The 144,179-nt window shown below is 41.5% G+C and overlaps 3 protein-coding genes across 4 annotated transcripts in view; 2 read left to right on the plus strand and 1 right to left on the minus strand.

Moving 5' to 3' along the window:
• The first annotated feature begins 29,463 nt into the window (after positions 1–29,463).
• On the plus strand, positions 29,464–92,667 carry pde5ab (phosphodiesterase 5A, cGMP-specific, b). Of its 2 annotated transcripts, XM_076087191.1 has the most exons (23): positions 29,497–29,561; positions 31,681–31,770; positions 31,867–32,185; positions 33,530–33,703; positions 43,664–43,753; positions 46,643–46,714; positions 46,961–47,050; positions 47,253–47,390; positions 55,284–55,351; positions 61,541–61,649; positions 61,732–61,816; positions 63,047–63,222; positions 66,215–66,274; positions 69,887–70,033; positions 72,964–73,089; positions 73,968–74,062; positions 74,167–74,254; positions 81,116–81,216; positions 82,563–82,640; positions 83,294–83,357; positions 91,312–91,386; positions 92,303–92,386; positions 92,548–92,667. In XM_076087191.1, the coding sequence occupies exons 1-23, from the start codon at positions 29,497–29,499 to the stop codon at positions 92,665–92,667; spliced, it is 2,514 nt and encodes an 837-aa protein (XP_075943306.1). The 2 variants fall into 2 exon arrangements, with proteins under 2 accessions (XP_075943305.1, XP_075943306.1); XM_076087190.1 differs by having other exon boundaries at positions 29,464–29,561; positions 31,681–32,185.
• Positions 92,668–96,670: 4,003 nt separating this feature from the next.
• Positions 96,671–100,652, minus strand: mad2l1 (MAD2 mitotic arrest deficient-like 1 (yeast)). The gene is made up of 5 exons (XM_076086868.1): positions 100,512–100,652; positions 99,588–99,734; positions 98,343–98,463; positions 97,282–97,385; positions 96,671–97,165 (listed from the first exon to the last, which is right to left on the minus strand). Exons 1-5 carry the CDS (start codon positions 100,573–100,575, stop codon positions 96,993–96,995), a joined length of 609 nt encoding a protein of 202 aa, XP_075942983.1. The 5' UTR covers positions 100,576–100,652; the 3' UTR covers positions 96,671–96,992.
• Positions 100,653–136,798: 36,146 nt separating this feature from the next.
• arsj (arylsulfatase family, member J) overlaps positions 136,799–144,179 on the plus strand; it is a 16,296-nt gene continuing 8,915 nt past the window's right edge. The window contains exon 1 of the mRNA XM_076086869.1: positions 136,799–137,109. Within this exon, the coding sequence (XP_075942984.1) occupies positions 136,799–137,109 (311 nt within the window). The remainder of the gene's footprint in view (positions 137,110–144,179) is intronic.

A 144,179-nucleotide genomic window follows, 5' to 3' on the forward strand; every position in this document is an offset into this window, starting at 1 on the left:
TGTAATGAAGCTAAGAACCCATGTGTGTGTGTGTTTTATTTGAGCAGACCTGTTACTATAATTGTCTAATGGAACAATCTGAATGTAATTCCTTCTGAGTGATACTTTTACACTGCACTGACAGAAAAGTGGTGTTGGCATGTGAGAAAAACACAACTTAAGAGGACTGCTGTCTCAATGCCTCAAGGGGAAGTTGAACTCCGAGCAAAAAGTTAAGTCAAGCTGGTTCTCTGTTTGTGTCCAAACTATTTATCCTCCAGTGGCATGGCTTCATTAAGTAAATTCATACTGAGCATGTCAACTCTCATACAACCTGGGATGATTTTTCATGTGTCATTGTTGCCGCCCACAGAGACATTAATAAACACGTGCCGTCACTTTAAAAAGTCGGCACAGATCCCACCGCCTGCAGTGCGCGGCACCAGTCCAATGGAGGTCATGGGATTTGTGGGCTGAATCTGAACTGGTTCCAGGGATTGGGGGACAGAGCTTAAAAAGCTAAGGCCAGGAAACCTTTGACCCCCCCTCTTTGAGCGTGTATTATTGTGATTGGACGGATCAGCTAAGGGAAGCGGATAACTTGGCTTGTCGACTGGTCAGTTTTTCTTTTGGATAAAGTGTGTTTTTGTATTATCTGTCTCCTGTCCCCTGTGCTTTCAGTTTCCTTTTCAACTTTTCAAGATCAAATTATCTCTCTCTTACACAACTATGCTCACATAAACACCAGGGTTTTTCATTTCTTCCCTATGCTTTTCCCCACTGAGCTCAGGACCGACACTTTTCCTCTTATTCTCTAGAACAGTTCATCAGTTCTGGGGGCTCATCAATGAGAGGTCAGCATCAGTTGTTGGCTACCTGAACGGGAGGATGACTTTGTTCTGACTATATAAGGTCTCTGCCTTCTCTCCTCTGGTCCCGCTCCTCGTACTGCAATCTGGCCTCCTTAACGCTGGAAATATCTCAAGGGCTCTTTTTGCTTTGTTTCCTTTAATACGAACTGTTTATTATTATAGTGTGTTTATCTGCTGCAGACTTTTAAATGAAGTGGATGGGATGAAGCACGTAGGGGTGGTTTAGCTCTGAGCCTTGATGTGTGCATGGTGGAGGAATTATAGGATTGGTAGGAAATGAAGCAAAGTGGAAACTGTCTCAGCTGCTAAACCATTGGAACGTATTATTAGGATACTCTCATTAGGACATCAAAAGGTCCACAGCCTATTGGAATTTTGCTTCATTTTAGGTTGACTGAAAGCTCTGCCATTAATATCTTTTTTTTGTTGATTTCTTTCTGATTTTCATTATATATCTATATATATACGTATATATATAGATATATATCTATATCTATATATATATTGATAAGAGCAGCTTTAACAGTTCTATAGTCTTTTATGTTCTCACTGCTGGAATACAGTTCTGGTAAAGAAATAATGAATCCTGTTTTAACATATTGTTATTGGCCTAAAAGTAGAAAACTTCAAATATATAAAATCTAAAAATACAGCAATTTGCCCATTAAACACCCACCATAATATGTTTTGATTGTACAATGTGAACTCCCTTAGGTCGCTAGAACTTCCATATTCCTGTAAGAAATACTGAGGAACTGGCTTCACTGTTATCAATGGTCACGAAGTCTTGTTTCGTGTTTGCTGGATGTGTAAATAACTGTTTGCTTCAACATCAGCAATAACAACTTTATAAGGTGATAATATAACACAGCTTGTTACTGCAGCTAACGATCAATGAATGCAGCTTTAAACTGGTTTTATAACAATTTTTTTAGTTACTGATTAAAAGTTGCCTTTGGCATTTCAAACATTCATCCATCCGTTACTGCGTTGACTGAGGATGTTTCTAACCCCTGATTAGATATAAACACAGTGGACAGTCGTGTCTGTTTATAGAGAGATATATTTGCTCTAGCGGGAGAAAACCCTTTTGGGTGTAACGGTTTGATTAATGGTCCTGCTCTTTGGCTGGATTTGGATTAGGTGTGCGAGCCCCGCTTGGAAGTTATTACTTTATAATGGGAACATGTAAGCAAAGACCATATGCTTTTCATCACGTCAGGAACGACAATTGCATAATGTGAAAATAAAAAAAGTGCGATCAAAGATGTACTTACACTCTGTGATGTTTGGAGATGGAAAAGTGTTGGCATGAATCTGGGTTTTGTTGTTTAGGCCCCCCCCCCCCCCCGCGTTCTCTTCTTCTTTTGGTGTGGCTGCAGTCATTTCTGTTGAGGTTACATGAGTCACGTATTCCCTAAGGGGGTGACAGTGATGGAGCCAAGTTCCCATTGTGTTCATCCAAAATTTCCATTTCAGGATGTGAGCTATTCCAAGCAATACTTGGTTAAAAATAACTTCAAAAAATGAGATGAGACATAGGAGAAAAGTGGTGATCCAGGGGGAGAGGGCAGAATAAAGTAGACAAACTGCTTCACGCTTTGTTTAGCTCTTAGAGATATCTGCTCAGAAAGTACTGATTCCTGACATCAATACTCTTCTGGTAAGTTTTGACATCAGCTCCAGCAGAAGCTTGTCTCAAACGAGCCTCTTGCCCTCTCCCACCCGGATCAATCTCTAAAAAAGCTTCCTGTGTATCCATCTCCAATATTGTAGGGTTTCTTTGAGTTAGGTAGTACAGCCACTAGGGGGTGCCTCTTCTTTATTTACACTACAACAAACATGGGATGTCTGGCATATTGTTGTAATTGATCAATCTTTTAATCTGCTTGTGCCTCAACAACAACTCGCAGTTTACAGTAAAGTTGTAAGTAAAGTAAAGTAAAGTTGTTTCTGTACTTACCCTAACCCTTTATTTTGTGTAGAGAGAAACCTGCTTAGTAGTTGACTGACCACACAAACAACACAGTAGCAACGGTGCAGACTAGCCCGTCATTAAGGTCCAGTTACACATTAGGTTCAGTTTACTTTGTTAACATTAGCATTGGAAGTCAAACAAACGATGTTGGCATTGAACGTAATCCAATGTGTTGTAGAATGATCCAATATCAATGTTCTTGTCTGGAGATAGGGTTGTGGTATGTACACAATGCACACAAAGAATGGAGGTACTGGTGGGTCAATAGGGCGCCCAAATTGGTGTATTTGGCCATGACAGCATCCAGAGCAGACCTCCCCGGTGGGAGATGATTATGATGGATGCCCAGGACCAGCTATCCCCCAACACGTTACCAAACACCTACTGCTGGCTATTCATCAGCAGGCTGCTGCGTTGGGGCTAATCCAGTTAGCAGAGCAGACATGGAGCACAGGAGCCCGCTGAGGGAATAGAGAGCATGGGTGTATATTTAATAATGGGTGTATATTTTCATCTAACAGAATGCTAGAAGAGTGGCTCCGGTGATTTATTCTCTTTGTGAACAGTGCTGAGGTTTCTTATCAAAGCGACATCAAATGTATTATTTTAGATACGGTTCTCACGGGAGTGTGCCACTGAAATAATTACAGACTTTAACAAAGTTTGAATATACTCTACTAATAAATGTATCAGCCAAAAAGGCCTTCATGAATTGATTGATTACAGAACAAGCAGTCACAACAATGAGACACTGTCACCATTTGAAGTCATAACGAATATGTTTCCTATTCATTGCTATTTGCTACCTGAGGTAGAACTCCACAGCAAGCTAAAGGTAACAGACTTTTGACTGAATGTGTTATTATCGTTAAAAGGTAGAATAAGGAAATATAACAATGGATTGCAATAGCGTATTTAAATTGATACATTTATCAACTGATTATAATTATACACTGCAAAAGCTTATAATTATAGCTTAGTCACCTTCAGACTCCATAAAAACAACTAGAATATCAGCTGAATGCTACTGACAGCATGTTAGTGCTGTCCTGATTAGTAATCAGTGGCCCTGTCAGAGGTGTGTTTGTGCTCTCTGCTTCACAGACTGAAGTTCAGTTCCTCTCACAGTGAATGGACACATTATCTGCTTGTTCAGCATTTATTAGTAGATACAATTCATAATCGCCATAGGCAAGATAGACGGTTTATTTTAGACATTCATTAGGAACTGGATGTACAAGCAATGATTGTGTCGCAGCTCACACACACTGCGATCTACAATATTAGTTCATGTTTAATGTACTGTAAGACATGGAGATTCCAGGTATGTGTGGAGATGAGTGGCTTTTCACAGCAGCCTTGGTGACATGTCATAGCAGGAAAAACATAGAGGTCTAACTGATCAAATAAATGATGGTCCCATTCTACAGCCATTCCAGCAAACCAACATGTACAATACCAGGGTCGAAATGGAACAGGGCCACAATACATGTTATCAATTACACCTGTATTTCACAGCAGCCATGTTGACGTCCAAATAGCTGCTGTGAAAAGGATCTATTGAAACTCCAGACTACAGAGAAACGTAACACAAATTCCACTTTCTTGAGTAAATTATAGAAGACATACAAGCATTTTTTTTCTTCTATTGACTGATTCTCAACTAATGCTTCGTTAACATTAATTAGCAACGTCTTTGATTATTTTTGATATGAAACAGTATTCTAAAGTAGTTTACATTCAGTTAGTTAATATTACACCATTTTCCATGGATTTAAAAAAGAAATCTTGATTCTTTTGGAAGCTTGGAAATGTGTTGTGTTTTTGGTTATGGTGTCCGAGGTTAAGTACCTGTGCTGCTGTGCTGGTGAATTTTCATGGGAGCTGTGGTTTTTGTAAGCTAACAAATTGCACCTTGTTAAAATCAGGATGAATTTGATTTTGAATAGCAAATGCTGTATTGGTGGATGCCAATTTAGATATTGAGTCGTTTCAATGAAGAAATGTGTTATATAGTTCATCTTAAAGTTATTGTAGATCATGACAATAGGACATACCAGTGGCAGGCTGTGAATTTTATACCTGGGCCTTCTGAGCTGTCCTACTACACTTGAGCCACCTCCTAAAGCTCATTATGACGCCACAGCTACAGTTATTTGTTTCTATGGGTGTAACATCACGTATTCGTATTAAACCGTTCGGTACGAGGCTTACGAACCGAACAATACGTTTAAATAATACTAGTGCATTTGGAAAATGCAGAAGCTTAAATTGTGGGAAATATAATGTTTTCGGTGGACTGCGCTGCAGGCTGGAAGCAGAGCAACTGAGGAAGACAGGAGCTGTGCAATGAGAAAATAAGATTATGGGAAAAATAATTATAATACATGTTGTGTATTTGTGAAAAATGATTAAATTATAAAATAGCTATAACTTTGTGATTCTGTTTAGGCCAGCAGAGAAGGCTTTGCTGGCCCTGACGGCCCACCACTGGGACATACATGTAATAGAATAACATGATTAAAGTTATGAGGAGACTATTATGGAGACTCTGTAGAGCCGCAGCCTGGCCTGCTTCGTATCGAGGGGTAGCAAGCTTTTTGGCAGTAGCAGAGCGTAGTGGATGGGCTGGAGTGTGTGGTTTAACCATGACCTGGATGAGACCTGGATTGGAGCAGCCACCAGGAGCCGGTGCAGGGTGTGGAGAAGCAGAGCACTTAGGTATATAGATGGAGTGCTGTATTGTACCTCCTGTATATTAGCAGTCCTCAGAGATCATTCCATCAGAGTCTGCTTGAAACACTGATGAAGAGGGGTATTGCCCTCCAGTCATTCCAGTCAACACTTCTTGCCCTGTTTCCAAGCAACTAATGATTCCCCAATGGTTTTTAATCCACCTTGTGCTTAGGGGGGATTCAGTAAGTGCTTTTCCACAGAGAGTGTTGATCATTCAAAGTGAGGACTGACACACTTTTCTGTTGAGTGTAAATATGTCGAAGTACAGCTGAAGGAAATGCAGCAAGTCAAGATCATTTTGATTAATGAGTAGATGGGTAATGATGATGTGTGTAGTAGTTGTTCTTCTCTTTGGCCCACCCTACTTGCAATAGTGCACACACAGTTTTCCTTCACTATGAGGGATTGTTATTACAGATAAAACTTTATAAAATTCAGAGTCGCTTTTTTCAGTTTTGCCTCCAAATAAAGTGTATTATACAACATAGCAAAAGCATTGGCTGGTGTACAACCCGTCTCAACAATTACTTTGGTGGACCATTATCATAACGGACAGAAACGATGGCCTAAACTAATGAATTAAGATGTTTTTACCCAGGATGTAAAAACCCAAATGATTCTTTAAAGGATGAGTATTGACAAAACAGTGGGGGACCAGCAACCTGTTGGCCAGTGGCGGCCCGTGCATTTTATACCTGGGCCTTCACTGCTGTCCTGCAGTTGGACCACCTAACCTCATTATGACACCACAGCTACGGTTATTATTTGTTTCTTGTAAAAATGAAGCTCAACACCTATAAATACACTAACTGCAGAGTGCAGATAATGTTACATGAATATGCGCACGGGATGCTGTGTCATTAACGGACAATGCATTAAAAAAACTGCGGAGCTAAAACACGCATTCCATCGCACACTGAAGAGCACGGGCCATTCAAATATTATTCACATCAGAGGGAACAATATACACCATAGACACATGAACACAGTAGTAACGCTACGATCACTCCCTCCAGGAAATACATGAAACCGTAGTTCTTGTTAGTGACGGATTTATTCGTCTGTCAACACCGAGAGGGAAAATGAGTCCACTTGAAAACCCATGAATCTTCAAAGATGATCACTTAAACACTTAAACTTAAAAACTTAAACTTAAAAACTTTAACTTAAACACTTTAACTTAAACTTAACTTAAACACTTTAACACTTTAACTTAAACACTTTAACTTAAACTTAAGTTAAACACTTTAACTTTAACACTTTAACTTTAACACTTTGCGCGGAGTATATAGACTTCTGCCGCTTCACGTGTCTTCTTGTTGCTGTGCACTGACTAAATGTGTCCCCAGAGCAACATTGGACGTAACAATAGTTCCTATCACATATAAAACCAAACAAAAATCCATCTTCATAAAAACAAGTTGTACAAATAATAATATCATCTTAATGATAATAAGCATCTTAAAGCTACTGCAGATGTAAAAACAAAAGCAGTTGACTTACCAGAGCTGCTGTTCACTATTTAAAGACAAAGTCCATCCTCCTTTCTTTGTTAACAAAGAGTTTAATCTCACGGTTGTTCAGTACATCCGTGTGTTTTAGTTCCAGTAAGAAGTCCTTCTCCATTCATGGACGCCAGTGAAGACAGTCGAGCCTCCCCAGTTGTATTTCTTGAATATGTTTTAATGCGTTTGAGGCTGAAAATGTCCACTCGACAGAGGCAGCAGATATTGGGATTGTCACCGCCCAACATGTCACGCTAGCCCACTGACCAATCACGTATGGCTAGGCCAGCTAGCAGGCTCTGACACGTCAAAGAATACGCCCAACATGTCAAACTAAAGATCTGATTGGTTGAACACTATGACAATCAACAATATCGTCCCCATTCCTTTAAACTGCACATGGATGCACTTGTGAGTCTGCAGGCCTCTGCCTCTGTTCTTACCTAGAGACACAGAGGTGAGATCTGATTGGATAAAAGCTCTACTTAAAACAAGCTGCACTGGAAGCAGAGCAACTGAGGAAGACAGTAGCTGTGCAATGAGAACATAAGATAATGGGAAAAAAAATTACAATACATGTAGTGTATTTCTGAAAAATTATTAAATTATAAAATAGCTATAACTTTGTGATTCTGTCTAGGCCAGCAGAGAAGGCCTTGCTGGCCCTGACGGCCCACCACTGATGTTGGCACATTGTTTACTCTCTTACAGATTGCACCAAATCATTGTAATGAGTAATAAGTCTTTCATTTTTGCAACACCTTTGAGAAGTCAGTGAGTTTTCTTAACTGAAGTTGTATACTTTCTACTTGAGCCTTCTAAATTGGTTAAAGTTCTAACGTCTGGTGATGACATCAGGGTTATTTTCCTGGATTATCTTGGATTGTCTTTGAAATACAGAAAGCCTTTGTTTAAATTTGGGGCATTTTGAGTTGAAAGATATAGTCATCGATTAGGCAGGGAATATCTAACAAAAGACACTCTTGACTTGCAACAAACCGATCCTGGATGCGACGATGGAGCCGGGTGGTCAGAATATTCCGTGGGCTGTGATCGTCTCAAGGTCCTCTGCACTTAATGCAGTCTGTGGGCTTCCTTCTCCGATGTTGATTATGCGTATCTCTGTCATATGTCGTAGGTGCTCCAGTAACAAAGGCGAAAAGACAAGAAATGAAAAACAAATGTAATGAAGTTCATGGGAGATACTGGCCGCCTCATCTGAATGTGTTCATCACTTTGAGTGACACCTTTCACATCACACATTTGATCCCTTGTTAGTCACCTCACTGCAAGAAGATTCTTACAGGTCAGGTGAACCAGGTCTTTAAACTGCGTATTGACATTAACGAGCCTTTGTCCACATAGTGTTTTGTTCTGGGCACCAGTGTCTTTCCTCAAAAAAAAAAAAGCGCTGTATATTTTTTTTAAACGCCGCCTTTTTTTGTGCGACCACTCCGTGCTCTTCATTGAAAATCTCCGAACTTTTCAGAAAACTGCTGGTGACATCACTTTGGAGAATGGAAGACAACCTTGTTTTGGAAGTGTCTGTCTGTCCTGAGCTTTATATGTCAGACACTATCATAACAAAGCGCAAAAACCCATTTGTTGGTGCAGATCAGCCGGGCGGACAATGAATGTTGGTGTTGAGTGTTGTGCTTTCATATGTTTTGTCTCCGACGGATCGTCCTCCTTACTCTAACGTTACAGCTGTCAGAGTGAGCGGTGAGTAGCTATGAGCCCAAGACAGAAAAATAAACTATGTGGACACAGGCCCAACGACAATAATGATAAAATGTCTCTCAGCCTCTTTTTGGATACGGCCACTGACAGGGCACCAAAGGCAGGATTTTTTTTATTCTAGGCATAGTTGCTTTAAATGTACCTTTCATCATTAATTGAGTTCACCAGCAGGTCTTCTATCCAAACTACAATTCTGTAATCACAGTGTTTCTATTCTGATGAACCAGGTAACTCCTACCTGCACTGTGCACTATAAGTATTGACCAGGGAGCATGTGGGTGAGCAGTTTGCACTGATCAGGCCTGTGTGGGCACAAGTGCATCATGGGACTGACACAGTGTGTGTGTGCAGTAGTGTGTATAAGTTTATAGGTACAGAGGAAACCAAACACCATCTGAGCACAACCCTGGGGCATCACACTCTCTCTCTCTCTCACACACACACTAACAGCTTTAATGAGTGTTTTTCCACTCGACATTGATTTTTTCCTTCCAGTGTTTCCACGGGGGGCTTTTTCCATGCACATGCACATGCACACACACACACACACACACACACACACACACACACGCGCGAACAAACACCTGAAATCGCCAGGTAGAAGGAACCGAGAAGGTACAAAACAAATCTTCTGTTTTTACACTAATTATCTGGAGCTTTTTCAATGTGATGGGTTGTTTGTTTTGCTTCTGTTGTTTAAACCCTCGGTATCTTTTTCAGAAACACACACACAGGTGTTTTTAGTGCCTTTTCCTACAGATGATTCATTGTGATTTAGCCAAGTAGGACCAGCTCCTGGATCAACATCCCAACATTGCCATTAACCAATCACAGCCCTCTGACATCAACAGTGTGCTGCTCCTGTGTTTCTTTCAAAATTCCTTGCTGCCTAATCTCATAGAAATATATGAAATTACCACATCCTCGTAACAGCGCACTACCTGGTGCTGGCACGTTTGTGTTCTTATTTTGTATGCAATGGAAAGTTGATTAAAAGTCTTAGTAGTAGTGGACAAACAAATTGAATATGCAATGCTCAGACAATGTAGTATACACAGTGAGATAGACTACTTCATTTAGGAGGATGGGTCAAACAAACAGAGGACTTGTGATGTTTGTGACATATTTTGTATTTTACTTAGTTAATGTATTTTAAGCACAACCATTATGTTTTTCTTAAAACTACCGTTAATTTGTTTCTGTGGTAGTGGCATGTTATACCATTCCATAATCCAATAGATCAACAAACAAATTGTCCAGGATCAACATGCTGATCATGGTCCTGGATCAACGTAAACTAATTCACCAGGATCAACATGGCAGTGATGTTCCTGGATCAACACTAGTGCTTCCATCTTGAAAAAAAAATGCTTTGAATAGCCTACAAAATTTAGGAAAATGTGCTTATCACAGGTCTTTTAAACTGATTATATATGCAAAATAATATTATCCTTACTCTTTAATGTTAGTGAACAATATTCCTGCCTATTTGTGATCTTAGCTAGTTAGAAAGCAAACTGGCTCATTTTCTAGCCTATTGACAAGCTTACTTGTTGGCATAGCTGCAAGCTAACTCGCTAACCCTACAATAGCTCATGAGGATTTTGTTTGCAAAACAATTTTGGATAACATAGCTTTCCTCTGAAGAACCACAAATTAATTTTGAAAGAAGCAAATGAGCAGCACAGCAATGATGTCAGAGGGCTGTGATTGGTTGATCGAAATGTTGGTTCAGGAACTAGGAAGGTTTGCGAACCATTTGTTAACCAATCTTTTGGATGAATGAAAGGAATTGAACAGAATCTTTTTCTGAAACGATTCGTTCATTCGTTCCAGTTGTGCTCTCAGTCACTTGCGAGCGGACGTGCAGCCAGAAGACAGGGACTCGCTGGGTACATCCCAAGTCTCTTAATTGTCATTTCCTCGCTCCTCGCTTGAACCGGAAGTTGTTCTGCGCCGCCATATTGACGGCCGTTCCAAAGCTCTTATTTAGCTCGGAGGATCGATGATCGAGGAGGGATCTCAGAGGAGCCATGAGCGAGGATGCACGAGAACAGCCTTCCAGGAAGTGTTTTAACGGCCGACACGCCCCCTCATTGTTCGTCAGTTATGTGATTGGACGCTGCAGCTGATCGGACTGACTGACTGGAGTTTCATACCAGAGTGAAGACAGATCACAGATTAAACTCAAGCTTTATATTTGATTAGTTTTCTGATTCACCGTCTGGTTTAAATATATGTTCATTGTAGTCTGAACAACAAAAGGACCACAAACGACTTTCTTCATTTATTAGAAAGATTTGTCTTTTCATGATCTCATATTTCCCTCAATAACTTTTATTATGGATACAATTAAAGTCAGAGAGAGCTTTTTACATCAAGGCTGATCATTCCTGAGTGTCTTGCTTGATGAGTTATATCATTTAAGAGAAACAATAATCATATTCTGGGTTATTTAATAATGACATCACAGTCACAATTAATAAATATATAAACACATTCTGCAGGTAGAAATCGATCCTGCGCTTATAAACAGGACACAGAAGACAGAGGTAACAGGCTACAGAGAGACAACACCGCTACTCTGACAGTGACGATTACTGTGTATTTATTAGTTGTGAGGTGGGGATCTTTCCATTGTTTACTTCGAAGGTTTCTACTTCTGATTGCTGTGCAACATTTTGAGCCAACATGGGCAAAAAGTGCTTGAAATTGCAGTTCTGTAACTGAGCGAACACCATTTGCTGATGGACTTAATGTGAAGAAGTCAAAAGCTGCGGAGTAAACGGACAATGAGTTGACATTGTTTTGTCAAAAACTAGTTAGCCATGCTTACAGCAAGGCTCTAGGGAAGGCAATGTTAGTTGGTCAGTCGGTCTAGCACTTTGGTCCGGACTGAAAAATCTAACTAACAACTATTAGATGAATTACTGTAAGAAATTCATGGTCCCCAGAGGATGAATCCTAATGACTTTGATGATCCCCTGGTTTTTCATTTAGTGACACAAGCACTAGGTTGACATTTATGGGTTTTAATTAAATGTCTTGAAAGGTATTGGATGGACAGACACGGGGCTCCGTATTCTGCGCCCAGATGGCATCAACTTTATTCCTTCTCACACTCTTCACCCGCACCACTTTCCTCTCTCTCTCCTTCCGTCTAATCCTCCACAATAAAAGCACAAAACACATACACAGGAACACTGCTTCTTAACATATACTCAGCATAATAGCTTACACTACTTACTGACAGTTAAATATGTAAAATATTTCAGATTATGACCAAATTCCTGGAAAAGAAGACATTCCCAGCAGCCACAGCTGTACTTTGTGTGTAGTGCCAATTAGCAAATAGTAGCATGCTAAGCATGCTATACTGAATTAAGATTGTAAACATGGTGAACAGTATTCTTGTTTAGCCAACTGTGATTATGTTAGCATTATCTGAAAGTACCTCCATGCCTAATAGTCTTACAGAGCCACTAGCATGTCTGTCGACTGTCTTTTTTCAAATTTGTCAAGAAATATTATTGAGCATGCATCTTGCAGCTCTCCTTATACCTATCCTTATGACACCCCGAGGTGCCACAGAAACCGCTTTGGGAAGTATTGCAGTAGAGATTTATTGGTTTACTAACTGATGAAATCAAGAGCCAAAAGATTCATTTTAGCTGTAACATTACTTAGATACAGCTGATATATTGTGCTGTCATTTTAACTACTGATAGTGGTTAGACCACTACCTAAATGTTTTTTACACTTCACTTTTCCAGTAAAAAGCGCACAGGGAGAAACTGCTGCCACTTACCCTCAAAGGTTTTTAATGTTATCACTTTCACTTTGCTTGCCAATTTAAACTAACACTTGTAAATGTTTTAGCATTATTTTAGGCAGCTGTCATAGTGTGTGTATGTATGTTTCTAAGGAGTACATCCATTGCATACGTCACCCACTATGAGCTACACCTCCAATACATGCTTACTCTAACAACCATAGCTGCCAAGATGAATCATGGATCTTGGATCCTTTTGAGGACGTTACACCACTGATTTGCTACATTATCCACAGAAAACAAACTATCAGGCCAGTATCCTCAAGCCAAATTAGGACAGGAGTTGGTGTAACAAAATACAAAGTTCAGAATGAAGTCACTGACAAACAATCTAGTAAATATCATGGAAATCTATACATATTACTTTGCAAACTGATAGATGTGTTCCAGATGGGAACATATACTGTCGGTCTATCTTTGCTGAGTTATGGGGGCCAATATGATTATGGAAACTGCCATAAATATTGAAGATAATCGAGATCAGCTCAATCTTTCAACTGAACTGAAACATTCCCAGGCATGAAGCAAAAAGCCAAAGTCCTCTGGGAGACAAACAATACGGTAGGAGGGCATTGTTGCTCCACATATTGTTGATACAAACTCAAACAAAACGTACAATTTGTGGTTCAAACTGTATAATATGCTCAAAGTCCAGTAATCCAAAAGGAAAATATCAGCTATTCAGCAAGCAGTGTCTTTCATCAACTAAAAATTGAATGGTTCAAGCCCAAATGTATCTCAAAAGAAACACACAACGTGCACACAAATGTTTATCTGACAAAAAGCATTACGGTTTAAGGCTGAGAGATTGTAAAATTGGAGCAAGAAAAAATGCTGGTCTAGTCAAATCCAACTGCCTGAGCCATGCTAACCTCACCCAGCCTCCACCGAGATGACCAAATGTTTGTTCTCTCCTTCACTACAGGAACACTCTGACCCTTTTACCTGATTTCAAAGTAATGAAAAGTGCTGTATGTTCCCCATGCTGGCATCTCACACCATTACCATTTAACGTTTTCAAGGCGACGCAAACTTTCTTTCCAGCTGGAGCATAGCATTTGTTCTTTCTTTCATTGGCTTGTCTGATTTCCAGAGAGAACGTTGGCAATATACCGGTTCTTTAACAATAGGATTTAAACCAGGCTGTGGGCTCGTATGTGCTTTCAGTTTCTCTTTAGTGACTGAAAGTTTGAAATGCATCTGAATGCGATACGATGCTTACATGAAAGGTATCATTCTGGATCAGTCTGATGATAAATCAGCAGTGTCAGCTCTATTAGCAATTACTGTTCACTCCTCAGTTGACTTCTGGTATCTTCATCTACAAAAGACTTGTACTAGATTCATCTTTGGTAACACATTCTACTGCTGAGACAAATATCAGTCTTACAATATGAACAGGGGCCATGCCAATCACTCCACTTAAAAAACATTTCAACTCTCATCACATGAAGAAGCTGAGAGGCCATGAAAATAGACGATAACGTGTCAGCTGGGTGCCATCATGCACCAATTCTCTTCTGCGGGGGTGGAGAGGCAATCAATTATGGCATCACTCAAAAACTCTGTTGAGAAAATGATGAAAAGCTCACAGCTAAAGACTTTGCACACACATGTATAATAGTGAATCTGTAAGTTAATATTTCAACACAGCATTCAACACCATAATCCCACAAAAACTCATCTGCAAACTTGACCAGCTGGGGCTCAACACCTCGCTGTGTAACTGGCTGCTGGACTTCCTCAGTGAGAGGCCACAAGCAGTACGTCTCGGCAACAACACCTCGAGCAGCATCACACTGAGCACAGGGGCCCCTCAAGGCTGTGTGCTCAGTCCACTGCTCTTCACCTTGCTGACACACGACTGCACCACAACCTACAGCACCAATCACATGGTCAAATTCGCAGATGACACAACTCTGGTAGGTGATGAGACCCACTATAGGCAGGAGGTCAGCCTTCTGACCACATGGTGCAGAAACAACAACCTCCTTCTAAATAACAGCAAGACCAAGGAGATTATTGTTGACTTCCGGAGAGGCCACACTAAACACCCACCACTGACCATCAATGGTGCTGATATAGAGAGTGAGCAGCACCAAATTCCTGGGGGTGGACATCAGTGAGGACCTCTCGTGGACAGCCAACACAACATCACTGGCAAAGAAAGCCCAGAGGCGCCTCTACTTTCTCCGCAAACTAAAAAAGGCAAGAACACCACCCATCATGTGCACTTTTTACCGAGGCACCATTGAGAGCATCCTGACAAACTGTATCACTGTGTGGGGCGGAAGCTGCACTGACTACAACAGGAAAGCCCTGCAGCGCATAGTGAACACAGCTGGAAGGATCATTGGTGCCTCACTCCCCTCACTCCCCTCCCTGCAGGACATATACGACACTCGCCTCACCCGCAAAGTGACCATGATTGTGCGCGACTCCAGCCACCCCTCACACAGTCTCTTCAGCCTCCTGCCCTCTGGGAGAAGATACCGGAGCCTCCGTGCTCGCACCACCAGACTCTCAAACAGCTTCGTCCACCAGGCTGTTAGGAAGCTGAACTCTCTCCCTCCTCTCTTTTAAGACTCTATGTCCGACTGCTGCTAAATTATATGTTGTTTAAATGTTTTTTTTTATCTATTTGCACTGTATTCACTTTATATGTTTATATGTTGATACGTTTATATGTGGGACTGGGAGAAACGTTTTTTCAACTCCTCGGTATGTTCGGTACATAGCCTACTGTGGAACTGACAATAAAGCTAACTTTGAACTTTGAACTTTTGAACTTTGAATATAAACTATTTAGATCGTGGCAAGGGACATTTTCTACGCCCAAATATTAAAAACAGGTGCCACCGGGGAGAGTCTGGAGGGAACACTACAACGTTACAGACGAGGCTCATTGGCAGGTGTTTGGGAACTACAGTAGCAGCCCTAGCTAGCTAGGCTAACACAGTTTATTTATACATGTACAAGCTGCTATTGAATACTTCAGAAATGTTCAAAATAGTAACATTTTGTCAATCATTTATTAAAAAGGGCATTTGTCATTTTACTGCATTGTGGTAAATTCCTTAACATATAGTGGTATCTTTTTACCATTAACCTCAATTTTACCAACTGGGGTCCCTGCAGACCTCAGATGTATACTTGTTGTCATATCATATATGTTGCCTTTTCCAATTTGTCATTATTTTGTCAATCAATTTGTTCTGAAAGACCTCATATAATTGTTGTTATTCATGCCTTTTTAGTAGTGCTGGGCAAGTTAATGCGTTGTTATCGCGTTAACACATTAATTAATTAACAGTGACAATTATATTGTCGCGCGTTAACACAGTTTTCTTTTTTTATCATTAAGCAGACATTTTTAACACAAGAACCGGGCAGCGAGCGGTGAACAGCTGTGTTTGTGTGGCGTCTCTCCCTTCTCCCCCCCCCCCCCCCCCGGGTGACGCCCGATCCGGAACCCCCCTTCACTCCGTCACCGTTGGTCCCTCCTGTCTCAAAAACACACACATGCGCGCGATCGTCTCGTTACAGGATCAAACGTGACAATATTAAAATACATATTGTCGTGTTTTTAAATAAACATATAAGCACATGAGAACAAACTGCTCTTAAATGTTCTCTTAGCAAGACTTCCCAGGTTCCCATCCTTCACCTACATTCCCCTGGGTCCTAAGTCCCTCCATCTACAGCTTCTTATCGCCCTCTATGTACCAACGTACATTTATAACAAATACCACACATATTACGGTAATCAGCCTTGCATATGTGTCTGACCAACATTATTTTGAGTTTTTAAAGTGTTTTTGTTTGTAATATGTATAATAAGCATATCATTTAGTTATCGCTATTGAGAATTTAACAAACATAAAAAAATAGGTAGATAGGTTTGCAGTTTTCAAGGTGTATATTTTAAATTGCATCTCTTACACACATGAAGATAAAGTTGTGCTGAATATCTATTATCAGAATCAGGTCAATCTGGTTTATCAGTCATATTCAACATCCATCCATCCATCCATTTTCCTCCGCTTATCCGGGGTCGGGTCGCGGTGGCAACAGGCCAAGCAGGCTGACCCAGACTTCCCTCTCACCGGCAACATGTTCCAGCTCATTCTGGGGGATCCCGAGGCGTTCCCAGGCCAGCTGGGAGATGTAATCCCTCCAGCGTGTTCTGGGTCTTCCCCGGGGTCTCTTCCCAGTTGGACGTGCCTGGAAAACCTCCAGTGGGAGGCGTCCAGGAGGCATCCTAATTAGATGCCCGAACCACCTCAGCTGACTCCTTTCGACGCGAAGGAGTAGCGGCTCGACTCCAAGCTCCCTCCTGATGACCGAGCTCCTTACCCTATCTCTAAGGCTGAGCCCGGCCACCCTACGGAGGAAGCTCATTTCGGCCGCTTGTAGCCGCGACCTTGTCCTTTCGGTCACGACCCAGAGTTCGTGACCATAGGTGAGGGTAGGAATGCTGGAGTGAATGCCCCAGTGAATGCTGGAGGTCACGATCCGAGGAGGCTAACAGGACCACATCATCTGCAAACAGCAGAGAGGCGATCCCGAGACCCCCGAACCTGACGTTCTCCACCCCCCCGGCTGCGCCTAGATATCCTGTCCATGAAAGTCACGAACAAGACCGGAGACAAAGGGCAGCCCTGGCGGAGGCCAACACCCACCGGGAACGTGTCTGACTTATTGCCGAGAATGCGGACACAGCTCCTACTGCAGTCGTACAGAGACCGGATCGCCCGTTGTAATGGGTCCGGCACCCCATACTCCCGCAGCACCCCCCACAAGAACCCCCGAGGGACCCGGTCGAAAGCCTTCTCCAAGTCCACAAAGCACATGTAGACTGGTTGGGCAAACTCCCAGAACCCCTCCAGTAGTCTTGCGAGGGTAAAGAGCTGGTCCACTGTTCCACGGCCGGGACGGAATCCGCATTGCTCCTCTTGAATCTGAGGTTCGACAAACGGTCGGAGCCTCCTTTCCAGCACCCTGGCATAAGCCTTCCCCGGGAGGCTGAGTAGTGTGATACCCCGGTAATTCGAGCACACTCTCCGGTCCCCCTTTTTGAAAATGGGAACCACCACCCCGGTCTGCCAGTCCATGGGCACTGATCCCGACCCCCATGCGACATTGAAGAGGCGTGTCAGCCAGGACAGCCCAGCTATGTCCAGCGCTTTCAGCATCTCAGGGCGGATCTCATCCACCCCCGGCGCCTTGCCACCGAGGAGCTTTTTGACTACCTCAGCGGCCTCTGCCCCCCCCCCCCCCCCCCCTGCTGAGAACAGCCTGGGGTAAGCCCTGCTTTCCCTTCCGTTCCGTCATCGTCGGATGGTTTGCCAGAACCTCCTTGAGGCCAACCGAAAGTCCTTCTCCATGGCCTCCCCGAACTCCTCCCATGCCCGAGTTTTAGCATTCGCGACCACCGCAGCTGCAGCCCTTCTGGCCTGCCGGTACCTGTCAGCTGCTTCGGGAGACCCCTGGGCCAACCAGGCCTTGAAGGTCTCCTTCTTCAGCTTGACGGCTTCCCTCACCTCCGGTGTCCACCACCGGGTTCTCGGGTTGCCGCCACGACAGGCACCGATGACCTTCCGGCCACAGCTCCTAGCGGCCGCGTCCACAATAGAGGCTTTGAACATGGTCCATTCGGATTCCATGTCCCCAACCTCCCTCGGGATGTGTGAGAAGTTCTTCCGGAGGTGGGAGTTAAAGACCTCCCGGACAGGGTCCTCCGCCAGACGTTCCCAGTTCACCCTCACTACACGTTTGGGCTTGCCGGGTCTTTCCAACCGGTTCCCCTGCCATCTGATCCAACTCACCACCAGGTGGTGATCAGTTGACAGCTCTGCTCCTCTCTTCACCCGAGTGTCCAAGACATACGGCCGCAAATCAAATGATACGATTACAAAGTCGATCATTGATCTCCGGCCTAAGGTGTTCTGGTACCAGGTACACTTATGAGCCACCTTATGTTCGAACATGGTGTTCGTTATGGCCAAACCATGGCACGCACAGAAGTCCAATAACAAAACACCATTCGGGTTCAGATCGGGCAAGCCGTTCCTCCCAATCACCCCCCGCCAGGTTTCTCCGTCATTGCCCACGTGAGCGTTGAAGTCCCCCAGGAGAACTATGGAGTCGGTAGGCGGCGCCCTTTCCAGGACCCCTCCCACCGACTCCAAGAAGGCCGGATACTCTGAACTGCTGTTTGGTGCATAAGCACAAACCACAGTCAGAGCCTTGCTCCCCGCAACCCGTAGGCGCATGGAGGCGACCCTCTCGTTCTCCGGGGAGAACTCCAACACAGCGGCGCTCAGCCGAGGGCTCGTGAGTATCCCCACTCCCGCCCGGCGCCTCTCACCCTGGGCAACTCCGGAAAAGGACAAAGTCCAACCCCTCTCCAGGAGCTTGGTTCCAGAGCCAGCGCTGTGTGTGGAGGTGAGTCCAACTATATCTAGCTGGTACCGCTCCACCTCCTGCACCAGCTCTGGCTCTTTCCCCGCTAGCGAGGTGACGTTCCACGTCCCTAGAGCTAGTCTATGCTGCCGGCGATCGGCTTGCCCAGGCCTCCCGCCTGACCCACCGCCCGGTCTGCATTGCACCCGACCCCGATGCTTATCCCTGCGGGTGGTGGGTCCACAGGGTGGCTGCTCCATGCTGTTTATTCGGGCTGAGCCCAACTGGGCCCCATGGGCGAAGGCCCGGCCACCAGACGCTCGCCGACGAGCTCCCCTCCTGGGTCTGGCTCTGGGAGGGTGCCCCGGTTTCCCTGGTCCGGGCGAGGTGACTGAAGTCCGTGGGCTGCTTTTCATTGGGGTCGTTTTGAACATATTGGAGGGAAACATTTGATCCAGCACTAGTCCCAACATGTTTTCAAACCATTTTCTTCAACTCATTGTAATAGAAACACCTTCTGAAAGTCATTTGTGAATGTATTTGCACACAAAAAGTATCTGGAACATCATATTTTCAATCCACACTATCAAACTTTGAGCTGCCAAAGCTGAGTCACAGCAGGAAAATTATTTATATTTCTGCACAAACAGATCCATTTTCTCTTGGCTTCTTTCAGGCTTACGGGGAATTGTATTTGTGTTAAGGACTGGAAGTGTCGGTGCTGACCCCTACATTCATCTTTTGTGTTTAAACTCTCCCAGGCTGCTGCGTTTCTTTGGGATATTTTTAAGAAAGTGTTAGTTGGTACAGTAATTCATTGTAGTTCAAGTCAGTGGGTAGGTGCAAATCATGCTTCCACCGCAGAGTAAAGGCTTAAGGACGGATTATGTTGATTTTATCAGGCACTGTCACTTTGCGTAAATGCTATCGAAGGCATTCCAGCAATTCCTCAGGAAACTTCCATTTGAGCTGGAAGGGAGCAGCTCTGTGTCGCTCTTGCTCTCCTCTTGTGAGATGTATTCCTGTTGTCCCCGCTCTGTGCTGACACTGTGCATACCCATGTCTGTGTTTTCTCAAACATTTGCTGGATAGAGGGAAGCCATTTAACATAGCTCTGCTCACAAACAGCCCTCGTTTCAGGATCCGAGGTGGTGCTGAAAAGAAGGCCTTTATGTCCTCAACTGAATATTTTTAAGGCATACTGTCTCTGGCAGGGCCAACTTGTACTGTATTGTGTTGCAGAATGGACAGACTTTTAAGTCTTGGCTGCAGCTTGAATATAAAAAGTGCAAGAATGATGTGTGTTGACTTGAACTGTTGGTTTTGTAAATGTTTCGTCAGCAAGGAGGGTTGTAGATTTTTATCAACCCGGAAAGTGTGGAATCCTTCAGTCATGAGTTTAAATATAAGTAAGGCTTTTCTTTGACAGAATCCACTGTGAGCTGATGCGTGATGCCATGTCCACACTACTCCATTTTCAAACGTAAACAGAGTTTTCAAACAAAAACGATCTCCGTCCACACGGCGTTTCAGCATCGTTTTCTAAATGATCTCCGTCCAGACTAACGCGCCTGAAAACGAATATCACGTGACTCTTCACGTACACTGGGCATGCGCGTGGGTGTCGATGTAAACAGGAAGTAGATTGGTTGCCTAGTTAAAAAAAAATACGACAAGAGTAATAAAGTAGTCTTTAATAATGAAAGGTTGTGTTTGATACTTAAGATCTTCTCTAAAATCTTCCTCTATGAACTCAAACAGACAGTTCGTGGAAGGTTTTATTTTTCAGACTTAGTTACAGCGCTGCAGGTCTTGTTCTATCTCTCGCTCTCTCTCTCACATATCAAATTTACTGTAAAATCAACACTTATAACTCCATAAATGTGGTCAACACACGTCTCTCACTCGTTTCCTCTGTGTTGTTTGTTCTCACTCGTAGCTCTGCTGGTGGCTTAACTATCTGTCCTACTGAATAGCATTTACTGCTAACCGCTCCGTAGGGCTGATAACGCCGCTGGTCACGCTGGTCACTGATCGCTCCAATAACAGCTGCTTCCTTCGTAATAATGCAGACTTTAACTGAACAACAGCTGCTAGTAAAGACAACAAGTTCAGAATCGCCTGTAATCAGTTCCGGGGAAGGAGCGGGGATTCGCTGCGGCCCAGCGGGAGAGGGAGTCTGGCCCTTCCTCTGCCTCTGTCTCCTTTGAGGGTTGAAAGGGATGTCCATTATGTCTGCCTTCTGGACACTCCAAGGTCCTCCAAAGGCCAGACGGGTTCCCATAAACTGTTCGTACCAGTCGGGGAGACGGCACTCCACACCGTGGTCTGCTGAGTCCATTCTGGGCCAGATCATTCTGTCACGGGGCATGATGAGGACTCAAACGCAGACAGTCAGGTGTAGTGAAAAAAGGGTTTTAATGAATAACCAAAAACAAATGGGGAATCCAAGGACACGACAAAAGACGAGGGGGGAAATCCAGCAGGACAAGGCAGGGCAGGCAGACTGGGAAACCGGGAACAGGACGAGCAAAACGGGCGGGTGGGTAGGAAGGAACACAAAACAATGATCTGGCAGTGGGTGTGTGTGAGGCAGGGGTTTAAATAGTGAAGGAGGCAGAGTGAGCAGGTGAGCGTAATGAACTGATGAGGTGAGTGTGACTGGCAGGTGCACTGAATGAACTGATTAGGTGAGTGAGGAGCTACAGAAAGAAACACACAAAGACACAGAACACACAGGGCAAAGCCTGATCGTGACAAAATGTGTGTGATGTGTATGTATGTGAATAAGATACAGTATTTTGTGATTGAATAACGCACAAGCAGTTACTACTGTATGCACCTGTGTGTGTGCGAATTTAGAAAATATGTTCATGAATTATGAACTCAAATCTCACATTTGTCAGGGCAGGATTATATAAAGTTGGATGGGACAACACATCTACACTGTGTGCACAATTATAAGACAAATCGTATTTTTGAGGATTCATCTTATTATTGAACAACTCTCGGTCAATCCAAAATGTTAATAAACCTCAAACCTGAATATTTAAGAAAGTAAAAGTGAGGTTTTGGCTTTCTCAGGAGAATATCTGTGTACACAATTGTGTAGAGAACACTAGTCAGCCTATGTGAGTCTAAACCTAACCAAAGCTTAACAATAGCAGTGAAGTTACTTTGCATAGAGCAGTTCTAGACCTTACTCTATAATTTACAGAGACCAAACAATCTGCCATGAGCAAGCACTGGGGCGACAGTACCAAGAAACCTTGGGCAGAACCGGGATCTGGGTCGGCAGCCATCTGCCTTGACTGGTTGGGTTGAAAGACTGGATACGATTGCCATAGAACATACGTAACTTTGTCAGCTTCATTATCAACACCACATAAAACTTTAAGCAAGCTGTGAATGACCTGAGAGAAGGCAAGAAGAGCTCTTCACGCCATCCAAAGGAACATCAAGTTGGACATACAAATTAAAATTTGGCTTCAAATATTGACTCAGATTTTACAAAATGGGACAAACACTAAATTGAGATTGCATGCAGAATTGTACGAATTCATTCTCCCATCCAATTGAAATCACAGAATAATGCACACAGGGCAGAATTAGGACGATACCCACTAATCATTCAAATTCAAAAGAGAGTGTTTACATTTTATAACCACCTAAAAGAAGAAGAAAGCCCTCACCCACAGAGAGACTCTGATAGATGTCCCTTCAGCCAGCTAGTTCTGGGAAAACACAAAAACAAGTGGAGCTTCCACACAGAAACCCCATTAGACTAGACCAAATTATAAGAAAACAAAAAGAAAACTACTTGACAACCAAAAAACCAGAGCAAATTGGAATGCTATTTTGCCATTAACAGAGAATACACAGTGGCTGAATATCAGACCACTGTGACTGACCCAAAACTAAGGAAATCTTTGAGAATGTACAGACTCACTCAATGTACAGACCCACCAGAAGCGCTGCCGCAGGACGACCTGCGCAGGTAAGTGGAGAGGAGTGTGCCCACTGGAGGACGTCGGACCGAAGGGCCTGAGGGACGAATAGGCGGTTAGGAGGGCATGCGCTGGGACCGGCTTGACCCCTAGTCACGGCCTTCACCGATTCCTCAATCTCCCAGGTGAGAACGGCTACTTGACAGGAGGCAGGGAGGATGGACGAGGAGCCAGAGGTGGGTTCCTCCTCCTCCTGGAACTGACGGGAAAGGGCATCAGGCTTGACATTGCGGGACCCGGGGCGATAGGAGAGCGTGAAGTGGAACCGGGTGAAGAATAACGACCACCTGGCCTGTCGGGAATTGAGTATCTTGGCTGTGCGGATGTACTCCAGGTTTTTATGGTCGGGCCAAACCAGAAATGGGAGCTTGGTCCCCTCCAACCAATGCCGCCACTCCTCCAGAGCCAGCTTCACTGCTAGTAGTTCTCGGTTACCAATGTCATAGTTTCTCTCGGCGGGGGAAAGCCGTCTCGAGAAAAAGGCGCAGGGATGGAGCTTTTGGTCAGTGGCTGAGCGCTGGGACAGGACACCCCCAACTCCTATGTTGGAGACATCCACCTACACCACAAATTGTCTGTCTGGATCCGGGACTCGGAGGATGGGTGCGGAAGTGAACCTGGACTTCAGGTTCTGGAAGACCTCTTCAGCTGCAGAAGTCCACAGGAAAGGAGTCTTGGAGGAGGTGAGGGCGGTGAGTGGGGAAGCGACCGTGCTGTAATTCCTGATGAACCTCCGATAGAAATTGGCGAACCCCAGGAAACTTTGAAGTTGCTTGCGGGAGCTTGGGACAGGCCAGGTAGTGACAGCAGTAACCTTACCGGGGTGCATCTGGATGCTGCCCCGGGAGACAATATAACCCAGGAATGAGACCGTGGGAACATGAAACTCGCACTTCTCCGCCTTCACAAACAGGGAGTTCTCCAGTAGGCGTTGAAGCACGGACTGGACGTGATGCACATGTTCCTCTTGGTTCTTGAAGAAGATCAGGATGTCATCGAGGTAGACGAATACGTGCCGGTCCAACATGTCTCGGAGCACGTTGTTAACCAGGGCCTGGAAAATGGCGGGGGCGTTGGTTAAGCCGAAGGGCATCACAAGGTACTCGTAATGTCCTTTAGGTGTATTAAATGCCGTCTTCCACTCATCCCCTTCTCTGATCCGGACCAGGTGATAGGCGTTGCGGAGGTCGAGCTTGGAGAAGATGGTGGCTCCTTGAAGTAGCTCGAAGGCCGTTGCGATGAGTGGCAAAGGGTACCGGTTCTTAATCGTGATTTCATTTAAGCCCCGGTAGTCGATGCAGGGTCTGAGAGTCTTATCCTTCTTCTCCACAAAGAAAAATCCAGCCCCTGCGGGAGAGGACGAGGGACGTTTGATACCGCAAGTCAGGGAGTTGTTAATATAACTGTCCATCGCTTCTCTTTCAGGAGCAGACAGGGAATAAAGGCGCCCCTTAGGTGGGAACGTACCAGGAAAGAGGTCGATGGCACAATCATACGGACGGTGGGGAGGCAGAGACATGGCCTTGGATTTATTGAAAACCTCCCTAAAGTCCAAGTATTCCGCAGGAACTCTTGTAAGTTCAGGCGTGGATTGGGTGAGCGCAGCACCTTGTGGAACGGCGGCTTGCTTCAGGCAGACTAGGTGACAGGACTGGCTCCAACCCCGAAAAGCTCCCATAGTCCAGTCGACGTGCGGATTATGTCGACGTAGCCAGGGGTATCCCAGAATGAGGGGAATGCGAGGGGTTTGCAGGATGTGGAAGCTGATGGCTTCATGGTGGTTGCCGGACAACAGCATGTGTACCGGGACGGTTTGGTTCTGTTCCCAGAGGATGACCGTCCAGGGCACTAGCTGAAACAGCCTGGGGAAGAGGTATCCGGTCGATCCCCAACTGTGTAACAAGGTCCTCGTCCATAATGGATGCGTCTGCTCCAGAATCCAGGAAAGTGGAAATCGTATGGGAGCCCCCGGTTAATAGTAGTTGGGCGTGGAAAAGTGGTCGTTGACAGACGGAGGATCGGGAATCTGCTCGGCTCACCAGTACTTCCTTCCTTACTGGTGAGCCCCGGCCCTTTAACGGGCAATTGTGAGCATAATGACCCACCTGACCACAGTACATGCAGAGATTTCCCCGTCTGCGCCGCTCACGTTCCTCCGTGGATAGCCCAGTACGTTCCACTTGCATGGGTTCACTCTCCTGAGGAAGCGGCTTTGTTGGCGTGTACTCCGGAGCTGTAGCACGAGGAAAGTGAGAAGGTTGCCCCTGTCCCGACTGTTCCCGGCGCCTTGCCAGCCGCCTGACCTGGATACGGCGATCCACTCTAGAGGTTGCCTCAATAAATCCGTCCAGGGATGTGGGTAGCTCGATCGAGAAGAGTTCATCTTTAACGTAATCCGCTAACCCGAGCAGATACGCGTCACACTGGGCGTCCATGTTCCATGAGCTTAATCGAGCCTGGGTCCGGAAATCAATGGTGTAGTCCGTGACAGATCGGTGGCCCTGCTGGAGCCTCATTAGCCCTCCGGTGATATCCGGTCCTCCGGACACCGCTCCGAAAACCTTGCGTAGTTCGGCGGAGAAGGACTGGAAGGAAGCACAGGCAGGAGTACGACGATCCCATTCCGCTGTTCCCCACAGGCGAGCTCTCCCCGTCAGGTGGTTGATGGTAAACGCCACCCTGGCATCCTCTGACGCGAAGGTGCGGGGCTCACATGTAATACATGTAGTGTATTTCTGAAAAATTATTAAATTATAAAATAGCTATAACTTTGTGATTCTGTCTAGGCCAGCAGAGAAGGCCTTGCTGGCCTGACGGCCCACCACTGTTATGAAGCAATTACACAAAAATGCGTTGTATTTATCATCAAAGTTAGTGGTGTCAGTAGTAGATTTAGTACAAAGAAAATATACAAAAAAAAGACAGGAAATGAATATACAACAACAAAGGATAGAATTCAATCACTGCTATTGTTCATGGTAAATGTACCATAATATATATATCCTATTATTTCATAATAATATATCTTGGCCATTTAGACATGAAAATGCTAAATGGACTGTACTTGTATAGTGCTTTTCTCGTCTTCCGACCACTCAAAGCTCTTTAACACTACATGTCATCATTCACCATTCACACACATTCCGGGGATCAAACGGCCGATCCTCTGATTGAAGGACGACCCTGCTCTCCACTGATTTACAGTCGCACCAAAGTAATCTTTGGCCCAGAAGATGAATTCTAATAACTTTTGTGACCTCCCTGACTTTTCAGGCAGCACCAGTATGTTCTGGAAAGCCTCAGCTCTACATTGTTTTTAGTGCTACTAAGCAAATGATAGCATAATATCGAAAACAATTTCATTATAAGCATCTTCACATGCTAATTTTAGCATTTAGCTGTAAAGCAATGTATGCCTAAGTACAGACTGAAATGTATTGTATTGTATGATCATTTAAAAAAGTGAAGGTTTAGTGAGTTAGTGCATATCTTATTGGCTGTGCTGGACATGCTGTCTATCCTTTTGTGCATACTTTGCATCTGTTTTCCATGAACATTTTTAAGAGATATAGGAGGGTATTCAGGGGTGGACAGACAAGCAGAAGACAAATATTCACGAGCGATGAATAATCTAAGAAGTGACACAATGGTTGGAGTGTCATCCCTCATCAGTGTCAAAGTGGAGTTTTGTCAGAAAGGCTGCAATAGCAAGGTTATAAGCAACACACAGGAGAAATAATGTCAATACAGGTTGAACAATGTAACGATGAAACACTCTGTGAAGAGACAATGAAGCGTGAAGAACCCACAGGTAGACAGTACACAGCCTATAACACAAGGAGATGTGTCTTTTTGTGTGTGTCCCTACTTCTCCATCTCACCATCAGACTGACTAGAGGCTCTGTTGTCTCTGATTGGCTCTCTGTGTTGTGGAAGACTTGGAGGGGGTTGGGATGCTGGTGGTGGGTTCTCCCCCGGGACGACCGGCCACCATCTGCTGGTAAGGTAACACCACCGGCGGGGGCCAAGTGTCCAGCTGGGGGGACACTGTAGACCAGCGCAGCAAGGACACAGAGGCTGAAAGCCATTACACTTCATCAATAAAAGCCTGCGTGATTCACAGGATAATTGAAAAGTTAATTACTTCAAGGGTTCACTATATTATATTTTAAATTTTTTAGAGATGAGTTTTGGATTCATTTTCACAAAGAAAGTCTTTCAATTTACTATTATTTAGTCCACCGCCAACATTTTAAATAGTGTCAGCTGTTGAAGGCTGACACAGCTGGTCATTGGTGCTGATATTGAAGTAAAGTAAGAGAATTCAATGTTTCTCAAAAAACAGTTAATATTCACAGTTAATATTTGCTTTGTTTATGTGAGCGTGAGAAAATAGAATCAGCATTGAGTAAACCAAGTATATGGACAGGAATGAATGAAAAAACTCTGCGGCTTATTCCCTGGAGATGATAAATGTCATCATGGTTAAATCAGAATATACAAACTCAATCGCTGGTGCTCAGCAGTTGGTTTATCATAGGTTGGTATGTTTATGCCCTAACATATTGCTATGACAATGAGTTTTTCTGCATAGTAAATTTGCATTACTTCCTTTAATATTTGCAGAGAGACTTCCGTGTATGTGTGGTACTCTGTTGTGACTTTAGTTTCCTGTAATACCACACCAGGGTTCAGGTGTCTGTGGTTGCTCGGTAGAAAGATTACGATGATTTTTATTCCATCTCTGGCTCATTCTGAACCGCTTGACATCCAGTTTCCTATTTTTTGAAAAAAAAAAATACTTATTTGCTTTCAATCAGGTCCGGGTTGCTAACAGTAGTTCTTCTCTACAGTAACCCTCTGGTGTATTTTAGTAGTGGCCTTCACTATGCAATCCTCCCCAAAATGGTCATGTTCAGTAGGGTCATGTATACACTGGGCTGAAGTCTCAGTTTTAGGCCAGAAAGAAACTTTCAAAGCTTCCGATTTGGAAATTGGCTTGACCTAGAACCTTCAAAGATGGTTCCAGACATGTTTTACTTTGTTTCATTAATTCCCATAACATTCCCAGAAGGACTGTACGTAACCTTCATTCATGGATATGTAAACATTTCCAGGGAACTAATAAGGTTTCTTAATGCATTACTTTATTAAAAGAACAGAAATAAATGTTCTTGGTACTACTGTATATCTTTGACCACATTAGAGCTTTCATTGGGGAATTTAGGAATGCCACTTTATGATCCTGAGATTGTTAATGGTTATTTTATGGAGACCTTATTTTGGCTGTTTTTTTAAAGGGGTGGAAAGAGAGAGATATATAAGACAGACAGATGATGATAGAAGCTACATCTAACCCTGTGGAATGCCACATCTGATATAAATGTATATGTACAATCACACCGAATTATCACCTCACAAGATGTTTTCTTTCAAGGAGAACTCCATCAATTTTACACATGCTGAGCAGTACTCAGCTTGTGAAAACAGCTGTATAATGTGCTCTGTAGATCTGGAGGAGTTTTGTCAAGTCTGAATAAATAGCCCTTCATCTGTCCAAGTGATGCCATCAGGGGTTATCTGGGATGAGGCTTGAAGACGACAACTCTTTTTTTAAAACACAAAGCCTGTATTACAAACTCAGGAAGTGGAGCTTGAAAGATGCTTGTATTTACCAAGACAAGGCTGAATATACACTGTAAGATGTTGCACTATGGGAGATGTAGGATCCAGGGTGTTTAAAGCTTGACTCAGACTAAAAGCCAGGATATCTCAGCCACTGCTCAGTTGATTTTAACCGTTCTTTTTTTTAAATCCATCTCTCGTGAGTCCACCAAAATTATGTTGCTCAATATACTAAATTACTTGAGTGACCCTTAATATCTAAGTTTGTATTGGGCTATAATCATTGCTTTTTCTGTAATATGCTTTGCCAATGCAAACGTTGTTAAACATTACAATATTACAAATGAGATTTTTTTTTCAAAAATCAAATGCCACAGTGGGATGTTTTTTGTATTGAATGTCTATGTCCAATCATTTCCCTTGTATAATAGGAACATAGGTGTGTATATTGTTTATTTGTATCTCTCGCTCTCCCTCTCTTTCTCTTTCTCTATCTCTCTCTCCCTTTCTCTCCCCTCTCTCTTTCTCTCCCCCTCTCTCTTTCTCTTTCTCTCCCTCTCCCTCTCTCTCCAGTCTCCAGTCGCTTCACCAACTAGGAAGCGCACAGTCGCCGCTTTATGATCCGCGCGCACCAACTTCCCGGACCGCGAGCAACTCTCTCTTTGAGCCGCTGTCCCTCTCTCTTTCTCCGTATACATGAGTCGGTAGCCTGCTGTCTTTCGCGTATAGATGTAGGCGGTAACTGGAGCTCACAGTGGGAGACTCTGTTGTCGTCCTTTGCGTCATGGAGGACTGCTGTTCCGCGGAGAGCGAGAGGATGGAAGCGTGGCTGGACGACCACTTGGAGTTCACCCACTCCTACTTTATCAGGAAGGCGTCAAGGTAAAAGGGTCCGAGCTCAGGGGACACTCAGCCTGATTGACTTTGTTTCTGTGCAGCCTGGTGAATGTGAGTGTAGTTTCTGGTGGAAATCTCTGCAAAACAAAACTCCGTTTGCTTTTGTGTGCAGCAGTCAATCAGGAACAGCTTCTGTTAGTTGAACTCGTTTTCATTAGGAATCACTTTACCTCTCCATTGAGGACAGGATGGCTGTATAAGCCTGCCCTGATCATTCCTAACAGTAAACATGCTCTCCAGCACGAGTGATTGTGGGTCTTGCAGGTCCAGTCTGACCCTGCTCAGGTAGTCTGTGTACCTGCAGAGCTGATTCACATCGTCTCTCTCCGCTGTGCCTCCTCTCTCAGCTCCTTTTCATTTCACCATCCACTTCACAATCAGTAACAGCTCCGAGAGTTACACAGGGCCCTCTAATCATTAACTTTTACTGCTGCCAAACATTCGGTTTAATTCTCAGCAAGCACTGTTGAATAGGTCAGGTCCTTGGTGATAACTAAAAGCCTTCCACATTTATTGCCCATGCCTGAAATGATTTTTTCTGTTGCAGCCTTCTCAGTTTAGACCTCAGAGGCTGAGAGCAAATTAGCCATTTCATTTATTATGCAAACACAGATTCCAAATCAGTCTTTGGAGCTATATAAGGTTATTTTTTTGCAGCATGCATATCTTGGAATTTCAAAGTGCTCATCAGTACACTCTTAGGGCTGTGTTTGTATTAGTGACAACCCCCTTCAGACCCATTTATCTACTTAAACCACCATGGCAACTTCATCCAGTGACTGAAACACACATTATCTCAATCCTCTCTCCATCTCAAAATAGTTTCCATAAAAAGCATATTTTTGCTTCTCCTGCTAAAAGAAGTGTGTCGGTGCACACACCAGCTGTTCTGGTCAGGAGGCATTTCTCAGAGAAGTATTGATTGAGCCACACCTCTCTTGGAAACATTAGGGTCGGCTCTGTGGGGAGGACTCAACCTGACCGGCTCCACCACACTGCAGTCAGATAACAGCCCATCCTCTGTGGCTCCTGGCGTTTTATTTGCCTGGCTCGGGCCCAAGATACCGTGGTTAATTTCATGGCCAGCGGCTGTTAGTGTCCTCCCTTACGCTCAGGTGAACTGAGCCATGTGTCACATGACCCACGTGGCTTGAAAACATGTGTGTGTTTGTGTTGTAGAAGCTGATCAGAAGATGTGTTGGCTGATTAGAGATAATTGCACCTGATTTACTGGTCACACAATCATACACACACCTCAGTGTAAACACAGTTCATCACACGGTATCGACTGTGCCTTCATTCACTTTTCTTATCCATGCTCACTTATTAGTTATTCACCAAAATGGGTTATCATCAGTGCCCACATTCACTGTATTCTTGCTGTAATCATTGCTTAAAACCGTTGTTATCTGCTGTTCAGTTTCACAGGAAAAATGTTTTTTTTTACGTACAGCAGACTGGTAGTTTAGTCAAATGTTCTCAGATGCATATAATGTGCTGAACAAGTGAGACAAAAGCCAAATCTGTTTCTGCAACAGATAAGGATTAGGAGGATAAGACATGCATGGTGGTGGATGGATGAGCACATATATTAACTTTTAACTCCAGCAACCAGGGCAATAAATATACAGCAATATTTTTCTATGCTGGATTTTGAAGAAATCCCAAAACAATCTAAATTTAGAATTTTCTTTGGTGTCTTCGTTTTTTGGGGTTGAAATTGCGGCATAAATAGCTACGCAAACTGTTTTGGACGGATGTCTGTTTGGTTTTGGTGCATGAACACATGAGAATCTCTGTTGTTGTGGGTTTTGAGGAGTTGATTAGCGACACCACTCTAATCATAGTCTACCTGTGTGGTTTTGTGTATTTAATCATATGATCAATATTCTTCTGAATGTCAGGAATAAAATGTCTGTGTATGTCAGAGGTGTCTACTGTTAAATAATATGCTCTGTTAGTCATGAACTACATGTAATGTATGTTTCAGGTGGTATTTCATTCCTAACAGTTACTCAAACAGCTGTACAGATACAGTACTGTACCTTCTGTTACAATATGGTTCAATTACGTGTCTGATACTGTTTCTTCTGTCTTTCGACAGGGAGATGGTGAATGCCTGGTTCGCTGAGCGCGTCCACTCCATACAGCCATCTGCCTCCAAAGAAAATCCTCTACAGCAGCGGGCCCACCAGTCCACCGACTACAGCTGCCCCTCTGCCTCCACCATCCTCCCACCCACTCTCAGCTTCCTGGACAACTGCTGCCCTTCCCCGGCCACGGTCCCGAGCCCGGCCCCCGGCACCCCAACTCGCAAGATCTCAGCATCTGAGTTCGACCGCCCACTCAGACCCATTGTGGTTAAAGACTCTGAGGGCTCTTTGACGTTTCTGAGCGACGCCGACCGTGAAACTGTCCCTCTCCGGGGCTCAGTGATGGGTGAAGGTGGTGTCAGCGGGGCAGGTAGTGGCAGCAAGGTTGACTGCTGCGCCAGGCTGCTGGAGCTGGTGAAGGACGTGTCGAGTCATCTGGATGTGACAGCACTCTGCCACAAGATCTTTCTCCACATCAATGAGCTGATCGCCGCAGACCGCTACTCGCTGTTCCTGGTAGGAACGCAAAGGGTTGTGGGTCAAACTGTCATTCTAACTGCTTTACCTGGAGCACGTATGTAACACTGTTACCTGCAGACTTCAGTTAATTTCTCATTGGAAAAACATAGAGGCATTTAGAAAAATTTGAGTAGTTTGCACCTGTCTGTGTAAATAATAAAATTACTGGTAATGATTAATACTAGTATTATTAATGGTAATATGAAATAATTTGAAAGATTTGATCAAATGCGAAACAATTAGTTTAATTACATGTTTGATTAGCCGCTTCCCATTGTAATGCTAACCCCAAATGGAGTTTAAGCCTGGCTTATACATTTAAACGTGTTACATTTAAAGTTCAAAGCCTATCTATTAGTGCTGAACTACGGAGCATGGAAGGGAACACGGAACGGAACACGGATCGGAACACGGAACGGTGAACTAGCTCCTTAGCGGCGAACAATCTATTTAGCTGCCTGTTGAAGAGCGACAGCAGTTGTTTCGCCTATGTCAATTCATATCATACGGGAAATTAAAACCGGTATACCATACCGCCCAGCACTACTATCTATGATTGAGGGATTGCCTCCACACGGCTCTCAACATGGCGACGACTGAGCCAGCAGCTAGGAGCTAACGGTGCTAACAGTGCAAACAACAGCAACAGTACTGCCAACAGTACTGACAGAGCTAACAGTGTCCGATAATTCTCTGTGGGTTCATTGTATTGTATATTTTACAAAATACAAAACAGCTGACTGCTGCTGCTGGAAACAACGGTCCTTTTAAATTACACACAGTAATTATTTGATCCATTGTTAATATAAAAATATTGAGTAGTGCAGCTTTAATGATCTCCACCAGGAGATAATGAGATTGGTCGAGTGTGTACATGAGTGTGCGTGCGCATGCATCTCTGAGTCTGTCCACGGGATAATCTTGCATACTGCTGCACCAAACTGCATAGTATTTTGGTTGTACATTGATTGTAAAAAAGAAGCTGAGACACCAGCCTTTACCGAGGCGGTGCAGACAGCTGCATAGATTGAAATGAGAGCGTATCTGTTGCGTGGGACATGCGAGTGAAAAAACACGACGGGGGGTTCGAAATTTTTGGTTTGTATTCATTCAATCAAACATGACAGGAGTGGTCGTTGCAGACACACCTGGCAGAGATCTAGTTATACTTTCATTAGATTTTGCTTGAATATTACTATTCTGTATTCCCAACTTGTTCTCTTTCATGAGATGAGATAAGTTTTTTGCTTTGCTTTCTTTGCATGTGTTGGTAGTCCAAGCCAACAGTTGTATGACCACATTCTGCTTTGTCTATGTGTGTGTGTGTGTGTTATGTCCCAGGTAGGCGAGGACAGCTCCAACAGGAAGTTCTTGGTCAGCCGTCTATTTGACGTAGCCGAGGGATCCACACTGGAGGAGTCCTCCAGTAGCTGCATCAGGCTGGAGTGGAACAAGGGCATTGTGGGACATGTAGCCGCCACGGGACAGCCACTCAATATCAAGAACGCGTACGAGGTGAGGATCCTATGTGGTTTTGTACTACTTATAACATGCTGGGGTCAGAGTTGATGCTGGAGAAGCCGGTAATGAGGTGCTTGGCTTTCTATGTTTTCTTTGGTACATTTGATGTTGGAGCTGACGGAGCACAGACTTGAGGGGGGAGGGGGGGGGGCAAGTAGGTCCTCTGGAGACTTCGTCTTCACCACACAACCACGTAGCACATTTTACCCCTGACAGTTTCAGTATACTGACCTTTGTGATCAGGTTTCAACGCAGTATCATTTTCTAACTTCAATCAATGATCAAACCAACCTCACTTCGAAATCTGTCACTAATGTTTTGGTTGACATTCCTCCTTTATGCGGACAGAACGATTTCTAGCTAACTGTTGTTTGTCAAGAATTAGTTCCAGCACACAAGTTCCCCTAAAACCCCAAATTGGCCTTTTTACATGTTTGGTTGTTGGAAGGTGTATTCCTTAACCCAGTGGTTCCCAAACTTTTTCTGTCAAGCCCCCCTTTGATGATATAGGAACATTGTAAGCCCCCCCTCTTTCTCTTTCTTTTTCTGTGTCGCTGTGTGTCTTTCTCGCTCTCTTTGTGTCGCTGTCTCTCTCTCTCTGGTTTTGCCGCTAGTCGGTCTGTAACATGAGCCGCTCTGGGGTGCGTGGTTGGAACACAGTGCATGTCACGTCGGTTCCGCTTGATTTATTTTTATTAGGGCCCGAGCAACCGACAACGTCGGGCCTGCGAAGGCCCTATTGAAACTGTAAGGGGTATTATTCTTCTGATTTTTATTTTTCTGGGGATGGCGCTTGTAGAGGTACTTGCCATCCATGAAAACTCACCAATTTTGCACCCCTGTCAGGTCTGGTGTAGAAACTCTGCTGCCCTAATTTGCATATTTGTGTGTAAAAAAAATGGCTCTCTAGCGCCCCCTACAAATCGGACCGGCGACGCCCCTCGGCCAGTATGTCCGATTTATTTGAAATTCTACACACATGTCCAAATCTAAATCTAAATCTAGATCTAAAAAAAAAGCCTCTCAGACCCCTAAGCTCCGCCTACTTAGATTTTCCGCCATATTGAATTTAGTGAAAAACCCATTTGTGCAAGCTGCTCCTACATGCTGGTTCCGATTGCTACCAAATTTGATGTGGATACTTATTGGATCTAGATCATCATAATTTATCAAAAGCTTTTTGATAGCTCTTAGCGTTTACAAGATATGGACCAATAAACTTCTTAGGGGCTTGGCTTAATATCAATACACATAACTTCTCAACCGTTTGTCCTAAAATTAGAATATTTGCAGCATATGTGCACATCGCATCCTGTAACATACCCTGAGAATTGTTTTGCATTCAACCACTAGGGGGCGCTACAGTAAACCCACGAAGTTGTGCTTTTTGTCACTTTTTGCCGATTTCAGCCTTCATATTTTAACGAACTCCTCCTAGAGAATTTAGGCGATCAATGTCTCCTTTGGTCAGGATGCTCTTAAGACCTTTGTGATTAAAAGTTATCAAAATCGAGAGTTTTCGTTGTAGAACCTTGACGTGGCGTGGCGGCCATTTTGCCTCATTGTTTATGAAAATATAAGTTGTTATAACTCAAAGGTACATTATCCAATCTGCACCAAACTTCTTATGCATGATGCTACTTCAAGTTTGAACATACTTCAATTGAAAAAACCTCAATAACTCATAGCGCCGCCTACTGGCTAAAGGAAATGTCAAATTTTATACTTTTATTTATTCCTCCTAGCCAGGTGACCTGACGAGTCTCAAATTTGGTAAGGATAGCCTTAAGACATTGATGATAAATCGCCATGAATATTGTGCGTTTTCGTTGAACGCTGTTGCCGTGGGGACGCATCGTTCGCCATGAAAAAGGAAGCTGATGGTTTAGTGGGTTGGGATGCTCAAAAACTCATGGAACTTTGTACATGTGTCATAGGTCATAGGAAGACATAGTGTATATGGGTTTTTGGCTTGGCCGTTTTAAATTGCCTCTATAGCGCCCCCTACAATAATTCAAAAGGGCAGCCCCAGCGCTATGTTTCAGCTACATGTATGAAATGTAGTAGGCACATGTATCCTATGGCGACTTAAAAATAGGTCTCTTGGGACCATGCTCTAAACCCTACCGGAAGTCAGCAAATTTCATTTTTGTGTAATTTTTCCATAGAATTTGGCCTATTTCTAGTCGCTATACTTTAACGAACTCCTCCTAGGGAATTTGTCTGATCCTCTTCAAATTTGGTCAGTACAATCTCAAGACCATTGTGATTAAAAGTTATGAAAAGCTTTACGTTTGACGGAATGGCTTAGCCGTAGCGGGCGGCTACTTTATGTGATTCCCCATGAAAAAAGCTGATGTAACTCAGCTGGACTTGTTCCAAACGGTCCCAAACTTCTCATGCTTGATAACACTCATGGCCTGAGGATGTCTACAAGATAATTTCCACTAATACTCACAGCGCCACCTGCTGGCCAAAGGAAAACTGCGTTTTGTGACACTCCGCGAGCAAAATGTCGTCTCGCGCGAGCAGAATTCACTCTCACGTGAGCAAAAGTCGCTCGCGGACCTTAAACCCGCTCGCTCGAGAGTCTTTTACCTGCTCGCGAGCGAGCAGCTTTTCCTTTTGACAGTAAGTAGGCGGACCCAGTCGCCATTGTATCTCTACATCTAATTGGTTACAATCCTCGTCTTGGGATAGACCAGATATCACTCTATATAATAATAATAATAAATATAATAAATATAATAAATATAATAAAAATAAGTATAAAGAGAAACAGGATAACAATAGTTATCCTGTTTCTTAACAGCATTCCAACAAATACGTGCGCGGCTGTTTGATTTTCGCGCGCGCATGGATCTCATTTGCGCTCTCGGATTTTGACAGTGATTTGCCTTCATAATTGTGACCTCTGCAGATTGAGCCACTGACCTTTAACCCCTCTAGCTGCTCCAAACTATTATTTGTATGAATGCAGGTCTTATTTTTCTGTAAATCTGATAGTGAAAGTTGTGTATTTGTAAGGATGTCCGTCGTGGATGCGCATCTGTGCATCTTGGGCTGCACACAGAGTGCGATCTTCCTCTGGAAGAGTTTCTTGAGTGTCTTCAAAAAGAAGCAGATGTGTGCGTGATGTTTGTGTGTGTGTGTGTGAAAGAGAGAGAGGGAGGTAGAGAGAAGTACGGGGCTGTGATTAAATGCATGTGTTTGGTCATGGGTCTGACTTCAGTGTGTGTGTGTTTGTCTGAGGGACTTCTTCTAAACTGTCAAATGTGTCTTTTTCTCCAATGACTGTCAATGTGAATGTTACATACTCAGCGAAGAACACTGCTAAAGATTTGCACTTATAATCGATAGCCCTAGATTAGGGTTTAAAATCATAAGGCCTTTAGTATTTCAAACTAAATATCTTTGGACAGTGGAATACTGTGAGCACCTTAAATGAAATCCCATTCACCTCCATCGTACTGGAGTGGAGGCACAAATCTGAGAGACCAATTTTGAGATTCTTTTCACATTATAACACGATATTTTTGTGTTCTTTGTTATTACTAAATACAAGTGAATCCAATTTTAACAAGAAACGTTTCTTGTTGTGACAACATAGCAATTCTATCTCTAAGTAAGTCATATTACACAATGCAACAAAAAACCTTTCTTGTTATAATATGATAACTTGGTAAAACGTCCATATGTTATAATAAGTAGATCAAATATTCTGTCATAATAACCTTTAACCCAGCTTCACATCGACTATAAAAATTGCCCATTTTCTTGTTATCTATTATATCATATCATCCAATTATATCAAAAACTAATTTTTATCATTTAAAAAATATATATAATTTTTTTGTAATGATACCTTTTCCCATTGGACTTTGATATGGATTTGTCTCCCTGTCGATGAGTGCCTTTAAACACGTATTAGAATCCTGGTTTGGATCTAGGATATGGCCTTTACATCAGGGGTTATCAAAGTTTGACATTGTGGGCAAACCTACAGTTTACATGGAACATGAGAAACCTGTCATTCATATCTCTATGATCATAACAGTATCCAGATTCTAAACGGGTCACAAAAAATAGACCCTTCATTTCAACCAGAACTCATCACTTTGCCTCACTGCCATTGTTGCAACCCGGCTCAAAAGCTGCAACATGGATGGGAGACCAGACGAGTTTCCATCCTGAAAGACAGAAAGAGACAGCAAACAGGACACAGACCCCAAGTGGAAGGGAGGAGTTGTCACTATCTAGATAAGACTGTTTAAGAAACTTCACTGTCTTTATACTTCAGGTACCACAAAACACCATCATCAGCATCTCATATCAGTTGTTGTGTGTGTGTGTGTGTGTGTGTGTGTGTGTGTGTGTGTGTGTGTGTGTGTGTGTGTGTGTGTGTGTGTGTGTGTGTGTGTGTGTGTGTGTGTGTGTGTGTGTGTGTGTGTGTGTCTTGCTGTGTATCTTCTTCCTGTGATAGCTCTGTCATCTGGTTGCATGCCAACCACAAGTCGTCTATGATGATGATGATGATGATGACGATGATGACGATGACGATGAGTGGGGGAAGATAGAGATAGATGTGTGAGAGGAGATGAGGCGAGAAAAGAACAAATACAAAACAACAGTGGCTGATGGGATGGTCCACCCGCATCCAATTAGCTTGCGAATGTGTGTGTGTGTGTGTGCATGTGCAATGAATGCCTGTAAGGCCGTGGAGGGCCGTGTATTTTATAGCTGGGCCTTCACTGCTATCCTACTACAGTTGAACCACCTCCTAATAACCTCATTATGACACCACAGCTACGGTTATTTGTTTTGTGTAAAAACCGCATATTCACATAACACTGCAACATTTGACAAGTGAAATAAAAAGTTGAATGAAGCTTAACACCTTTGAGGGTTACAAATACACTAACTGCAGAGTGCAGATACATGAATACGCGCATGACGGGGTGCTGCGTCATTAACAGACAATGCATATAGTCAAAATCAATGTAATTAACACAATGACAAGAACAAACTCACAAGAACCAGTCACATATATTTATATGACAACAAAGCAGGTCGAATAACATAAAACCCAAACGATTCAACAGGCCTCTGCACATTTCATAGGGGCGAAATCTGATTGGATAAAACAAGCTGTGCTGGAAGCAGCGCTGCAGACTGGAAGCAGAGCAACTGAGGAAGACAGGAGTTGTGCAATGAGAAAATAAGATAATGGGAAAAAATATTAGAATACATGTAGTGTATTTATGAAAAATTATTAAAATATAAAATAGCTATAACTTTGTGATTCTGTCTAGGGCAGCAGAGAAGGCCTTGCTGGCCACTGCTGTAAGCACATTTGAATATGCGTAGTGAAATCAAAAAGTGTGTGTGTGTGTGTGTTTGCTTCCAGGTGAGTGCATGTTTTGGTTTGGGTCTGTGTATTCTTGCCTCGTTAGTGTGTGTGTCTAATTCTGTGCATATGTGTGTGTAATTAAATACACACACATATGAGTGTTTGTGCATCATACTGTGCACTCAGTTCATGCACAAAGTTACTCTAGATAATCTGAGTGTATCTGCTGCAGGCTGTGTTTGTGAAAAAGTGTATTTGTGTGTGTGTGTATTTATGTGCTACAGCAGAACCTGATACTGCTTCCAGGAAGTATATCGGCGTCAACTGAGGGACTCCCCAGCTCTCTGATTGGATCTTTAACTTCTCATTAGTCTGCTCAGGATTACATTGATTTCAGCAGCGCAATGAGAAAACCCCCTCTCATCCACAGGGGGCTTCCTCCACTGTGCTGGATCCAAAATGCAATCTTTGGGGGGAAAAACCTGCAGACACTGAGTTTTGCTTAGATTTCAGTTGATCCTGCAACATATTTATTGGATTTTAAAATATAGTTGTGTATGTCAACTTTGTGGGCAGTTTTCTTGTTCTGGAGTGAGGTTTGCTGTAGTGACAGGCTGTCCTGGCTTGTGCCAGAGTGAGTCATGTTGAAAAAGGTTGAAACAATGGTTTGGTCTCTAAGTGTAGGTTGGAGTTTTGATGGGGCATTTTGAGAACTACACCCATAATCAGACGATTTAAAGTGACTTTTTATACTGTAAATTGATCAATAAAAGGTGATTTTAAAATAATGATACAATTTCAAATAGCCCATTTTCTGTTTTATTTTTTCTATGCCAATTAAACCATAATTTCCTGCAGATGGCTTGCATTACAAGCCTACCAGAAAGTTATGCCCTTCAAGCCACTAGACAGTTTCAATTTGAAACATCTATGAAGGAAGGGCTGTGTTTTATTGATAGCAGCTTTACAGTAATCGAAAACGCACGACAAACAGAAACAAATCATATTAGTGAATGAAAACATTGCCTCTGTTAAAAAGAGAAAGTGACAGCAGCAGAGTGGTGAATGACATGACTGCTGTCGTTGTCACACTACTCAGCCTCCCGCGGAAGGCTTATGCCAGGGTGCTGGAAAGGAGGCTCCGACCGTTTGTCGAACCTCAGATTCAAGAGGAGCAATGCGGATTCCGTCCCGGCCGTGGAACAGTGGACCAGCTCTTTACCCTCTTAGCAAGACTACTGGAGGGGTTCTGGGAGTTTGCCCAACCAGTCTACATGTGCTTTGTGGACTTGGAGAAGGCTTTCGACCGGGTCCCTCGGGGGTTCTTGTGGGGGGTGCTGCGGGAGTATGGTGTGCCGGACCCATTACAACGGGCGATCCGGTCTCTGCACGACTGCAGTAGGAGCTGTGTCCGCATTCTCGGCAATAAGTCAGACACGTTCCCGGTGGGTGTTGGCCTCCGCCAGGGCTGCCCTTTGTCTCCGGTCCTGTTCGTGACTTTCATGGACAGGATATCTAGGCGCAGCTGGGGGGTGGAGAACGTCAGGTTCGGGGGTCTCAGGATCGCCTCTCTGCTGTTTGCAGATGATGTGGTCCTGTTAGCCTCCTCGGATCGTGACCTCCAGCATTCACTGGGGCGGTTTTCAGCCGAGTGTGAAGCGGCGGGGATGAGAGTTAGCACCTCCAAATCTGAGGCCATGGTGCTCTGCCGGAAACCGGTGGATTGCTCCCTCCAGGTGGGGACGGAGTGCCTACCTCAAGCGAAGGAGTTCAAGTATCTCGGGGTCTTGTTCACGAGTGAGGGTAAGATGGAGCGGGAGATCGACAGGCGGATCGGTGCGGCTGCAGCAGTAAAGCAGGCGCTGCACCGGACCGTCTTGGTGAAGAGGGAGCTGAGCCGGAAGGCAAAGCTCTCAATTTACCACTCGGTCTACGTTCCTACCCTCACCTATGGTCACGAACTCTGGGTCGTGACCGAAAGGACAAGGTCGCGGCTACAAGCGGCCGAAATGAGTTTCCTCCGTAGGGTGGCCGGGCTCAGCCTTAGAGATAGGGTAAGGAGCTCGGTCATCAGGAGGGAGCTTGGAGTCGAGCCGCTACTCCTTCGCGTCGAAAGGAGTCAGCTGAGGTGGTTCGGGCATCTAATTAGGATGCCTCCTGGACGCCTCCCACTGGAGGTTTTCCAGGCACGTCCAACTGGGAAGAGACCCCGGGGAAGACCCAGAACACGCTGGAGGGATTACATCTCCCAGCTGGCCTGGGAACGCCTCGGGATCCCCCAGAATGAGCTGGAACATGTTGCCGGTGAGAGGGAGGTCTGGGTCAGCCTGCTTGGCCTGTTGCCACCGCGACCCGACCCCGGATAAGCGGAGGAAAATGGATGGATGGATGGATGGATGGATGCTGTCGTTGTGTTGGTGGAAATATGTGGAAATGGACATTATGTAGAATTGAATAAAAAGACAAAAGGTAAACATGTAGGAAGTGTTGAGTTTGATTTTCAAACATCATTAGTGAACTATGCAGAATAAGGGAATGCCGGAGAAACATAAAGTAGAGGAGGGACAGTTTATAAAATAGATCTAATGAATTAGAATGAATAAATAGACCAACGTTCTGTCTTCCAGGACAGTGGCATTTTTAGTGCTTTTCTGTTACAGAGCATGTTTAAGGATGCAGAATTTTCCTCATCAGTTGAAGGAAGTCTAAAATTGGGACTACTGTTTGCTTTTGATGTATGAATAGGATAATTCCGTAACAGAAAAGTAAAAAACAAAACTTCAGTTTCATAATTAATTTGACAGGGCAACTAAAAAGGAACAAAAAAATATTGTGGGAATGTGGGAAATATTGATTTTATTTTAGATTTATAAAATGATCATGGAAAAAAACTTAAATAAGTCTTACAGAATTAAGTTAAATTTACTTTATTGGCCATCAAGGCATTTTTTTAATGTATTTTTGTCCAATAAAGGTAATTATATAGCCTTGGGGCGATAGCTACTGTACATTGCGATGGTCTGTCTTAGATGCAAATTAATCGTTTGCTAAACCCCTCCCCCGAACAGCAATCCTCCAATCGTACCTTAGCTTAGCTGGCCTATCTGTGCATGTTGAAGCGGTGTGCGTGGGGCTGTAGTAAGATGACAGTTGTCATTTCAACCAAAATGACTGTCGCTGGCTGGAAAATGAATCTCTGAAATCAATGAGCCATTGTTTCAAAGGTTTTGAGTTAATCTGCCACTGTTATCGTTTAAACTGCATATATGCTATGCAAGAACGAACAGGCACATTAACAGTAACTGAGGGGGGTGGGGCTTAGAGCACAGTCAATTGTGACACCTTTTGTCACATATGTAATCATTCTATACAGAGCAGGGTTTAGTCCACTCAGTGTAGTGTAAGAGCAAACAGCATCAACAGCGAAAGCACATCAGAAAACAGGGAGATTTCTTACTGAAATATACTTATAAAACAGGACATTTGGAGTAGAGGCCTGTCTCTAATATAAGCCTCTCTGTCAGCAATTTAGGTAATTAAAGGTCTCTGCACCATACAATACAGTTAAGAAACCTGTAATATGCACAAAAGTCCTGTTGTGATACAAATATAAGGAGCCATTTTTTTGAGTTAAAAAAAACAATCGGTGATCATCCTCCATGCATGGTTTATACCCACACACACAGTTCCTTTGAGTTTAGAGGTTAATGGTTTGTGTTTAAAGGTCAGCCGGTGGGTGGGAGGGTTGCCAACAGGAGCACAGTCCTCTAATCTAAAAAAAATGTATTTTGAAGGGCATTTTTTATGCAGCGGAGTTATTCCAGCATTTACGGCACTTGTTCAGCGGTGCAAGAAAAACACCGACCAATGCGTTGTGAATCACATCACGTGATAAAGCTCAGCCAATCAAATATGGGTATTCTCACAAGTTTCCTGACTTGAGTGAGATGTACACACACCGTGACACACGGGGGAGAGACAAGGATATAGACAGCAGAGCAGGACTAGTGTGTGTTGTGAAAATCAAATCATAGGATGATTTCCAAAAGAGAAAAATGGCCAGAGAGACCAGAGTCATTAGACTCTGACTGGACAGACTCGTATAAGTGAATTCTTCCAACACTAATTTCTCTTTTTAGAAGATGTGAAAAATATAATATTGTGGCTTTTTCACTTCACCCTGAATGAACTGAATTTGAAGCTGCAGGGCAATTCAGTGAAAATAACTTTTCTAATATGAATTGTGTTACGTAATTTATTTTAGACTTCTTGAATATATATATATATATATATATATATATAATTTGGGTCGTGGCTTGTCATTAAGGGGTGATAGTGGGTCCTGCAGCCAGTTGAGAACCACTGGTTTAGACTGTGCCCGCTTATTTGATTGCTTCATGTGGAAAAATCCAAAGCTTGACAAGTCAATAGACAGCAGACGGTTAATAAGAATTATTAAGTGTAGGTAAGTAGGTATGCATCAACAATATCAGTGGCCAAAAGCATGGACCAGACCATATATGATTATTAAAACCTAAGTGTAGGTCCGACCCTCTGGAATGCTTTAAACATGATATTGAATTCCGTGTGCTTTGCCTCCCCAGGACCCCAGGTTTAATGCTGAGGTGGACCTGATCACAGGTTACAAAACCCAGAGTATCCTTTGCCTTCCCATCAAGAACCACAGAGATGAGGTAAGTCACTATACACTGGAGCTGTACAGCTTGTGTTTACCAACTTACAGGAGGTGTGATGTTATAGTAAACCAGTAGTATAGTGGTTTATCTAAAGGGACACCAGTATTTTTGTTTGTCAAGCCCAGTGTGATATGAACAGGCAAAGAAGGCTGATGTGTATAAAACCAGCTTTAGAGAAATGATGGGAATCTATATGACAATGTCCACTTACTAGCTTCTTCCAGATCTTTCAACATCATTTCATGGTCATCTTCAGCAAATGGACTTTTGCTTGGTTGTGATGGAGATGGCTCAATTGTCATTATGTATGTGCAGTATGCATATACATAAAGTATTGAACTCCATCTAGTGGCAACTGCGTAATCTCCATGACAACTGAGAAAACTCCATCCACTGAGGAAGACCATAGGATGCAGGTGAACGTTCTGAAAAAAGCTCATAAGTAGACCTTGAGTTGGTCTAACTAAATACATGTTTTGATTTTCAGAATTTGGTTCTTGCTGTTTGTGGGAGGGGGCAGCTAGCTATTATGGCTGTATGGCATTTGCAATCAAGATTTGGTATATTGTTCTTGCTTTTACAAGTTGCTATTAGCTGTACCTAGGCTGCTTCAGTGTTAGTGCTTTTGCAGTTTGTGTTTGTGTAAGGTAGTGTGATTAAGCCCTGTCCACATTACTCCGTTTCTCCTTGGATGCAGATTTGTCAAATAGAAACGATCTCCGTCCACACGGGAGTTTCAGCATCATTCTCGAGTTGATCTGCGTCCACACTGCAGCCTTCAAAGGCGGACAGCACGTGACCATTAACGTACACTGGGCATGCGTGTGACGGTGTAAACAGGAAGTGGATTGCTTGCTTAGTTAAAAAAAAAATAATACGACAGAGTAATAAAGTAGTCTTTAATAATGAAAGGTTGTATTTGATGCTTAAGATCTTCCTCTAAAATCTCCCTCTATAAACTCAAACAGACACAGTTTGTGGAAAGTTTTAGAAGTTTTATTTTTCAGACGTAGTTATAGAGCTGCGGGTCTCTCGCTCTCTCTCCAAATTTACTTTAACATCAACACTTACACATAAACGTTTATGGGTCCATCAATGTGGTCAACACACGTCTCTCATTCGTTTCCTCCGTGTTGTTGATGTCTGTTCTCACTAGTAGCTCTGAACATCATGTCCGCCTAGCTAGCTTCTAAGCTAATTTTAACATTACCGCCAATAGAGAAATGCTAACCGTGATTAGCATTACAGCGCTGCGGGTCTATCTCTCTCTCACATCAAATTTACTTTAAAATCAACACTTACACGTAAACGTTTACTAGAATATGGGTCCATCAATGTGGTCAACACACGTCTCTCACTCTATTCTGCTCTTGCTTCGTGCAGGAAAGCTTAGCAGATCGCTAACAGTAGATCCGTGAAATAAAGACCATGGAATCCATAGAAGAGTTTCAAGACTTCAGTGTGAATCTTTATTTGTAAAACTGTGGAAACACAATATGAAATATGGCTTTACAAACTGTCCCTATACACATTACATGAATACAAAACAACAATCCATGATATAGCCAGCATGTAACATGTCCGCCTAGCTAGCTTCTAAGCTAATTGTAACATTACCGCCAATGTAGAAATGCTAACCGCGATTAGCATTTAATACAACACAAATGTTATACTAAACACGCGAATAGAATATATCTACGTACATCTTTTCATGCTTCATAAAGACATACTTACAGACTAAGGTCTCTCAAGGCTACCAAACGGAAGAAGTAAAACGTTAGTGCAGCGTGTCTTCTCATTAGAATCTAAAAACAACGAGCTGCTCCATAGGGCTGATGACGGTCACGCCGCTCGCTAATCACTCCAATAACAGCTGCTTCCTCCACAGAAATGCAGACTTTTACAGCACAACAGCTGCTAGCTGCTGCTAGCTGTTGTGCTAGCAGCAACATCATGTAGCTGTTGTGCTAGCAGCAACGCTTGCAATTAGTTATCCATGTTGAAATGAATCGCTGGTAGCCCAGTTTGTTTTCTTCCGGGTACGGGTCACGTGATAGTGAGTGTGACGAATCAGGGGCGGAGACGTCATGGTTGCCAAGAACCAATCCAGTAGCGAACACGGGTGTGGGCGTAATTTTTTCTAAGCACATCCGTATCCGACCGTCCACACGCAAACGCAACCCCGGAGTTCTCAAATACCTCCAACCTCGGCGGAGTTTTCAGATTCCTCCGTTTAGGGTGCTCCAAAACTCCGGCGTAGTGTGGCCGCTCAGTGTAAACGTAGCAAATACGGGGTAAAAACGGAGTAGTGTGGCCAATTGCCCTGTGTGGCCAAGTGTGGCCAATTGCCCTGTTAAGTGCCAGGGGAGTGGCTTGCACTCCTGGCAGACAATGAGCAATCAGTAGGTAGCTGTCCTTAACCACTGCTGGTGGTTGGAAACGAAAGCTTCCAAGCTTCCAAGTCTGTCCTGGCCCCACAGTGGTGGAATGAACTCACCACTGACTTTAATTCAGTTTTAACTAATCAATTGCGTCCTTTTCCAATACAAAGCTTTAGCTATGGGAGCCCTGTTGACAGGATTTCTGGTTGCCTTGAGATTGTTCATTAGAAATCTTATCAACAATCTTGTGCATCAGTTAAAAAACAATGTGTTGTTTTTAATATTTACATTCACATTGTGTATATAATACAAATCAAGACATTATATTTACAAATCATTGATAACCACTTCTGTGTTTGTCCCTGCTGTACAACTTCATTTTCCAATGTAATTCAAAATACAAGTCAATACAAGTTATGCTCCAAGTCCTTTTTTCACTAGATCTATGTGCAAGAAGTCATTCTTCATTTTCATCATCTTTTCCTGTTGTGTTTTCTCTGTCCAGGTAGTTGGAGTGGCTCAGGCTATCAATAAAAAATGTGGGGAGGACAGTGCCTTCAGTGAACAGGATGAAAAGGTCAGTAAAGTCCACCGGTTCACCTGCAAGAACCATGTCTAGTTAATGTGTCTAAATTCAGAACGTTAGAAAGATGTTGGTAAGAGATTTTGCTTTGTGCTGAGGGGTTGGACAGACTGATAACAGAAGCATAACCGTAGCTGTCCTGACCCGTGACAAAATGTGTCTCCTAGATACATTGAATATAGAACTGTCCCACCTGCGTGGGTCCTTCCTCGTATCATCTGGCATTTCCTTTCTCCTCAGGACTTCTCAGCCTATTTAGCCTTCTCAGGCATCGTCCTGCACAACGCTCAGCTCTACGAGACATCGCAACTCGAAAACAGACGCAATCAGGTGGGTCAGTGTGAATGTGTCTGAAGGTGTGTGTACGCCGCAGAGACACACTTTGTAACATGATGCATTCTTGTGTGTGTGTGTGTGTGTGTGTGTGTGTGTGTGTGTGTGTGTGTGTGTGTGTGTGTGTGTGTGTGTGTGTGTGTGTGTGTGTGTGTGTGTGTGTGTGTGTGTGTGTGTGTGTGTGTGTGTGTGTGTGTAGGTGCTATTGGACCTGGCCAGTCTGATCTTTGAGGAGCAGCAGTGTCTGGAGGTCTTACTGAGGAAAATCGCAGGAACCATCCTGTCCTTCATGCAGGCCCAGGCTTGTACCGTCTTCATCGCTGATGACGACTCCATGGTCAGCACACACACAATAAAAAGAGGAGTGCTTAACAGCATTCCAACAATTAACTGTCATACACAGGGAGATTGATAGATGAGCTTGGTTGCAGTATTCCAAATCTTGGTTAAGGCTTCCAAAAATCAACTGCCGTTCAGCAACTCCAGTCTACTTATATTGAACCTGTACTTGGATTCAAACATTCCAAACATTAAGAAGTCTCTAAAAAAAAAAGTACCAGTAATATGCACACACATCTAGACAGGACACATTGAAATACCGCAGCAAATGTACTTGCTTTTGTCAATAGGCGTTTCTAAATTAGCAGTGTCTCTCAGGGAGCACTCTAGCTGCTTCTGACCTATGTTGGTTCTGGTCAACATTCTCCTTCTGCTTTTCAAAGCTCTCTGTTTTTCAAACCCAGACAGGCCACATGAGCAAAACATCAGATGACGCTTTTGGTGGGGCAGCAGATTTTCACTTTCTCCACTTTCTGGAAGGGTATAGGCAGTGCATTTACAATCTTATAAGTCTTAAAATACTTGAGTAAGTGTAGCACATTGCAGTAATTTAAAGTTGAGCTAATTTTTAGGCAATATGTAAATACTGGATGTCACCCATTGGTTTGTGGATTACGGTTTTGAAGTCTCAAGTTCAGCATCTTTACCGTCACCATCTCGTTTTTTTGGAATCGGAAGTGACTTGAAAGGGTGGAGCTAAGTACAACCGAATGCTGAAGAAGACATTAGCTCACCAAAATGTTAAAATGTACTTTTATGAAGTGAAAACTCACTGGGAAAGAGTTGCACGACAAAAACAAGGACAAAACCCAGGCCGCAATGAGAAAGTAGCGGCTGTCAATCACAAGGTAGCCCCGCCCCTAAAGCATCCCCTGCTTTATGGTCTGTTTGACTCTAAATGGACCATAATTTACTAAATGAACATCATGCTGTATTGAAGAAGACTTGAAACTAGAGATTGAGACCATAAACTCATGTTTACAATGTTTACTGAGGGAATAAATCAAGAGAGAAGTAGAGTCATTTTCTCATAGACTTCTATACAACCAGACTTCTATTTTGCAACCAGAGGAGTCGCTCCTCGTTGAAAAATTGCAAGTTTCAGACACTTTTACGTTGGCTTGTCAGACCCAGAAGTTGCGGCCTGCTACATACACATACATATAGATCCTTGCTTTATTGCTATTAAATTAATTAATTGTATTATTGAAATGCTGGATCTGAAAACAATAACAGTATGAATCTCAAAAATATCAAAATAAGGTGTACTTAGGTCCACCTACAAGCTTTTTCTGGTGCTTTGAACGCATTTGGCCTTCATCTGCAAATGATGAATACTGAACTAATTCTAAATTGGTTCAGTTTTGATTGGGGTTGGTTTAGATTCCTCATCACTGATGAAGACTTTGAGATGGCATTGAAAGCTCTGGAAAAAAGCAAGTGAGTGGGCCTTGAGTAATTTTTTCTGTCACTTTTAGTTGTTTGGAGGAACACACATGTACTCTTTGAACATATAGCATATAACTCTAGTTCAAGGGGAACTTTTAACCACATCACAAATAATTCATCAATGAACCTCTCATTGTTTGAATTCAGTTTGCTGACATTTGTCAAATGCTTTCGGGAGGGATTTCCTATTCTTGGAAAAATCAGGTCCGTACCATTATGAAGTCATATTGGAACCTTTGTTTCTCTGACAGTACTGCTTATTTTAGGCCTGACGTGTATGTCTACATCTGCCTAAGAAATGTGTCCTGCACACACACACACACACACACACACACAAACACACGCACATCCTTCAATACAACTTCCAGTCATTCTTAACAATTGTTTTAACACATTTATTACCATCAATCATGGTCTGATGTCCTCATGGTCAAGTTACTGCAAATACCTTTATTGAATATCATGTTATTGTACGTACTGATGCTACAAAATGTCAACTTCAATGCACATTATTGCCCATTTAGCAGTGAATGGGTTTTTATTTTAATTTCATTGGTAATGAAATATTTTTGTTTAAGTTTTTCCTTTATCAATCTTTTAATCAGTAAATATCCAGCCATGCAGGATGTCTTATTTCTCTGGCATTATTAATATTTTCCAATAAACATTTAAGTCATTTTCAACCCCACCACCAATTCCAACAACAAGATATCAGTTTTATAATGCATTCCACTGGGCTGATGGCTAACTGTACTGAATGTCAAGTTATTCTAAATATTGGTTTCGCAAATTATCAACTACATTGCCAATTTACCATTCAATATTTGTGTTGAGGTCCGGGTGAACTGGATGGGGAATGCAATGCCATTGAAGTGGTTTATATTAGGTTACAAATAATTGTTGTTTAACTTTCTCTGGGTTTTACAGTATTACGTATAACCAGGTTAGACGTGCTGTGGAAGGCTCTTGTTTGAACATTGCATAACAAACTGGCACACAGCAAAAAACTGAAATTCTGAGAAATGCAACGTAGAAAACCTGGTTGCTTTCAGGCACTTTGGACGAAACAACATAGCAACATAGCTCGTCTCTTTGATCCATGTCTTCATAACAGACAGAATTGACTACTGCAACAGCATTCCTTATGGCACATAATCTAAAGTGCTAAATAAACTACACAAAGTACATCCAGAACTCTGTTGCTCTGCTCACCCATTCCCACTCCCGTGATCACATCACCTCTGTCCTCCAGAACCTCCACTGGCTCCCTGTCCCACAACAGATCCAATTCTAAGCCTTCTTCTGTAAAAAAGCCTTCCATAACCAGGAGCTTACTCCCCAAATACATCTGAAATGTACCTACCGGTCCATGTTAAAATCTTAGTTCAAAACTCATCTTTAAGAACTGCATTTAATGTGTGATTAATTATTGTGTTGAATATTTTTAGTGTGTTTTTTTATTTGATAGTTTTAACAGGTGTAAAGTGGCTTTGAGTGCTATGAAATGCTCTCTATGAATACATATCTTATTATAATTATGCTCCGTAGCAGGCTAATCTGGCCCTACGGTGTTGATGATCCAGAGAAACAGAATGTTGCTGATGATGTGAGCACCACAAACTAAATTCTGTTTACTTCCATTGAGTTGAGGTTTAGGCAGAAGTCTCATTGATAGATACTTCTAAACCTCGACAAATATAACAAAGTTACCTGGGTTAAGAATCAAGATGCTTTATTTCATGTATGTACTGAGCTCCATAGGCTTTATTATACAGTGTGCATGTGTGTGTGTCCCTCTCATGACCTCAGCATTGCCAGACCAGCTGTCTCCCTTTCTTTTATATCCCTCCCCGCTTCTCTCTCTTGTCTCTTTCCTTACTAAACATTTACTCTGAGATTAAGGACTTTTACAAGCCTTATCTGCCAGACGGCTTTCTATATACAGGTGTCAGCGTTAAATGTCTGCAGTTTCTCAAGTGGACCCACAGGTCTTTGGATTTTAACGTAACCTTTACCCTAGGAAAGGAGCTTTCCTGTAGGAAGTCTAATAAATGACAGTGCTGGTCTTTAACACTCAAACGTACCAACAATAACACAGGAGTTTTCAAGATGTTGGCCTGCGTTGGCTCACTGTATTTTACTGCAGTGTGTGGCATCTGTTTAGAAACAGTGATGTGCTGTGTGTTTTGTTAGTATATGTTTGCATCTGTCCATAATGCATGTCTGAGCGTGCCAGAATGTGTGTTTTGGTGTGTGGATGATGTGTGATTGGGATTGACATCTGGCTCTCTACTGGGAGCGTTATGTTCTTCCTCCTTGACTACAGGTGTCCTGAACATATAAGGTGTACACGTTGAATCAATCTACAGTTGTTGAACAGCAAACCTACTGTTTTCTTCCACTCATGATTCATATTTGGTTTTCTGATCTGAAACCTCTAGCACTTTGTGAGGCTGAAGTTAGACATGGAGGTGCTTTTAGCGAAATGCTAAAATCGACATGCTAACCGTGAAAATGTTAGCATGGTAATTCAGATTTGTTTTTAAGAAGGTAAAATTCCAAACTTGAAGTATAAAGAACAACTTTTACTTCAACTATATTGTGAGACCAACATGTTTCGGCCTGTGGCCTTTTATCAGGCACATTGGACCACACACCTTGAAAGTAGGTGAAGTTGTGGAAGAAATACTCTGCTTCTACTATGCAATTCTGCGAGACACTCACCAGAGAAGAACAACCCCCCATCAACAGCCCAGATGACGGCCAAAAGTGAAAACATGTTGGTCTCTTTAGTTAGAAAGCTAACATTTGCTTCTACCCACAACTAGTGTTGAGGCTAATGGAAATGGCTTTAGTTTGCAAGTATTTGGTCATAAACCAAAGTATTAAACAAAAATGAAGTTTTTACTTTTTGGTGATGGTAGAGTTATTATGACGCATCCTTTGGGCAACATGAATGGCTGTACCAAATTGCATGGCAATCCATCCAGTAGTTCTTCAGATATTTCAGATAGTAGTAGACCAACATTGGTATCCCTTGAGCCACACTTTTACCATGGCTGACACTACTTGGTTCAGGCTCGTCTCATCCAGCATTCGTAGCAATATCTACGAAAAAGAATGCACCCCAAGTTGTAGGTATCTCAAAATGTTTTGTATCCACGTAATCTTGAACGAGGACTTATAAAGACCTCTAAATCAGACACCGCGCGGGCTTGAGGGGAGGTGGATGGGTCCAACAAACAGTTTGTTCTCCAAGTTAAAGTTAATAGTTTTGTCTGGCACCTCCTTAGTTATTTTAACACAAACAAATGATCTGTTCCTAAACCTAACCAAGTAGTTTTGTTGCCTGTGAAGATGAAAGCAAATTTTTACAAGAACCTATGCATGTAGCGAGCAGAAATTTACACGTGTTGTACGTTTTTGTAGGAAAACATGAAAAATGAGGAGCACATTTTTGTAGAATATAATACGAACCGTTGTATGAGGATCAGTGGTGGGCCGTCAGGGCCAGCTAAGCCTTCTCTGCTGGCCTAAACAGAATCACAAAGTTATAGCTATTTTGTAATTTAATAATTTTTCACAAATACACTACATGTATTATTATTATTTTTCCCCATTAGCTTATTTTCTCATTGCACAGCTCCTGTCTTCCTCTGTTGCTCTGCTTCCATCACAGCTTGTTTTAAGGAGAGCTTTTATCCAATCAGATTCAGCCCCTATGTCTCTATGTAAGGAGAGAGGCCCGATGCCCGCTAGAGAGCCTTTGCAGATTAAAGTAAATGGGGACGATATTGTTGATTGTCATAGTCTTCAACCAATCAGATCTTTAGTTTGGCATGTTGGGCGTATTCTTTGACGTGCCAGTGGTACCCAGGTAGCCTCCTAAGTACGTCTGCATTAACGTGCGCCGTGATTGGTCAGTGGGCCAGCGTGACTTTTGTCAAACAGAAAGCTAGCTAGCAGATCTTAGTGTTTAGTAAGAGTTCAGTTTGAAATGTATGTAAGAGAAGTTATGACATTTTTAGCGTTTTGCTTGGTGTAGATTCTTTTTTTTTTTACCTAGCTTTGTTTTTTTAACACAATGTCTGAAGGAGGAGAAACGGATTTGGGAGTTACTGACTTTGTTAACAAAGAAAGGAGGATGGACTTTGTCTTTAAGTGAAGGCAGCTTTGGTAACTGAACTGCTTTTGTTTTTTTACATCTGCAGTAGCGTTACTACTGTGTTCATTTGTCTATCGTGTCGTTTTTATGAATAATATGAATGGCTCGTGCGCTAGCGCTGCAGTGTTGCTGGATTGATTTTGTCATGCTTGACATTTTATGTTGTCGTATAAATATATGACAATATTTACATTACATTGTTTCTGACTTCTCCGTTAATGACGAAGCATCCCGTCATCGCAGGGTTATTTCGGATATTTGATTCTCTTTGAATCAGTAGGGAACAGCTAACTGCTATTGTTTCCCCGCTAGCCTCCCTGAACACACGTGCGGACCTCAGCTGTTTTTTGTTATTATTCCGGGTTCAAAAGGTCACACAGCCCGTTGTCTGTTACGTGAGCGCAGTCCACAATTTAAGCTTCTGCATTTTCCAAAAGCACTAGTATTATTCAAACGTCTTGTTCGGTTCGTAAGCCTCGTACCGAACGGTTTAATACGAATATGTGTATTATTACACCCCTAGAAACAAATAACCGTGGCGTCATAATGACACCACAGTAGGACAGCACAGAAGGCCCAGGCATCAAAAATGCACGGCCCGCCACTGATGAGGATACTGTAAGGATTACAAGTACGTGAACCAAAAAGCACGACACAGAGACAGGGTACAAGTATAGTTTACTTGAGTACAGGCAGGGTCAAAATCAGGAGGTCCGTCAAAAAGGCAAACAAATCCAACAAGGGGAAGGCAGAGAATCCAAGGTCGAAAAAACAGGCAGGCAGGGTCGGCACAGGCAGATCAGGAATAGTAACAAGGATAACGCTGGAGAGCTTGGCAGTAACACACAAGACAATCTGGCAGGGATCAAGTGCACGTGAGCGGACCTAAATAGTGAGGGACTAATGAGGGAATGGGCTGCAGGTGAGATGGGCGTGGAAGACCAGGTGAGGGGAATGAGTGATGATAGGGTGTCGGTGGCAGGACCTGAAACGACAGGAGAGTTAGAGAAACAATCTAAGATGATGTGGAATTTGTGACAGATATGTTGCTTGGTTATGGTTAGAGAAAGATTGCAGTCATGGTTACAAGAAACCAATGACTGTTAGTTAGACACAGGTTGCAAAATGGTTTCTTGTGTCAAAGTTATAAGCTTTGATGACCTGAACTTCTCCATGAAATGATTTTGCAAAAGAATTGTCTACTTCCGCCTTTGCTTATTAAGAACCATACTTGCAAGTACAACTGCAACAGGTTATTTGCTATGAAAGCATCTGGTTAGGACGGTGTCAGACTTCTTTCCTCATGTTTTCTTTCTTCAATGCTTGGCTCCACTACACATAAATCATTGTGTTATGGATTGAGAAAATGACTGGAGCTCCATGATATAACGTGAACAGACTGCATGAGATTGATGTATCTGCCACAGATGCTGATAACTGCATGTGAAAACCCTCACGTACATGACCAGAAAAAACATTCTTTGACCTTCCTTGACATGTAAAACCTTGACTGATGCTTCCAAAGAAGACCAGCGAGATTTATTTCAATATTCCTACATGCAGGAAAGAAAATTCCATTATCCTGTGTTATCCTGTTATAAACTTTATTGCTTGACAGAGACACCAATGAATGTCATAACATTGCCAGGTCTCTTTTCTGTTTAAAACAGCTTTATTACCCTCACCTAGATAGATCAGGATGAACTAATGCGATAGAGTGAAAGTGTGTGTAAGTGCATGCAAGGGTAGAGGGGAGATTTTTCCAAAACCAAGAAGCCTTGTCCATCTTTAACATCCTGTCCCCACATCTTAAAAACGAAAAAAAGGATCCATTGCGAGGGTTTGGGAGTGCAGGTTGAGAGAAAACAAGTCCTTATAAGGTTGGGAAATGCGAAACGAGCACTGGAATGTCGAAATAGAATCCCTCTGACAAGGCTTGATGGGTAATAACATCCTTGGAGAAGTTATTTAGGCAGTGTGTGTGATACCACTGCTTAACTTACAGTATTTGGATGTTAGGATTAGCGGTAATGACTTAATTGGAGGGAATGATATGTTGATTTGGAAAGAAAAGACGCAGGGTAGACCTGCATCAAAGCACGTAAGACCTTTTTATGAGGTTAGAATCAAGACCAATTAAGACCCTGTATTTATTCATCTGTTGCCACCTGATTCTAACGGTATTATGCCAAGTACATTTTGCCCCCAAGCAAGTCATAGCAACAGTGCTCAGACTGTAAAACCTTAGTCACTAACTTGTTTTTAATCTTTTTGCAGAACTCCTTCTCCAGTGTCTTTTATATGGAATACAAGGAGCTACGTGAAGTCCTCCATGCCCCCAAAAGGTAAGGTCTTCAACTGAAACCCGTTATTTAATTAAATAATCAATGCACATTGACCTTGAGGCCTACCCCATCTGTTTCTACCAGTTATTAATATTTCCTTGAATTTGCAAACCACCCCAGAGAGGCCCTTAGATGAGGTTTGTGTAGCAGGCACTTGCATGAGGAGTCATTATCATCATACAGCATATTCACAGAGGGAGAATCAGAAAAAAGGTCGTAAAAGTCTCATCGTGCCCAATCTTGTATTTCAAGACTAAAGACAAGACGGAGCTGCTCAGTCCAACTCTCATAAGTTTGTAGAGCTGATTTGCAGTCCCATGGGATCTTCATCAGATCATCGACTTTCTTCACCTGCCAAATAACCAGACATTTGATCGCCAGCTTTCAGCTCTTAGCTCCTTTTCTTAGCCAGGCTCTTCTGGCTCATTACACTATCTTCAGGGTTCATTTGACGGCTCCTCAATCACACCCTCTTTATCATGATGAAGTGGTCCCCTTTGACTGTCTTTGAGGCGGACGAGACCTTTCCAAGAGGATATAAGTCGTCAGTCACGCACACAGACACAGTGGTTTTGAGGTCAACAAGCACTCTTATTGCATGTGACAGCTAAATGAGTTGCATATGTGGAGTAGCCCCAGTCCGAGCCTCAGTCTCCCCAGTCCTGTTTCCCTGAGCCCCAGTCTGAGCCTCAGTCCCCCCAGTCCTGTTTCCCTGAGCCCCAGTCCGAGCCTCAGTCCCCCCAGCCCTGTTTCCCTGAGCCCCAGTCCGAGCCTCAGTCCCCCCAGTCCTGTTTCCCTGAGCCCCAGTCCGAGCCTCAGTCCCCCCAGTCCTGTTTCCCTGAGCCCCAGTCCGAGCCTCAGTCCCCCCAGCCCTGTTTCCCTGAGCCCCAGTCCGAGCCTCAGTCCCCCCAGCCCTGTTCGTCTGAGCCCCAGCCCTGTTCGTCTGAGCCCCAGCACCTCCAGTCTGAGCCCCAGCCCCTCCAGTCTGGCTCATCTGAGCCCCAGTCTGAGATCACGTGTCCTGAGAAACTCGTGCCGTCCGGCCGTCCCCCGGAGTCCTTCTGCCCGTCTGGCCGTCCCCCGGAGTCCTTCTGCCCGTCCGGCCGTCCCCCGGAGTCCTTCTGCCCGTCTGGCCGTCCCCCGGAGCCCTTCTGCCCGTCCGGCCGTCCCCCGGAGTCCTTCTGCCCATCCGGCCGTCCCTCTGCCCGTCCCCCGGAGCCCTTCCAGACACCCCTCCTCCAGACCCCTCCACCCACCCTATTGGACTTTTGTATCTGTTGGGATGTCTAGAATCCGTCCCTTGAGAGGGGGGGTTCTGTCACGATTTATGTTTTGAATTAGTTATTTATTCTGTTTTATTGAGATGTTCTGTGTCTTGCACTTTATTTCCTGCCTTTATCTGTCTTACCCCTGTGAGGGTCTGCCCTTCCCCTAATTAGACACTGCTGCGTTCAATCACCTGCACCTCCTCAGTCTGCTTCACTTCACTTTCTGCCCCTGTCTGTTCCTCTCGTGATCGTCTGCCCCACCCTTAACTGAAACCTGCTGTGTCTAATCACCTGCACCTTCCCTGTGTATTTAAACCCTGTGTGTCTCTTGGCTCAGTGTTCGTTCGTCTTTGGTGTAACCTGGTCCGTCTTTCGTCTGCCTGCCATTTCCTCTCGGTACGTTTAGTGTCTGCTCCACGTTGCCGTGTTCCCTGTTTCTTTGGATGTTTTATTTTCATGGACTTGTGATTCACACGTTTTTGTGTTGAATACTTTTTTGTTACAATTAAACCCACAATTATCCAACCCTCCGTTTCCCGAGTCTCCCTGCATTTGGTTCCAGCCCTTTCTTTTCTGCAAAAACCTTACAATACAGCTGACACTGTATGTGACGCTGCTATGTGAAGAATCAATGATACATTGTCACATTAAAGTCATTGTGATGAGTCATACGAGAAAAAATGATAAATTGATCTGCATTTATAAAGCACCTTAGTCTTCTGACCACTAAAAGTGCTTAACACTACATAGCTGTGGATCGAACTGCCAGTCGTCCTATTAGTGGATTACACACTCTTCCTCCTGAGCCCCAGGAAGGGGGCACAAGGAGCCACATGTCAACAGTCAAATTGTTATAGCACAGTCCACATCAATGTCCCTGGTTTGATTTTGATTTTGAGATGGGGACCTGTTCTTTTTCCTGTTTCTCTTTTAGAAATGTTAATGTCTCATGAACAGCCCAGTAATCATAGAGAAACAAGGAAGGACACAAAGAGAAAATAAAGATCGGCCAATCAGAGAACCAAATGATTTAACAATTTACAGTAGAGGGTCGGTATGAGAAGAAAATGATTGAAGGAGGCTATAGCAGCAGAGCTTCCTAACATCAACATGAGCTCCAGGAGGAGTGAATAAGCTGTAATCCCCCCCCCCCCCCCTCCCCTCTTGTCTCCAGGGCGGCCTGGCCTCCCCAGTTGCTACGCAGCATCTAAAATGCAATCTTAATCTCAGTCCAAGCAATACAATTGGACTGTGTGTGTGTGCATGTGTGTACAGTTGTTTGCTGTAAACTGTAACTCACCAATATATGGAGCCGATATTGGTCTTTTAGGGTTCATCAGTACCTGAAATATAATACGCTGCAGTTTGATGGATTACATAATTATACTGGAATTATGATTGATATACCAGGTGTGCAAGAATCAACATAATTTAATAGTAATGAAACCAGATCCGATTTCACTTAAGTATGCTTTTGTTCCAGCTACACCTGATGTAGTTTTCTCATAATTAATCAAAAGCTTCTCCATACTGATAAGAATAAGATATCTGGAAGACTGAAACTATACATTTCTCAAAATATTATTTGGCAGAAATAAACAAATTCACAAATGTCAAATCTCAGTTTGCTGTGGCTTAATCAAGCCTTCCTGTGTCGGGCTGTGAGTATCCATCACCTGTGATTGTATTATGAGGATTCTTAAATGAGCAAGTGAGGATTCTTATGAGGGAAAACCAAAACCTTTTTTGGGGGGTTTTAAATAATAAATCTTTGGTTTGACAAAGAAAAAATCCTGACTCAAGGTCCACTTACTAGCATATTTTCCAAAGCTTTCAATCTCACCTTATGTTCTTCATCCACGGATGGAGTTTGCTCAGTTGTCACCAAGATGGTTCAGTTGTTGATGGTTCAGTCACGTTATGACATAACGGATGACAGTTGAGCAGCTAATCAAACTCCATGGGCTGATGAAGACCATGAGATGTTGAATTGTTAATAAATAATAGTCCCCAACAAATGCAGTTTGAGTAACATTTGATAAAAACTACGTCGCCCAGCTGTTTTTATTACTGAGCCCTATTCAAAAATGAAATGATGTAGGAACCAATGGGCCTGGGGCTGCGTGCCACAGATCTTTTTAAGGGATTTGTTGACAAAAACACAATCTGAAATAATACCAGACACAGTTTAAGTCCAGTACTGTGCATAAGGCCATTAAAGACCAGAACATGTATTTTTCAAAGACAGGAGGCTCACAGTTATTACTGATATATGTGTGTGTGATACATTGTCCTGACAGCAGGCCAAACAATCAGGTTTTATTGACTCTATTTTCACACTTCTACCTGCTCCAGGCAGAGATGCAGCAAAGAGACATCAAGTCAATACAACCTGATCCCATCTTGTTTTTGGTAAAACAGATAGACCTGTCACATCTTGTGAGCTTCCTGTTTGAACGGAGATTGAAGACAGTTTTCCAGTCACTGGATATTATGCAAAGTAAAGCATTATATCTGTGTGCACATAGAGCTCAGTATGTAGGTGACCAAGCAAAAGAAAACGAAAATGGCAGTTGTGAAAATCCAACCCTGTCAGGGATGACACAAACCAGATGTCTTATCTTGTCTCGTCCTCCATAACATCTTGTTTATTTACAGCCTGCTCTCATAGGTGTCTCCCTCCTGTTTAGATCTAATAACGGCCTTTGAATATGGCCGTGTATTTGTTCTTCCTCTGGGAGGACTAAGATTTAGCAAAATTGTGGCTCCAACTGGGCCAACGCGGGAGGGGAGGGGCCGTGCAGGATGTTAGCTTTGACCGGCTGGAACCACAGGAGGCTTTTTATAGTGACATTAACCTGGGGCTGCGGCTTTACAATGATACGGCGTCAGTTTCGTCGAAGCAGGAAGTTCAGTCGAGCTGAACCACAACAGTCCGAGCATTTCAATATTACAAAGTAGGGCAATTTCTTGCCTTTTTCTGGATCTGGATTTGGCCCTGAATTGAAAGCCAACGTGGCGCTGTCATGGTTTTTAGTGATGCTGGTAGCTATTCTGTGGCCTCATTTAAGTCAATCACAGAGAGAGGGAAAGGAAATGTGGATTTTAGTCTGTTTGGGCAATTAAATTCAAGCACAGATGCATGGGCTGTGCTGCATGTCTGTCTGAAGTGTGTGTGTGTGAGAGAGAGAGTTGAGGCCAGTCTGGACAGAACACGTTATATTTAGCCCCAAGTCTTAAAGTCATTCAAAATAAAAACTCTGTTCATGAATAGGATGTTGAAAACTAAGAAACACACACACGCACACACACTGATATTCTTATCTGCAGTGACTGAAGTATATTTTACTTAAGTAAAAGGGGAAATACCAAAGTTGAGAAATTCTCCACTCCAAGTACAACATTCCCCTCTGAAATGTAGTGAAGCGGAGGTTTATCATACAATTTTAATATTAAAGGCCAAATTGTACCGAAGTACAGTACTTTACATTCCACCACTGCTTTTGTGTTTCTTCCTTTTCTTCTCTCCAACACACACGCCTTCTCTATTTGTCCTTCTTTCTGTCATCCACTAACACAGTGATTCTCAACTGGTGGGTTGCGACCCAAAAGTGGGTCGCGGACCCGTTTTCAGTGGGTTTTCAGGCCTTTGCCTGAAAAAAAAAAAAAACATTTATTTTGAAGTGGACTTTTATGCAGCGGAGGGCCGTCTATTCACACTCCTTAACAATATTTAGCGTTAATGCCTTGTAATGCTAATATCTGCAGAGGATAAACTGAAAACTATACCTCTGTCAAATGACACTATAAGTAGAGGAATTGAAGACATGTCGGATGAAAGACTGTGGTCTTTCAAACAACAGACCACAGCTCGAATTTAGGCAAGTGGTCATTTTACAATCTACAGACTTAACAAACAAAGCAGTTTTACTGGTTTACGTGAAACATGTGTGGGACGGGGACTGACAGGAACAAGTTCTCTGCACAAGAGAGCTCCCTATACTACGACTGCAGAGGACATTTTCAGCTCAGGTTCAAACTGCACCATCTTTACATTAAATACATTTGAGAACTTGAACATTTTCCTCGATTTGGGTCGCAGCTTGTCATTAAGGTGTGATGGTGGGTCCCGCAGCCAGACCAGTTGAGAACCACTGCACTAACACACATGTTTTCAACCACACACATACCGTGTGGCCGCAGCACTACAGCCAAATTCCGCTGGCTTTTGCTCTAACCTCATGTTATGTTTATGTATCCATTTGCCATCATTTATCATGCAGTATTATAACCAACTCTGTGGTTGAACTTGGAGACACTAAAGAAAAGAAACAAGCTTATTAAGCGCTGACAGGCGTGACTGACGGGGGTGGGTGGGGTTGGAGGTTGGGAGGATTGAGGACTCAGGTGCAGCTTCCCAGCTGCAGTTCTGTCATTAACCAGGAGATGTTTTATTATTCATTGCTGTTAGCCTGAAGCTTAAGGAAGCAGGTTCGGGTTCAGGGTAATTATGCTTGGTAGATTGAATACAAGGAGCAGCGGGGCAAAGCTGTGTCTCCAAGAAAGTTACTTAAAGTGTCAAATTACAATGCGTCATTTTGAAAAAGCCACTTGGTTACACAGAACAGACACAGTTAGAGACAAGCTGGAGCATTTAGCAGCTAAAGAGCTAAACGGAGAGTAATATTGGAAAGGTTTGCATTTTCTTCAGAATTTTAAAAATAAAGTTGTTGGATTTGAATGACATGTCTAGATACATAACATTCATATGGCAGATGCTACCAAAGCGAATTAAGGTTAAGTGTAAAACTTCACACAAGGTAGATCTCTTTTAAAATTAGAGGTGCAGGCGAGCTTGGTGTTTCATGTCATTATGCGCGGTTAGTTATGGGGTTGTTTGTGTTGTTGTGTGTCTCCTCAGGGACTGTGATGTCAGTCAGATTAACTACATGTACGCCCAGTATGTCAAAAACACCATGCATCCTCTCAACATTGCAGACATCACCAAGGACCAACGCTTCCCTTGGACAGTCAGTATATCTTTTCTCTTCTTTTCTTTTTTTTTTTGTTGTTTTTCCTAAGTGAGTAATTATCCCTCTTGTATTCTGACAGCGGGAAAACCCACATCACACCAGCAACCAGATAAAGAGCTTGCTCTGCACTCCCATCAGGAATGGCAAGAAGGACAAAGTCATAGGTGGGATCTCTTTCTCTCTCTCTTTCTCTGGTGGAGCGCGTTTTAAAGCACTAAACCTGGGCTTAAACCACTCTTTTTCATCTGTTCATGCCAGTAGCTTAGCTGCAGTAAGATCTGTTGGGAGACAACTAGCATGGACTGATATTTGTTTTCAAGATGCACTGATTAAAAAGATAAGATGCTGCACAGACCCAGAGAGAGATGAGCACTGTGGACTGTCCCAGATTGCTTAGGTACTTAAACTGTCTCTGTGGTTTCCCAGTTACTTTTCAAGGTTGGAAGCTTTAAAAATCTGAAGTCATAGGACGGAGAACACATTAAGCCGGCATCGCGCTGCCACTTTCATTAACCTCCATGAATGGTCCTGCCACTCCACCCATCACTGTGATTATCATCAGTATAATCAGCTGATAGCAGCTCCATTAGTTGGCTATGAAGATGACTAATGACCGTGGATGTCCCTCAGTGATCAAACAGAACAGGTCCTCACAGCCTCTCCTCCAACCTGTAAGAGTCCTGATGATGAGCAAGATCAAAACAGCTCAGTGCATTACAATGATATTCATTCAGGCTAGCTCTTTTTTTGCTTCATGAATACATTATTAGCATTAGAGATGCAATGTTCTGCTCTGTGTCCTTATAAGGCACAGGTTTGTGTCAGGTGTAAACAAAAATGGCAATTGTATCTCATTCTCATGCCAGGCGATAGCCTTGCTATTATTTTTCCGTTTGTCTTGGTACAAACGTCCTGTTCATGCAAGATATACTGATCAGAATTTGGTGACCTTTGCCATAACAAAATAATTAAAAAGTTAATATCACCCAAATGTCTAATAGGATAAAATGATAAAGTGGTGACTCTTTGAACTGGTTGGTAACCTAGCCTATGCTAACACATTAGCATGGAGAGCCAAAACCAATGATCTACTGAACACATGTTGAGCGCTTTAAACTAGGGTGCTGTTTACAAGAAGTGTCCATCTTAATTAACCACTCTTGTGGTATTCACAGCATCATGCATGTTTTTTTGGTTTAATTTTTTGGTATACTAATATTTTAAGAAATTATTCTTGTCGTTGTCTACTTCCTGATTGAAATTACAAAGAAATCTCACAAAAAGAAAGTTTGAAAAATAAACTTTTTTATCGGTCACATAGCAACAGTGTTCTTACTTCAACCACTTGGACACAAAACATAAAGTGTGCTGAACATCTGTGTGTGTCTATGTAGGTGTATGTCAGTTGGTGAACAAGATGGATGAAGCACCAGGCACTGTGAAGGCCTTCAACAGGAACGATGAGCAGTTCCTGGAGGCATTCGCCATCTTCTGTGGTCTCGGCATCCAGAACACACAGATGTATGAAACAGTGGAGAGAGCAATGGCCAAGCAAGAGGTCACTCTGGAGGTCAGCCTCTCTCTCTCACACACACACACACACACACACACACACAACTTAAAACTATGATTTCAGTGCATAAAAAGTAAAGTAACCCATACTGAACTGGGTACTGATCAAACAGGTCATAGTTTCAGATAATGCTTAAAACTTGAGGGGTGTAATTTATTGCATCATCACATATTGCTTTATTCATATTGGTGGGATGTCAGTAAATTCTCAATGACCTTTATTTACCTCGAATGAAAAGAGAGACCTCTGTCTTATAAGTAGATTTTGTCATATAGTAATGAGAGGCTGCTTAGTTTTCTCATCTAATAAACATCATGCCCAGTTTAGGGAGGGCTTAAGAACAACATAACAAACTCCTTTTCTCCAACTTTTAGAACCAGACTACAGAGACTGATGTGCTTATTTTTAGAGATGTGTCAAACTTTTTATTTATAGTTTCATAGGATTTTTAAATGGGATTAGCTTCAGAATGGGCAAAGCTAAACTAACACAGAAAACATATGACCTAAAAAGATACAGCATGATAAAATTAAACATAAAAACTGAATTACAGTTGATATACATCATTTAAACAATGAAAAAAGAAGACAATCTAAAATTAAACTGGGCCTTTATGCTGAAAAATAGAGTGATGAAAGAAAAATAACAGCAATGTAAAGACTGAAACACAAATATGTCATTTCAGTGTGTATATGGCGTTTAGTTGTGATGGTTAAGATTAGGTGCAAGGGACTGCATCCTCACTAATAGAAAAGTATAGAAAAGTACAGTGTGTGTGTGTGAGAGCATCTCTGATAGAGCTGCATGTGGGTGTGTGAGTGACAGTGACGAGGCCATGCTGGAGGATTTATCAAGCTGCTTCTTGACACTCCTGCTTTCAGCCTCTGTTCACGACTTGCAGAAAAGCACAAAGTCACTAAACCTTTGCGTTTCTGGTAATCAGCAGATTTTGCAGCAAGTTGACAAGTGGTGTTCATGTCATTTCATCCAATATTCATTTTATTATGAACACCGTTGACATTTAAAAATGTCGACCTGTTGATGCAAAGATGCAAAACTTCAGTCTTACCATAAAGCAGTCCTGCTCATTGATTTGTAACATTGCCTGGACACATTGGAGGTACAGGAAGCATGGCGTAAACAGAATGGTGAAATCTATTTGTGTTGTCTCACAATCAAGTGTAAATTCTTAAATCCTTACGTGGGGCTAAAATCAGGATAGTTTCATGCTAACAGTACATTCAAACAATGTTTCGATAAAGTGAGCGCTATGCTAGCTGTTTACACTAATTTGGGTGGTAGCAAGCCGCATGTAAGTCTCACACTATCACATCAACATTTCCATTTAATTGCCACAGCCTTGTGTTTTTTTTAGACAAAAGACACAAGGCTGTCTTGCTATACTGAAAACTTCAGAGCAGAATGTCTTTTTCATATTTTGTATTTGATTGACATGTTTAGTGGATGAGCAGCACCACTTTTTCCTTTCTTCCCTGTCAAAAGCTTTTTTTATCTTTATCTTTATATGTTGTTTTGGCTTCCTTGCAACATCAGAGAACTCTGATTTCTGGTTTCTTCATTATTACTAAATGGGTTAGGGTTAGGGTTAGGCAAATCACGGTAGCAGTGGGCTAAACAAAGTGGTCCAGATAACCCTCTCCCCAGCAACATTTTCTAGCTACTCCTGGGGGATGCTGAGCCATTCCCAGGCCACATGAGACATAAAATCCCTCCAGCGTGTTCTGGTTGGGTGTACCCGGGGTCTCTTAAATTTGACTTAAGGAAAACCTCCAAAGGGAAACACCCAGGAGGCATCCTGATCAGATGCACCCACCACATCTCCTTCCAATGCAAAGGTGCAGCGACTCTCCTCCAAGCTTGATGTCCGAGCTTCTCACCCTCTATCTAAGGCTGAGCCCTACGGAAGAAACTCATTTTGGCTCCTAGTATCCGCAATCTCATCTCATCTCACTACCCAAAGCTCATGACAATAGGTGAGGGTTGTAATGTAGATTGACTGGCAAATCAAAGGCCTTGTCTTCCGGCTCAGCTACCTCTTCACCACAACGGTCCAGTACAATGCCTGTATCACCGTTGACACAACATCAGTCCACCTGTCCATCTCATGCTCTGTTTTACCTTCACTCGTAGAGATCCTGTGAGACTTAAACTAAACTCCCAACCCAGAGGGAGCAATACACCATTTACCGGCAGAGAACAATCTGAATGTCGGAGAGTGCTGAATTTCATGATCTAAAGAAGTCAATAAGAACCACATCGTCTGCAAAGACACAATTCTTTGCCTTGAAATCCTGTTAATGAACATCTTAAACAGAAGGGACAACCTTAATGGTCAAATCCATCAAAAACACATTTGACACGTTTGACTCACCACCACGTTGTGCTCAGTTGACAGCTCTGCTCTTTACTTCTCCCAAGTGTCCAAGACATACGGCCGCAGATCTGATCACAAAGTAGATCATCAATCTTTCGCCTAGGGTGGTATGGTACCACTTATGAATCGCCCAATGCTCAATCATGGTGTTTGTTATGGCCAATGAATCAGGCATCCCGTTCCTCCCAGTCATCCCCCCTCCAGGGTTCTCCATCGTTGCCCATGTGAGCGTTGAAGTCTCCCAGCAGAACTATAGAGTCCCTAGACAGTTTCCTTTTTAGGACACCACCCAAAGACTCCAAGAAGGCCGGGTACTCAAAACTGTTGTTCGGTGCATAATCACAGACAACAGTTTTGAGACTCAACACACAGTTGGATAGAGAAGTTTTTTTCTCCGGTGCATATTTAAGACTTATTTTCATTGTGTTTTAATTAATGTAACCATTTAAACTTAAAAGTAAAAAAAAAAAAATCATCAAAAATAATTGGAGATGCATGTCAGAGAGCAGTTGTATAAGCCTGTATTCTACAGAGAACCTATTATGACCCAAAGTCTGCATACCTCATCTTTGCTTATGTGCGTGTATTTTCCAGGTCTTGTCGTATCACGCCTCTGCCGCAGAGGAAGAATCGCGGGAACTCCAGGTAACCGCGGTAAATTCAAATTTATTAATTTAACCATATACACTTACATGCCCACATGAACATTAGTTCCCACTCATTCATTGGTTATTAAATATACAGACACACAGAGGAAGCAGAGTTTGTGTAGAAAAGAAGCAGTCATTTAGCACAACACCACACTGCTGAATCAGCAAGAAAGCGCCAGTATAGCAACTCTATATGGCTGCTTTCCTCACAAACACACATGCACACACACTTGTGTGGAAACCATTATAACACTAAATGCATTGAATTTATTTACCTTGAACAATGGACTGACTGACATGGGGTATCCATTTGAAGTATTCAGGTACCTATTATTTTTTCCCAAATAATGAAAAATCCAAGCTTTCCTAAAAAGTCTGTTGTCTAGTCAGTTATGACTATAAAAGTTGACTTCTCAGAAAACAAAGAAAAAAAACAAAACAGAAAATATCATTTTCATTTTAGAAAATGTGACATTTTGGTTTTACATTTTTTTTTATGAAGCAAAGTTTGATTTTTTTCGAATAAAATAATGTTTCTAAAATATTTTAAAAGACAATATTCAGAAAACAAAAACACATTTTTGAGATTGTTTAGTTAACACACCATTCAGGAAATGAACACAAGTTTTCTGTGTTGTTGTTTTTTGCTCATGAACATTTTTCAGAGATAAAGTAGACAGTGTGACCAAAGTATATTTTGTGCTGCTACCTACAGTAAGTTTAAAATCACAGAGGCAGTTTGTGTTGCAGTGGCAGAAAGTGGATACAATTACACACATCACATCCTTCCCTGTTTGCAAGTTTCAAAGAGAGACCAGAAAGTGTTGTATTTTGTGTCAGGGTTTAGAGGCCAGTTGTTCTTTTGTTTCACTTTCAATGCAGAACAAAGTGTTTCAAAGCTCTCCTTATTCACAAACACTTTCCTGTGTAGTTATTTCCAATGAATATACAGCAGAATCACAGTGAAGAGTTTGTAATATGCAGAGAACCAGACTAACAAGGTATTTGGTCTTTGTAGCCAGCAGCCAAGTGTTTGGCTGCTGAGCAGACTTGTAGATAAGTGGTCAATAATGAAGTTATTTTCTATTTTCTATTTGCCTAGCCATGTTTTAATGAAAGTGTTATGATGAATTCATCATTTAATTGTCCCTCAGACATCTCTATAGGACTGTGTCCTCCACAGTTCAGACTGCTCAGCAGCTCTGACTCTATTGAGGCAAAGCAATCTGCCTCCACAGTTTCATTCATCCAAGGATTCCCTTCTGTCAATCTAGCCTTGGAAAACAATCCTTACTTTTTGCTTTTAAGAGCAATTTAACTGCTTTTATATAAAGAAAATGCATTCTAATACTGCTCATGTTCTTTGCAAAACTGTCACATGCACATTATTGTTCTCACTATCTCTTTACATATAGATTACAACTCTAAACAAGACTATGTTTCTCTGAATTCAGGATAACAACCAGAGATTGGATACTATACATTTCTATCGCCTTCCTGACCGCTCAAATCAAAGTGAATGTGACATATTTTGGGCTCGTAGAGTTCAAAGCACTGTGACAAATTGTTCAGCCTGTATTTCATGTGCACAGAACTGTTGTTGTGATTTACTTTGTAAACTGTGACCATAATCCATTGATAGTACCACAAAGTGACTGCATGTTATTATCTAACTCATATACTGTGAAGTTACTCTACCACTGTTGGATGGTATTTTGGACACAGCTTTGTAAAAATATACATAAATACATTTCAGGTTAAATACTAAATATTGTTGTCAAATTATATAAATAGAACTATTCACACCACACTCACCATTTACACAACTAAATGGCATTAAAAGTTATGACTGACAATGACATCATACAGATAATAATGATTCAATGGATAGCAAAAGGTAACCTTCAAACAAATTCACCTTTATTCTCTTGCTGAAACAGCTATATTTCAGTTCTACTTGATATATCTAAATATTCCCTGTGGACTTTTCTTGTAAATAAATACAGTACATTTTTTTTAATTATTGGAACCTGCATTGTGTGTGGAATACTATGCAATCATCTGCATAAATGTGCATTTCATTAGCTCCTTGCCTAGGCGCTAACTTGCTTGTCCTTATGAGCCTGCTGGTAGCACATGAGAACAAACGGACCAGCGGCCTGTTCACCAAAACATTGCTCACTAGCACCGTTAGCGGTCAAAAACTCAACAGGTTACCTTTTAAGTTTTACTGTAGAACACACTGTGATTTTCTTTATTATAAGCTACATTTCTTAGTTTGATCTAAAATAGATGAGTAATATTTGCAGGATAGTTTCTATATATATTTGTTAGTTATCCAGGTCTTTACAAATTTGAAGTTTTTTTTACTGGATGGAAATTCAATGCAGTTTTTTCCAAACTGGATACTTATTTTTGCTAAGAAGCTCTGCTATAGTATCTATCAGTAATATAAACATTGTACTCAGCCATGTGATTGCTGAGATCTTGGAACAAGTTCCAATGGTTTAAGAAACACTAGCAATCAGATGATTATACAGGTTGTAAACATGCATACAACAGTTCAGCCATCTTAGCCATCGTTTTATTCAGAGGTGAACTAGTGAGTATACTCTTTTCATGTCGCTTTACTGGCTCCCTCATTGGACAGGAAAACCATTAGTCCACACAACTATGTTAAGTACAGTAGATCTGTGATGTATATTTACAACGCACATATCTTTACCTTTGGCCTTTGTTTCCTCTTTCAATTAAGGATGATCTACCTCTTTGTTTATGAGCTGTCTAATCATCTGACCGCTTATTTTTCTTGTCCCATGAGATCTATTTTTAGAGAATATCGAGAACAATGTCTCTTACTGTTGATGCATGGTAATAGATCAAAACATGTGCTGCACTGTAAGTGAAAATGATATATATATATATATATATATATATAATATAATCAGTCTACAAGCAGGAATTGGAGGGAACCCACTCTCTTGAACCTATTGTATGATTGGTGCTCTGGCTTTGTGCATAAATTACACAAGGAATCAAATATTATATCGCTGCAGCCAGACTGTTTTATGATTTGTTTTTACTACGCTCACTTGTAAGTATCGAACTGGTTTTCTGACAGCACATCAAGGCACATTTCCAAACATGAACCAATCAGTGCAGCCCAGCTTTCACACCAGTCACACTTTCAACAGTGACAGCACATCACCATCTCAAAAGTTCCTGTTCTGTTCTCCTCTCCATGTGGCAAAGTGTCTGAACTAACAGCATAACCTGATTAAGAGGCCTCCCTCGGGTGCCAGAGACAGGATGTGTCACTTGGTATCTAGGACACAGGCTTGATTTTATGGGTACGTGCCACCCAATGGACTGCTACATACAGTATGTGTTGATCATCATAGGTAACAACAGTGAAAGCTGCTACTGTAACGGCAGCAACAATTTTATGTCAGTCATGTCATATCAAGTGAAATAAGAATTAAATTAAGAATCTGTAAAATGATGACCATAATTAAGTCAAACTAAATAATGCAGATGATACACATTCATATTCACGCCTGTTTATCATTGAATCTGCAGCCTCCCTGAATGTATTTGTGTGTGTGTCTCTTTGAAGGTATCCACAGTGCCGTCAGCCCAGTCGTTGCGTCTTCTGGACTTCAGCTTCAGTGACTTTGACTTGTCAGACACCGAAACCACGCAGGCTACTATTCGTATGTTTGTCGACCTCAACCTGGTCCAAAACTTCCAGATGAAGTACACGGTAAGAAGTGACCTGGGATGTTATTAAAGTAGATTATACGTAAGCATTTCCCATTAAAATGCTTGAGATTGACCCTGTCCATCTGCTCATCTGACACATTGGTCCACAGCAAGATATCTGGACACTTACTGGACAGATTTTCAGCTTAGTTGTGGACATTCTTGGTCGCCACAGGATGAACCTCATGGTCACTTTCAAGTTTTCACATGGACACAAGATATACTAAAAAGCTCAAATTGACTGAACAAAGTCATTTTCCCAGACGATGAACCTTTTTCACTTTGTTCACATCATAACCGTCCCTCCAGCACCATCCTCACCTCAGAACAAAATGGCAACTCTGTAAGAATGTTACACGTTACTACATGAACACAGGTATTTCCAAACCCAAAGTGGAGACAAAGCCTGCATTACATTACAATAAAGTACAAATTCTTCACAGTTTAAATGATATAAAAGCTAAATAAGACACTTGGTGATAAACATCTCACTTCTGTCAAAATGCAACTCTACAATCAAAACCTCACCAATCAAAAATCCTTTTTCAGAATGGCATTCATGCAATAAAATAAAACACACAAGCACCATTTGAATTACTCTTTCAAAGCAGCACTGATGTACTTAATACAAAACACAACTGTCTTTAGCAATTTGTATAACTTTTTAATTCCCTCCAGGCTTATGTGAGTTTCAAACGCGTGTGTGTGTGTGTGTGTGTGTGTGTGTGTGTGGGGGGGGGGGGGGGGGGGGGCATTGCCAATTACAGATATGTTTTGTATTTTCAAAGTGAAGATATGTTTTGTATTTTCCCAAGAGATTTCATTCTTGAACATGTATATCTAATGTTGTGTTTTGCAAGAAGTGCAAGAAGCATTACAAACAAAGTGCAAAGCAGAAAATATGTTTGTGGTTTAGCATTTGTTCAAGGCATGGTTACAAAGGTTACGGTATGATAACCACAGAAGTTAGAACAACAGACGACAGTAATTCATTATCCTGACATGACTTTTTTGTTGTTGTTCTCTACATGTCATGGAAAAAGACAAGCTTTATTTTTTATTCATAGCAGAAAACAATGTGCTTCTCATTATCAGCATCCTTAGACCATTAGAATTGTGTGTGTGTGTGTGTGTGTGTGTGTGTGTGTGTGTGTGTGTGTGTGTGTGTGTGTGTTGGATGATGAGTGAATGCAAGTGAGTTCATATTTATGTATTTGCCTGCATCCTTAACTCAGAGACCACACAGACACAGCAAAAAATCCCACACACTCTCTGCCTCCATTACGGCCGTCTGTCAGACCCACCGTCTTCCTCGTCCGGCTCCCCCTCAGCGCCAGCACCGCCCGGCCGCTGCCGGGTTTGGCTGACATCCTCAGCGCGCTCTCTCCACGTGAAGAGGTCCTTGTGTGTTGGTGGCTGACCTCCGGAGTGCCTGCGGAGAGAGGCTTCATAAAAAGAGCCTTTGATTGGAGGAGATTATGGCCCTCCAGCTGCGCAGGCTGACGTTCACACCGGGAGCTGGAACAGCCCAGAGCATCACAGCCTGGGGGTTAAACTGCACAACATGTTATTACTGAGTTACTTTTCTAACATTTTTAATGTTCTAGAGTTCTTCGTTATAATCAAAGATTAAAGGGTAAAGGAACTGAATCATCATTTGAGTTGTGTGAGTCGCTGTGTGCTCATAATGAACATGGAGTAAAGTAAAGACTAAAAAAGCACAGAGCATTGATTAGCTAGCAGCATGCTGAGTCATCAATTTCAGAAAGGACAAACATCCTGCCAGTCAAGCCCCCTGGTTCCCCCAAAGTTAAGGCCTGGTAGCTGTTGTGCAATGTGAATGTACCCTTTTGCCTCCAACTCCTCATTACTGAATACCTCATTTGAGTTAGTTTGTGTTAATTTGATTAACACAACTGTATTATACAACATGTTAGCACAATACATATTCAACAATAAAGCTCTTCCTTAATCAATAGTATACTTAAGGGGTCAAATTACCATGACTAGTTGACTTGCTGTGAACCTTGGGCGCATTGGGCCAGTTGGTAATCCAGCCTCTCCAGGTTCAGCATGTGTCAGTTTGTAGTAAATTAAGGAATATTTCACTCCTAAAACAAATGAAAATATCAATCAACCCGTCTCACTTATCCTATCGCATTCTCACTATTTCCGAAAACACATGCATCTTCACTAAAACCAGACTATTTAAAACCCTTCAGACTCGCCCGGACTCACATGGATGAGTACAAACAAGAAACTGTTTATGTTGAGTCGTTAAAAATAGAAAGGTTAGATTATACAGCCAGGGCACTTCAGCTCACAAACTTCCTGTTTTAAGATCTTATTAAAAAGTTTATTTTATAATGCACTGTTTTATTTTCAACAGGTCTTATCTGTTTTATTTTTATTATCACTTTTATCTCAAATTATTGTTGGGTATTTTATTCCCTTTTATTTTCATAATATTTCAGTTGTCTGATTTTATTTGCCTCAATTCAGTCCTGAAATATTTGAATCCTGGTCATGTGAAGCACTTTGTTTTTAAAAGTGCTGTTTGAATAACGTTTGTTATTATTATTAAATTATATTAAATCTTTATTTTTACATACATACATTTATATTTACGGTTTCTAGATATCTACATGTATTTCTTTATATTTTGATTTAATTTTCTGATCTTCTGTTTTAATTTGCCATTCATACAAACTCAACACTTCCTCCATATTCATCTTTCTGATGCTGAAATTATTATATAAGTTTATAAGTATATAAATTAGAGTACTTATTCCACCCCTTCTCAATTGTCCGTGCAAGACATTATTTGAATACCAGCTATTATCAAAAAGGCACGTGGTGCACATCCAACCCTGGAAAAGTCGGTCACAAGGGTTGAAGTATATCTCTTTCTGCTCTTTCCCTCTTCCGTAGAGTTTGTGCCAGTGGGTTCTGAGTGTGAAGAAGAACTACAGGAAGAATGTGGCTTATCACAACTGGAGACACGCCTTCAACACTGCCCAGAGCATGTTCACCCTCCTCAAGTCAGGACGCCTCCAGGTCAGTGCAGCCAATCACTGATTAGGATGAGATGATTTGTTAAATTGCCAGTTGCTAAACATTTGGAATTCCAAGAATGAATAGTTTGCTGCTGAAAAGCATTGAATTCACAATCTTGTTGGAGAATCAAACCCCATTGATGAACAAGAAAAAGAAAACATCTGTAGACTGAAGTCTCATATCTCAAATAGCTTCCCTGCAGCATTCATGCTTCCATGTGTATAACCGTGCAACAATAACTTTGATCAACAAATAAGAATATATAAATAAAGTCTCTGCAAGTTGTCTTTCATGGTATAATCATATTAATTGAAACAACTGGCTCAGAATGTAGGAAATGAAAAGCCTTCAGTGTGTTTTGGAAAATGTTTGGCAGTAATGTTTAATTCACATGATTTGTAGCTAATGGGTTAAATTAAACAGCATCTATAATGAATGGTCAGAATTAAAATACCTCCTACAGCACCAGGAATACAATAGGTTGGAAAACTCTGAATACTAGTGGTTTCTGTGACACAAAAACATGTAACATACATTTCTGCATAAAATATTAGCAACTATCAGCAGCTGCTGGATATATCAGTATTGACAATGGTGGAGCCATGCTTTCATCTCTGGTGTAAAAGCTGTAAAAGCTGTAAAAGCTGTCATATGCAGAAACGGCCGTGCTGTCCACTCCAGGCTTTGTGCTGAGCGCCCACACTGCCAACAATGTGTGGAGAGTTACGACAGCACAAGTGTACACGGCTTTTGTGAGGCTTTTGTTTGGTTTAATTGTTCCAAAAGATTGTCATCTGTTAACCAGCTGCCATTACGTGATGTAGTTTGTGTGTGTTTTACATGTAGTTTGTGTGTGTTACTTCCTCCACTCCTGACAGAATAACCTGAGTGATCTGGAGGTCTTGGCTCTGATGATTGCAACTCTGAGCCACGATCTGGACCACAGAGGAGTCAACAACTCCTACATACAGAGGTACAGTAGGAGAGCATGAGTCATATAAGTATATGTATGAATGTATGTGCATGTGTGGGAGCACGCTGTATCCACTCTGTGTGTTTCTTCTTGTGTGTGTACAGGAGCGACCACCCACTGGCCCAGCTCTACTGCCACTCCACCATGGAGCATCACCACTTCAACCAGTGCCTCATGATCCTCAACAGCTCTGTAGGTGCACTCACTCACGCATGTACAGAGGAATCCTGCCAGTCACCTACCTACCAACTACCAAAAGAGAAATGGTTTCATACTTTGTCTAACAAGTGATAGATTTCATCAGGTGATGGAGACACCACACCTGTGTTTGTATTTGCTCAGAGCCCCTCTTATTGCAAACACAAAGACCCTAAGTATTAGAGCCAGACAGGTAGATTAGCCATGCCGATATCAAATAATTGCAGACATATCAGTACATATGTCGGCCCACAAGTAATAGCAGTCCAGAAATGTCAAACTAGGTTTGAGGCCATTCAGGAACAGTGTCACCATTCGATAGATTGCCCACCAGAGATCACTGGCAGGGTTATTCTTCCACTGAAAAACTATTTTCAGCAGAAAGTAGCTAAGTCTGTTCAAGAAGCCACTAGATGACATCACGCACTACTTTGCATATATTACGTAACTATCAACACATGTACAAGATTTTTGTAAATAAAAGTTAAGAAATACAGCAAAGTCGAGCTAAACCTAATGGACTCTTACTAGCTTTATCATGAGCTATTATTATGTTTTAATGCTCATCAGATCAATATGTTTCCTAATCTACCTCTCACCTCAAAACTGTGGAAGGATGTATTGATTGGTCCAGCTTTAATCAACATTTGATATCTACACTGAACCAGGTGACTCTATAATGTGAAACGGGGATCTCAATGTGCCTAAATCACAAAGATGTATTACTTTGCTCTTTAGCTTACGCTAGTGCAGGGGCATTCAATTGACACTCAAAGACACAAACACAAAAATTTCCTCCCAGCAGACGTTCAAACCTCATAATGTATATTTGCATCCTATAGTTTACCCCTAAATCTGTCAAACAAACTCAACTATGTGCATTTCCATATCATTTCAACAACATTTATTGTCAATTTTCAAAGTAGGATCATTTAAAATAGCTATCTTTACCTTAAATAAGATTAGTCTTAGCACAATGAAGACTTAGTTTGATCATCCCCCTTGTTCTTTATTCTTATTTAGTTATTTATTTTAAACATTTTATCGAGCATACTTACTTTCTAGTAAGAGAAATGGGACTGCGACTGCCCTGCTACTAGTTTGAATCTTGGCTTGAGTGGAGTTAGAGCCAATGTCATACACATGTGTAAGTGCTCATTGTACTTGGTTTTGATAATGTTCATTGTGTAGAAAGCTGACTCACAGTTAATCCAGACATGGTCAAGGTGTTGACATTTGGTTTTAGGTTTGGAGTCTGAGACTCTTCAAACAACACAAGTACAAAAACCCTACTATACTCAGCTCACTTCAGAAATAACTGCTGCTGCCTTAAAGGACCAGCTGTCTGAACTGCAGGTACAGTTACATGTGAGTGTAGCAAAGGAAGAGCTGTCACTTTCATCATGGATATCCGTGTGGGAGCAGGATGAAGGGGGGGAAAGAGGAGAGGGACCAAAAGCATCAGGCAAATCGTCTCTTCCCAGACGGATTTTATCTTCATCACAGTTATGCAAAACATGACATTAGTTGACCTTTCACTGCTGCAGCTGATTCAGTATGCAGCAGCTGAGCTCTTGGCAGGCGCTTTGAAGAGGCTCCATCTCTCACAGTAGGTCTCCGAGCTGCTGTGGTCTTACAACAGCTACTAGTAGACATTTATGTTCCAGATTCCAATTGGTCATCCCTTTTAAGTCTCCCCCCCCCTTCGGAGATGTCCTCCTCCTCTTCTGAACTTTCACCTAGACAAGTTACACTGTGCACCTCGGACAAGTCATAACAGAGGGTTTTTTGATTAACCACAGTCTCCTTCCACACTCGTCTTCTTCTGATTTCACTTCTGGCTGCCCGTCACAGCGACCGGATCCCGTTCTTGCCCTGCGTTAGAAATCTTGGCCTACTTGTTTATCTGCTTCATCCCCCCTCTATCTTCACCCGGGCTCCAAGTCCGCTATCCGAGACTCTCTGTCTCAGTGTCGTGAACACCATATGACAATGATACAGGCCAATATCACAGTATGAATGTGAATATACATGGATACATTTCAAAGTATGGATATGATTGATTTTACACAAATATATTTCAAGACACATACATTTTTCCTCCCACAGTATTGCTTGCAACCGCTACAACCTATACAGCCAGGATTGTCTGCCTGCACACATGGAAATGTCTCTGCCGGTAGCTAGGAGCTAACGGTGCTAACAGGGTAAACAGTGTTTACCTGAGGGGGAACAAGAGGATGGGCGTACGCTTTCATGACGACGCGGTTCTGCTAACATGAGTCTGAGGACGATGTCATCAGGTGCTAACCGCTGAATGAGTGCTGTGCAGTCCGGCGGTGATTACCTAGCCAGTAGCAGCCTACTGCAATTTTTGGTTCTGATCAAATACCACGTAATACGGTGCCAGAATAGGCAATAACGATACTTTTTATAATAAAGGCGGCATATGTACTACCATGTTACTTTCCACTGTTAATTACTTAATCACATGCATGTTAATACACAGGACAGTTTTTAAAGGCACAAATATATATATATTATACACATTTTTTATTTTTTTGTTAATTGAATGAACAAACATGAAAAACCTTTTTTTAATGAACAAAGTTCAAGCAGTTATTTGTTGAGAACAGTGAATGAACAAAGCACAAACTAGCGCCCACCATAGGCTTTAACTCGAGTAGCAGGTAGTTCCAAAGACATTCACTCTTTAAATGGAAACTTTCAATTCTGATAGCACCACCAACATACAACGGCAGCAGAAATCTCTGACGCAAATATCTATGAACCAGTTGAAACCAAAACTATCTTTGAAAAAAACCTATCAGTTTTTTAGTGTATTTTTGTAACTTTTAATCTAGGAAGGAGCCTCATGACAATGGATTTACAGTGTAATCCTTTATATACCAGTGGTGGGCCGTCAGGGCCTGCAAGGCCTTCTCTGCTGGCCTAAACAGAATCACAAAGTTATACAGTTGCGTGAAAAAGTGTTTGCCCCCTTCCTGATTTCTTATTTTTTTGCATGTTTGTCACACTTAAATGTTTCAGATCATCAAACAAATTTAAATATTAGACAAAGATAACACAAGTAAACACAAAATGCAGTTTTTAAATGAAAGTTTTTATTATTAAGGGGGAAAAAAAATCCAAACCTACATGGCCCTGTGTGAAAAAGTGATTGCCCCCTAAACCTAATAACTGGTTGGGCCACCCTTAGCAGCAACAACTGCAATCAAGCGTTTGCGATAACTGGCAATGAGTCTTTTACAGCGCTGTAGAGGAATTTTGGCCCACTCATCTTTGCAGAATTGTTGTAATTCAGCCACATTGGAGGGTTTTCGAGCATGAACCGCCTTTTTAAGGTCATGCCACAGCATCTCAATCGGATTCAGGTCGGGACTTTGACTAGGCCACTCCAAAGTCTTCATTTTGTTTTTCTTGCTGGTGTGTTTTGGATCATTGTCCTGCTGCAGAACCCAAGTGCGCTTCAGCTTGAGGTCACGAACAGATGGCCGGACATTCTCCTTTAGGATTTTTTGGTAGACAGCAGAATTCATGGTTCCATTTACCACAGCAAGTCTTCCAGGTCCTGAAGCAGCAAAACAGCCCCAGACCATCACACTACCACCACCATATTTTACTGTTGGTATGATGTTCCTTTTCTGAAATGCCGTGTTACTTTTACGCCAGATGTAATGGGACATACACCTTCCAAAAAGTTCAACTTTTGTCTCGTCAGTCCACAGAGTATTTTCCCAAAAGTCTTGGGGATCATCAAGATGTTTTCTGGCAAAACTGAGACGAGCCTTTATGTTCTTTTTGCTCAGCAGTGGTTTTCGTCTTGGAACTCTGCCATGCAGGCCATTTTTGCCCAGTCTCTTTCTTATGGTGGAGTCATGAACACTGACCTTAATTGAGGCAAGTGAGGCCTGCAGTTCTTTGGATGTTGTTCTGGGGTCTTTTGTGACCTCTTGGATGAGTCGTCGCTGCGCTCTTGGGGTAATTTTGGTCGGCCGGACACTCCTGGGAAGGTTCACCACTGTTCCATGTTTTCGCCATTTGTGGATAATGGCTCTCACTGTGGTTCGCTGGAGTCCCAAAGCTTTAGAAATGGCTTTGTAACCTTTTCCAGACTGATAGATCTCAATTACTTTGTTTCGCAGCATGATGTCTAGCTTTTGAGGATCTTTTGGTCTACCTCACTTTGTCAGGCAGGTCCTATTTAAGTGATTTCTTGATTGAGAACAGGTGTGGCAGTAATCAGGCCTGGGTGTGGCTAGAGAAATTGAACTCAGCTTTCCAAAGATGTGATAAACCACAGTTAATTTATGTTTTAACAGGGGGGGGCAATCACTTCTTCACACAGGGCCATGTAGGTTTGGATTCCCCCCCCCTTAATAATAAAAACCTTCATTTAAAAACTGCATTTTGTGTCTACTTGTGTTATCTTTGTCTAATATTTAAATTTGTTTGATGATCTGAAACATTTAAGTGTGACAAACATGCAAAAAAATAAGAAATCAGGAAGGGGGCAAACACTTTTTCACACAACTGTATCTATTTTATAATTTAATAATTTTTCTTAAATACACTATGTATTATAATTTATAAAAATATTTTCCCCATTACCTTATTTTCTCATTGCACAGCTACTGTCTTCCTCAGTTGCTCTGCTTCCAGTGCAGCTTGTTTTAAGTAGAGCTTTTATCCAATCAGATTTCACCTCTGTGTCTCTAGGTAAGAACAGAGGCCTGAGGCCTGCAGAGTCTCACCTGCAGCCAGTGCAGATTAAAGTAAATGGGGACGATATTGTTGATTGTCACAGTGTTTAACCAATCAGATCTTTAGTTTGACATGTTGGGTGTATTCTTTGACTATCAGAACCTGCGCGCCGGCCTATAATGACGTCAGCATTACATGCCGCTCAGTGTCCATGGGTACATCCCAAGTCTCGTAATTGCATCCCCGTTTCCCTCACTTGGGTCCTTTCCTTGCGTCTTAGTCCCTCCCACCAGGGATGCATGGAGGAAACCATGCGAGGAGAGAGGAACGAGGAAATATGTTTTAACAGACATCAGACGTTCTTTCCTCAGTTGTGTCACGTGAAGCGACGTCTGTTACTGATGACGGAGGATCAGATGATCACAGCTGGATCAGCTGTCAGTCGGCTTTAACAGCTGGAGAGACTTTTGATAAGTTAGTGTCTGTTCACATGATCACTGTACTTAATAACAGTAACTAATAACACTAATAACTAATAAAGACACACAGTAATCACCACTGTAGAGGTGTTTCTCTCTGTAGTCTGTTAACAAACTGTGTCCTGTGTTCTGTTTATAAGCACAGGATCCATTTCTACCGGCGGAATGCGATCGTCTTATTTATGAATTATTTGCGTCTGTACGTTTTGAAATTCAGATTGTGACGTCGATATTAAATAACCCAGAATATGATTATTGTTTCTCTTAAATGATAAAACTCATCAAACCCGACAATCAGGAATGATCAGCCTCACGTGACTGAATGAAATGATGATAAATGATGTAAAAAGTGTTTAGTCTCTCCAGTTCCCTCTGACTTTAATTGTTTCCATAATAAAAATTCAGATTATGAAAACACAAATCTTTATAATAAATTAAGTAAGTTGTTTGTGGTCCTTTTGTTGTTCAGTCTACAATGAACATTTATTTAAACCAGATGTTGAATCAGAAAACTAATTAAATATAAAGCTTGAGTTTAATCTGTGATCCGTGTTCACTGTTTACATGTTGAACAAAATCTCATCAGTCTGATCGGCTGCAGCGTCCAATCACATAACAGATGAACAATGAGGGGGCGTGTCGGCCGTTAAAAGACTTCCTGGAAGTCGGTTCTCGTGGGTCCTCGCTCATGGCTCCTCAGAGCTAAATAAGAGCTTTGGGACGGCCGTCAATATGGCGGCACAGAACAACTTCCGGTTCAAGCGAGGAGCGAGGAGCGAGGAAATGACAATTAAGAGACTTGGGATGTACCCCAAGTTGTGAAAGTAAAATCCTATGTTAATCTCTTTGGGTCGCAGCTTGTCATTAAGGAATGACGGTGGATCCCACAGCCAGACCAGCTGAGAACATTATATTTTCCCGAATTTAGGCTTTTGCATTTTCGAAATGCTCTAGCATTATTCAAACGACTCGTACCGAACGGTTTAATACGAAGACGTACATAGTTACAGCCTTAAAAATGAATAATAGCTGTGGCGCCACTGTTATATACACAATGTTATCAGTGATGTGTTTGTCATATAAAACTGTAATCCGGCTGAAAGCACTTTGAAACTGGGTCACAGTTCAAATAATTTCAACCTGAGGTGGCCAATGGTTTCTGCATAGAGAAACAATGGTGTGGTATACTCTGAACAAACTCTAAATACCACTAACCCCACTGCTGCTGCACACATTCAGACATTTTCATACAGATGTAAGCACACACACACACACACACACACACACACACACACACTGTTGCAAACCATGTCACATGCAAGTTCACACTCTTAAAAGCACTTTATATCGAAAAATGTGTCAACTAACATGCTTATAAACACTCAAGACATGTGGACGGGTTGTTTGATTAATTTGTGTGTGTGTGTGTGTGTGTGTGCTTTTGCAGTCTCGTGTTGTCATGGCAACCCCTTGGTGGTCTATCGGAGAACAAACTGCGGTCAACACTATCAATAGTACCTTAGCCTTAGAGGCTCACTCTGTGTACACACGTGTTGTCAAACGTTTCTATGTGTAAATCATTAAATAAGATACAGAGCTGTTCCTGCACTAACACAGTTAATTCCCTCTGTTTTTCTCTCTCTCTCTCCAGGGAAACCAGATCCTGAGCGGCCTCTCCCTGGATGAGTACAAGACCACTCTGAAGATGATCGAGAGGGCTATTCTGGCCACTGACCTGGCCCTGTACATGAAGTAGGTACCAAATGTCAAGCCCAGATGGAAATCTGACGAGAGAGAGAGAGAGAGAGAGCGAGAGAGTGGGCAGAGGGAAGGCAAGGGGGGCTATTTTGGAATATTTTGACTGGTGGTGATTGCATTCAATCAGAGCTTGTTTTCATCTCCAGAAGACAGCAGATCACACCTGTCTTGTCATTCCGGGATGCTGATAATGTCTTTCTGACTTCTTACAGAAATTCTCTTTTTACTTGTCAAACTTCAGCTTGTTCAAATTGTACTTTTTGTAAGCGATCTTGCAGTGTTCAATCATAAATTGTTCTTTTATAACAGTTAGCGTAGAGTGAATATACATGTTCATTGACTACATGTGATTAAGAAATGTACACATTTAAAACAAGAGAACATATGTATTATGCCAATACTGCAGCTACATTTACTCTCAGGAGCTGCAGGACACTGACAATTTATTATCCGAAAAGTTGTTATTGTAAACCTGTTAGCAAGCAGTTGCCTATTTCACATCCAGGAGTCATGATGCAACATAATCATCCATTAATCGTGTTTCTGTAAGTCCAATATTCACTTTCCTTTTAGCTCTGGTTTGGTCTCCACCTCTCAGCTGCTAAATGCTCCACTATGTTCACCAGCTAGTCTCTAACTGTGTCTGTCTGCTGTTTGCTGCTCAGCAGGTAGAGTACAATTCATCAGAGCTGTGTCACTAAAAACAGCTGCCTGCTGCTGCTGGGAACCAGTTTGAAGAGAACAGAATTTACAGGCAATGAACTTAAGGCTAAATTGCTGGAAAAAGCTGCAGAGTTTTTTGATTCTTTGTGGGTTTGTTACTATGAGCAACCATTTTGTAACATATGTATACATTGACCTCTGACATACAGTATATTGTTGACTTCCTGAAAGGTTTTCCCTGCAACAAAATTCTGAATCCTTTCATATGGCCCTGGGACGATCTTTGCCCAGAATTTTTTTTTTTTTCTTTTCTTTTTACATTATTTAGTCGGTACTTATGTCATTGTCTGTTTTGTGCATTGGATTATTCTGAAAGAAAGTTGGTTGAATTACATGCAACATCTACAGTTATGTTTTGGTGGACGTTAGTAAAAAAATATGTTGGTGTAATGTAGAAGATGTCTGCATGCTTAGGTCATCCTTCCCTCCGACATTTCATCTTTTCCATCTTCTTCACCTCGTCTTTTTTCCACTTATTTTCAATCATCCACCTGTGATTACAGCTCTTATCTAATCCCTCTTTCAGTCCAGACAGTGGGTGGTGGAGGAGAAAAGTAGGTTATACTGTATGAGGATAATTATCTGCTGTGTCATTATACTTGTGTGTGTGTTGTCAGGAAGCGTGGAGAGTTCTTTGAGCTCACCAAGAACAGCCAGTTTGTTTGGGAAGACGAACATCACAGAGACTTATTGAGGTGAGTACCAGTCCTCCAAAACTCATACCACACGCCAGCTTAGCTACTTTTTGGCCAAATCTAGCATTAAAGTCACTGCTCGTAATAAAGCCAGGCTAGCTGTTTCCCCCTGCTTCCAGTCTTTATGCTAAGCTACGCTAATCACATCCGGACTCCAGCTCCGTACTAAACACACAGAGGTTTGATATCAATCTTCTCGTCTCAATCTTGGAAAGAAAGCAGATAAGTGTATTTGCCAAAATATGAAATGATTCATTTAAGAGGGCAACTGAAAGCAAGACTCCTGAGTACTGTTGTATCTGTGTGCTATGAGATTGCTGTTAGTAAAGTAGTTCTTTTTTACAAATCAACTGTTCTTCATTCGGCAAATAATTCATAAAGCAAAGTATTATTGATACAAATATAATTTGAATTTTAAAGGTTTGTGCATTAGATGCATATCACAGAATTATCATTACACAGAAATTTGTTTTTGAGATGCAGTTAGTGATTTTATACACAAAAAATATACTCTTTGTTGACTTCAAGTTCAATAAATGTCACTCACAATGGTTAGACGTGGACTTATGCTATAAGTAGCTGCTGTTGATCATTTTCTGTTTAAGGTGTGGCTCTGTCAAGATTAATGTGTGTCAATGTATCTCCCCCTTCAGGTCAATGCTGATGACTGCATGCGACATCTCAGCCATCACAAAGCCCTGGCCAGTGCAAAAAAGGGTAAAAGATGAATTTATGTGTGTTGGATGAAATTACAATTTTGGTCTTCTCTAGTCTAAAGTTTCCCTTCTCTTCCCTTACTTGTGGTTGCTGTAGCCAGTTTCTGTAGGACATATGACAACTTTCTTTCTCATTCATCATGAGCCATTCAATGGTATTCATCCTTATGCATCATTGAAAACAACTGCCAGAGAACAAGAGAATCAGTGGCATGAGTAGGAAGTACTCATTTGGTTTTGTCTGCTTGGTCTGTTTATTGTGGCAGTATGCTCTGTTTACTGTCAATCACTTGACACATAAAAGCAGAACAAGATAATCCCACTGTAACCATTTAAAAATGACGGAAAAACAATCTACCTAAATTAAACTACAGTACTCTTTTTGGTCACTTGGCAAGACACAACATCTGACATACTATCACCTTATTAAGTTGTTATAGCTAACATGTTAGCAAGCAGTTGACTATTCACACATCCAGCAGACAAAGAGCAACATAAGCGTTCATTTGGAGTCTTGTTCCTGTCTACTTGATGTAAAAGTTTTTTTATTTTTTATTTATTTATTGCAAGACAGGAGACAATACATAGACATAACTATATATATATATATATATATATATATATATATATATATATATATATATATATATATACACAATTTTAATATTAATAGGATGGGTGGTGTCACGTTTGTAAAAACATAGTGATGGATGACCAGATGGAGCGGTGTTCTGTATTGTATATAATGGAGGAGGTTAGATTGTCCATTGAAATATGGATGATGTTTTGTCCGACTGTGATATTACTTTCATTATTTTTGAGATTTACGTTTTTGAGGAGGGGATATTAATTAATTCTGAGGTTGTGGGGGGTAGTTTTAGGTTTGTGGCCTTAATGTTAAGTTTGTATTGAACAGATGATTTGAGTTGTAGATATTCCAAAAATGGATTGCTCCCGATGCCGTACTTCTGAACCAAGTGGGGGAATGAAAGCAGGGTATTATTATTGAAGATGTGTTTCAGATGAGTGATGCCGTTAGCGGACCATGTGTGGAGATTTAGAGGTTTCTTGTGGCTTAGAAAGTCAGGATTGTTCCATATGGGAGTAAAATTTGAAAGTGCAAAAGGGATGTTTGTGATTTTCTGGAACTTCCACCAGGCTGTCAGAGTTTCTGCTATTGTTAGTGTTTTGAAACAAGGATGGTGTTTGATCGATTGCCTGAAAAATGGTAGGTCTGAAATCTGATTATCCTTGCAAACTGTCTGTTGTATATCTAACCATGTGTTGTCTGATTGGTTGGGGTGGATCCATTTAAGAATGTATTGAAGTTGATTTGCTAGAGAGTAGTGGAAAAGATGTGGAGCTTCAAGTCCTCCATGTGTTTTTGGTTTTTGTAGAGTGGCCAGTTTAATTCTTGGTGTCTTATTTTTCCAGTAGAATTGAGTAATGATTGAGTCAAGCGATTTGAACCAGGAGTAGGTGGGTTGAGATGGTATCATTTTGAATAGGTAATTTATTTTAGGAAGTATTGTCATTTTAACTGTAGCTACACTCTGCCCATGAGTGATAGTGGTAGGTTCATCCAGCGGAGGAGGTCGTCATTTGTTAATTTAAGTAATGGAGTGAAGTTGAGTGTGAACAGCTCTGACAGCCTGGGGGAAATATGTATTCCTAAATACGTGATGACACTTGTGCAAAAAGGGATAGGTGGTGTATGGGCTGCCCCATCCCAACTGTGACTATCTAATGGAAGGATGGATGATTTGTTCCAGTTAATGGAGTTGTCGGAGATATTAGAGAATGATTCAATAACTTCAATAGTTTCCTGTAATGATGAGTAGGGGTTTTGTAGGAAGAGCAATATACCATCTGCATAGAGGCTGATCTTGTGATGCGTGTTGAGTGTTTGGATTCCTTTTATATAGATGTTCTGATGAATGGCTGCAGCTAATGGTTCAATGAAAATGGTGAAAAGTGAGGGAGAGAGTGGGCATCCGTGCCTAGTCCCCCTGTGCAGTGTGAAGCTTTGTGAGGTTTGTCCATTGGTGATGACAGTGGCTGTAGGTGCAGTGTACAGAATCTTAACCCAGTTAATAAATGATTCCCCAAAGCCAAACCTTTGCAATGTGCTGAAGAGAAATGTCCAGTTTACTCTGTCGAAGGCTTTTTCTGCATCTAAGGAGGCTATGATGGTACCGGCTGGTTGTAATGAGTAATTGATTAAATTAAACAGTCTGCGTGTGTTAGTGGATGAGTGTCTACCTTTGATAAAGCCGGTTTGATCTGGATGAATTATGGATGGAGTGACTTTTTCTAATCTGTGAGTTAGTGCCTTAGTGATGATTTAAATACCTACATTGAGGAGAGAAATGGGACGGAAACTAGATGGAAGAGTTGGATCTTTGTTTGGTTTGAGGAGGAGCGATATACTGGCTGTCTTCATGTTAGCTGGAAATTGCAAATTTTGTTTTATTTCAGTTATCATTTTGTTAAAGAGTGGAGCTAGAATGAACCAGAAGTGTTTAGACTCAGCAGGGAAGCCATCGGGACCTGGTGCTTTGTTATTGGGCATAAGATTGAGGGCAGCAAAAAGTTCGTCCTGTGTTAATGGTGAGTCAAGTATGTTGGTTTGTTCTTTGTTAAGCTGTGGTAAATCAATGCTGTTAAGAGCTGTTAAGAGAAAATGAGTTGATGTCTTCTTGATTTGGGTCCTTTTCAGATGAATATAGATTGGCATAAAAACTTCTGAAGATTTTATTTATGTCATCGGGTGAATTCGTGGGCTTCCCTGCTGAGTCCTTAATGATTGAGATTGTTGTTTTTTCTTTATTTCGTTTAATTTGATTTGCCAAATATTTACCGGATTTATTGCTATGATGAAAATGTTCTTGTCTAAGTCTGTGTATGAGGATTGAGTTTTATTATTTATAATTTTGTTTATTTGGAATTCGTTCTGGGTTTCCGCTGTTGGGTTACTTGCATTAATGATTTTGAGTCGGTTGATTTGTTGTTCCAGTTCAGCTTCTTGTTCTTTTTTTTGTAAACGGAGAATGAGATGATTATTCCTCTTAAAACTGCTTTCCATGTTTCCCACAGAAGGGTTGGTGATGACTCTGGGGAATCATTTATTTCTAAGAAGGACGCCCACTCTTTTTTAATGAGACTGTCAAACTGAGGGTCTTTGAGAAGAGATGTATTTAAGTGCCATCTAGTGATTGGTTTATGTAGGGTAATTCTGTTCCATATAAATGTTACAGGAGCATGGTCGCTGATAATGATAGGATGGATCTTCGAGTCTGAAATATTAGATATGATTGATTTGCTGTTGAGGAAGAAGTCAATGCGTGAGTATGAGTGGTGAACCGGTGACAAGAATGGGTATTCTCTTGAGTTTGGGTGATGTAATCGCCAACTATCGCCAAGACCAAAATCGCTCATGAACTGTTTTATTGTTTCTGTGGATTGCCAGGTCCACAGTATGCTTATTATTTGTAATATTAGATACAGTATGTCTACTGATGGGTCGATAACTGTGGCCTCCTATTATGACTGGGCAGTTGCAAATGTTTGAGAAGGAGGAAAAACAATTATGAAAACAGGATGGGTCATCAGTGTTTGGGCCATAAACATTACAGATTGTGACTGGACTATATTGTTGATGGATATGTTTATAATGATAAAACGTCCTTCAGGATCGGTGATGGTGGAGTTATGGACAAATTACATTTTTTTGTTAATTAAAATACATACCCCTCTTTGTTTTGTGTTGTAGTGAGCTGAGAATGACTGAGTGAATTGTGGTGATTTAAATTAGTTGTGGTCTGATTCTGAGAGGTGTGTTTCTTGTATTAAGCATATATCTGCTTGCAGTTTAGCAAGATGATTGAGAACTTTTATTTTCTTTGCCTGAGAACCAATTCCATGGATATGCCAGGTTAAGAATTTGATAGATGACATGTTGATTGGGTTAATATAGACTGAACATTAATGTTGATAAGTGTGTGTGTGTGTGTGTGTGTGTGTGTGTGTGTGTGTGTGTGTGTGTGTGTGTGTGTGTGTGTGTGTGTGTGTGTGTGTGTAAATGACACAGCAGGACCTGCAGACACTGAATCAGGGAAAAACAAACACAACAAAGAAAGTAAAACAATACACAAAACAAAAATGCAAGGGAGTGTGTGGTCCAGATCGGGGTTCATACTGTCTGAAAACAGTGCAATGCGGAGAAAAGAGAAGGGGGCATACCTAGACTACGGAGGGCGGTTTTCCGTAGTCTTGAAATTTTTTCCGTAGTCTTGAGGTTGAAATTTTCAATTTTCAACTTCCAACCTCCAAGTGTTCCAGGTGTAGGGCCAAAACGTGACCAAAAATGGCTGATTGTGAAAAACTGCACAACTGAACTCTCATGTAAACAAACCAGAGGAGGGAACAGGATGCAGGAGGTAACAGATGCATTATACACTTTACTTACATCAATTAACATGCAGAACAGGTTTTACTAGGAATGTGTTTAAGTAAGTACAGACAAATGTACCTTTCATTGCCATTTAGTTGATTGTTTACCATTAACAATGTATGCTTCTATTGTTGTTTGATGTCAGACAACAGCTTCTTTGTGAAGTTGGGGTAGATGGATTTTCCCAGAGTTTATAGGAACTCCATTGTACATCGTAGACTAGTTCCAAGGCTTCTGGAACGCAGCATTAGTGCAAGACAAGTCAAGATGTCCCCAGTGAAAAGGTCTATTTTTGCTTTAAGTCACAGTGTGGGGTCGACCTTTGGAACATACATTAGTTCAGCTGCAGTTTAGCTGTGGTTCAGCTGAACTTGTTCTGGTTTTGACACAGCAATCAGGTTCAACTTAGCATGCAGCTGCGCGATTTTAAACCCAATGATTTTCCAGTTAGCTGAACTTCTTCCAATGAAGAGTCCCCCCCTCTGTCGCGTCACACACACCTAAATCACGCCCGTAGCTGCCAGTAACTCCTCACAGGACACTGATTGGTCCGTAACACTGTGGTTCTGACACAAACGCTTTACTTGAAGCCTGACAAGATCGATTCTTGTGTGATCTTGTGATCCTGTGATTGCGGTGTGCTCTCGTGATATTGCGAGAATCCATCTGCCGTCCAGGATAATAGTGGCATAGCAACAGCCCCATGACGTTTTATGGTGTTAGCAAACAGTTTCTCATTTACATAGCAGACACAGAGCAACATTAGCAGTATGTAAAGGCCAATTCATACCTTCCTCGTCTGTGGTTTGCGTGATGTAAATGTCGCCATGCACCCATGGGTGGCATAGCATATGCGCTGACTGCACATGCTCCAGTATAGTTCCACACTCCAGTCCAGTTGGTACCTCTATCTGGTTTGCCAAGACGAAGAAAAAGATCAAATGGATGCTTGTTATGAAGAGAGGTTGTTCGAGGAGATCCGCCGTTACCCATATTATTGTCTCTAAAAGAATACAAAAGACTCCTGGTAAACAGCATTATGGTGCATTACTGCTCCCAAATAGAATAGCGTGTGGATCGGGTAATATGCATGCTTGGAATGCCAACCGACTCAGACCCTCAATTGTAGTATGAATGGATCGACGTGCACGTCTGCGTGATTGGTACTAGTCTTTGGCTTACTGCGGACGCAGATAGTATGTTAAACGCTTTAGTCCAACATTTACTCTCCTTTTAGCTTTGTTGTGGTCTGTTTCGGGGTGTGGCCGATGGGCAGTAAAGACTCATTCTGAGCTGAAACGAAACAATGGCACATAAATTAGGTAAATGGTAGGGCAAACATTGTTTAAATTACAGCAGTAGTCATTCATTGGCTAGTTCTCTATTGAATGACAGAGGATAGAATGCTGCTGATTTGATCTCTATTGGCTGAGACTTTCTAGCATCTTTCAATTCAGGCCACACCCCAATCAGTGATGTCACAACAGGTGTTTCTCATCAGTTTCAAAGGCAAAACATCTTCTGTCACTGATTAGGGTCTAACCTGAAGTGCAACATGCTAAAAGGTTTCTACAGCAAAGAGCAGTGCAGCACTGCTTAATATCTTCTTCTGTCGTCATATTTGATCCTACCATTTCTGACTCTGTTTACATCTTAGCACTCTGTTTCTGTCTTTATCTCACACACACTCACACACATATTTGTTTCATCGTTCTCCTTATCCATCTCAGAGCTGTGTCCCTGTTGTTTCATCTCCCCGCTGACCTCTGTTAGTCGGCATCTCGTTAGGAACCACAGGCACAGTGGAGAGAAGTTCAGACAGGCACTCTATGTATGTGTGTATGTGGTGGCGTGTTGACAAGTGAGTGCTCATTAATGAAAACAGCTGTGCCCTCAGTCCTCTTGGAAAAAAAACATTCAGGGAAGTAAACATGCAAATATGTTCCCTCACTTAAACATCCTCTCTCCTCTGCTAAAACTAAAGGGAAGATTATTTCCTCTTTACTTTTCATTGGAGTTCCATTTTAGTTTAAGAATGGTTTAACTGAACCTTAATCACTTTGAGATTTGCATTTCGTTTTAGGTTTAGTGGATACTCAGGAAGTGACAAAAGGACTGCCACCAAAATTGACATCATTTAATTGAATATACATGTTTTTGGAGTCATGTTTGTGTCCACGTGATGAATGTATTATTCACTCTCCCTACCTCTGTTTTGGTCTCTACCAACTCCTGGGAGAAATATCTGGCTGCTAGATGTTCCACTATGCTCACCAGCTAACTTTGTGTCTGCCGTGTGGACGCTGGGCAAACAGCAGTGTATGAATGGGTGAATGTTGAAATGTAGTGTAAAGCGCTTTGAGTGGTATATAAATGCAAGTCATTTTACCATTTAAAGCAGGGGTCTCAAACTGCCGGCAGCCAGAAACGGAGAGGGAATGGCCTGTGACATGATGTCAAAAATATAAAATAATCTGGCATGCAAAATATTTTTTTTATTTAATATTTTTTTCCTATTTTTTATACCAATTTAAACAACTCCTTCATTTACAGTTCAAATAATACAAATATATTTCTGTTTAAAACATATTATTAGAGTTGTTTGGCTGCAACCAACAAAGATCAAAGGTCTCTTTTCAAACCGAAAAGGAAGTGGATGAACTCAGACAGTTTCCAGAAAGATGGACATTGCAGGGTTTCTTTTGTGAAGTTTAAGCTACCTGCCTGGTAGGAAGGAAAAGTTGCTGTTTCATAGAAATATAATCTCAAACATCATTACTCGACTAAACTCTGAGAAATACCAGGGACACCGAGAAACAAACGAGCCACGCAGCTCCAGAGACTTGAAGTCTCAGCAATGTATTTTCCATAAAGCCAAGAAGAATGCTGCTGCCATTGATGCAAGTTATGTGGTTAAGTTAACCGCCAAAGCAGGAAAGCCATTCACCAAAGCGCAATTTCTGAAGAATTGCATGTTGTAAATCACTGATATTCTACGTCCAGAAAAGAAGAGCTTGTTCAACAATATCTCTCTATCGGCAAACACATTAATATTAATATTAATATTAATGGCCAATTAAAAGTTACAGAAGAGTTGCTGAGTTTCTGTGCGCAGCCGTACCACAGCCAATGATAGATTTCAGCACATTGAGACCCCTGTTCTAAAGAAACCCCTCAGGATTTAATATTGATGTTGACAGAAAAGTTTGAAAAATCAGTTTAATCTCATCAGACTGTGATGTTTTCCTTGTTGTGATACCTGAACAGTTTCTTCTGTCCTTGGTATCACAAGTGGATAAAAACACTCTTGCAAGTTTTTTGCATGTAGTAACCCGCTCTTGGAACTAAGTGTTAATATTGTTGCTAAGATACAAGTCCTTGATGGTTCTTTTTTTGTCGTGTTCTTTTCATCAGCGAAATTTCCACTGACTTTTTGAATCAATATGTCTGCTTTAGGTTCAAGATTATAGTTGAACTAAGCAGTTTCTTCTCTCTGATGCAGATTGCAGAGCTGGTTGCCACCGAGTTCTTCGAGCAGGGGGATAAGGAGAGACAGGAGCTGAACATTGAGCCCACTGTAAGTGTCGGAGTTTATTCTGTGTGATCAACACCTCTCTAAGCTGTGGTGTGCCTCAGGGATCCGTAACGGGTTTGTTTTTAATCTTCATGTGCTTTGGTTGTTGTCATCAAAAGACATGGCCTCTCATTTAAGCGCTATGCTGATGATACTCAACTGTATGTATGTGTTCCCTGATGACTGGAGGACTATTGATGTCTTAAATAATTGCATATTAGATATATAATTATGAATAATCTTAAAGTATTTTGCTTAAACCATGACATAAGTCAGGTGTTTATAATTATAATTACTATTATTTTGTATTCGTTATTATATTATGAATCATATCTTATGAAAAGTCACACGGACTACCATTTATTATCCTTAAAATCAGCCTCCTGCCAGTTTGTCTGTGCCTCTGTCATAAATAACGTAGTGTTGATTAACACTATGTCATTTGTGTGAATTGTGTTCTGATTGGTGTGCTAATTGTATTATTGCTGGCTGTGCAACAAATTGCCCCACGGGGATAATAAAGATGACCTTACCTTACCATAGAGACAAACTAACCAGTTATCATGGTTTTATCTGGCTTCATTACTTCAATGGGCCCTTATGGCATCATTTTGAATCCCATAACTTTACTTGGAGACCCGCCCTGCGTAGTTTGTTGAGGTTAGGCAGCTGATCAAATAACAATAAATAATTATTGATTATCTTTTTATAGTCATTTCTCAAGCTAGAATACCACTGGCCTCTCCAATGTGAGGATTCGCCACTTTCATTTGGCATGCATGATGGAAAATGAAAAATCTTTGGGTTTTTGCCTTTTGACAAAACAAGCAATTGAAATATGTCACTACATGATGTTAGATGTCATGGACAGTTTGTTCATTTTGTTTACATGTCATTTTTTTCAATCCTTTTACCTTAGGACCTGATGAATCGTGAGAAGAGAGATAAAATACCCAGCATGCAGGTGTCCTTCATTGATGCCATCTGCACTCAGTTGTATGAGGTAAATCCAACAATTTAACAACAAATTTGACTGTTTTTGTTGCGAGAAACCACTGTACCGAAAGAAAAGCTGGAAAGGGCATTTTGTCAATGCCAAAGATGGAAAATCTTTTTATTATTTCCCCCAAAGATGAATTAACATTTTCTTTGTCACTGTCACAGACTTTGGCTGGCATGTCGGAGTATTGCTCCCCGCTGCTGGAAGGATGTCAGGAAAACCGGCAGCAGTGGAAGCATTTGGCCGAGGAGTGCGAGAAGGGGCTGGTTAACGGCTTGCTGTGATCCCAACACCAGCACAAATTTCCAGGGTCTTTCCTGTCCAACCTGGTCTCTCAAAATGTCATGAAATTAGCATGACATCTAAAAAGACAAATGAGATAATTTCTCTAACAAGAAAAGATTGTCTGCTGAAAAAAAACATTAGATTGGTTTGACAGTAAAGGGGCAGACACACTTTCCTTCAAATTGACCAACTCTTGAGCAGGTTCAGGTCCCAACTTATGCCGAGAGTTTTGCTTACACATGAAAAATAACAACAGTTTCCTGCAACTTTGGTCTCATTGTAGGTTTGTCCCTTCCTGTCTGTAATAATTAGGTTGTGCTCACCAAGTTAAATACTCGGATCTAGGAATGCGGCAGCATCACTAGAAAAGACTAAGAGCCATGCTAGCAGTCAGGCTTTGCATCGGGACAGCAGTGCTTTGAGTTAAATACTTCCATAAGCTTTACAACCATTCTGATCATCTAAAAGCTGACTTTTTGTAACAATATCGCCGTGTTCCCAGATCTCAGAAATAACTTAACTGAGTACATAGAACAGATAGAAACGATGGCTAGATCTATGAAAATAAGACCCAGGTTGTAATATACCTTAACATAAAACCTTAAACTCCAACTCCCATGACAATGAAGTGCAATGTTGTGCTCATGACACATAATCCTTGTTTCAGAGGTCATACTCATTTCGCCAAACTGTGTGAGACTTGTCTTCCTATCGTCATCATTTTTCCATGGGCGTCACTCACCAGAGAAAATAACAGAGTCCGCACTAAGCTATATTTATTACAATAGCCTTTTTTATTTTTGCACAGAGTGGCTTTCATCTTGAAGTCTCACATATTATCACTCACAGGTAGTAACATTTAGGGGAACACTGAAGTCCAGATATTGTACCAACTATATAGTTTACATAGCGTCACAATAATCTGATAAGCTTGTTAAATGCCTTCGTTCACAGAATACACACACAAGGGTCTTTTGTAACTTTTTTTTCACTCATTGTCTTGTCTATTGTATATTTATTTTTGTTTGATATATTTATTAGAGTTTCTATATCGTACGGTTCTCCTTTTGTCACGAGCACACAATGCTTTATATAGGAAATGTACTTTTCATACTTTAACAAATCCTGTCTCTGCTTTTTTGAAGGACCTTTAGGAACAACTCTTTGGAAATGTACTGTTTTGTGTTGTTTGAAACTTAGAATTATTATTTTTTCAAAATGTAAAGGAGCCAAAGACTAGGTCTACATTTTTCCACTGCCTTGTGATAAAATAGGACCAATTCACAATTAAAAGAAAAAAAGTTTGTATTTGTCCACATGTCTCTGCATCCGTTAATGCTTTCCCACTACGAGAGGCTATTTGTTTTACTTTATTATATATTGAACGATGAAGTAACGTTTGCGTTAAATTGTGAGCAGCCTGACCAGACGGTGTCATGATTTACTACTAGGTCTCTTTCATTTCAGTTATGCTCTATTGCATAACTGAACTCTGCTAAAAACCAACCAATAAGATGGCACAAGGATACCATTTAGCTCTGGTACACTCTGTCATTTATTAACACCTTGTATCCATCATTAAGCTTCTCTTATTGAATTGATGTACAAGAAATTCACCAAGAGAGAAAAGATTGGCCCAAATACTTCAGACAGTTTCTACTTCTACTGCAAAGCCTGATTGTATCAACGATACTTGGTGAAAATAATTCAGAAAGTATCAAGGCTTTATGCTGACACGGGTTCTTTAAAGATACAAATGACACTCAATCAGTGAGAGAAAAACACTGCTGCACCGCTGCAATGGTTACAACTTTCTAGTACAGTGCATTAAGTATTCAGAGCCTTTCCTTTTTTCCCATTTTGTTGTGTTGCAGCCTTTTGCTAAAATCTTTTATTTTCATTTTCCCCCCTCATCAATATCCCATAATGACAAAGCGAAAAAAGGTCATACGAATATTTTTGCAATTAAAATAAGAAAAGAAAAGAAATATCACTACACTTGAAATTTAACTGTTAACCTGTCTGGTCTCACAATGCACACCAGAGCAAAAACGAGCCGCGAGGTGGAAGTTCAGAGATAGTATTGTGTCGAGGGACAGATCTGAAGAAGGCAACAGAAACAACATGTATCGCATTTCCCAAAAATACAGAGGCCTTCATAATTCCTATGCTGTGATCACACAAGACACGGTTAGACAAATTCATGCCGGGCGGCCCAAAGGACGCTGTATCGCCAAAGCCTTTCAGTTTATTGCTATTAAATTACAGCAAAATCTGTTTATCTTGGCTTCATACAGCCTTAGTAAATACACCGACATACAGTGAAATTCACAGAGTGCCTCCAGATGATGTTATGAACTCAGACACAATGGCCTTTGGTTTACCTGGAACATGTATTTAAAGCAGCAGCAGTGGTTATTTCGGTCATAACTGATGTAGATAAGCCTTCACCCCCCCCCCCCCCCCCCCCTCTCTTGAGCAGTGTGCATGAAGATGGCGGCGGGAAGCTTCCGCGTCAGGCTCACAATGTGCAGCGACAGTTCCAGCCTCTGGTCTATTCAGTTAGAGGAAACATTGGAAAGATTCCAGCATACATGTTTGACCCAAATGAGGACTGTTGTGCACCAAAAGCGGCAGCAAGCAGAAGTATCAGAATGGTAAGTGAAGTTACCACGTTTTTGTTTGTTGGTTTGTAACTGGCAGATGCTGACACAGCAACCACTAACAGGCTGGTAGAACACATGTCCAAACTAGCTCTCATATAAAGTCAATGATAATGAGAGTACCATGTGCAAGTTTTGGTACCAATACCAAAAGGCCTGCAAACTCCATTTTGGATCAATTCTGAGAGTAGGGCCGAATAGCATTTAAAGAGGAGAAACCCAAAAAATGATTACACAAACTCACAAATTCTTGTCAGCATATAACAGGTGATTTTTCCAATTTTATTCATACTATGCGTAAAAAAAGAAGCTTATAATTATGTGTATGTGTCCACTTGAATTTCAAAGTTTGGTTCAGCTGAATTCTCTGGCCTCTCCCTGACTGTAACAAAGTAAGACTCTACAGGTCTATTACATCTGATGACCACGCCCCCTACTGTGGTAGCAGCATCCACGCTCAGTATAAAAAGCAGGGCACACATAGCTGCTAGTAGCATTAGCAAGCGACAAACAGGATTTGTTTGTCTGCAGTGTCAGTGAACAAAACTGATCACTGTGCTGCATTTTAAACAGCAGGGCTATGGCTATTTACTGACCCTCCCCCGCAGAGCCTCTCGTAGATCTGCTCGTTCAGCTACAACACAGCAGCCCACACAGGGACTCGGTCAGTGGGACACAAAGGTGCTTCTAGTGACGGTCAAAGCTCCACCAGATTTTCCTGCAGAGACAGAGTCTGACAATGGCTGTTGGTTAGCTCTGACTGCCACACCTCTCCTATCCCTGGACCCTCCAGCTCACAAACTACATAGCCTGTGCTGCAAGTTTGAAATATGCTGTGAGGAAGGTAGCAGAATGTGAGGGTGCACTCACCCTTTAAGCAGTCTCATTACTGAAGCTCAGCCAAAAAGCAATATTTCAAGTTACAGCAACTGAAAAGTTTCATTACATACATGAGGCCAAGCAGGGTCCTGCCTGAAGTGCAATGAGTCTGGCGAGTCTATTGTACGATTCATTATACAGAACAGACAGTAACAGGTGCATTTTATTACACATGCCCAGGAGTCTCATTTGTGTATCTGTGGCTGTGTTTCCTACCTTGATGTGTCTGTTGCTTAACCTCTGTGCTTCTTCACAAAACTGAATATCTAAGTTCTCACTGCTTCCATCTCTGGGTTGTTCCCATTAAAGAGCAATGCTTATTTTCTATGTGTCCTGTGTATGGTTGTACAACTTGCCATACTGTGTAATGTGAACACTACAAACCACAGAATCACCTGAAACCAACCAACATGTTGCACTGCCACCTTCTGGTCACAAGCAGTAAAACCACAAAAGAAACCTTTGTGAAAGACATTTATTCATGACATGTTAAAAAAAGATTAACATCTAAAGCACTAGCTTCTAAAACCGACGTTGACCATCTGGGAGAAAGGAAAGGCACTACCAAAGAAAAGAGATCACAGCTAATGAGAAATATTTACATCAGTGTAGACGAGCAGAGGCCGTCACGTCCCTCTCAAAGACAAGTGACACAAAGTGAAGATGGCAGTTCTCTGTGTACAGAATACTCAGACAGTGACTGTAGAATATACTGTTCTCTATAGGGCAGTGGTTGGTGGTATGTACAGCTCATAGGAGGAGGAGCACTGTGGTTTAGAGGTCTAAGCTGAGTCCGTCCTCTTGTACGCCACCATGCTGTTCACCTTGTGGATGGAGGTGGTGAACGAGCGCAAGCGAACCTCCTCCGATTGGTCGATGATCTGAGGACCAGACTCCTCCCACTTATCAGGAACCATCAGGTCTTTGTCTGTGTAGACAAGGAGGTCAAATGCACCTGGGGAAGAGAAGGCAAAGATCAGCGTGTCAAAGGATTAGTCAACTGACAACTTAGTGAAAACTGAAATGGAGACCAATACGAGTTTGTTGGTACAAACGGCTGCGGCTACTCACACGGCGTCTCCAGCAGCGGCAGGAAAGTAACTGTGGCTGTAACCTGCCTGATAACTGAGCGGATCTCATCCTGAATGGTCTTAATGGACTTCTCTCTGGGAGCACTGGGTGACACGTGAGAAGTGAGTTACATGCATGATCTGAAGTACTGTGTACATACACACTGAAGTGAGGCATTGTGGGAGCTGCCAGGCCATGAACATGTGCGTAATGCTAGGAATGTTATTGGATGTTACTAGTCAGCTGAGCATGAAGGAAAATAGCTGATCAACTGATGCTCCGTCTAAACTAAGGCGACAGGATCCTGCCCAATTACAGAGTACAAGCTTGTGTTATGATCAGCTGTTAATGGTGTGTAACCTCTGGTAACTTTTCATTATGAAGACCCCAAACTAATGCAAGTGGATTTAGTTCTGTGGCATTAAATTCAGCAACTGTTATAGTTTTTTGGAGTAGACTCTTTAAAAATGCCTTCTAAACAGTTGCTTATAATAAAACAATATTATATATTGTTCCTTGTGTGTGTAACTAACAATCCATCTCCAAGTACTCACTGACTTCCCCACCTTGTCCGTGTCACTCTAACCAAAGCCAAAATGTAAATCCTTAAAAAAGGTCAAGAATATATAGTTTCCTTTTTAGAAATGGTCAAATAATTTCCCTACAACAGCTGGCCCACTGTGGGTTTTATCATAAAGGAGGAAATATGCATGCATTTATCAGGGACTATTTGCATCGGTGGATGAATACACACTTGTTGCTGTAGTGATTTGGGAAAGCAGGACGGTGTATGTGGGAGTCACACTCTATTCAAAATAGAGTGTGACTCCCTGATGTGTTTTTAGTAGTTTTGGACAACTAAATGATGACTGACACACACACACACACACACACACACACACACACACACACACAAAATAAAGAACACTGAATCTTTATTTCATTCATCACCTAAACTCAAGGGTGAAGTGGTCTGAAATGCTACTGAACTATTTGAAAGAATGCTGCTAAATGAACTATTGTGAGACTTTTAAAGGGCCGGTAGACGTAGCGGAGCTGACCTGATCTCCTTGGCTGATTTGTCACACTCGATGTCAAACTGCCATCTCTCCAGCACCTCGTTGGTTTCCAGACATGTGATCACCAACACAAACTTCTGCACTGTGCACTCAAACAGCCACTCTGCAACACAGAGAACAAACCCCTGTATCCTGACACTGAACAGTGGGAAAGGGATCCAAAACATCACGGCCCTTCTTCTGCCCGTACAAAATAGATAGAAAAACATACATGTATTTGAATGACTCAGGGACTGAGGACTCCACTTCTTCTAAATACATTTAGTCCATTATCAATGCAAAAGTGCACAATATAATATGACAGTTATCTTAAACTCACACTGGCTTAACGCTGCTGTACGTCCATTCTCAAAATGCTGAAGCTATAAACAAAGTGAAGTGCATTTTCATCACAACTTGAAAAGAAAATATTATTAATTACAAATAATGAGTTCTTAAAGAGAGCTGAAGGTCATCTGATTTGACATATCACATGAATGTATAGTTAAAATTGCAACAAAAGCTAAAACAATTAGTTGATTCATTGAGCAACAGAAAATGAATTGACAACTATTTTGATCAAAGGTTAATCTAGTGAGCATCTGTTGCTTTTCCTCATCTTAAATTATAATAAACTGAATGTGTTTGGGTTTTACTAGATGAAGAAATGAACATTAGAGTTTTTAACACTTCGGACCAAATGATGAATATTTTGGCAGATGAATCGATGATGAAAATTAGCATTTGTTGGAGTCCTATAATGAACATGAACCCATCATGCTTTGGGTTAGCTGCATACAGCTTTATGCTCAGGGGTTTCAGGTTTGGTTAGTTTTCAATTGCAATATATTTAGAAATCAGTTTGTTTAATTGTGCCATATTTAGCAAGTAGAAATACAATGCCAGATGGGAACACTGACAGTCAATAGGTTGCATTAGCGCGGCACGCCGACTTTTGGTAATTAATGGAACAAAACAATAATTTTGGCAGTACAGGTCAGATTCAGTCATTTGGGGTATGGGCTGGGTTCAAGTCTTAGTCTGACACCAGTGCAGAACTTCAATTTATAAAGCACATTACGGCAATGGCACCACTGTCCTGACTAAATGACTTTACCTGTTGTCTCTGTCAACTTGAAACAACTACATGAGAACATAAAAACGATACTTATTTTTATGATGCCACCTACAGTAAATGATCCTGAGGAAAGCCACTCAAGGCATAAAGAAGCAATCCTCTGAGGCTACCTTTGAGTTGAGACACCACATTGGTCAGGTAGTTCTTCAGTTTGGGATCAGTGGTCAGTTGAAGGCTCATGTCATAGTGGGTGACTCTGGTGAAAGTCTCTGGAGGATAGATGCCCCGCTGGTACAGGATGCTGTTGATGCCAAAAGCTGTGGTGCAGAGAGTGAATCCACATGAAACCATAACGTTACTATCACTCTGTCATTGTAGGAGAGTGGGACAGGCAAGCGGCTCACAGCTGAACAGAATCAAATGAGTTAATACAACACATACATAAAGCGCATAAAGTATCACAGTGGGCTAACGGACCTTTGTCGTGGTAACCGTGGCAGCACCGCTAACGAACGAACGAATGCTCTGCATGTCTGCTTTTCAATCAATGTAGCATTGAAAACACAGTAAGCTAACACTAAAGCAAGTTAGCGAACCTCGTCCATCAATGCTAACGTTGCTATGCTTCCAGACAGTCGATACAACTTGTAACGTTAAATAGTGACCAACATCTCGAAGGAAAGGTTAGTCTCCTGGTTTGTTTTTGACTGAGTCCATTGTAACGTAACCGTAAGTGTTCGGAATACCCCCTTATCTTATCTGTTAAGCTAACGTAACGTGTGTTACGCTCCACATTTTCACCATGAAAGTACTTGGTGGGAGGTACACTTCACTGTAAACTGTGTAGCCTCAAGTTAAAACACATTTAACTTAACAAAATTATCTTTGGTTGGTTATGTGCCCAAATGTAAACTGGTGCGTAACGTTAAGCTCCAAACACGATTTTCAGATATTTGAATGGAGCTCCGATTGGCATGTTGAAAACATTAAAACTGCACACAGATCCGGCCCAGTCACGTTAGCATACTAGCACTGCATGTTTGCGTGTGGAATGCGCTCAAAACGAGTTGAAAAGCATAAATATAAATACTTACAGAAGAACTCGGCCACCAGCTCGGCGCTTCCCTTGAGAGTAATTCCTTTCAATGTGCTGGTCATTTTCTTCAACTTTTTGTGAAATTCTTGACAATGAACCCCTGTTGTGTGTTTTTTTTCTGTCCAGACTTAGTTACCCGCCGTCCAGTTTGAAATTTGTCTGCTCCATACTCTTGCGCATGCGTGAAATACTACGGCGCACTGTTGATGACGTGTCAAATTACGCTAACTTTGTTTTTTCACTAGAGGGCAGTGCATGATAACTCAACGTTATGCTTGGTACATGTCATCCAGATGGGGAACAACTGGCTTTCCCCTAACCTTACACTCATTCATTAATTTAGTAAAGAACAGTACTCTAGCTACATGTTATGTTCACATGTTTGATTGTGTACATTTCAGTTTTATCAGTCTAAGTGTGCACTATGAATCAGAATCTGTTATATTAGCAAGGTATGAGTACACTTCCCATATAAAGAATTTGGCTTCGTTTTTTAGTGGCTAGCATTGTACATACACAGCAACGTAGAGATAGCTTTAACAGCTATAACAAGGGCAACATGGCTGAATAAGAGTCAATATAAACATTTAACTACATGTACTTTGGTGAATTGCATGGAAGATATAGCTCAAGACACTGTAGCATCAGGTTTACTAAGCTTTATATTGCACATTGACCACCCAATACATAGGCTACACACTGCCCGGATGCGATCAATCTCCACATAGGTCTTGGTCATGGTCACCACCTTGTAAAATAACATGAGCACTAAACTAACAACACAAACACTAACACCCATAAAACATAAATGCAAAGCCAAAGCAAGAACAGAACATCATTACGTTTGTTTCTATTTGGACAGACTGACACACACACCCCAAAAAGTCAAATGGTTGTCTGGATGGTGCAAAGTGGCAAGACATGAACACACAACACAAATCAGCAGGCAAAGGCAGATGGTATTCTTCTAATGTTACAGTTAAGTTTATTATTATCATTGTCACAATGCTTATTCAGACTGCTTGCCGGATCGTCAAATAACGTACCCATGCCTTTCTGATGTTGGATTTAGGAGGGAGGGGTCCCTCAATTTTTGTAACATTCCCAAAAACAATCTGACAAACACGCCCACATGGCAGTGATTGACCAGGTATACTGAGGCGTGAACCTAGGTAAAGATCAGACTTCTATCTCTAGCTCTCTCTTTTAATTCTTCATACCAATACTTCCGTGAAATTTTTGCGCTTATAACCAAGCACAAAACCGTGAACGTCTTTGAGGAGCGACTTGTTTAAATGCACTGCCAGTCCTACATGTAGGATTGATTTGTACATTTGAAGCATACTGAACCTTTTAGAGTTTCTTTGTCTTTAAAACACACTCCATGCAAAAGAGCCAATCAAGTTGTACACCAAGTAAAACCTGGTTCATTTGTGTTGTCACCAACATATTCTAGTAGTAATAATATTGTGATTTATTTTTTATTTTACCATAACTTTATTTTATCACAATATTATTAAAATGTACCTTCAGCATCTCTACAAACTAACCCTGGCCACAACTTGCACCCTGCACTTCCAAAGCGATCAGTGAACATCCAGAGATTTATTTCAACTCAACTTCAAGTATGTGACACAATGTGAAGGTGTGTGGGGGGAGCTAACTCTAGCTAGCTAGGTTGTCCATTTATTTTGTCTGTGAGACAAACATGATTCAAACATGTTGGAGAGTTTTGGTTCTTAACAGATCTCTGTTTTTCCCAAAGCAGACAAGGTTTCAACTTGTATCTACAAGTTGAAACCTTGTCTGCTTTGGGAAAAACTTGTATACACACACACACACACACACACACACACACACACACACACACACACACACACTGTAATCCTTTCAGCAGAGTTTATTGGTCTGTGGTCATTTTTTACTTTAGCCAATACTATATCTTTAAGAGCCAGGTGTTGCAACACTGACTTAGATCCCAGTGTGAACCCCAACTGGTGTCCTTCTAAAAAGTAGCTGCTGGTCTAAACTAACACCTCTATGGTTTTATTTTGAAAGACCTCAGCACCACATTCATGTCTCACAACAGAGACTGTGGGCCATCAAAGCCTCTCTATCTGTCTGGTATCATGAACATGTCCTTCTCTTGATGGTTCTCTGTGTGTATAAATTATTTGGTAAGTACCTTTTTTATTCATCTGCATAGGAGAAGTGAGGAATTTAGGAGATACAGAAGACCAACAGATATTGGCCTCTTCAAACTTTAGTTGATATGATGCTGTCTGCTCCCTAACCACAGATATGAAAAGGTAGAAGAACGCGGTGCGTCTCTGCAGCTCTCTGCGAGCTCCGCAGACCATCTCTTCAGCTCGGTGCAAGCTTTTCCACAGAAGTGTTAATTAGGCATTCGTTTTTTTTATTTACATTACTAATAAGGAGCACCCTCCTGTTTGAAGATTGAAAGACTGTAAGCCAGGGGTTCTCTGTAACGTAAGGCCATCTTCTGATTATTAACCTGAATTACCAAGGAGCACCTTCCCAACTTATTGAGAAAAAAACCCAGGCTGTTGCCTAAATAGGTGTTATGCCACTGTCAGCTAATGACCAAAATAAATGTTCTGCTTCCGCTCACCATTGCTGCCTGTCATTATGAATCCATATTTAATGTATTCAGGGTCATATTTCCTCACCTCACTCTTTGGAGCGCAGGGTTGTCTCACACATCAGCTAACAGTGGCAAAACACCTTTCTCTCTATGATGTGTGATTGGCTGGTCATGGAAATTATGTTTTGTTTGAAGTAGTTATGTGAATTCATTAGAAAATTTAGAAATTTAATTTAATAACTAGCTTTGTAAATTAACCAAAAAGTATCTTTTTAAATTGATTTGAACCATTTGGCAGTAGCTCTGTGGCCCAATAGGTGGTGCTCTGAGGACCGCCAATGGGCCGCTGCTCAGTAGTTGACAATATCTGCTGTAAGCGTCTATAGCTGCTATGCCATTCCTTAAACCCTTCAGTAAAGTTTTATAAAGTCCAGACACCTCATATATTAGTGATGCCCATCTGAGCCAAATCCTTCAGTACAACTCTTACCTTTCACACACTAAATTTGGACATCAATGGCTATGGTAAAGTTAACATACTATTAGCAAGTGCATAGCTTTGGTTTTAGAAGTCAGGAGTACAAACAAAGAATTTGCTGCTAAATGTGTGCAGACTTGTCAGCTGGTCCAGCCGTTTCACAGACTGACATTTGCTTCATCTGCATATTTGGCTGAACTCTCACACTATAACGCATGCAAAACAATCCTCACTTATAGCCTGCGAAGGAGTATCTGTCGCATTTCTAATTACATGTAGAGAGCACCGAATAGATTCACTTCCATCTCTGTTCAGTGTAATGAGGTGTTTGCCACACATTCCGTTCCTGTAGGTGCTGAGCTTGTCCTACTTGGATCTGACTGGCTGCAGTGAGGGGCGCAGCGCTCAGCTGGTTGGACCCGTGCCTCATGTTCCCTGGCGCTCTATGTGAAACAGCTGGAGCTCTGCGTGAAACTGCTGGAGCTCTGCAAATGACTTTTCATTTCATTCACACGCGAGCATGCACACATTCCTGCGTTCTTGTAGATACACAAACCAGATTTGAGCATAACGTACACACACACATACACACACACACAACATGAATATATGACGTTAAGTGTGGTTCTGCCCATCTACAGCCTATAGGAACAGGGTTACACCAGTCTGTGTCATGTTGATGAACAAATGCTGTTGTTTGAACCTGTAAAAAGACTCTCCCTGTAAAGTCCAAGGTTGTGTTTGTCTCATAAAGACCCAGAGTTGCTTCCTTTTTACTAGTGAGTTTATAAGACGGCCTACAGCCCCATTAGAGACTACCTAAACACGCAGGCCCCGGCCATAGACAGATAGCCCTCCAGAGTAAACAAGGTCTAATTGATGGTGGGTGGGATGAGAGCATATACAGTTACTCAGTCAAGCCAACTGCACTATATCCAAATAAAATCACCCGTCCCTGCACATATGGAGTGATTTCCAAGGATTGTGGGAGTCCAGCAATTACTGCAAGCTATAACATTAACAAACAGCACACACACCAGAAGAGGAGGGGAATGGCTTTATGCTTTCTGCAAGGGCAGTGACATAGTCTTAGAGCAGCACTATGCACTTTCTTTCAATAAAAGCAACCCCAAGTCTTGCCTAAAGGCAGTGGCGGCTGGCCAATAGAGGCGTGGCCCCACCTTGAGCGCCCCTCCTTGAGCAACAAAAAAAACATTATAATAATAATACATTTTACAAATTGTCAATATTTGTGTTTTTGAAATATGGAATGTACCCAGTAATATTTGTAAATTATATGCTTTTCCTGCACGTCCTCGCCGCCTGTCTGCATGTCTCAGCAGCGCTGGGGCCATCGAGAAATGGCCCACAAGAGGCGGGTCTATGAAGCAGTTTAGCCAATTGCTGATTAAAGACATAAATGAGTGACATACAATTTAGCCAATCAGCGTCCTCAAATAGATTCAGCTCGGGGCCAAAGTCGTTTGGCCCCGAGCTACGCGTTCTCGTCAGGAGAAGTCTCTTCAGGCGAGCGCCAGCGTGAGCACTACTCCTCCAAGACCCGTTTGAGAGGAGAACTTTGGCGGAGATTCTGCAGACCAAAGAGCTCTTTGGCCTGCAGAATCTCCGCCAAAGCTGTGGAACCTGGTGCACAGCGAGGATGTGCTTGTAGACATCATGGACCAGGCGCTTAGTGCTCACATCAAATTTTTAGATTACAGATAGATTACAGATCCCAGATCAGCCTGACCTCACAATCAGACAGCAGACTAGCAGGAAAGGGAAGCAGTACATGCGAAGCTTCTCTACTAGCTGAACACCAGACAGGTTTGGCTAGCTGCATGACGTCATGCTAATAACTTATTTAGCTTTTTAAAACAACGGGGACAGATCCAGCACGGACAGTTAGGGAGTGAGGGATGAGGAGGTAAGGAAACATGAGAACACCAGGACACACATGGAGAACTCTGTCAAGCTACATATTAGGCAAAGTGAACATCTTTTCTTCTACATAGTTGTCCTCAGTCTCATCTGCTCAACTTGGTCATGGAGGCATCAACATGTAATAGAGATGGTAAATTAACAGTGAAAACTCATCATAGCTTAATTTAACATCAGTATTCATAATTACACTTCATGTTTACTTCTCCTGATCTTTACCTCCTATAACAAGGTCCATAGGGGCATCTCAATAAATATACATGTTATATTATATTATATTATATTTATATATACTGTATGTATGTGTGTGTTTTATATTATACTGAATATTATTATATGATATATACTGTATATATATATTATACTGAATTGCCTGTAAGGGTAACGCAAATATGATGTCCTGACGTGTTTATCAAAGTGTTATTTACTACTTTTTTTCGTGTTGGAATAAATGTTAAATATTTAACTGCAAAGTAGTAATGCGTGTTTGATACCTATATTTTTTGCATTAAATCATACTGGAATGTTTGCTGAAATTGATTGGATGGCCCTACCTAGAAAATTTTCCAGCTGCCGCTACTGGCTAAAGGTATAGCAATGTATCAAGAAATAATGTACAGTAACATCGGGAAACTGCACAGTCAACCCGTTCTCACTCCCAACTAGTCAAATACAGATGTTTGGTCAGTGGCCCTTTAGCGGCTGTATGCGATGCACTGGGCTTTCAACTAACTCCCATGTAATCCCTCCTGCAGCAATAGTGGACTGTAAGAGTGGTGTAGATGTGGTGTACTAAAGACGGTGAGTGTCTGCTCAGGGCAGGCAGGAGGAGGACACTATGTATGTAACGAGTGTATACTGACACAGCCTCCTGACACGTTGTAAACTAATCCTAGAGGAGTACCTAGTGCATCCATCTCCTATGCCGAGGGGCACAGATCAAATATTGGTATTAGACGAGTTGGGGGTGAGGATGTGTTGGCACTGTGTGCTTATGTTTGCGAGGTGTGTGGTGCTTCAGTTGAAGGCAGACCCATTTGTGACCTTAATACTCCGAATGGTGCTCTGCTGAATGATACAAATGTGTGCCTGGGGTGAAACCAACATTTAACTTCCATATTTTCACAGACTTCAACTCTGTTCTGCTGCAATAGTTATGGAAGGCCAGGGCAGAGGAAATATTCGAGCTAAATGTTGGTTTCGCACCAGGCAAACATTTGATCATTGTGAGCAGACCATAAACATCTGTGGGATCACAAAATGTTTTTGATGCAAACTGCTGCTTGACAAACAACTTAATTTTCAGAAAAGAAGACCTGATAACAGACCTGGTCTGAATAGACCCCGGGGATAATTGGACCCAACCACCCCAACAGACCCAGATAAAGAGAGACCACCAACACTGGCATCACAACCATACAAATATGATATTGTACAATTCTGCAAAAGTCCAGATTTCCAATTATTTTTTAAAGATTAATTAAAAATATATTTTTTAATTATTTCTTTCTGCAATATCTGTACATATTAACTTCTATGGTTATGGTAAGGGTATGTTTCAGTGAAGGAAATTTCACAGTTATCTTGTGATCTGGAAACACCCGGACTCGGTCTGAGTGTCTCCAGTTAGAAGAAATTGTGGACCAGTAAAGACCTCTACGAAATGGATGGCAGTGATCCATACCAGCAATCATTCTGTTGGTACAAACAGTACACCATTTGTGAGTACAAATGTTGGGATCTGACTATATGGCTTCGACATGTGCTGTGGAACAAAGAGAGAGAGTCAGGCCTTGCCTTTTGCAAGCAAAGGTTTCATCCTGATTGTAGTTTGATGAGCACCAAACCCCCAACTTTGAAGAAATTCACATTAGGGTGTGAGTTTCCTCCCCGAAATGCCACACTGCTCTCATTGGACGAGAGCAGGGATGCCAAGGCGGGACCTCCGGTAAGACGATCTTGCTCCCCCAAAAACTATGCATTCCTGAAGGTACCTGAAAGCAGCGCTGCAATCTAATTGGCCGAGAGCCAAGACACCCCAGGACCCCTGTGGTTCAGCCACTGTTCTACAAAACTACCTGCAACCCCCACCTCAATGCTTTTTCCCCTTCGACCTCCGTCGAGCTAGGGAGCACACCAACGTTGTTTCCCTTTTCAACCAAATCCTAGGTCTAACAGTTTATATTCGCTGGCCGAATTCACCAAACTGTCTATTTTATCTTTGTTCGTATCCACGAAGCGAACCCTTTTATTCCTGCAGAAGTGAAGAAGCAAGACTTCTTCAGAAAGAGAGAGAGAGAGAACTTCCACTCTCCACCAAGCGCCTCGTCTGCTCTGGCCATAAGGACGCGAAAATCCCTTATCCAGACGACAGCGATTCTCTCCTACCGAGAGAACACCTCCCGCGGCCCGCAGCCGCGCTGCCTGGGCCCATCGAAGCTCAGAAGAACCCCTCAGAAGAACCCCCCTCAATCACCACGATTGCATCGTACCGTAAGGCGAAATAGAGTCTGGGCAGAGTTAGAGAGAGTTAATTTGTGTTTATTTTATCTTGTTTGTGTGCTTAAAGTACTGTTCATTTTTATAACGTGGTATATGCTTTATGATCACCGACACTGGCGATCCCTGAAATTGCTAGTGTTGTGTAGAAGCTACCGTGATTCGTGTCGAGACAGCCGCAGTGAGGTCGAAGTTGCTTCTCATCAGTTCAGGAGGTCAAAACCGCCGGCTGAGACAAAGAGTCGCGGTTCTTGCTCCCCTGGCTGAGAGAGCAATCTTCCGTACTCCCGCACGGCGCAGAGGATCTTAATCTTTTGTTTTATTTCATTTTGTTTTGTTCCTTTCCCTTCTCTTTTACTAATCCACACACACACATATAGCTTTGAGCTAATGTAGCTACGTGCTAAACGGCTACCGGCACTAGACTCCTGTTGGCTATCCGCCATTTTGAGTCTCGCGCATGAGAGACGTCACCACGTCCCAACTACGTCATACGTCGCTGAGCTGTTCCCTCGCTCCTCCTCCTTACACACACACACACACACACACACACACTCCCCCCCCCTCCTCTTTTCAATAGTCTGTTGATTTTAGATAGCGTGCTCATGAATGTATAGTTGTTAGTTTAGATATTAGTTGACTAGATCATTAGTATTAGCACGTAATAAACTCTGTTATATTTTAAAGAGCAGCTGTCTGTGATTACTTTGTGCATGTATTGTGATAATAGCTGTATATGTGGTCTGTGCTCGAACTTAAACCTTCACTTTCACTCTGAATGTGTAATAGTACTCAGACTGTTGACATTGTGAGTGAACACTAATTATGAGACTTAGTTTATCGTTTGGTTATTGGTCCCTGTTCGCAGGGTGGTGCCCCGTTATTATTAATAATCATTAATAATTGTTACTGACATTAATAATTCTATTGATGTCAAGAATTTAGTTTCTTAGATGCTGATAGCCCAAACACGCTCCTTTACGTTCCCAACATATTGGTGCCCCCTTTTTGAGGCTATGTTATTCCCAACACAAATAATTGTCCAATATTACACTACACATTTTGATAACCAAAGCTGTTAAAGGTTGGTATTGATTATTATTATTCATTGTTTTTTAAAGTATCATTCATTTAAGCATTTGAGTCTCTGCTAGGCACTATACTTCCAAATGGGAGAGCTCTTTTGATTTCCTGCATTTTGAATTTACGTACCATTTAGAGTTTGAGCTTGTTGCATTTCCCATGTTCTTACATTTGAGATAATACTTATGGCTTACTATCATTCATTACCATTAGTATGGAGGGTCACAGTGAATGGTCAGACCTGGCATTAACAGGTGTCTTGGGTGATGTGACCACAAGTGGACAGTTGTGAATCGCTCAGACCACATGTGGCGGTATATTGCTATATTATTTTAGCAGTGTGTGCGCAAATGTGTCCAGGGCTACATTGAAGGACCGCCTACTCAGCTGACGTCCTCTGCATAAGCAGAAGTACTTACTCAATCACACGCCAACAGATAACATCAAGAACAACAACAACACGCACAAATGGAATCTCTTGGATGGAGTTCACAGAAAACATACTCTGTCTGATTGCAAAGAGTCAGTACAATGGAAACTGGAAGATCCATATTGCAACCGGGCAATTCACGAGGAGGTTTTGAAAAAGATGGAGGGGAATGGTTCCTGTCCATCATGGCAGGCATGCCAAATTAAATTCCTCAAGAATACTTTCAGAAAAACCAAGGACTCCAAATAATAATTCAAGTCAGAGCAGGATAAGCTGTCCTTTTTTATGAGGAATTGAACAGGGTGCTAAGAGACATTCTTTCCCGGTGAAGGTGACGTGTTGGACTGATTCACCAGTGTCCAAAAACACTTATTACATTACATATATTACTTGTAAGAGAATGTGATCAGTGAAGCAAATAATGCAGACTTTAAATTGGCCAATCAAGGCAATCTTTGGTCCAACTTAGGCTGATAGAAAAGGTGCATATTTACAGCCTATAAATCTTGCCTAATGAAGCAAGTATTGTTTTCAACCATATATATTATTATACAGAAAGTCAGCTGGGCATCATTTGTGCCAGCACACTTGAATGGAAATAGTATTTCCATTAGGTGGAGAGAAAAAAGGGAAAGGAAAAGCATGTAAAAAAATATTTCAACAATAATATCATCAGTGTAGGTGAAGCTTACTCAACATGTTCAAGACTTCATTATTCTCCATCGCCCCTTCACCCACACTGTCTCCATTCTCCCCCTCCCCTGCAACATGATCCCTCCACTGCAAGTTTCCAGGTCGATTCGTCCTCAGCCACGTTGAGTCTTGACCTCTCCTTTCCTGTCCGCCTGCACTGCTCTCTTTTGGCAACGGAAAGCTGAGACCTTGGAGATTAATCGGACAGCTGTCATTTATTCTACATATGTGTATGGGAGTGTGTGTGCACTGTTCTTCCATCCAAGGACCAAATGGCCAAAAGGATTGCAAGTTGAGAAGATTCTCCATAATGACGACAATTCTGCAAATTGTTACTTCATCAAGGAGCTAGACATTTTACAGGTTGTTATTCACCCAAACAAGGACGAAAGTATATTAGATGTCAGAAATTATTTAGCTCTTTAGGTTAAGTTTAGAAACTACATCAGATTTAGATTAGGTTAAGGGTTAGGATTAGGTATTTAGCAGTGTTAGGCCCTGTCCACATTACTCCGTTTTTACTCCGTATTTGCTACGTTTACACTGAGCGGCCACACTACGCCGGAGTTTTGGAGCACCCTAAACGGAGGAGTCTGAAAACTCCCCCGAGGTTGGAGGTATTTGAAAACTCCGGGGTTTTGGTTGCGTGTGGACGGTCGGAAACGGATGTGTTAGAAAAAATGAGCCCACACCCGTGCTCGCTACTGGATTGGTTATTAGCAGCCATGACGTCTCCGTCCCTGATTCGTCACACTCACTATCAAGTGACCCGTACCCGGAAGAAAACAAACAGCCAGGGCGACCAGTAATTCATTTCAACATGGATAACTAATTTCAAGCGTTGCTGCTAGCACAGCTGGTGCAGTAAAAGTCTGCATTTCTGTGGAGGAAGCAGCTGTTATTGGAGCGATTAGCAAGCGCCGTGACCAGCGGCGCCATCAGCCCTATTGCGGCCAAGCCAGTTAGCCGTAAATGCTATTCAGAGCTACGAGTTACAACAGTTAGTGCCTCGTTGTTTTTAGATTCTAATGAGAAGACACGCTGCTTTGTCTTACTTCTTCCGTTTGGTAGCCATGAGAGACCTTAGTCTGTAAGTATGTCTGTATGAAGCATGAAAAGATGTACGAAGATATATTATATTCGCTAATGCTAATCGCGGTTAGCATTTCCTCATTGGCGGTAATGTTAAAATTAGCTTAGAAGCTAGCTACTCAGACATGTTACATGATGTTCAGAGATAGAGTTGTGCCCTAAAAAATGGAGCAATTCCCCCATGCCCTAAAGAATTGATAGAGGGCGAAGATGCTGTCCCTGTTTTTCTGTTGGGTGACCCAGCTTATCCCCTGATGTGAGAGAGAGAGAGAGAGATAGACCCGCAGCACTGTAACTACGTCTGAAAAATAAAACTTCTAAAACTTTCCACGAACTGTGTGTTTGAGTTTATAGAGGAAGATTTTAGAGGAAGATCTTAAGTATCAAATACAACCTTTCATTATTAAAGACTACTTTATTACTCTGTCGTATGTTTTTTAAACTAAGCAAGCAATCCACTTCCTGTTTACACCGTCACGCGCATGCCCAGTGTACGTTAATGGTCACGTGCTGTCCGCCTTCGAAGGCTGCCGTGTGGATGCCGATCAACTCGAGAATGATGCTGAAACTCCCGTGTGGACAGAGATCGTTTATATTTGACAAATCTGCATCCAAGTAGAAACGGAGTAGTGTGGACAGGGCATTCGTGTTAGGGTTAGAGGTTATGGTTTTAGGAAGCATTTCCCAGGTACAGTGGGTACGGAAAGTATTCAGACCCCTTTAAATTTTTCACTCTTTGTTTCATTGCAGCCATTTGCTGAAATCCCAAAAGTTAATTTTATTTCTCATTAATGTACACTCAGCACCCCATCTTGACAGAAAAAAACAGAAATGTAGAAATTTTTGCAAATTTTTTTGAGGTCTCTGAGCGAAAAAGCATAGCCCTACAAAACTGACCATAGCTCTGTAACTACAAGGTCGATTTTAATAATTTTTGTTGATATAATCAGATCACAACACCTGTGACATAGTTTACATAGGTCATATTGTGAATATGTTGCTGGTTAATATAGAAAATAAGACATAACACAGCTGAAAGTGAAAATATTCAGCCTCGCCTGGGAAAAATGCACTTTCAGTGATAAAAGGTTATTGAAATAATGCAGCTAGCTCCCTGAATCTTTCCCAAGTCATAGCATAACTGATCAGTAGTTATTAAAAAAAGGTTAAAGTGGAATAAAGTTAAGAATAAGAGGTTTTAGTCAGGCGAGGCATCATTTTCGAACCAGCTGTTGCAGCTCTTACATTGTACTTTTATACACTATATAACTATATATTTCACTTTCTTTATCACTCATATGATTCAATACATCCAAATACAGATAATAGGAATCATATTCATATTCATAACATCAGAGCCAGTTTTGGCTGTCATCTGTAGGATTTTCTCATTTCATGTGTGTGTGTGTGGCTGGATCTCAGCCTATCCTCGGTCGATTTCCAAAAACAAAAAACCCCTCCTTAGACGCGTCACAGACTTAGGAAGACTCATGCCAAATTTGGTGGTGATCGTCAAAAGATTTCATAGAATAAAGTTGCCAGAAGTGAGGCGTGTACCCCGGCGGAAATTTCCGGTCGCAGGCAGTCTGACCACTCGCCCAAGCCCCCTTGACCGCTCTTATTCTGGAAACAAGTCGGAAGTCAACAGTATGCAGTTGGCAGCAATGACTACAGCTTTGGAACGGAAATTCCGCGACGTTATTATCCATATTTTGAGAAAACTTGGGCGCATAACCACGATTTTATTCGGCGAAGTTCAGCATGAAGGTACGTTTGATCACACACAACGGTTTAGTGCTTCTACGGATCGTAAAACAGAAGTTAGTTACGTGTTCCGCCACGTGTGCTAATGCTATTACATGCTTTGTATGACTGGGTAGCTGTTAGCATGAGGGTACAAACATTGATTTACTGTACTCATAGCGCCGATTTCTGGCCCGGATTTGGTGCTTTTATGCCACGATATACTTGTGCTTATATGAGTAGCCTATAGTTGTCTTTGGAGTTTATAATAAGTGACTTATATGATGTTGTTGTCCAGACGTTGCTGGTTCATCGAAAAAAAAAAGTGGCCGTGTCCACACTACTGGCTAACAATCATGCTATTTTCCGCATGTGAGTTTGAGGGGTTCTGAGCCAGAGAGCCCCCAAATTTGGGGGCGTCGAGATTAAGAGGTTAAAAAAGAAAAACTGAAATATCACATGGTCATAAGTATTCAGACCCTTTGCTCAGTATTGAGTAGAAGCACCCTTTTGAGCTAGTACAGCCATGAGTCTTCTTGGGAATGATGCAACAAGTTTTTCACACCTGTATTTGGGGATCCTCTGCCATTCTTCCTTGCAGATCCTCTCCAGTTCCGTCAGGTTGGATGGTGAACGTTGGTGGACAGCCATTTTCAGGTCTCTCCAGAGATGCTCAATTGGGTTTAGGTCAGGGCTCTGGCTGGGCCAGTCAAGAATGGTCACATTTTATACCTGGGCCTTCAGTGCTGTCCTCCAGCTGAACCACCTCCTCATTATGACGCCACAGCTACGGTTTCTAGGGGTGTAACAATAAACGTATTCCTATTAAACCGTTGGGTACGAGGCTTACGAACCGAACAATACGTTTGAATAATACTAGTGCATTTGGAAAATGCAGAAGCTTAAATTGTGAGAAATATAATGTTTTCGGTGGACTGCACTCACGTAGGAGACAACGGACTGTGACCTCTGAACCCGGAACAAAAAAAACAAAAATAAAACACAGCTGAGGCACCGCACGTGTGTTCTGGGAGGCTACTCTAAACTAGCGGGAAAACAACAGCAGCTAACAAGCTACACTCTCCCCGCAGCGTTTAGCTGTTCTCTACTGATTCAAACAGGCCTAAAGCAATCGCCACACAATCCCCATTTCTCCAGACCATCATTCTTGCTTTGTAAAAGAAAACAAAAGCCCAAACAGAGAATCAAATGTCTGACCCTAATCTCGCACATGACTGGATGCTTCGTCATTAACGGACAATGCATATAGTCAAAATCTAAATGCTGTTAACTTAAAGACAAACTCCATCCTCCTTTCTTTGTTGACAAAGAGTTTAATCCCACGGTTAAATCCCAACTCACAAATCTGTTTCTCCTCCTTCAGCCATTGAATGTTAAAAAACAAAGCTAGGTAAAATAAATAAATAATCTACACCAAGCAAAATGCAAAAAATGTCATAATTTCTTCCATATCTTTCAATTTGAACTCTTACTACTCCGACTAAATTACGTTTCACGATAGTCACGTGCTCACCCACTGACCAATCACAGCACATGCTGCACCTCTCTGCAGAGCTGCACCTTAAAACTGAGCTGTCCGTTAATGCTGACGTACTTGTAGGCCAGCTAGCAGGCTCTGACATGTCAAAGAATACGCCCAACATGTCAAACTAAAGATCTGATTGGTTGAAGACTATGACAATCAACAATATCGTCCCCATTCACTTAAACTGCAAAGGGATTCACTTGTGAGTCTGCAGGCCTGGGGTCTCTGTTCTTACCTAGAGACACAGAGGTGAAATCTGATTGGATAAAAGCTCTACTTAAAACAAGCTGCACTGGAAGCAGAGCAACTGAGGAAGACAGTAGCTGTGCAATGAGAAAATAAGATAATGGGAAAAATATTTTTATAAATTATAATACATGTAGTGTATTTAAGAAGAAATATTAAATTATAAAATAGTTATAACTTTGTGATTCTGTTTCGGCCAGCAGAGAAGGCCTTGCTGGCCCTGACGGCCCACCACTGATGTTCACCAGAGGGTCTCTTAACTGTGTCTGTCTGCTGTTTGCTGCTCAGCAGGTAGAGTACAGTGACTTTATCAGAGGTTTGTCACTGAAAACAGCTGCCTGCTGCACATTATTATTATTCATTATCATTATTATTATTACTATCATTACATGTGTTTTGTTGTTGTTGTTTAAACAGCTTATATGGATCATATACATACATTACATTACATTACATTAGAGTCATTTAGCAGACGCTTTTATCCAAAGCGACTTACAATAAGTGTATTCAACATCGGTTTTCGAGAGAACTACTAGTCACTAGAAGTCATAAGTGCTGTAATGTGTTGTTAGAAATGAATAGTAATTGGTCCATAACATTAACAACATGGTGATGTTGAGATAACTCAATACTGATTAATTATCTCACAATCTTTATGTATAGTGATCTATAATTACTTAGTCTTCTTCAGATGTTTATTCATGGCAAATAAAACCACAAGAAACAACATTAGGGGACTCACAGAAACACTTTATCGAGGATATGAAGCAAACAAACTGTCAGCCTAAATCTAGCTTTGAATAATGCTTCCATGTGTGTGTTTGCTCACATCTAGTTCTCTGTGTGTTTTCAGTGATATGTCAGACTGTCTATAGATCCATCATACCCTGAGGTGCACACACACACACACACACACACCCACACACACACACACACACACAGAGAGCCATGTTATCATTGCAGCGTGCGTCGGTGAAAAAGCTCTTTTGAGCACAGTTCATGTATAGTGAAAGAAAGTCAGTGTGCCGCACAGAAACACTGCTCATTTATTGGTGTCATAGCAGCCTAGCTGACACACACACACACACACACATTTATATATACATACATATTATATATACACACTGACTGACTGCAGCCTGAAGCCCACCTCACACACCTCCAACCTGGACCAGCATGCTCTGGGGTGGCTAAAAATAGCTCAGCAGGACCACTGTGGGCTTCCTTTGTGTGAGGTTAGTTGGGACGTTATTAAAAAGAGGGGAGGCGTAACTAACCCCTCCCCCCCCCCCCCCCCCCCCCTCAACTGCACCAATAAGGCTATACTAAATTAAATTTAAATTAAATGAAAAAAATTAAAAATACTGACCCACTTTTATTCATGTCACACAGAAAAGTCACATCTCTACATGCAGCTGGAACGCAAGCCATTAATGTGGGAGGTTGACTTTAATTTAGATTTCTTCAACCCACTGTTTTCTATTTATATTGTATTATATCCATATTTACAATTACTTCACATTCCAAACATATTTTGACAATGTGACAGGTCTTTGTTTTGTTCTGTGCATCATGTTCTATTTGTATTATTATAAATCTTTTCCCCCTCCTTACGGGATTGAAATAAAAAACGAGTTGGCCTCAGGTAATGGGAGGAGAATTTTAGAATCTTTTTTTAGTCTTTGATACTGTTGTTTTAATATCTATATATCTATATATATATATATATATAGAGTGAGTTAAAATCAGCAAGTGTGTTTTATTGCTCAGGAATTTAACTTTTAATTTAAGAGGAAGAGTGCAATATGTCTTCTTTAAAAAGTTACATAGTCTGTCTTTAAATAATATAAAGAGCAGACTTAACTCTCAGCTTTCTACGTATTTCTGTCCTCTCACGTCTCTCCGTTGTTGGAGGTGGAGCTGCTGGCCTTGCTTTGCTGCGACACAACAGAGTCTCTGTGCAGCTCTGGCAGGAGTGGAGGAGGTGAAAATGGAGGCTTCCCAGGGGAACTAGCCACTGCTCTGGACACCATGATGTCTAGTGTCCAGTGGTGAGATTCAACAGCCTGATCAGCACTGAATGAGGCATTTGGCTACAGATGCTGTGAGTTATGTGTGGTTGTTATACGCGATACCCTTTAAACCTCTCTAACCTGTTTTCAGAGGAGTACAGTGTGATATTATTGTTGCAATTACTGATTTGTATGGTTGCAAAACTTAAACTGCAGCAAAAAGGTATTGGTAATGAAGGTATTTCAAAAACACACGCAACTTTGCTCTTGGTGGCACAAATTTAGAAAAGCAAAATCAGTTTGGATTAAAAAAATTTAAATTTTGGCAACAAACGTCAAGCCGTGTGTCATGTGGTGCAGTTAATCTGAGTAATTGCACTTCACTTAGCTTTATGTGATGCAGGCTTCCAAAGCAGGAGCAAAGAGGAGAGTGTTATGGTGGAAAATGAGTGAACGAACTGAGTGGGAGCTGTCTTATACACATCTGTAATGATGTGAACATCTGCAGTCAGGGAACTCATCCACTGACTACTTGCAGTTCAATTTGTCACATAACTACATACAATTTATACACGCGCGCGCGCACACACACACACACACACGTAGCAGAACACCTCAGATCTTTTGCAAAATGAAACACTTCATTCAAAACTATACAATAATTCATAGATATAAAACCCCTTTTTTCACAGTATGGCACACACATGGGTCATAAGATCTGATTCTGTTTGAATCAGTTACACACTGCTGTGCTCAATCTAAAACACAACTTCCACTTTTTGAATTATACAGTCTGGGTTTGATTTGAAGTATATCATTATTTGACCGAACTGATAAAAATGTTTATTTCTCTCCACATTGTAAAATCAATCAGAACATCAATGTAGTTCCAAATGTTGCATTTTGCACTGAAACTCAGAGGAGAGCATATTCTAAATAGAATATAAAAACAGAAAAATAATTTGTGGAGACAATAAAGAAAGCTTGAATCACAGTTTAATTCAATTGATAATACAGGTTTTTGGCCTCCATTGTTGTTGTAAACAGGTTCTCACCTGTGGTCTTTTCATCGTGCTTACGCCCTTATTGATGAGTCGACTATCAAGCATTTTCAACAGTAGTGTTTTGAAATGTCAACCAAGTGACTATGTTTCAGATTTCTGTGTCTTATGTTGAGAACTGTGTCATTCTCAGTAAGTGTGCTTTATGTGACATTTAAGTGTACTAGTACCACATGCAGTCAGTGTTGTACTAATAAAATCAAATGTAGTTTGACTTTTCACTGCATCTGTAATGTACCATAAAACAGGGAGACCAGCAGAAATGAAGTTTCATCTCTGAACATCTGATCGTGCACTACTGAAGAAATGTGTTGTTTTTTACTCATTTCACATACACTCATTTGTTTTTCCGTCTTGGCCAGAACTCCTTTGAAAATAAGATTTTTAGTCTCATTTGTAAATATCCTGGTAAAATATAGTTATGTATATGCAGTTAAGAGTATGCACCTGCAGTAATTTTAGTATTTATTATAATCAATTAATAAATAGGCAGATCTTAAATGCAGGATTTAATTGACCAGCCATGGCCAAACACTCGTCTACCACCAACAAATAAGAGATGGCCAACCAGAGCTCCGCCGCTCTGTAGGCATGCTGCTTACTCATCTTTAAAGAGTAACTTAACACTAGATCCACTTAGTGAGTTGGTAAAATAATCACATAATTTCACTCTATTTATTGTGATCCCTATATTTATTGTATCATTATTCACATTACATTGCATTAAAAGATGAATGGAATGCACCCTGTTGACTGATATGTGGTCTTTATGGATTATTTAATGTTAAAGGTAAAATGTTGTAGATGCACTTGAAAAATCTTTTAAAAAGAGCATAAATATATGAATTTATATTCGTAAAACTATAGTGAAATAAACTTGTGAAACGACTACACCAGCAAAGATGGGTCATCACTTCACTACTGCTTCTCGCTCGCCCTGTGGTGGCTGTTTTGCAACCGTGTAAGCTAATCTATGAGCAATGATTATATTGCAATTAGTGGTCCTAACTGTGGTCGACAAATTATATTTTGGCCGGTAAATATTTCAGTCATATCAAGATTGTGCATGCGAGGCAGTTTTGTCCCAACAGCAATTGAGTCTGAGAAGTTTTTTCAACATTTTGGACGACGAAACACGATACTGAGAGGCATCTTAGCTACTGGAGCACAGCTGTATGGTAGCGTTCTCATACAGTCCTAAATCATCTCACATGGTCTTGATGTAAACTGTGGCAGGGACATTTAGTTTTCCATCTGCAGCAGGCTCTAGTCCCCCGCTGTGAGACCAAGAGAAGGTTTATGTTTAGGCTCACTGACAGCAGGGGGACGGAATGAACTGTATAAGAAAGTGCAGAAAGAATGTTTTTGTGTGATCGACATCTGTCTAGGGGTGCAACCTTTAACCCACAGAAGGCACTGTGGGTCAGTGACAGGAAGCTTGTGGTGGTCAGCAGTGTACAAAACACATAGCCACCTGTGTTGTTGAACCTGAACAAACAGAGAGATTTGTGTTATCCACAGCAAAACAAGTGCAAAACCCCAAAAAGGACAAGTAATAAATCATAGAATTAAATTTTAAAAAGGAAAGGAGGGAAAATGAGGAGCTGTAGAAGAAAGAAACTCCCACATCTCAATGGCATCAACAAGAGTGACATCTGATGACAGCCATGCAGTACAGTAGAGCTGCACAGCTTAGCGACTTCTCGCTGGGCCACAGGAATGATAAAAATGTATAATGTGGTAACAGCGTTTACACAAGCAAACACCAACAGGCTTCTATTTTTGCAAGGTTAGGCATGAGAGCCCCCCTTAGTGCTCATACAGACATCTCTCTGAAGCAGAGCAGAAATATTCTCTCTGTTCGAGTAAAACCTCAGTTTGTAAATCCAAATCCAAAATAAAAAGTGTTTACAGTAGTCATAAATGAATGGCTACATACAAAAGGTGGGGTGAAAAGCCTCATAAAGGGGTGAGATGCAATAAATCACACTTTCAACGTTGCTAGACAAAAGTCCCTTCTAGAGCGAACCTTTGAACGGCTACTACATTTCCAAATAATAGGAGATCGATAAAGAGCACATTCAGGAGCCATGAACTGGCCACCCACCTGCAGCCTCGGACGTGCCCCCGAGACAACTGCTCGAACCACTTTCACACCACACTACAGAAACCCCCCAACGAACTCCAAAGGGAATCCGCTCTTCAGCCTAACAGGGACAGAACAGCAGCAATTTACTCACCGTGTATACTGGACCACTCAAACCCTGTTCTACAAAAATCACCAGCATAACACAGCTCAGTGACACAAACTCATCCATGTCTCCCAAACTACCAGACTGAACCTCTCATCACCAAACGAGGTGCACCTGGCTACTACTGATCCTAAAACAGTCTCTGCACATCAAGTCAATTGCAAACAGCAGAACCAACTTCACCATACAAATTGAAATATGTTACCTGATCAATTAAGTTAGGACGAGCCCCCATATGTTACGACCTGGCTCAAAGGCTGCAACATAAGGGAGACAAAACGAGTGATGAAACTAACTAATAAACAGACATTTATTTTATGAACAAATAAACAAACTAAACTAAACAAACAATCAGTCAAATGAAGCGGCAGCCGTGTCAGCCTAGGCGAGTCGGAGAGTAGCGCCGCCCAAGAGGAGGAGCTGGGGCCTTTATACCTGGCACTCCCACCAGGCTCAGGTGTGTGTTGGCAGCTGATTAGCAACAACCTGAAAGACAGAAAGACAAACAGGACATAGACCCCTAGTGGAAGGGAGGGGTCGTCACACCACTGCTGCTGTTATTATTAGTAGTCGTACTTTTTCCATCATTATTCTGCTTGCTACTCTCATTATATGAATCATTTCTGTCATATGCATTGAATGTGTCATAACTCTGTTATGTTGTTCATTCTGTACCCATGACATCTATCACACTTCTGTCCATCCTGATAGAGGATCCTCCTCTGTTGCTCTCCCTCAGGTCTCTTCCTCTTTTCTCCCTGTTAAAGGGTTTGAGGAGTTCTTCCTGTTCTGATGTGAGGGTCCTGGGACAGAGGATGTCGTATGTGTACAGATTGTAAAGCCCTCTGAGGCAAATTTGTGATTTTGGACGATACATACTAAATTTAATTTAATTTCTTGCTCAAATTAAATGATTATTTGCATAGTAATTTATCTACAAAATATATGTTTCTGTCCTTAAATGTCCCATTGCACTCTCAGAATTGAGAAACAAATATAATTCTAAATTAATACAGTGCGGCAGAAAGTAAATGTGTGGTGGAGGTCTATGCTAACTTTAACTAAGTTAGTTACCTAAGCCTAACCATACATAGTTGATTACTATAACCCTGATCTTTCCCTGTAATTAACCAATGAACATTTCAAAAACATCTTCATTGAATGTAATCTGAGGGTTTGTAGAATTGCTAACCGTTCCTGTCTGGCAATAAGATTGCTCTCCGTGGACTTTCTGCAACTTAGACCCACTTGGAGCTACAGCAGGTGTCCCAAATGAACCCAGCGCCCTTCTTCTGTTTGGTCCTTTGGCATTCTATTTGTCTTATGTTTATTGATCTTTTTTGCCAGCAGGGAGATCAGGATCAAAAGAAAGACATAAAGTTTTTAGACGTGCTGAAGAGGCCACCAGAACCTGGCTTTAAACCAAAGGAAAACACTGACCTGATGCCAGAATCATCACTCAAGCCTCCAGAGCATTTCACCTGACAATTAATGACATGCTTTCATTCTGCTGGTGGACGTTAAAATTGTATAATGCCCAAAGGACATCAACTATCCACTGAGGTACACTTCAGGCCCTGGCTCAGGGACCCTCTCAGATGGCTTTCCCGTGTGCTGGAGGGACCTGTTTTGGTGAAAGGGGGGTCACGCTAACTGAAAGTGCACCGGGCAAAAACAGCTCTTGTTGATACAGTCATCTGAGCCAACTGGATAACACATTAAGCAGCGGTTACGCTAGCTGGGGCTGCACTGGGGACCAGCTATGCACCTGGCCGACAGAAACTATAGCGGAACAACAGAAGCTAACACTAGTAGATATTACATTGCCTCGTGGAAGTGATTTACCTGAGCGAGGCACAACTTATCCATTATCCAGTCGTCTTAGTTTAAAATGATTAGCGCTGTGCTGCTAGGTCAGTGGTTCAGGCTGGTGTTGAGTTGCAGCTGCTTGGTTATGACATAATGTAGCCATGAAATGTTGTTTGTTATAAATGTTAGCTCACCTGCGTTTTTCTTTGGCACATAGGACCATTCTCTGTGAATGTCTGGGCAGACATATTGGGGTCAAGGGTTGGATTTAGGTTGGTTCCTGAATCAAACCCCTGTTGACTTCTCACTCACGTGGCTCAAAGTCGTGCGAACTATCTTTTTTGCACTCTCTTCTTTGGCCCATCTGTCTGTCATTCATGTTAATGCTTGAAGGTTAGTAACCCAAGTTACAACAAACATGTTGTCACTTAACCCTAATTATCTAGTCAAGCAGATCATTCGGCTCCAGTTTTTTAGATAAATGCTTCGAGAAGTGGAACTGCTTTCTTTCTGTATGAAAACGGTTTGTTTTGAGGATTATCTGTAACAGGCACACTTTCTGGAATAAAAGAATACTTTAAATTGCCATTTAAGACCCACATAATTAGTAAATGTAGATTTTAGATTAGATCTGTTTGATAGGTTGGTCACACTAATTGTTGATCTACTGGAAAACGCTTAAAGAACCTTCTTAAAGCTGCACTAATATTCATGAAATATTGAGTAATAAAATGCATTACATGCAAAGACGATCAAACTAAATCATTTGCATGGGTCTTTTTTGAGACATGTTGTGCATCAGAAGGTTCAAGCGAGTTGAGTGGAGTCGTGTTGAGCGGTACCATGCAGTAAAAATGTGTCATTACATTCATCAGGTGGACAAAACTACAACTGAATGCCAATATTATTCTGTGCGCGCTTGCTGTGTAAATAGAGAGGCAAAGTCCCTCCCCTGTGGACAATGGGACCTTATCTGGAAAGAATATGTACAGTATTCAACGGCAAGAGTCAAATGATTATTTTATACTGTGTGAATTGTACACATATGATGTTTGAATTTAAACAATTATTTTCCAAATCAAGATAGTGTGAGGTTTGTCATGAAACTGTTGAAGTATAAGACTGTGGAAATACATAATTAGAAAGGCTACTCACCCAACAGTTATGACGTAAGTGACGTCATAACTGTCTCGGTTGCTGAAGCTACGATGCCTGTGTGTTTCGTATCGGGATGTACTCACACGTTCTTTCGCTTCCTGCCTGGTAGAAAGACCAGGAGTCGCTGGATAGAACTATGGAAGCCCTAAACTGACATGATTGAAAGAAAATGGTTAAAACAGTTATCTTGAGATCACAAGTTAATTGTGCCATCACCTCAAAAAAACAAGCTTTGTTATCTCAAGATAACAAGATAATTAATTTGTTATCTCTTATGCTCTTCAAGTGGCTTACACTTGATGGTGCAAGATTGGTGTTTCTGATTTTATAGAATTTCCACCAAGCTCAAGCTAACCTAAACGATAACCTAATGTAGCTTATGGTGGGGGACTGGGAACATACGACTATGCTATTTACTTAAAACAGGAATCACTGACTTCTAGGGAAGTTGATAGAAAGTAAAAAGAAAATATGAGACTATTTGCTTAAAGCTAATACAAGGAACTTTAATTTTTGGTTGATTTTGCAGGTCCCTGTGGACGAAAACTATAGTGTTTCTGTGTCCCTTTATTATATCTTTAATTTTACTGCAGGTGTATATGTGTCAACATTGATTTTGCAGGTCATACCAGATGACCAGGTTCATCTTCTCTCTTGCAACATCTGCTGGGTGAAACTAAGCGTTGTACAGAGTTATCTTTATGTTGAATTTTAAGTTTAAATTGGAAAAGTATCTACAGTATGTCATGAAAACTCATGGTATTTAGTCAAAGAAAAGTCTGTAATCTGTGTTAAAATACAAACTGTTCTGTGAGCACCACAAATTACATTTTGTTCATTGCATTCATATCTAATTTATGGCTATAGGGGTAATAAGTCAGAAAGTGTGTTTTTTTGTATGACGAACTCCACCTCCAATCCTTTGTTCTCTCATGTACCCCATCACAACTTTATTTTCACATGTGGCAAAAACCCAGACGGCAACCTTGTAATGTTGAAGCATGCCGTGTTTCGATGTCTTTTTGAAATGCTCCATCTACCTCACTATCTTTTGTTTGCCTTGGACTCGTTGGCCTGTCTTGCAGGTCTCCAGCTGTGTTGTGTATTGGGAAGTGAAGGGTGACAAGAGTGTCTACTTTGCATGCATCCTTTGCTTCAACACTTGCTATCTGAGGCCCTGTCCACACTACTCCGTTTTTACTCCGTATTTGCTACGTTTACACTGAGCGGCCACACTACGCCGGAGTTTTGGAGCACCCTAAATGGAGGAATCTGAAAACTCCGCCGAGGTTGGAGGTATTTGAGAACTCCGGGGTTGCATTTGCGTGTGGACGGTCGGATACGGATGTGCTTAGAAAAAATTACGCCCACACCCGTGTTCGCTACTGGATTGGTTCTTGGCAACCATGACGTCTCCGTCCCTGATTCGTCACACTCACTATCAAGTGACCTGTACCCGGAAGAAAACAAACTGGGCTACCAGCGATTCATTTCAATATGGATAACTAATTGCAAGCGTTGCTGCTAGCACAACAGCTACATGATGTTGCTGCTAGCACAACAGCTAGCAGCAGCTGTTGTGCAGTAAAAGTCTGCATTTCTGTGGAGGAAGCAGCTGTTATTGGAGTGATTAGCGAGCGGCGTGACCGGCATCAGCCCTATGGAGCAGCTCGTTGTTTTTAGATTCTAATGAGAAGACACGCTGCACTAACGTTTTACTTCTTCCGTTTGGTAGCCTTGAGAGACCTTAGTCTGTAAGTATGTATTTATGAAGCATGAAAAGATGTACGTAGATATATTCTATTCGCGTGTTTAGTATAACATTTGTGTTGTATTAAATGCTAATCGCGGTTAGCATTTCTCCATTGGCGGTAATGTTAAAATTAGCTTAGAAGCTAGCTAGGCGGACATGTTACATGCTGGCTATATCATGGATTGTTGTTTTGTATTCATGTAATGTGTATAGGGACAGTTTGTAAAGCCATATTTCATATTGTGTTTCCACAGTTTTACAAATAAGAAAGATTCACACTGAAGTCTTGAAACTCTTCTACGGATTCCATGGTCTTTATTTCACGGATCTACTGTTAGCGATCTGCTAAGCTTTCCTGCACGAAGCAAGAGCAGAATAGAGTGAGAGACGTGTGTTGACCACCTTTATGGACCCATATTCTAGTAAACGTTTACGTGTAAGTGTTGATTTTAAAGTAAATTTGATGTGAGAGAGAGAGATAGACCCGCAGCGCTGTAATGCTAATCGCGGTTAGCATTTCTCCATTGGCGGTAATGTTAAAATTAGCTTAGAAGCTAGCTAGGCGGACATGATGTTCAGAGCTACTAGTGAGAACAGACATCAACACCACGGAGGAAACGAGTGAGAGACCACATTGATGGACCCATAATCTAGTAAACGTTTATGTGTAAGTGTTGATGTTAAAGTAAATTTGGAGAGAGAGCGAGAGACCCCGCAGCGCTGTAACTACGTCTGAAAAATAAAACTTCTAAAACTTTCCACGAACTGTCTGTTTGAGTTTATAGAGGGAGATTTTAGAGGAAGATCTTAAGTATCAAATACAACCTTTCATTATTAAAGACTACTTTATTACTCTCATGTTTTTTGATTTTTTTAACTAAGCAAGCAATCCACTTCCTGTTTACACTGTCACGCGCATGCCCAGTGTACGTTAATGGTCATGTGCTGTCCGCCTTTGAAGGCTGCCATGTGGACGCAGATCAACTCGAGAATGATGCTGAAACTCCCGTGTGGACGGAGATTGTTTCTATTTGACAAATCTGCATCCAAGGAGAAACGGAGTAGTGTGGACAGGGCCTGAGGGGGCAACCCGTTTATCTGGATATTGCTTTTCTGAACACTCATTCCTTATCTTACCCTCATCTGCACTCACACATGGTGTCAAGGCTGCCATCACACCTATCATCATGTTCTTCTCTGTGGCTGCTTTTGTGTCTTAGAATTTCTCTTTATTCTAAGCTTTTTACAAGGATACTGGTGCAGGTAGTCAAGGCCATGGATCTTCATCCTGCTTTTGATGGCACTGATTGGACTAAAAGTACATAAAGAATTTAGGATAATTAATTTATGGTACAATAGTTTTCACATATACACCAAATCGTATGTGTAATTGTGCCAAAATTTAAAAAATGGAGCATTCTACATTTCAGTCACACTTTTTTTCAGTCACCCCTAATAATTTATATACAGTCCCTTATACGGCCGTTAGACTGTCTGCACATATTTAAGCTGTCCAAAACCCTGCTTTTTGTTAAGCATCAACTCTGTAGTGACAGGTGAAGAATGCTTGTTCTTGTTCACCTCAGCAGCATAATCGAAGCCAAACAGACAGTGATTCTATCTGGAGAGAACAGCATGCGTGAACTCAGCCCAGCAGGAACAAACAGGGTCTATTCTCTCAGTGGTGAAGTCTCTGTGCCAGGACACGTCTGACATGCAGACAAAGCAGTTGGATTGTAGGCCAGTGATGGAGAAGATAAAGCCTATATCATTTTAAGATCGTGTTACAACCTTCCGCACCAAGCGTCAACCTCTCAATTGCTGATGTTACTATATCAAGCTGATAAAAATATTATAATCAAGACATGCTCAGAGGAGTTCACTTTCTAAACAATGCCTTGCTTTGTCTTAAAGCGTGCAAGTTATTGTTGAACTAAAATGACTGATAGACATGAAATGTTAGCAAAACAGCTTGTTTTTGCCCAGTCAGGCCAATAAAACCCAGGAGCCTGCTGCTAATTTGTTGTGAAGCGCTCTGCTGTTGTTTTTCCAATCTTCATTGGGAGTGCCTGCTGCTCACTATTACTTTTAACACCCACCAGACTGGATGTGTTTCTGGATCAGATTGTGTTCTGGAGAAAAGAAGCACAGAAGTTAGGCTAAACAGCGTTAGGGCTGAGTCCGTCTTTCCTAACTGAGATACATGTACAGTTGTGTGAAAAAGTGTTTGCCCCCTTCCTGATTTCTTATTTTTTTGCATGTTTGTCACACTTAAATGTTTCAGATCATCAAACAAATTTAAATATTAGACAAAGATAACACAAGTAGACACAAAATGCAGTTTTTAAATGAAGGTTTTTATTATTAAGGGGGGGGGGAATCCAAACCTACATGGCCCTGTGTGAAGAAGTGATTGCCCCCCCCTGTTAAAACATAAATTAACTGTGGTTTATCACATCTTTGGAAAGCTGAGTTCAATTTCTCTAGCCACACCCAGGCCTGATTACTGCCACACCTGTTCTCAATCAAGAAATCACTTAAATAGGACCTGCCTGACAAAGTGAGGTAGACCAAAAGATCCTCAAAAGCTAGACATCATGCTGCAAAACAAAGTAATTGAGATCTATCAGTCTGGAAAAGGTTACAAAGCCATTTCTAAAGCTTTGGGACTCCAGCGAACCACAGTGAGAGCCATTATCCACAAATGGCGAAAACATGGAACAGTGGTGAACCTTCCCAGGAGTGGCCGGCCGACCAAAATTACCCCAAGAGCGCAGCGACGACTCATCCAAGAGGTCACAAAAGACCCCAGAACAACATCCAAAGAACTGCAGGCCTCACTTGCCTCAATTAAGGTCAGTGTTCATGACTCCACCATAAGAAAGAGACTGGGCAAAAATGGCCTGCATGGCAGAGTTCCAAGACGAAAACCACTGCTGAGCAAAAAGAACATAAAGGCTCGTCTCAGTTTTGCCAGAAAACATCTTGATGATCCCCAAGACTTTTGGGAAAATACTCTGTGGACTGACGAGACAAAAGTTGAACTTTTTGGAAGGTGTATGTCCCATTACATCTGGCGTAAAAGTAACACGGCATTTCAGAAAAGGAACATCATACCAACAGTAAAATATGGTGGTGGTAGTGTGATGGTCTGGGGCTGTTTTGCTGCTTCAGGACCTGGAAGACTTGCTGTGGTAAATGGAACCATGAATTCTGCTGTCTACCAAAAAATCCTTAAGGAGAATGTCCGGCCATCTGTTCGTGACCTCAAGCTGAAGCGCACTTGGGTTCTGCAGCAGGACAATGATCCAAAACACACCAGCAAGAAAAACAAAATGAAGACTTTGGAGTGGCCTAGTCAAAGTCCCGACCTCAATCCGATTGAGATGCTGTGGCATGACCTTAAAAAGGCGGTTCATGCTCGAAAACCCTCCAATGTGGCTGAATTACAACAATTCTGCAAAGATGAGTGGGCCAAAATTCCTCTACAGGGCTGTAAAAGACTCATTGCCAGTTATCGCAAACGCTTGATTGCAGTTGTTGCTGCTAAGGGTGGCCCAACCAGTTATTAGGTTTAGGGGGCAATCACTTTTTCACACAGGGCCATGTAGGTTTGGATTTTTTTTCCCCCTTAATAATAAAAACCTTCATTTAAAAACTGCATTTTGTGTTTACTTGTGTCATCTTTGTCTAACATTTAAATTTGTTTGATGATCTGAAACATTTAAGTGTGACAAACATGCAAAAAAATAAGAAATCAGGAAGGGGGCAAACACTTTTTCACACAACTGTATATTCCTCAAGATAAGATTCAGGTTTCACTGTAATAGGAAGTCTTTTCTGTCCACAAAAATCCCACAATGTCCTAAATACCAGTGAGGTGCTCAGTGCAGAGACTCCCAAGCTTAGCATGTGTTTGTCTAACTCCTGTGGTAGAGTACCTCCTGGTACAGAAGTTTTTATGTGATTATTGCAGTCCAAAATGAACCAATTTGCAGCAGGCTAGGTGACTTGCTACATAAATGTAACTACAATTAACTGAAACGTTGAAACCAGCTCTGTAACATTTTTGTCAATAGGTATAGTTAATATATCTATATCATCAATGAAAAACTATTACTATGTCTGAATTTCTCTTTGAAATGACCCACAGAAAACCTGACTGAGGGTTAGATTCATAGTTTTGCTGCCATCAAACCTGTTTGCAGCAACACGTAACTGTTTTCTGTGAAATGCTCCAATAAACCCACTGAATTCTATGGCTAAAGACCTAGATATTGTTCTAAGGAGTTAGTGGAGACCAAAACAGAGCTAAAAGGAGAGTGAATAAAGGACTTACATTTGTCTGACACTATCACAAATTAATGTAAATGTAACTACATGTTTGTTGGATGTGTAAATAGGTGACTGTGCTAACATGTTCACTATATGAACTTTCTATAGTGATATGTCATCGTTGCCTTTGCAGCTTGTTCTGCTGTCCTCGAGAGGCAAAATAAATTGTTAGAGCAGGTTACGTAAGTCCTTAGTATGCTTAAAACCAAGTTATTTTTTAATCATCTGACAGCAGTTAGTTTTAAGTAGGAGATTAGAGATGGTTTCGTCATCTAAATCTAAAAATCATCTAATCGAGGAGCTTGACCAGAGCGATAAACAGCAGGGAGATTGCCGACTTAGGACACAAATATTGGCTAGGAAATGTCTCAGATGTCAAATACAGCAGGTTTCTTGTGGTCTCAAAATTGCAAATTCCTGGAGAGACTGATAAAGAGCAGGTGGGTATTGTCTGACCAACGTCTTTGGATTTTTTATTGCCACTAAAATATCTCCACAATCAAATCTCAACATAGCTTACATTCCCTTTCTATCTGCAGATCAAAGTTGATCTACACTGACTGACATGGAAGTGTACTGCAGCTATGGAGGCTCTACCTCTCTCTGGAATGTCTGACACAATAATAGAGCCCGGCTGAGTGCCACAGATCCTGAAGGCAATCTATAATCTCCACGTTGACTCTGGGGTTATTCACTCAAAGCCGCGGTGTTTAGATTCCCAGTGATGCCCAGGATGCTACATGCTATAGCTAGTGGGCGACAACACGAGTAGAATTCCACACAGGACGGGTGTGATGAGGAGAGGTGGATGGGTCAAACAAACACTGGTGTTTCCTCCAGGAGGCCGCAGTTTGTGCCGTGTGTGAAACGAGAAGCCAATGTTGATTTATTTGTGATGTGACTTCCGTACTTAAGCAACGCCACTTCCGTAGATATTTTAACGCAAACCACGATCTTTTCATAAACCTAACTAAGTAGTTTCATCGCCTAAACCTGAGTTGTTTCCTGTGAAGATGGACGTTTATTTTGAAAAGACAGTATGCATGTAACAAGCGAAAACAGACTCATGTTGCTGGACTTTTGCAGGAAAAACGCAGGAAAAGTGAGGGAGTAACTTTTCGTAAGATATCAATAAAACGGGGATGAATTTATATCATTGTTTAAAGAGAGTGACATGAGAAGATCAATCTCATGTCTGTAAGTTAAATCAGCTATAATCACTCTTTTAAAGTGATTAGTGACTCATCTAAAACATTTAAAAAAGGAATAACTTCAATAGAATCATTCTATACAATGTAGCTTCTTTACATTCTAATAGAATGTAAAGAAGCTACATTCTATTAGAATTGTCTTTTGAAGATGAACAGGACATTTTTCAGGTTCAAGTAATGACTGGGTTACTTTCGGTGCTGCTTTAGTATTGATCATGTTTTGATATTTGAGTCATTTTGTGGATGATCAGATGGAGTTATGATGGTAGCAGATTCAGCTTGAGCAAAACCTTTGCCTATTGTGTTCAAATCAGGCCCATAGGAGTTTACAAGGCAGGTGTCCTTTCTCTAAACACTGACCTGATGCATCAAGTGGATATTCTCTGCTGAACACAATATTATGCATTTGCCCTCTAGATCCTCTAGTCGGAATGAGCATACTTATAAACGCACTGTTACAACTCCTTCATAGTGTCATATTGCTTTTCGGAGAATTATGATGATAAGTTCATAGCAGATGCAAAAGTATACTTATGTACAATATATTATGTTGAACATTGTTGCTCCTGGATGGATCACAGCCAACACAATTATGTTCAACACAGCTCCATGTCCTTGGTCATGGTGCCACAGCACTTAAAAGAATAAACTTCATAATTCTCAAAATTCTGACCCTTTGCTTTTTTATTAACAGCATTTACTTGTACTTTTACTTTCAATACTTAAGTACATTTAATATCAGAAAATTACTTTTGATACTTAAGTACAATAAATATCAGATACTTTAAGACTTTTACTCAAGTAGTATTCTAATAGGTGACTTTCACTTTTACTGGAGTCATTTTCCAGTAAGGTATCTTTACTTTTACTCAAGTATGGCTTTTGGGTACTTTATACACCACTGGTCATGTTACCTCAGCACTACTACAGAGTATATCTTACAGAGTAAAAGCAGGAAGTAACACAGGTCGTGCTCAATGTCAGCCCTACTGTTAGCAATCTTTTTTAGTGCATCATAGTACGCTTTAAACTTTTTCAAAAATCACCTAGAAGCCCTGTAGAACTGAAAAAAGCTCTTTGTAGTCTTTGTCCTACCGCTGCAGTAACCTAAGACAGTGTAACACAGCATTAAAGACATTCCTTCTAAACAATTATGCCTGGAATTTAATTAGACTATCCATAAACAATTTGGGTTACCCCCACCGCCCACCCTACTTCTTTTCAACAATAAAGCACATACTGGGCAGGATAGCTATCAGGTATGAACCAAGAGACCAGAGCATTACCTCTCTACAGTGTCTTGCCAATGTGTGTGGAGTGTGGGTGGAGTAGTGGATGGTGGGGGTTTGGCAGCAGTCTGTGTGGGGCACTTTACTTTTATGCAACCATCCAAAAAACAAAGGATTTCTTGGAAACAGGGGGCCTGGTATCCGTTGGGTCTGAGCGCCTAAGGGATCCAAATGCTTGATGACACACAGTCACATAAAATCCCGGCCCAGCTCTTCATATCCTGTGCCACTGCACTGTAATAGTGGGCTGTGGCAATGAGTGCTGACTTAGGATGAGATCATGCTGCTTCTTAAGGATGTCAGAGAGCTTGAGGTCACTTCTTGGAGTGGGCTGAATTCATTCTGAGTGTTATCCTCCCCCTGTAATAGCATGACTAAGGAATTGTACCTCTTCTACAATGCTAAGGACTCATTTTGTGAATTAGATTTGAGTCAATTGCTGTCCAAAAAAAGTAGGAGGAACTCAATTCATTTAATTCCAACATGCACTGCAATGATTCATGAATGCATGCTCATTCTGGTTACATGTGTAGACATGCTGGAGACACTCTCCTGCTTGCTGTTTGCTCTGGACGCTCCAATCTGTCAACTTTGTTTTTCAACCCGAAAATATATTCATTTCCCAATACCACTGGGTTACTGTGCGTGTTTGTGCATGTGTGTTCTGCATGCATGTATTTCCAGAGCCTCCAGCGATATAGTATGTGAGGGTCTTTCAGAGAAACACTGTACGGGCCCCCGGACACCTCCTGCCCAATTCAGTGGCTCACAGCAGGCCTCTTTATAGCAGCCCAGGATCATACTAATATGGGCAGTTATAGAACAGCACCAGGTAGAGGCTGCTACTGATTACCTGTGAAGCAACAAACAAACTGAATGAGATAAAGCCTTTTGGAGCCTGTTTTATACACCAGACAAAAAACACAACAACATTTTAGCTTGTTTTCCAACGTCAACTGATGTACAGCTGACTTCCATAACTTTACTGAAAACTACAGCAACAACAAGCGTGTCCCAGCCATGTGCATCACTTTTTGGTTTCCATTGGGCTGTGTGCTACTTGAGGCACATTTCTGTATTTGGTTGTGTTTTCTGTAATTGTAGCATGTTTCTGCTTTAAGTTGGGCTTTCTACATTTTTATAATATTTTTCTATAGTTCAGCTTGTTTCTGTTGAATGTTTTCTCTATTGTCAGCATGTTTTTGTACTTGGTTTTCTTTTCTTTATTTGCAAATGTCAGATTGGTGCAGATTTTTTTGTTCGTTACCAACAGGCTTGCTCACTATTGCTAAACTTCCAGCCTGGTGTGATGGTGGCTTAGTATAAAATTGGAATGGCTTCTCCCCTTTGTTAATCAAACTTTGGCTTGTTTAGCACTTGTTAAGCACAAATGCTACATAAGCTTGCACTAGCAAGCTAGTTGATTCATCAGACCTTGAACCAAACTAAATCTTTGAAAAAGATCCATTGCCCTCTCAGATGTATTCATGCCATTTAAGAATCATCCGTGTTCATAAAGTCAGCAAAGAGTTGCAACCAAGGTATTCCAGCTGATGGGATGTAATGATTTTAAAAGCCATTTATTAATGCTTCCTTGTGCTGTGTTTTCAATTTATTCACTAGCTTATATTTTAAAAACCTAAGAATGAATATCTCAATGCTATGTTTGCAGAATGGTTGTCCTTGCAACCTTACCTCTACATGTCACTGATCCCCAGTGTACCTTTATTTCAACTAGGAGGATGTGAAATATATATCTCTCCTGTCTGTTTTTGTAATTGATGTGCCTTTTCTCCAGGGCCAACACATTAATCAGAAGCTTGGTACCACAAGTGTAAATCCAGAGAAGAAAAACAAACTGCTCTCCTCACCAAGGAGCCCCAATGAAAACAGTTCAAATCTGTGGAAAGACAGTCATGCGGTTCGAGTAATCTGGTCCTGCACACTTGATCTGTTGTTGCCTTCAGGTCATGTTGGAAATATGTGGCTCGGTGTAAAAAGCGCATGTGTACCCAGAATTGTCCCGATGAAGGGCCACAGATGCCCTTGAGGTCATGCCATATATAGTTTTTCACAGACTTTGGCAGCTAGAAGCTCAATAAACAAAACTTAAAAACAATATTTTTAGACGATTTTTTAATTCCATTTTTTTGGGGTATTAATGCCTTTATTAGAGCAGCTGGAGAAAGCCAGGAAAATGGGGAGAGACAATGGATGATATGCAGCAAAGGCCCATGGGTAAGAATTGAACCCAGGCCACCACAAAGGACTCATCCTGGGGTACATCCCAAGTCTCTTAATTGCATCCCCGTTTCCCTCACTTGCGTTTCCCCGTTTCCCTCACTCCCTTTCCTTGCATCTTAGTCCTTCCCACCAGGGATGCATGGAGAGACGCAAGGAAACCATGGGAGGAGAGAGGAAACAAGGAAATATGTTTTAACATACATGAGACGTCCTTTCCTCAGTTGCGTCACGTGAAGCGACGTGTTTCTGATGACGGCGGCCGCTGATCAGCTGTCGGTCGGCTTTAACAGCTGGAGAGACTTTTGATAAGTTTGTGTCTGTTCACATGATCACTGTACTTAATAACAGTAACTAATAATACTAATAACTAATAAAGACAGTTATCATCACTGTAGAGCTGTGTTCTCTCTGTAGCCTGTTACCTCTTTAACAAACTGTGTTCTGTTTATAAGCGCAGGATCGATTTCTACCGACAGAATGAGTTTGACTTATTTATGAATTATTTGCATCTGTACGTTTTGAAATTGTGACTGTGACGTCATTATTAAATAACCCAGAATATGATTATGGTTTCTCTTAAATTATAAAACTCATCAAACAAGACACTCAGGAATGATCAGCCTCACGTGACTGAATGAAATGATGATAAATGATGTAAAAAGCTCCCTCTGACTTTAATTGTATTCATAATAAACGTTATTGAGGGAAATATCAGATCATGAAAACACAAATCTTTCTAATAAATTAAGAAAGTTGTTTGTGGTCCTTTTGTTGTTCAGACTACAATGAACATTTATTTAAACCAGATGTTGAATCAGAAAACTAATCAAATATATAACTTGAGTTTAATCTGTGATCAGTCTTCACTGTTTACATGTTGAAAAAGAATCGTATCAGTCCGATCAGCTGCAGCGTCCAATCACATAACTGATGAACAATGAGGGGGCGTGTCAGCCGTTAAAACACTTCCTGGAAGTCTGTTCTCGTGGGTCCTCGCTCATGGCTCCTCTGAGATCTCTCCTCGCTCCTCGATCCTCAGAGCAGAAATAAGAGCTTTGGGACGGCTGTCAATATGGCGGCGCAGAACAACTTCCGGTTTGAGCGAGGAGAGAGGAAATGACAATTAAGAGACTTGGGATGTACCCACGGACTTTAAGGTGTGCTCCGGCGAAGTCCGTGAGGGTTTAGGGATGTCCCACTGTCAAATCATCGAGTGTTTGAGGGCTGCAGACATTTTGAGCCCTTTATGAACCCTTTCAGCATAGGATGCTGACTTTGCCTCAGGGAATTACCCACAAATCATTACAATCATTACACGGGTAATTATTGGACGCTTGGAGACGTAAAAAAAGGTAAACAAAGAGGACGGCTCACCTGTGTTCAGCCTGTCTTATTTAATTTACGCAGAAACATTAAGGGATAAAAATGGAACATAAAAACACATATTTATTTATTTATTCATTAAATATTTGATTTTGTAATTGAAGCTGTTTTGACAAAAACGAGTAAATAGATTATATGAAGTTACCTCTCATCTAGTGAGGAAAGAGCCTGAAGACGTTCAAATCAGGGAGTACAAAGTATAAAATAAATACACACAATTATACATCATATTTTTTGTCGTTTTCATGGTAACGTGATATGTTGCAGCAAAGTGCTGTCCCATTCATATTTACACCATCCAAGCCCTCACAGTCTCTCACACTCAACCACTTACCAGGTGACGTCAGTAAGTCCTTGAGGGTTCAGGGTTTGAGGGTGTAGGGGGGACATTGGGATTGGGCCAATTAAGAGGGTACTTCTCAAGTCTCTTAATTGCATCCCCGTTTCCCTCACTTGGGTCCTTTCCTTGCGTCTTAGTCCCTCCCACCAGGGATGCATGGAGGAAACCATGCCAGGAGCAAGGAGCGAGGAAACGACAATTAAGAGACTTGGGATGTACCCATGGGCACACTCTTCCACGTGAGCTCCATATCCACCAATGAGCACCATTAGGGACCTCCGCCCATGGTAAACTTTTTGATCGGGTTACTCATGTTCCCTGTGGATCCCTATTCTATATGAAAACATATTACAAGTTCCAGATAAGGTGATGATTTATCTGTTTAGGTTTGCATAGTGTGGCCGTATGATAATAAGTAACACACTCGCCATGTTGAGAGCCACTACTGGCACTAGATATGCTCAGAATTTCGCATTTAGCGACTTAAATGTAGAATTGTTGTTTTTTGCATAGGAACGTGACTTTTACTGTAAAATAAAAAAGAAGAAAAAGCTGCTGAACTACATCAACCACACATTAGATAACGGCTGTCCAGCCTCACCTCCAACTAAACCCTGGAGGAAGAGCTTTCCAAACTGCTCGTGAACGCACCGTGACTCGTGTAGCTCCCATGGTGGCTGCTGGGCGCTGCAGACAGCGGAGGACGTCCACATGGACCTGCCTCCTCCTCAGAGAGACAGCCAGTGTGTGTCTTCCCTCCTCAGCGTGAAGGAGCGCCGTGTGACGGGATGGAGGTTTTATGCTACAGTTCTGAAAGTTTGCAACATGCAGAGGGCTGTGAGACTCTAACAGCAGCTGTTCAGGACGTTTATCTGGTTTCCACTTGGATTCATAGTGTTGTCGCCTCTGGTTTTTCCCCACAAACCGCGGAGCTGTCGGTGGACTGTGTGGTTGGAGAGGAGGACTGAACACGATGCGAACCCGGTTTGTCCCCCCTGAACGTGTGCAACACGTTACCGCCCGCACACACGGTCTCACTGAGCGACAGTAACCGTGCCTGGAGGTCTGGATCTGGCTAAATCATGTTCATCTTGTGGGTCCCGGTTAGTTTATTCCTCAGCTTCATCGTTTCTCAGACGTGGAGCGTTCATATGTCGTGGGACAACTGGGACGCTGAGGTGCGCAACCGAGGGAACGAGTTTGATAAACCGAGCTCTCAGCCGCACATCGTGTTCATCCTGGTGGATGATCAAGGCTTCCGGGATGTCGGCTACCACGGATCAGAGATCAAAACCCCGACCCTGGACCGGCTGGCAGCAGAGGGAGTCAAACTGGAGAATTATTATGTGCAGCCGCTCTGCAGCCCGTCCAGGAGCCAGCTCATGACCGGCAGGTATAGCGCACTAGTTCCCAATTACTGGTCATGTAACGGCCCGTCTTTATGGAGTTTACTGGATAAAGTAACTGATAAATGGAGTCCAGGCAGTCTGCCATGGCTCTGTCAGAGGGTCAGCTGAAAGAGTACATCACCCATGTGAGGGCCATTTCCATGACGTTTTATGTGATAATCAGAATTGAATTATTATTCAAATATCTCACTTTAAGTTACAGTAGATGAGACAGTTGTGATATGGTTTCATCAGATCTCTGCTGATGTCACTAAAATGTGAATGGTGCATGCAACCGCATGGTTCAGGTTAACCATAAAATCTTCATACTCATTTTTTATAACTTTCACCTTTATAACGAAATGAACATAAGTACACCTCAGTCCTCAGCTGGGTGCATTTCAGTATTTTAGTTTTTTAGGTAAAATACATTGCAATAATGAAATAATGCCTCACACAATCTCATAAAGAACTAGAAAATGCATTTCCTGCTGAAAATGCGTTGGAATGCTGAAAGCTGAAATGAATTGTAAAAAAAATTGCTGAAAATAGATATCCAATTCAAAAACAATTGCAAAAAGCTTAATAATATTCGAACGGTTTCTGTAGCTTAAAAACTTTCAGCGGTAGTGATATTTGTTGTAGTAGTACTAGAAGTTGTAGTAGAAGTATTAGTAGTAGTAGAAGTATTAGTAATTAGAAGAAGTAGAAGTAGTAGTATCAGTAGTCGTAGTAATAGCTGTAGTAGTGGTCGTAGTATTTAATATAACAGTAGTAGAAGAAGTAGTAGTAGTAATAATAGTAAAGTCAGTTTTTGAAGTAGCAGTAATAGCAGGAGTAGTAGTACTAGTAACAGTCTTACTAATAGCTGTACTAGTATTAGTACTGGTAGTAGCAGGAATAGCAGTTGTAGTATAAGTAATAGTAGTAGTGGTAGTAATAGCAGTAGTGGTAGTAATACTATTGATGGTAGTTATAGTAGTAGTAATAGTAGCAACAGCAAAAGTTGCAGTAGAAGTAGTAGTAGTAGTAGTAGTAGTAGTAGTAATACTAGAAATATTAGCAGCAGTAGTAGTAGTCGCAGTATTAGTAAGAGCATTCATTATTTCAACAAAAAAGCCAAATTTTGAGCTTAACGTTTAAATAGTTAATCCATGAGGCTTTTATTTTGAAAGGGTGGGACTGGGTGGGGGAGAGAGGGGGAGAGGAGACATAATCTTAATGTTTGACACACACAAACAGAGGTTATTAAATGACAGGCTTCATCACAAGCATTTCAGTTAGAGTTCACTCTGGGGCTTTTATTTTAAAATGGGGTGTGTGTGTGTGGGGGGGGGGGGGTCCTCTTAAAATCTCTAAGACCTGAATGACTGTGAGAGTGTTTGTGAGTGAGTGAGAGAGAGAGAGAGAGAGAGAGAGAGAGACTCTGATCTCTCTGGCAATCTTTCTCATTTGGAGATTGTCCTGTTTTATCATTTACAGCTTACATGACTATTGTCCTGCTCTGCCATGTCTTTCCTCGTCTCTCCCTCTTGTGTCGCGGTGTGTGTTAATGTCACTCAAATCAGGAAACTTATCAGAATACCCATATTTGATTGGCTGAGCTGCATCACGTATATCTCTAAATCATGTGTGTGCGGCTTTTATTTAAAAATGGGGGGGGGGGGGGGGTCCTCTAAAAGTCTCTAAGACCTGAATGACTGTATGAGAGAGAGACACACACAGAGAGAGAGAGAGATAGAGGGAGAGAGACAGATAGAGGGAGAGGAGTGTATGTGTATGTGCGTGTGTGTCTGTGAGTCTGTGTGTTTATCAACATCACTAATGAGCTCATATAAACACCTGTGTGCTTGGGTGCATGTTGGTGATTGGAGCACCTGTGTGTTAGAGGCTAACTAGAAAATGCATTTCCTGCTGAAAATGCGTTGGAATGCTGAAAGCTGAAATGAATTGTAAAAAAATTGCTGAAAATTGAGAAATGGGAGACTACACGTCTGAAAAATGATGAAGCCCGAAAGCATTTAAACTGCACTGCTGAAAACCCTTCTAGTTGAAATGTCTCACTATGGTGTCTGTAGCTGAAAGTATGAGAAGAAGGCTTTGAAAGTTGAAGAAGTTTAACAGGATTTGAAGATTTTCTCCATAGAGATCCCATTCAAAAGAAAATTGCAAAAAGCTTAATTCAAAAAGTTTAAAGATTACAAATATGAAAAGTCAAAGCACCCCTCTCCTGAAAGAGCTGAACATTTTGATATTTGAACAGTTTCTGTAGCTTAAAAAAATGTCAGCAGTAGTGATATTTGTAGTGGTAGTAGAAGTTGTAGTTGTAGTAGAAGTATTATTAGTAGTAGAAGTATTAGTAGCATTAGAATAAGTAGTAGTAATAGCAGTAGTGATATTTGTAGTAGTAGAAGTTGTAGTTGTAGTAGAAGTATCATTAGTAGTAGAAGTATTAGTATTTAGAAGAAGTAGTAGTATCAGTAGTAGTAGTAATAGCTGTAGTAGTGGTCGTAGTATTTAATATAACAGTAGTAGTAGTAGTAAAAGTAATGGCAGTATTTGAAGTAGCAGTAATAGTAGTAGTACTAGTAGCAGTCGTACTAATAGCTGTAGTAGTATTAGTACTGGTAGTAGCATGAATAGCAGTAGTAGTAGTAGCAGTTGTAGTATAAGTAATAGTAGTAGTGGTAGTAATAGCAGTAGTGGTAGTAATAATATTGATGGTAGCAGTAATAGCAGTAGTAGTAATAGTATACAGCAACAGTTGTAGTAGTAGTAGTAGTAGTAGTAGCAGCAGTAGTAGTAATACTAGAAATATTAGCAGTATTTGTCGCAGTATTAGTAAGAGCATTCATTATTTCAACAAAAAAGCCTAATTTTGAGCTTAACGTTTAAATACAGTTAATCCATGGGGCTTTTATTTTGAATGGGTGGGGCTGGGTGGGGGGGAGAGGAGACATAATCAGAAAGTATGAAACACACAGAGGTTATTAAATGTCAGGCTTCATCATAAGCATTTCAGTTAGAATTCATTCTGTGGGGCTTTTATTTTAAAATGGAGTGTGGGGGGGGGAGTCCTGTAAAAAACTCTAAGACCTGAATGACTGTATGAGAGAGAGAGAGAGAGAGAGACATACGGAGATAGAGAGAGAGGAGTGCATGTGTGTCTGTGAGTCTCTGTGTTTATCAACATCACTAATTAGCTTCATCAGAAACACCTGTGTCCTTGCAGCCTTTTCATGGAGATTAAACAGGGAAACACCTCTCAAACAAATCCTCAAAACTCCCATAACCGTAGCTCCTATTGCTCCGATATTAATAAATGAGAGGAAGGATGAGTTGAAGAACAGATCCTGTAAAAATTGTGTCTGTAGTGTAAAAAATGTGGCTGAACTGGCGATCTAGAAATGGGGTACCGTGTTCTGTGGAAGATGTTTTTGAAGCAAAATTTAACATTGGTCTCTATGGAGCAGAAAGTTGGTTTTCCTCTCAATTACAGGCTTCTGTGTCAAATGTGTAAATCTGTGGGATTCCACAGTCATTTGTCTACGACAAGGACAAGATTAGCTACTTTTAAATCCACAAATTATGCATGAAGAGTGAAAATTGTGGACTCAGTGGCAAAACACAAATGTTTTTTTCACAAGAATCTCAAGCTGCTCTTCACTCTAGCGGTGACATCACGCACTCTAAGCTGCGCAATACACACCCATTATAAAGTCAGAAAAGGGCTGAAAAAAATCATGAAAGTTAAATTGCTGCAGTTCAAAAAGTGTAAAAGATATCAAAAATCTGAATCATTCTGCAATAGATCAGGGTTTTCTCAACATTTTAAAGTTGAAATGATGTCTGTAGCTGAAAGTATGAGGTAGTAGAAGGATTTGAAAGTTGAAGAAGTTTAAGAGGATTTGAAAATATTCTCCATAGACATCCCATTCAAAAAGAAATTGCAAAAAGCTTAATAATTCAAAAAGTTTAAAGATTATAAATATGAAGAGATATAGCACCCATGAGCTGAAAGAGCTGAACATTTTGATAGTTGAACGGTTTCTGTAGCTTAAAAAATGAAGAAGAACAGTTTCAAAACACGTACGGAAGAAATAGTTGAGTGAAGTTGAAGAAGTTGAATAAAGATTGTTGTTGAGATTATTGTTGGAATGCTTAACAGCATTCCAAAAATTAAGAGTGAACAGTGATTTTGAACAAAACTACCTGTCAAACATATGCCCTCTATACCAAAACCATGAGACTAATCAATAAAATATGGATACCGTGAGAGAGATAAGACTCTGGCAAACGTGGAGATGTGTTTTTTAATGTTTGTGGTGTTAAAAATGTGAGCTCCAGCGCAATATGCAAAACTGGTACCGTCTGCTTTCTTTGAGAAATGAGTGGTCAGATTTGACATGGAGTTAAAGCTGAAAATATGAGGAAGTTGAAGGATTTGAAAGTTGAAGAAGTTTAAGAGGATTTGAAAATATTCTCCATAGACATCCCATTCAAAAAAAAAGTTGAAAAAAGCTTAATAATTCAAAAAGTTGAAAGATTAGAAATATGAGCAGACATGAGCTGAAAGAGCTGAACATTTTGATAGTTGAACGGTTTCTGTAGCTTAAAAAATGAAGAAGAAGAAGAGTTTCGAAAAACGGGACGGAAGAAATAGTCGGATGAATAAAGATTCGAAGAACAATAGTTGGAATGCTTAACAGCATTCCAACAATGAGTGAAAACGCTCAAGGGTCTGCACAGTCAGAATAAACTTTGTGGGACCGAATAATACAACCCACACATTATGACTTGTGCTGTATTACATGAAAACTACTGTTCCCACATGGGGAGACATGGGAAAACCACAGGATAGTGGCTATATCGTGTTTAAATATAAACCTACAGTCACGACTAGGGATCGACCAATATGTTTTATTCAGGGCCGATGCTGATGCAGAGGGCCTTGGTGTTGGTTGATGGTAAGGGTGCTTTCACACCTGTAGTTGGGTTCATTTGGTCGAGACCTAGGGAAACAATTATACATTGTTGCATTTTAGTTCTGGGCCGGTTCCTCGTCACGCTGACTTTTTACAAACGAAATAAGAGGAGTGAACATGAAGTTATACAGACTGATGAGGTGTATTTTTGTGGGTTTACTGTCACACACTTTCAAATAGAGAACAGCTTTTGATCTTTTAATCAGGGAATATACCCGCGCTGTCATGCTTATAGACATAGCTTTAGATACAGATCAATAAGATCGCTACCTGAACGGATCTCACAATCGGCAGATGAATTTAGTAGCAGTTTAGCATTTGAAATCATGCTAAAGTCACATATCTGCTATCATAAAATCCTGTGATTGGATTTGTTTGCTGTCACACCACAAACGAACCACACCTGAGTCCGCTTGGAGGCGGATGGAGACCCATATTTTCAGGCGGTCTCTGTTCAGTTCTTTGGTCTGCACCAGGGTTCAATTGACAGCTTTCAAACGACCCCAAACTAATCACATTAACCAGGCTAAAAGACCTGAGTTTGTGAAGAGACAAGAAGCTACATTTAGAGAAAAGTCCCCCAAAAAAGGTAAAATTTTTCGGTAGCAGAATATGTTTATTTTCTTATTTCCCATCTTGTTAATTATCTTGTGACCCCCTTAGATTTATCACGCTAGATGAGAACTGCTGGTTTGGGGACATGTCTAACCATGTTTATTTTACGTTTAGTTAGGACCTGTTTCGCTTTGGAACAAAGTCATTTAAATGCTGTTGAAACCCCAGTTAAGTATAACCTAGAAGTAAACCATACAAACAATAGGGTCTATGTTACAAGGGGCTAGAGTTTCTTTGGGAACTGGCAGATTAATAGAAGCAGTTGTATACAGCTGCTGTTGGAAGCATAGCAAAGCACTTTAACCTTACAGTAACAGGAGCTTGATTTCAACGTAGTCCGCTCCCTGGGAAAGAAAAATTCAACCTGTCTGGTTTTCTTTAAGATGCACTGATGAGATTAGAGGCTTAAAATCAGAGCTCTCTTTCTAATCCAGAGTTGTGCTCTTCAACCCCATCATGCGCCCACTGATCTTTACTGATCAAGAGAATGGCTTGCCGAAGGCAAGGGTAGAGGTTGCTCCTCCGGGCAGCCTCTAAAATTGAAAAATGTGAAGTATTTTTGGGGAATTTATACATGACATGGTGAACCAATATTTCTGAAACCCCTGCACTTATTTTGGGTCCTTTGTAATTACCGTATTTTCCGCACTATAAGGCGCACTTAAAAGCCTTTAATTTTCTCAAAAAACGACAGTGCGCCTTGTAATCCGGAGCGCCTTATATATGGATCAATTGGTTAATTGGTTGATCCATACTGGTTGTACACGGCGCTCTGTCAAAATGTTTCAGTACGACTGGTAAACTACAAAGCCGCACCACGGTAAACACCGGTACTGTGCTTACTCCTAGTCCAACACTACTTGTGTGTATAAAGACCCCAAAATGGCACCTTTCAAGAGACGTCAATAAAGTTTGACTGAATGATTTATCTGACTGTTTTGTTGACATTCCCTTTAGCACAGCTCCATCTAGTGGATGCATAACGCAACCCCAGTCAAACGTTTGACTGTAGTAGCTTCTATTCTATGCGCCTTATAATCCGGTGCGCCCTATATATAAAAACAGTTCTAAAATAGGCCATTCATTGAAGGTGCGCCTTATAATCCGGTGCGCTTTATAGTGCGGAAAATACGGTAAGTAAACGTGCTTCTGGAGTTTCAAAGATGAATGTTCAGGCGCCATAGAGCCATGTCAACATACCTGTCCAGACAAATCCAGCATATGGACTTTCTGGTACGTTCCATACATGATAAACACACTTTTCAGCTCTTGCATCAGTCGCTGAATCTCTAACCCTTTGCAATTATTTTCTTGACTCTTGTTCAGTTACACACCTGCAGGTTAGATTACAGTAAATACCAGCAAATTATAGCTGGTTTAACATTTCCATTTACAATGCAGACAAGGCAGACTGTATCGTACACATTTTATTAATCTGGTCTTCATAGTCACCCCAACCCACCTTCTCCATTGGC

The sequence above is a fragment of the Anarhichas minor genome, unplaced genomic scaffold (assembly GCF_050575085.1).
Source record: "Anarhichas minor isolate MPS153535 unplaced genomic scaffold, ASM5057508v1 ptg000009l, whole genome shotgun sequence".
NCBI lineage: Eukaryota > Metazoa > Chordata > Actinopteri > Perciformes > Anarhichadidae > Anarhichas > Anarhichas minor.

Bases quoted from the DNA above. Each gene is read 5' to 3' on its own strand.
- mad2l1 (XM_076086868.1), bottom strand. From the start codon at position 100,575: ATGACCAGCACATTGAAAGGAATTACTCTCAAGGGAAGCGCCGAGCTG. The intron at 99,735-100,511 runs GTAAGTATTTAT...TCTGCACCACAG, and splicing joins GCTGGTGGCCGAGTTCTTCT to CTTTTGGCATCAACAGCATC. The intron at 98,464-99,587 runs GTAGCCTCAGAG...TCTGTGTTGCAG, and splicing joins TGTGGTGTCTCAACTCAAAG to AGTGGCTGTTTGAGTGCACA.
- pde5ab (XM_076087190.1), top strand. From the start codon at position 29,464: ATGGAGGACTGCTGTTCCGCGGAGAGCGAGAGGATGGAAGCGTGGCTG. The intron at 47,051-47,252 runs GTGGGTCAGTGT...GTGTGTGTGTAG, and splicing joins TCGAAAACAGACGCAATCAG to GTGCTATTGGACCTGGCCAG. The intron at 55,352-61,540 runs GTAAGGTCTTCA...GTGTCTCCTCAG, and splicing joins GTCCTCCATGCCCCCAAAAG to GGACTGTGATGTCAGTCAGA.